Source organism: Eublepharis macularius, chromosome 14 (genome assembly GCF_028583425.1).
Source record: "Eublepharis macularius isolate TG4126 chromosome 14, MPM_Emac_v1.0, whole genome shotgun sequence".
In the NCBI taxonomy this organism is placed as follows: domain Eukaryota; kingdom Metazoa; phylum Chordata; class Lepidosauria; order Squamata; family Eublepharidae; genus Eublepharis; species Eublepharis macularius.
The window spans coordinates 33,591,537-33,735,715 of NC_072803.1; the positions used below are offsets into that span (position 1 = coordinate 33,591,537).

Genomic DNA, 144,179 nt, shown 5'->3' on the forward strand with positions numbered 1-144,179 from the left:
TTCTTCCCCCCCCTCCAAACTACTTTCCCATTTCCTCACTGTTTTCCTAGTTAGTTATGAGTGCATGCTGTGTGTTTTCTGTATGCTTGCACTTTTATTCCTCAATAAAGAAACTTTTCCGGTAGAACATCTGCCTGATTATTTGAGAATTCTCTAAGGGGAAATTCCTGGTATACATAGGTGGAGTTACATCCTCTTGCCACCTTAATGTTAATTCCCTCCACAAATTAAAGAGACATATTTGGGTAACAGATGGTCCCCTTACCCTCCTGGAGGGAGGGGGGGTGGAGTTGGCATTCACTATAATCTTCCTCTTCATACGTGCACAAAGTGTATGTGCCCTCCCAGGTTTGTGCAATGATGTCACTTCCAGAAAGTCTCATCATCGTGCAGGACCAGGAGCACACACACGCTTTGCACTAGGCCAGGTTGGGGCCGAAACGGGCCCAATTTGGCCTGTTTAGGGCCCAAATTGACCCCCTGAGAAGTGTGGGAGTGCCCATGGGGTGGCACAGTGACATCACTTTCTGGAAGTGACATCATCACACAGGCCTGGGAGAGAACATGTGCTTTGTACACGTGTGAAGAGGAAGACTGAGTGCCAAGTCTGCCCCCCTCCCACCAGGAGGGTAAGGGGACCATCTGTTGTCCAAATAGGAGGTCTCTTTAATTTGTTGGGAAGTACACCTGGAGACCTGTTCCCCATCTCCCCCCCCCCGCCCCGCTGGCCAGGTGAGTGATGGTGGGAAGGGGGTGGGAGCTGGGGATCCCCTGCCCCCACTGAGGGAACAGCAACCCTAGCTGGATCCAACCACAGATTTTAATGGCGACTACATCTCTCCCTTGGGTACTGTAGTTCTGTGAATGAGCCTAGGAATCTCTAATAGATCTTTTATCTCCCTCATCAAACTACTATTCCCAGGATTCTTTGAGGAAAGCCAGGATAGTTAAATCTGTATAACAACAGTTTAGGTTTATAGAATGGCAAGAGGCCCACAGATGATGTGTAATAAACAAGAGCCAAACGTACATTTTGTTGCAAAGCAAAACTGTTTGCATGGAAAAGGCCTGAAGTGTTTCTCCAAGGAACGTGTGCCGCAAGAATCCCATTATTATTTGAATATGGTCACAATGATTTCTAGTGATAGAACCAGATTTCAGCCATTAGGTCCAGGCTTTCTCACTTTGTCAAGCAGGTGGGTGCCTTGGAGGGTTGAGGGTTAGACATCTGGATTCTGTCTGCAGAATTCATGAAGCAAATCGTAAAAATTTAGGAAGTATGGCTCCGATCTGTTTTTTAACAGCCACCCCTTTTCTCAACAATCCCAGAAAGGGAGGCATGAGAAGAATGAGGGGAAATAGATCACCATAGATAAGAAGCTACTGTTTTCAGGTGAGCAATTATAGCTCACCTGCTTGATATGAGTAAGATCCCAGTTTCATACACTGGCACTGAAAGAGGAAATTATTATTACTTAGTATTTACATAGTGATTATTGAGTGTTCAATGCTTCGCATATATTATCTCTACAATTCTTGCGACTAGGCATGCCAAGTGCCAACTTTGGGCATGCAGTCTCCATCCAGAGGGCCCTCCCCCTTGCCCTCATCTCTTGGGCTAGTAAAACAGTAAGATGTGTAAATGATGTCAGGCTACATGTAATCTTTACATCCAGACAAAAACCCAGATGTGATATCAGACACTAGCCAATGCTCTAGAAACCCTTATGATAATACAGTTTCTAGAGCTGATGTCACATCCAGGATTTTTCCCCAGACATAATGTCAGCATGAAACTTGACATCATTTCCATCTCTTGCCCTGTCCCCAAAACTCTTGGGGACCAATTCCAGGCATCCCTAGTTAGTGTCTGAGATCAGAGTTAATGTCTGAATATTGCAGGAGGAAGCTGAGGTTGCAGAACATTGGCACACCTAAGGACTTACCTGAGATAAGCTTCGAATCTGAGACTTCTCAACACATATTTTTAGTTGCTACACTACAGCAACTCACAGGTTGCAATGCTGGGGAGCACAACAGCCTTTTGGGAAGTGGCTTCAAGTCAGAACAAACCTTGCCAGGCAGAACTCACCAAAAACATTTTTGTACCAAAGACAAAAACGAAATTAACTGATTCTACCCTTTAAGGGTGCCCAAAATATGTTGCAGTCTATGGATGGATGATGAAGTGGCCTGATTCTGCACACAGGTCTCATACCCTTTCTGGAGGGACATAGAAGGGCTTTACAATATGTGTAATCAGAGTTCTTGCAGCTCATACAGATACTTTGGCCATCCATAATGTGGACCTGCTTAACATTTGGGCATGGTGGAATGAACACTACCCTTCAGAAGTGGTGGACAATGGGGCAATAGCCCGATGATCTTTAGATCTCTTTTGCTGTTTCATTTGATCCCACTTCTGTAGTCTTATTTACCTTGAGATGGTACGCTTGTGTCTGCTTGTAGCTCTTCAATTCAGGCTGCTAGTGGGGGCTCATTCAATTGAACACTACTCCATACAAAAGAAAAAAATCTACATAGAAAACTAGGAAGTCAGGGAGAAGAATTCTGGTCTAATTCTTCCTAACTTGCTAGTTTTAGGTGTCATAGAGGGTGTCATAGAGGGTTTTTTTGGTACACGAAGTGGTAGAGTGCAGACATGTGACTGGTCAGAATTGGAAGAGGGGAGATTTGGGCAACTCATTTGGAACAAAATCCAGTCAGGACTGAAGAACTCTGATTGTCAGGCACCATGATCTGAAGTGGGGTTTCTATTGTTGAAGGTCTTCTATCTTCCTCGTTATTTGTACCCTCTTCTCCAAGGAGCACAAGGTTCTCCCCTCATCCTTTTACACCCTCACAACCACCCTGTAAAGCTGAAAGAGAGGGAGTGACTGGGGAGTTTCATAGCTGGGTGGGGATTTGAACCCGGGTCTCCCCAGTCCGGTACTCTAATCTTGTCATCCATACTCAAGAGTGGTATGAAGTTTAGCATTTGGGGGAATTGTGATTTTACCCCTAAATAAGAATAATCTCAAGCTAGAGAAAAACAACAGTGCTTAGCAAAGAGTGTTCACTTCCCATGAAGTACATTTCTCATTGCTGTTTCTGATCAAATAATTTGGCATGTTTTAGGTTATAATAAAATCTGCCAAAGCTGTTAGCCAGTGGGGGGAAAAGAGAATGAGTGGTGGTGGCGATCCCTCTTTCATATTGTCTCCAGCGCTGATTTCACACAGAGGCAGAAAAAGCTACCCATGCTGTGAAAGCCGCAGCAAGCAGGATCGAAGCACACATGGGGCAGTATTCACAAACCCCATCCCGATTCCACCCATTGCTGGTACTGCCTCTCCCCACCCTCTTTCTTCACCTCACATTACTGCAGATGAACTGACCTGACAATAATCAGGTAGGGGCAATACCTGTAATCCCACAGACTTCTACCCAACACCTTAACTGAGGCTCCCAGCTAAGCCATGTGGCTGAGGTTTGGTTTTTTTAAAGACCAGTTAAAGGGCTAAAGAGCTGCCAGAGCTGAGTTTCACTATTTTGAAGATTGCACTAAGCTCCATCCTACCCCCCTCCGGATTTGCTGCAGGCAGAGCTTTCACTTGAAGGCTCTATCGGCCGTCAGTGCAGTGTTTCCTCTTTAAGTCAGAGAAAAAAGAACCCCCCCCCCTTAAAAGGGAAAGCCCTGAGAGCCGCAAGCTGGGCTCAGAAACAGCATGGCATCCTGTGGCAACCCCTATATAAAGCAGAAGCATGCTGCGTGCCACCCAGGGGAAAATTCCAGTGTGGAAACAGAAATGCTTTCTAAAAAAAAGTGTTGCCTGTCTCTGTAACTTTCCTCAATGAAAAGGAAAAAAGAAAACCTAATTACAGGTAAGTTCTTGTATGGATTTATTTCCAAACGTGTGATTAAATGCACTCCTTCATGAACGTCCGTTTGGATCATTTTGAAACACAACAAACCAGGGTTAGTAAACAGCAACTCTTTATAAAACACACACAGAACCTTGACACAGTAACTTTAGCAACATTAGTTTAATCACTGTGGATACATTGCAGGGAAAGTATTGGAGAGGAAACAGAACAAGTATCCATCGTGCTGTGTATAAGACTAAACTGTACCATTGAAACTGCAGGCAAGTAGAGTTAATTGGGCCAAAACAGTGGATCTTTGAACACACACAAGACACTGCCGGATGCTAAACCAGACCATTGATCCATCAAGGTCAGTTTTGTCTACTCAGACTGACAGCGGCACTCCAGGGTCTCAGATCTGCACCTGCTGCCTGGTTCTTCGAACTGGAAATGTTGGGATTGAATCTGGGACCTTCTGCCTGCTAAGCAGATGCTCCTCTACTGAGCCACTGACCCTTCCACGGTTTTTTGATTTTGCCCGGACATGACACTGGAGTTTTGTTTGGCAGGGGAAACATTTCCAAAATGTCCAATGTATTTTGGAACATACCATTGATAAAAGGGTCCTCTGATAATTTTCTTGGCATTGAAGTTACTCTGGTAACAATTTTTGCCAGCATCCAGAAAACAGGTAAGGGTTATAGTTTCTGTAGTAAGAGCTAATTTTCATTGCGACCTATCTTTTACCTTTCAATGTTTTTACCCCACGTTTCTTCCAAGGATCTCAGAGCAGTAAATATACCACCTTCCCCATTTATCCTCACAACCACCCTGTGAGGTAGGTTAACCTGAGCTCTTACTATAAGAGCGAACAAGTCTGGGGCACACAAGGAATGGGGAAACAATTAGGGAATTTCCCCACTCCTTACTGAAATTCCACCCTACAGAATATTATAAGTGCTCATGAGTTTTAATTTTCCCTTGGCATCCCCCAAACTGAATCTTAATTGCTATCAAGCTTTCATGCCTGCTAAAGCTGGCTCAGTCCTTAACAAGCCCTTTTTTTCTTTTGATTAATGTATAAAGATTAATGTATAAAGTATAGAGCCCTTTGAGTGTGTACACATTCAGAAATACACTGCATCTCAGCATGGAGTGTTCATTTAGCCATCTTTCCAATACCTGCTGATAGACCCAACATCCAAGAGTTAATCTCTCTCAACAATCTCAGGCAGCTGTCCTGCTACCTGATAATCCTAGGAGCAAAAAGGCTGGAAACTGAACTTGAGTCTTTCTGCCCCATCTTTACATTCCCGGTCCTTGTTATTCATGAATTTGTGTGCCAGGGCTGATATAAAGAGACAGGGCAATCAACTTTGAAAACCCTGCAGCCAAAAGCATCTCCTATGAGACAAACGGCATAAAGCTGGAGCTAGGTTCAAATGAATGACCAAGGAATGTGACCCTACCAACTCCTGAAAACAAGTTTGCTGGACTTTAATGGAAACATCCCAGCACACTTACTTGATTAGTTTGCTGATCAGGCGACCTCCACTTGCACTCCTGAAGGGACACGGATCCAGTATGTATCAGTGAGGTGTGTGAGGGAGTTTGTTACAAAATCCAGATGGTTTATTTTGTTCACGATAATGAGCCCTTCCCTCCAGAGCCAAGACTAACTTGTCCTGCACATGTCATTCAGTACATCCACTGCGGACAAGGGCAGGGACACCTTTTGTGAGTCATAAGAGGGGGAGGTGGGACGGAAGACCAAAAGACTATAACTTTAAAAAAGAAAGTTATACAATGCAGGAAAGTAAAATGGTGGGCGAGGAGAAAGGCTACCTTCTGTATGCCAAAATGTTCTGGTGCTGTGGGGACTAAAGTTGCCAACAACAGGGAGAAAGAAAAAGTTCTGCCCCTTTAATAGAGCTTTAATGGGATGTTACTTATCAGGTGGTGTTATTGCCTCTGTGCCATGAAAAGCATCTACTGCCCATTTCTACACATTAAGCCTCTATTCAAGGGACAGGAACTTTTTTTCTTTTAAGTTGTTGGCTACCCTAGTAGTGGCCAACCACAATGGGCAACGGGGCTTGTTCTCAAAGTAAGTGCATAAAAAAATAAAAAATTGCAACTCCTTCCCACATTAGCCTTGGACATGATCCAGTGATAGTTCCATTGTACAAGGCTAATTGAAATAAATGGTATCTGTACAACAGGAGAAACCTAAGCTGAGTTTTATAGGACTTACAAGAGTGTAACTCTGTTTTAAGCTACATTGCAGGTGTGCTACTGTGCAAATTAACATTAGAGTTGGGCCTGGATCATTGTGTATCAGCTCCTTAGTTCGCATTCAATGTTTCCAAATATAAAGCTGGAAGATTCTGTACCTGGGGAAAAGTTATGCAGATTCCTCACAAATCTGCATACAGAATATATGCATTCTGAGTTCTGGTTACAGGATTTTGTTTTGTTTTATATGCCTTTCAGATTTCAAGCTACCTTCTTTTCCTAAACAGGAGGAGATATATGCCTCCTCTATACTTCTGCTCTGATTAATCTTCTCCCACAATCTCTATGAACGGCAACTTGCACAAAAAAATTTCTCAGATCTGTACTCCAATTCACAATCAGACATCCTATTATATTTTTGTATGTTAAAAGGCAACTGCAAAGACATGGGGATTTGGATTAAGCCCACAGCATAATTAGAAGGGAGGCTAATACTTTCCTTCCACTGTTTTCCTGATAGAAATCAAGATACTGTATGGAAAAAAGACAGGTACATACTGATGCCTATCTTTTTTTCCCTATCAAGGTCACTATCAGCTTCCTACAGGGTACAGGGAGGAAAGGATCAAGTCCCTCTTTCCCGCCACCCTTACACACTCTTACACACATACACTGAGGTCCCAAATTATACTTCAGAGTTCAGCCCTGTGTTCACCAGTTTTACATGTAAGGAATCTAAGATCCCAATTAAAAACAAACCTACACCAAAAATGCAAACTGTTGACATGGAAATAAAATATAAATGTTAAACATATTTACATATATTTTAAAAGCTAGTTCTGTCTTTTTAGGTAACAAGGAATATTGTGCCAATTTGGGTTTGAGAAGGAGATTGGCGAATGAGGATGGTGTATAGAGACACAGAAGGGTCTGAGGAAAGCAGGAAGTGTGACTAACACTGCAATCTAAAGAAGAGTTATTCCAGTCCATGCCCATTGAAATCAATGGGTTTAGACTGGAGTAACTCTGTTTAGGATTGCACAGGAAGTGTGATACCAAGTCCCAGACAAAAGTCTCAACCATCCAGTTTGCTGTCTATATTTTGGACAGTTTGCTCATGCCTTCTGCTTCATCCCAGCAATCATGATATCTAGAACCTGATTTTGTTTTAAAGCAAAATCTGAAAGCAGCCAAGAATATGCAGGAGCTATCACGTTTTGTGTTAAGGACCTTCCACTAAGAATCATGCTGCCATTCTGGTAGGGTAGACTGAAATCATGTAAACAACAACTCAACAAAAATTACATGAATAGCCTTAGAAAAAAGCAGAATGATATCAGATGTATTTTTTCTTTGAGGCGCTATTAGTTTTAGAAAAAATAATACTAACAGTAAAAAAAAGCTGCATTAAGGCACATATTCCAATCTAAAATGTGGATCCTTATAATCTCACATTTGCCACCAAAAGAACTGGACAAAAAGGAAACAAATTGGAAAACAAGAAACTAGTATTCTTTGAATCTAGAAATCTACCAAAAGCAAATTCCAAAAGTCCTTCCTGGGGGGGAAAAACCCACAAAAGGATTAGACACAAATATAGCAGTCCTGCCTCTTGGGAAAAGGACTGGACACACAGCAGAGTTAAAGCACTGTTAAAATAAGTATCTAGCAATATTTCATTAGATTACACTGTTAAGTAAGTAACTAGAGCAAGGATTGGCAACTGGAAACCATGAGTGAGGTTCACCCAGTCCTCACAATCATTTTTTCTGGCCTCCCTGGCAGTACGATCAAAGTTTAGTCAAGGTGTGGCAAAAAAAAGTTTGCCCAATTCCATTCGTAACGAAAAGAAAATAAAGGTTTACAAGTATTACAATATTCTACATCTTTAATGTTACATCTCTCTTTTGAATTTTGTACGCATCTTGCAAAGGTACATAAGCGCATGTGCTCTTTCACTGTAAAGCTGTTCAGGCTACATGGTGCCAACTTTATTACAGAGTCTGACCACTTTGGGGAGGGGTATGTGTCACTTTGTACAGCAGATTACACTTCTGAACCAACTTCTCTCTCTTCTGAACCAGTCTTGGGGCGGGGGTGGGGGGAGCTTCAAAGACGCAGATGATGATCTGCTCATCTATACTGTTAAACTTTCTTTTCCCTGTAATGTCATGCTGACAGGCAACTCCTATTGCTTCCTATCACTCCACCCCCTGCCTTTGCAATGTCCCTTCTAGGAGGTAGGACATGAAGCCTCAGGGACAGCAAACTCAGTGGCCCTGACTTATTTCTCCCCCACCCCCAATCACCGCCCCCTTTCAGAAGTTCCTCTACTGCTCTGTAGGGGTCCCCCAACACAACACAACATCAATAATTTGTTCCAGAGATGAGCAGATGGAGATTTTTGTGCACTGTCTCAGGCAGCTTCCTTCACTTGCAGTGTGTGGGCCTACAGGCTGTATTAGGAGCCCTATTCTCCATTGGAAAGGAACACAGCAGAATAGTCGACCCGCCCTTCTACAACTACACATGGGGAAATTTCATCAGAACCAAGTGGTTGCTCTTTAGGCCCTTTCCTCTCGAATTATATTTAGGTGGTGGGCCAGTGAAGGAGCCATTGCCCTCACAAATCCAGTGTGACTGAGGATCCTCTGCCAGGCGTCATCAAACCCACCTCGGTTTTTGCTGATATAGCAGAAAGAAGCCTCTCCACCTGCCTCATTCCTCCTCAACCTTCACACACACACGCACGCAAGCACGCACGCGTGCCTTCTTTCAAGCCTCCCCATGTTCCCAAAGGGGCCAGGGTCTGTGTCTCTTTTGAAGAACTGCTGCACCAGTAGGGATACTGGCCATCACTGAATGAATAATTTGGCACCAGTCACTGCTGCTGTGCCAATATCTGTAGAAATTAAGTGTTCAATATTAGGGCTGGGGTTCTAGTAACTGAGGTGGAAAGTGCAACAGGCACTCTCTAATGAACGTGATGGTGATAATCCACCACAAAATTCCCTTTTACGAGTCTCATTGAAAGGAATGCGAGTTCAGCTCCCACTCATTTCAACAGGCCCTGCTCTCAACTTACTTCACAGAACCACATGTGTGAATTGTTCTTGTGAGCTTAGTGACTTCTCATGTGTGTGAATACCTTCTGATATTCCAAAGTACAGCTAAACCAAATTATTTGGTTTCTCCATGAATGTTTCCATCAGCAATTTTTCAGCACTCCTTACAAAAACAAAGTCTGTTTATTTGTTTACACTCCCTACTCATTCCCAGTGACATCATCAAACACCCATATCCAATTGGCTATGTCGCATTACAATGACATACCATCCACTGCATGATCCCTGATTAGGTGAGATCATTCATGTGACTAACAGAGAAAGGAGGATGAAAGAAAGATGGACACCAAATAAACAACTGGAGAGGGGGGAAGGTTGAATATTCACACAGTCTCTACATTTGTGAGGGACTTCTATCCCACTGAAAAAAAATGCTGGTTTCTACCCAAAACAACCAACACAGGTCTATTCAAACAAATCCCAAGACAGCCATGTTAGTCTGCCGCAGCCAAAACAACACAGGGGTCTTTGCTGCACCTTAAATACTAATGATTTCATTGTGGCAGATGGTTTCATGAGCTAGAGCTCACTTAGTCATACTTCAAGCATCTGACCAAGTGGCATGTGGTTCACAGAAGCCTCTGCCACAACAAACCCATTAGTCTTTCAGGTGCCACAAGACCCATCGTTATTCTATGCAAACAGTTGCTTTCAATATGACCTCAGATGCCAAGATAGTAACTCCAAGCCTACCTACATACTTTTGCACAGTCTCTTATGGGGATATAACTGGGGTTGAGGAAGGGGTGGGGGCCGCAGTGCAGGAAACAGGAAGATCTAAAAACACAAAGAGAAAGAAAATCTACTGATTCAAGGTACAGTGTCTGCTATGGCAGAAGGAACCAAAAGGGATGGGCCACCAAGTTAAGATCTGTAGGATTTTAGTCCAGAGGCATCTCAGAGACCAACAAGATTTTCAGAGTGTAAGCTTTCGAGAGTCAGAGCTGCAGAAGGGAACTTTGACTCTTGAAAGCTTACACTTTGAAAACCTTGTTGGTCTCTAAGGTGCCACTGGACTAAAATCCTGCTGTTCCACTGCAGACCAACACAGCTACCCACCTAACTAAGTTAAGATCTGTGCAAGTTCAAGGCCAGCAAGAAGTTCCAAATCTGGCAGCAACCAATCACTTGAAGACTGACTGGAATGTAGGGCACTCAGGGGTTTTCATTTTCTTCATGAATTTTTTGAACTCTTTGTTCTTCTTGTCCCACTTATGAATAGCTGTCAGCAGGTATTGGGTCTTCACCTTGCGGCCCATGATAAGAAAGTTGTTGTTCAAGTTGTCCAGCTGGTGGCAAGGACAGTCTGCGCCATTCTTTAAGTACAACACCAGCTTCTTCAGGTCTTTCTTTTTGATGGTGCCCAACTTCAAAGGCTTCTTCTTCTTTGGAATGATTTTCTTATCCCCATTTTCTTTTTTCACCTCCTTTATTTTCATCTTTAAAGCTGGAAGACAAAAAAGAGAAAACCCCAGAAGATGAACGTATTAATTTCTTGCTGGAAAAGTTGGGAAATATAACTAACAGTGGAATCCTAAGAAGAGTTACACTCTTCTAAAGCCATTGAAAGTCAATGGGCTCAAAAGGATATAACTCAATTTAGGATTGCACTGAAAAAGACTCCCCCCCCCCATTTAAAGACTTAAATATTGGGTCTCCACATATAAGTATGTGTGTGTGTATAAGTTATGCTGTTTCTTTTTTTAAATAACCAGCTTTAAAAGGGAATCTGAATTTAATCCTAACAAGAATGCCAAAGTCTATACTCATAATATAAAACTTGAATTAATCATCTCCTATCAAATACATGGCATTAAAGCCAGTTTTTTTCCTATGTAAAAAGGCCAAAAATAGCTGATCTTTGGATTGGAACACTATAAATGTAACTCAAGAGGTCATGCATTGTATTTATTACTCCACAGATTATGAATATTTATGACATCAACCCAAAGGCTTGAACATTTACTTTCCATCTCATGGGAGAAGAAAGTTCTCCCCAGTGACTCACTTGCTGAACATTCTTAGCCATTCTTTCCCACTAAGGTTTGCACACTGGGTTGCATCCACTGAAGCATCAGTGGAAGGTACCAGTGGTCAAGTATCTCTCCTGTATTCCTTTCCCACAGCAACCCTTTCTGACCCTGAGCAAGTTTATTCCCCAGTTGCAGGAACAGCATACAGTCACATAGGTCAGGATGCTGTAGTGAGGAGGGGCAAGGAAATGAAATCACCACTTATGACTCTGTCCTCAGTGCAGTTCCACTGACGGAAGAGAGAGGAGAGGATTTCCCCCTGTTCCCGCTGCAGCCTTTCTATGCTCCAAACAGCTAATACGGCCTGTGGGTCCTGCAACCCTATGAACCCACGGATCACCTCCAGTCTTTACCTCCGTGCAGAAAGCCAAACAGCACTCCATTAATTTCATACTGTTTCCCCTTCCTTTTTGTCTCTAACCTCCTATGAGTGGGGAGCTCAGAAGACAGGTGGGTTCATGACCAAAGGTTTTGAATTATGCTCCTCCATAGCATTTAGTTGCAAACCAATAGGTCTGAAATGTTATAGCAACCAAGGAGGATGCTCTTTTGGTCAGGAAGGAAATGAATGAAGCTGGAAGATGCAGGTCTTGCCTTACGGTGAATACACATATCAAGAAGATTACACTTAGCATGCTCTTTTAGTACACAAGGCAAGGACACTTAACATTTTAACCACTGAAAAGGGATTCCTCTTGCTCCATCCTCTTCAAAAATCAAATCTACATGTGCATAGAGTTTCTTTACACAAGATGCCTTGGCGTGTGTTTGTCAAGGGTAGGGAGATGCAATGTTAGCCAGGAAGTGTAGTTTTAAAAAAACAGAGCCAGCAGAGATCACTCTTCAGAGGGTTTGTTAATTTCATCTTCCTCTCCCCAAAGGCTCTGTCAGTTTCAATTCTCACAGTCTAAAACTGTATGGGAACACAACCAGATGGCAGCGAGGAATGGAAAGGGACTGGAGCTGCCTTCCAGAGTCATGGACCTGGAGAGCTTATAATGGGCTGAAGTTTCCCTTCTGGCATTTCACAGCCCCTTCACACAGCTCCAGTGTATAGCAACACCTCTGCCCTGCTGCCAGCTCTGTCTTTTTAAACTACCCTTGCTGGCTAACATTGCATCTCCCAACACATATTCTTCAAGTGTCAGATGTCTTGTGCAGAGAGACTCATAGCCTACACTCCCTCCTCTCCCTTCACACGGTCATCTTCCTTCTGTCAAAATGTAGATTGTAAGTGCCTCAGGGCAGGGATCTGTCTTCACTGTTGCTTGGGCTTTGTAAAGCATTGCATACTTCGACTGTGCTGCTTGATATATATGATAACAACAAGGAAAGGCAACAGATTCATGCTTTGCATCTGGTGTCACTTCTGCAAGCCGAAAAATCCTCCTGAAAGATATTACCATTGGGGGCCATATGTGCTTGATCAAGAAAGGAGCCAAGTGGCACAGAAAGGGATCTTTAATGCGCAACACATTGTCGTCATTTTTACCCCATAAACCAAATTCCACTGTACAGCTGCTGCAAAAGGAACATTAACTGGGACTGAAGCTGCAATCAATAACTTGGGGAAAGTACTGAACCCAAAGAAGGGAATATTTTCCATTGAGGTCACATCAGATTAGCTTTCCTACACTTGGGGGACAGTGCTTGCAATGGCAAACTGTCCCAAGCACTTTTTTGCAGGGTGGTGGGGAAGGGAGGGGAGGGGCAGGACTACATCATGCATGGCTTTTTCCACAACAGTCCTGCCATACAGCTGTGAACAAAACCCCACAAACAACAAGGAAGTCTGGTGGCTCGCTGAAAAGTAACTGAGTCATTACAGCTTCACCTTGCATGGAAAGCCTAGTTCGCGGATTCCCTGGGGTAGAACTGCAACTAAAACAGTAGAGGAAATGTAGCAGGCCCCCAGTTTAGTATCATAAGATTTTCATTTCATACCGTTTGTGGCTCTAATTTATGTGTATTTTGCAGGCATTTAGCTACAATTTATACCTGCTGGATGCCCCTCATCAATACTAATCCTATATATCTATCTATTTACAAATTTCTAAACACAGCCTTGGTTCATTTTTTAAGGTACTATATAAAATGAGATAAATGAGGTATTAAAGTACATGTAGATTTCTCAGGGTGGTGGAATCAATGTTTGTGGTGTTTACTGGTAAATTATGCCTCAGGAGGTAATTGATAGTTTCTTTCTGTTTATTATTATTATATATTAGTGTGTGGTTATTTACTTTGTTAGATAAACTATTGACTTATGTTTCATATGTTTATTTTAAAACTACGATAAAATTTATGAAGGAAAAGATGAGGAAAATTCAGGAGGTAGTCTTCACATTTCCATAGATGTTGGCTGCAAGAGCTTTGCCACAGTTGATGGAACCCACTAAAGGGTAAGTTGTAGGTGGGATTGGATCCAGACAAAAAATTTCCATCAGCAGAGCAGAACTCTTTCTGCCTTCCCTTCCCATCAAAACCCACGGATTTCCACCAAGTGCTGCACCCTAGGGTTAGGGGATCCTGAGGTACAGAATGAGTGAGGTCTGAAATGAGAAGGGGGAACTGTTTGAAATTGCCAATTTAGGTTGGATTTAATTTAAGAGTGTTTGAGCGACTTAACTAAGATCACCTAGTCAGCTCCAAAGCTGAGGGAAGATTTGAACCAGGTATTTCTCAGCTAACATCTCACACTCTCAAACTGTGCTACACCAAAGTCTTCAAGTTCTAAGCTTGCCATGTTTATGTTGGGAAATTCCTGGGCATTTGGAAGTGAAGTCTGGGGAGGGGAGAAAGCTCAGCAGGGATGTGATGCCATAAAGTAAACCCCCACCCCCACCCCAAAGCAGCCATTTTCTCCAGGGGGACTGATCTCTGTAGTCTGTAGATCAGTTATAATTCTGGGAGAACACCACCACCCCACCTGGAGGTTGGCAAATTCCTCAACTTGTTAAGGTCATAACAAGTTTATGTTTACCATTACATTTTTTCAGGCTTACTGAGTAAAACACAGTGTAGCAGTCAGAGGACTGCTACACTGCATTCAAAGTCCCAATATGCTATGAATGTCACTTGGGCTTAGGGTTGCCTAGGGTTCCCAGGTGCCTGCTAGTAGCAGGCAAACTCCCAGGGGTTTGCTTCCTCGCCCACTGACCCGTCAGTGATCAGTGGGAGGTAGCAAGCCCCTGGAGGTCGTTTGCCACCGGCAGGCACCCCAGGAACACGTGCAGTGCATGCGCTCCCGGAGGGGCGCAATGACATCAGATGATGTCACCCCCAGAACACCACACAACTGGCATGAGGAAAGTGCCAGGACCTTTCTCCTCCCAGTGAGAGGGGCCTGGCAACCCTAAGGTTGCCAGGTCCCCTTACCCTCCTGGTGGGGGGGGGGTCTGGCACTTACTGTGGGAGACTCCCTCACCCAAGTACTTTGCTCGTGTGGATCAACAGCATGCACTTCTGGAAGTGATGTCATTGCACCTGGTGGAAGGCACACTTCTGCACTTCACAGGAGCCAATTAAAGAAGTGATGTCATCATGCCCAGCAGGAGCACACGCGCTGCGCACTAGCCCAGGAGGGTTTTAGGCTCCCAGGCCTTTCCCTCCCTGCCAGCCAGGTGAGTGGCACCGGGGGAGTGGAGGCTGGGAGCAGGGGACCCCCTGTCCCCACTGGGTGACCCAGGAGCCCTACTTGGGCCAGTCACTCTCTCAGCATAACTTACATTACATGGAAATGTGGGAGGGAAGAACCATGTATGTTGCCCAGAGATTCTTGGAGGAAGGGCACAATACAAATGTGATCAGGCCTTTCAGGGGTCCAGAGAAACCTGGGCCATTTCCAGCATTTGAAGCCCCGGGCCATAACAAAAAATAAAAAATGACCACACACCATGTGCATAAAAACAAGTTGCGAAACCAATCAAATGCCAACAAATTAATTAGTATCTAAATCTGAGGCCTCTTTTGAGGTTAAAGCCCAGGCCAAATGGTCCTCCTGCCCCTGCCAGCCCTCCACCCCTCCTCCTGATTGGCCCTGGATATGATAGAAGACCTTCGACTGGCTGCCAGCCTAGACTGCAATCCCAAAGACACTTTTCTGGGAGCCCCATTGAACAACATGGTATTTACTTCTAAGTAGACCTGTCAGGACTGCTCCTCTATCCTTCTAGTTGCTTGAGAAGCCTTTATAATCTCTCTGACTCAAACCAGCTCCTGTCCCAAATATTCCACTACCAATGCACAGCCAGAGCTGGGGTTTTCTGTAGTTCTGGAATTGCACCTTGCAAGCACGGAAATGAGGATTGGGTGCAGCATCCTGCACTCATCTGGCACTTAGCCTCTTGAGTAATTAAGAACCAGGCAAAACCAGGGTTTTTTTCTCCAAAGTTTTAATTTTTTTTCTTTCAGTCCTTAAATTATGAGGGTTGTACAGTTGTTCCTCCTTAGTTGCGAGTGATTTTCTTGTCCTTTTCATCTCTATTATTTTGCTGCATGTCTTCTTTATTTTATTCTGTGTTTTTCCTTCTGATTTGAATGTTTAAGAATGATTTTTACAGCATTTTTAATGGCTGGGTCTGAAATTTTTCACATGAACGTTCATATTTTTATTTATTGGCTTTATTTACTGTTATATCTTTGCATGGAAGCCTCCTCCATGGCATGATGTTTGGTGTATTTTATTATATTTATAGTTAATTAAAATATCTAAACTGGACATTGGCTTACCATTGTCAGAAAAATAAAACAAAAGTTCAGTAGAAACTTAAAGACAGAAGTTCAGACAAAAGTCCAGTAGAAATTCATGAGTCAGAGGTCTCTTCTTCAAGTTCTATGAAGAGGAAATCATATTCCACAGCTTTATTGGGGATGATAAATGTAGGGTTGCAAGCCTCCAGGCAGGGCCTGGCATTCTCCCAGAATTATAGCTCATCTCCAGAGTTCAGGGATCAGTTCCCCGGGAGAAAATGGCTGCTTCAGAGAGCAAACCCTATAGCATACTATAGATTTCTAGGTGAAATCCCTCCCCAAACTCTCCCTTCTATTGTCACTGCCCCCAAATCTGCAGGAATTTCCAATTTTGCAGTTGGCAACCATAGGAGAAAAGGAGTAGTTGGGGGCAGAGAGAGGCTTGGTATGAATCTCATCTTAAATCTTTCAGGTGTGATTATCTGTGTAGGGGACTGGAATGCATTAGGTTGTTATAATGGACAGACTTCCAGGCCTTTCTCTTGAGGTGCAATAAACAAAAATGAAATTAAAAGTTATTACAAGGTTACCCCTCTGGAATTACTAATGTCAGCAACAGCCCCATAGCTTGAACCCCACCGATCATTTCTACATGTGCAACAACCTCGGCCAAAGGAGCAGTGCTAAAACTAAACCTTGCATTCCGTTTTCAGTGCACCGGGGGGGGGGGGGAATACAATGGAGGGTGGGGGGCACCCTCCATTGTATCCCAATGTTCTTTTCTCTTTGCACAAGACACAGTGCAAGGTATTTCTCAGTCAGGCCCATACTGTATGTTCCTTTATGTTGAATGGACATTTTGGGGGCAGTCACAGGCACAACTGCCTCAGTGTAAAATAGCCACCGGAAGGATGGCCTGAGACCGAGCCAGGGCTGTACGTTTCTAAAAATCATTATCTGTATTAAGAAAACGCATGTGTGATTAATTACTAATTTGCATGGAAAAAACACAGAACTGAAATTGGAATAAAAAGGTTCATCATGTTTATCAGCCCAACAGTCATTGGAATGCTATGTGCTGCAGTCACCCTTTTGCTATTGCTTGTGCAAGCAGAACTCTGCAAAGCGGATTTCCCTTTCCACTCCTACCTCACTGGATCCACCCCCTGGGTCATTCCAGCCTGACACTTGCCTACTCAGCTCCTTTGTATTTCTAGATTTGGTTTGTCCCTTCCATTTGCTGCCAAGACCAAAAACGCTGAGCCAGGTGCTGCTGTAGCACTGCCTGGCCGAAGGACCAACTGTAACAAGGACCTCATTGTCATTGTTAATTATTCTGGCATCTACAGAAACCATCACGTAAGTTGTTGAAGGAGAAAAGTTGGCCTGGAACCTTCCATACTCCCCTGGAGAAAAACGCCTTCACGCTCACCCCAGCAAAAGGGACAGAAAAAAGTTTAAATACAGCCACTTATCAACACAGATTGAATCTTGGCTTTCTGTCTGAAACGGGGTTGCCAAAACAAACAGCTCCCCTTCCTTGGAACCCCCCAACTTTTCCATCAGCTTGACAGCTTCCTAAGCATCCTACCCCAGGTGGGATCCCAAGAGCCCAATGATGGAGAAGCTGGAAATCCATCCAGGTTCAGAGATGCTTATACCCTCGACCCCCACCTTTAGTCATCTCCATCCAAGTCTTTATTCATCCAGAAGAGTGTTCAGCAAGATGCTAATTTACAGCATAACAAAATAAGATGCAGGGATTCCCAGCTGGATGTAGTCAGATACATACACAGAGAAAGGACGTGCATGTGGGAGAAAGAACATGCAGTGCTGCAGAAAACCAAACACATTGGGAGTTGAAGCAGCAGGCCAGGCAAGACTGAGACCAGAGTTGGATAGTGTTGAGGCAGATCCACTGTAGAGTCAATTCAAAGGCAAAGGCAACTGTAGGTTAGGATTTGAGCTGGGAAGGCTGACTGAAGTGGGACTTGAATGAAAATCTAGGCAGGGCTAGCAAATGATTAGGGAAGCAGGAAACCCTGAGGGATAGGGCAGCAGGTAAGCAGAGGAGAAAGAGGTAGACTGGCAAGCCAGGACACCTGAAACAAAGCTGGGAAGCCACCCAAACAAGGCCTGAGCCTCAGAGACAGAGTCTGGCCAGATGCCTAACCTGGAAGCCCAGGTAACTTGATAACTGTGAGCCGTGCTCACTTGAAAGTCAAGCCCCAGTCCCGGTCCAGCGAGCTATGTTTCACCACTAATCCAAGGGATCAAAATGTCTGTACTATAAAGGTCCAAATTCAATCAGCAAAACCCCTCCATTTTCTGAGAATACACGGTTCTGCAATAATAGAAGATTAGGAGTACTGGCTTTTAAGGATGTGGTGGTCATGCTGTAGGGTAGGAACTGGGCTGAATAATGTGTGGGGTCTCTTTTGACTCCAGGTTCCCATGGTTTTATATGAGACAGTGGAGTTCTGGATACAATTTTCATCACATTGTTATCACTTTATATTTGGAGAGATTGCTATTTTAGGATAGACCACCAGAATAATCCTTAAGAAATCTGAAAGTGATTTGAGAGAGGCTTCACTTCCCATGGTATGTGTGCACTTGCATATACACACACACATTTCTTTCATCCTGTGGTTGTTTCTGGACAAACAGGCCTTGCAGGGTTTTTTTGGAACAAATAAAAAAAACTATCAAACCTGTTGGCTAGAGGCAAAAGTGACACAAGTGAACCAAACATATGCAATTTTAAGTTTTTCAAACTGTCTTCAATTGTCTGGTGGGGAGGGGGGAATCAGTCTCTGGAGCCCTCTCATACATGCAAACACACACACACACACACACACACACACACACGAATGTTCCCTCAAGGAACTCTCTCACAGCAACCAAGCTTCAACAAATGGGAAGTCATTAACTCCCTGTAAGGGCCTGCCATGAAAATAACAGAACATAATTGCTATCCATTTCTCATGGGCTGCTCCGAATGGAGCCATTTTTCATACACGTCCCGCTTTCAGCTGAATGGACTGCTGGCCTTTCCTAGGAGATTCTCAGCACTTCGGAAGGCTGTTGCCAAAAAATGACAAGCCCATTCTTACTTGCACTGCATGTAATGGAAGACCCCCACCCACCCATCATCCCAAGGCCAGCTTGCTAAATAGAGGAACTATAACTTTTAGAATGTTAATACAGCAATATTTTTCCTATACTGTAGTTTTTCCAAACTAAAACAGGAGAAACACTTCACTTTTACAGCCAAAAAGATTTACAGGTTCGGTTCTCTCCTCCTCTGTTTTATCTTCACAGCAACCCTGCAAAGAAGATTGGACTAAGCGAGTGACCAGCTGAAGGTCACCCACTGAAAGCCATAACCAGTGTTTTGTTTTTAAAAGGGGAGTGTCGGTACCCCAGCACAGACCGCCCAAGTACCACTAACCAAAAAAAGGTGGTGGTACATTGTACCAGTGCATATTGGTACAAAAAATACCCTGAGTATGCACATTCCAGAAGCACAGAAAGGTAATCCTGATTCTACTTCACAGCCCATCCTGTCCAGGTATACCATGTAATCCTGCATCCACAGTCTACAAGTTGTCCACCTGCCTTTTAAAGACTCTCACTGCTAGATTCATCTGTAACTTCTAGCATATTAACCTGCACACTCAAACCAGTTCTAATTACTTCATTAAGAATTTACTTCCAAAGAAACAAGGATAGGACGAAAGCACAAATAACTTAAACTTATCATGACAACTAAAGCTAGAAATTGTTACATGTACTCAAATGTAAACAATTTAAGGAGGCGCAGATTGGATGAGGATTCTGTACATACATACACGCCAAAAAAAAATGTGTTGCTATGAGCCACTTCAAGCAGACATTTGAGGCAGTCATATACAGCCAAATAAATGAACAAAAGATATCCTGGAAGGCTTCATTGGTTTGATTTATGTTGAAGGGGAGACCCTCCAACTCAACAGCTACAAAACCCCCTAACCGTTTACCAAGATGCTGGTCTCCAATTTTTAAATGTCAAATTTCTCACAGATTTCTAGGCAGATAAATTACCCATGTCGTTTGTACTGGGCCCTCCGGTTTGTTGGTATGAGGTAAAATAAGCAAATTAATTGACCAGCATCACACCAGCCTGCTACATGGAGCACGCACACCCCCCTCATTACAACAGATGTGAAAGGACCAGTTCACCCGTCATAGGTAACTTGCCTCACAAATAAATTAAGAGGGATTCTGCATTTAAGAATGCAAGAGCAGTATTTTGGTGGGCCTCTTAGCAGCTTTCTCAGGTATAGAGTTAAAGGAGCTTCCCCTCCCACCCCAACCTTCCAAGCCTAGCAAGTCTCACAAGCAAGAACCAGAATGGCTTTTGCCCCAACAGCAACACATACACCTTCCTAGGAGAGGGAGGAAAGTGAGAGCCCAGGGAAGAGCCACCGGCCAGGCTGCATCTGAGCTGATGACATCCACAGCCAGTCAGCTACTCCCAGCCTGGCCCAGAGAGAAGCCGAAGGAAGAGAGATTAAACTGGAGGACCTGCTCTGTCTGTCCTTTCCTGGCTTCCATTCCCATCATCATCCTCAGCCATTTACCTGCCATTTCCAAGCAGCAGCGGCCTTGGCACCAGAGTGAGTCAAGCCAAACGTCCACACACTGATGCCAGATGGCTGATTTGCATACTCCTGCCTATCCATTCTTTTTCTTTGCCTACTTTCTATTCATATAACACTTGGTAGGAATTCTTTCCAGGGGACTAGGCATGTTAGGCTTTATGAAAACCAGTGTTTTTTGTAAAAAGAAAGAAAGAAAGAGTGCCAGTACCACAGCACTTGGGCACAGAGGGCTCAAGCCACAACCTGTACATCATACCAGTGCATGCAGGCACAAAACAAGCTCCGGCCCCAACAATCAGGAATGTTATTTGCAAGTTACAGACAAAGACAGAAAGAGAAACTACCCAGAGTTCCAGAACCTAGATTGTTAGGTGCCATAGCAAGTTTTGGGGGTAAAAATGAAACATAATGAAACAAAAAAAGCTATTTTTGTTATTGAAAGTGTTAAGGTACACCCCAAAGCAAAAAAATAATAACAAATGTACAATCTCTGTAAATAATGAGAAATGTTTGTTATAACTTCTGACACCTGTGCTATTGCTTTTCACAGCTGTATGAGGCAGTAGCAGGAAGGGAAGACTGTGGGAAGATTGGAGAATGTGCAAATCACGGACACTTTATCCAACCAGAAGCATTCGTAAATCTCCCCACAAAAAAGGATTGTGGCAACAGGCTGTCTGTGCACAGTGTTAGGCCAATAATTACACTGTCTTGGTACCACAGAGAAGGACTCTGGATTCTAAGTGAACAGCACAGCGCCATTCCACTGCTTGCGCAAATGTTTCACCGAGACCATCTGTATCAATTTCCATTCTATATCTTGCTTCGCTTTTAGCAATTACTACTTGTTGCTACACTGCACAACAAGACTTGGGAACAGGAACTTCCTTGCGGGTTGTACCCCAGGGGTATTAGCAGGAGGGAGATGCCAAATGAATATCAACCCACATCTTCACCCTTTGAGCAGGTGAATTGTTGAAGTGCTGTATTGTAAGATTTGTGATTTTATTGTTATGCCTGTGTTTTTATTTTTGTTGTAACCCACCCTGAGCCCACTTGCGGGGAGGATGGGATATAAATTAAACAAATTAATAATAATAATAATAATATTCCACAATCCACAGGAAGCAGCAAAAATAACTCGAGCCAGTCCTGACAAAAGAGCTGCTGTGCAGTCCTCTCTTTCCATTTCTTCTAAGAAACTTTGCAGCATGGACTCAAACCAGCAAACATAAGGACACTTGTCTGGTGTTAGCACTGATCCAAACAAAACTAAAAATCGTGCTCATCTCAAGGCCAAGCTACACATTCTGTGGAGTTCCAGATAACTTTCTCCCTATTGTTTTTTAAATGAAAAGCAGCTGCTGGAGGCTGCAACCAAGAGCCGACAAACAGCAGGTGGGGAAGAGATGCTAAATTCTTTCCCTGCAGGCCTTTCTCCCCTCTCAACACAACCCTTCTTCCAAGCTATATAAGTTATGAGGCTTTCCCTTGCGAGAAGACAAACAGCTTGATGGGAGGGAGAGCAATTTTGGAGGAGGAGAATGGAGCAAAAGTTTAAACTCCTGTCACTACCCATCTCACCTAACTCCAACTTCTGATGGCTGCTTTGTGTTAAAAAAAACTTGAGGGAACATTACATGGAACTTCATATAATGTGTAGTTGGGCCCTAAGCAAGCCTAAAATTGGTCCCCACATCCTTGTCTGACCCAAATCCTCATCTGCGTAAGTAATTGGGATTGGAAACCTTCTGCCTCACACCTCAGTGCTGCTGGGAGACTGCGAGTCTCTCTACACAAGACATCTTACATGAGTAGGATCAAGTGAAAGATCTTACGCTTGTTCTCCCATTGTGGATACACATGCACTGCTAGGGAGACAGAGTACACTTGAATATAAGACCACACAGAAAGTAAGTCACTTGAGCGTCCCTGTGTGTCTTGTGTAGAGAGACTCTGTGTGTCTTACAATTTCAACTTCATCCTGAACTCTGTGGACTTTAGGGAGCAGCTCTTCCGTAGCAGTTCTCCTGCCCCCTTTAACAGTTTGAAACAGAAAAAGGCCACACACAAAGTTGCAGCCAAAGAACGCCTCAGCTGTGTGGATGGTTCTTCCATCCAGCCTGGCAGAGCTTCACAGGATTATTATCAGAAGGCCCCAGGCTAGGACTGGGAGACTTTGGAGTTGTGTGTTCTGTAGTGATTTGGATCCAGGTAACCTTCCTATCTGGTTATGTTCTGCTGACAGGCTCTTGAATGACTAAGGAAAAGTTCACAACTTAAGTCTAAGGCTTTTTGGTTTAGAAAAGCGACGACTCCAGGGGGATATGATAGAGGTTTAGAAAATTATGCAAGGGTTGCAAGAAGTGAATAGAGAGAGCTTTCTCTCTCTCTCCCATTATGCGGTAACTTGGGATCACTCAATGACGTTGATGGGCAATAGATTCAGGACAGAAAAAGGAAACACATCTTTACTAAACGTGTAACTAAATTGTGGGATTCACTCACATTAGACGTTGTGAGGGCCACAAGCATAGGCGGAAATTAGATTTATGAAAGATCAGTCTATCAATGACTTCTAAACTTGTTGACTAATGGGAACCTCTACAACTGAAGGCCATAAACTGCTGAATACCAGCACTAGGAAGCAATACCAGGGGGGGCCTTGACTTCTTCGCTGTTTGCTGACACCAGGTCATCTAGTTGGCCACCGTGTGAGACAGGATGCTGGACTTGATACACCACTCACCTTACATTCTTATGATTGCACCCACCCCCAGACAACCCACTGGATCTCCCTCACTTTATACAAATGCAAAAGAATCTTGTGGCTCAGATTAACAATCAAACAGTTTTATCCAGGCATCAGCTCTCACAGGCTAGGGCTCACTTCATTAGACGTATGAAATGAATTCTCAACAGCCGGTATCGACATATACCGAGAAAGAAAATATATAGCTTAAATGTCTGAAACTGTCACAAACTACACCTTTTGCATTCTATGGACATTTAGCCACTCGTCATATTTTTCTTTCCCCCTCTGTGCATATGTATATTGCCTGGTTGAAAACTGCATCTAACAAAATAGGCTGTAGCCCACTAAAGTTTGGGGTTCAATTAATATGGCAGTCTAAGGTACCACATTACTGCTTTTTGGGTTTTATGCTGCAATGCACAAATAGAGCTACATCCCAACAGAATTCCTGAACTAGTAGTTATGGCTTCTTTCATAAGAAGCCATCCCCTTTGCTGAGATGATAGGCTTGTGGCCATGTCTGGCTGTATTGACTTTCCAGGCATAGGTACCTCCCGCCCCAGGCTAGGGACCCATACCATGCTTGCATTGTGCCTCTTGTTGCCCATGATCCTGAACTGCCGATAAATGCAATTGCTGAATTTTAATTGGGAAGTGTGATGCAAGAAAATGTGGTATTCCACAAAGAACAAGCAGACCAGAACAGTGGTCACAGTTGAAGAAGCACCACCCTGACATTTTCACTCCTACATTTTCAATAGGGCATGCAGTGTTCTTTATTTCCTGGTTGCCCTTTTCCATCTCAGATACGGCTGCATTCCAACAACAGGCACAATAATTCCAAAGGCAACTCTGGAAGTGTCTCCCACCACCAGCTCTCAACAAAAGAAAGTGTACAACTATGCGTGAGAAGGTGATTGACTGCCACCACTTACACTACGGCACAAGCATATACTTTCATTGAAGACAAAGTAGGAATATGTACCTGAAAAAAGCAGGATTTTTTTAATTCCAATTTTGGGAAAGGTATAAATACCAGTATTTGGGAATATTTGGATCTCCCAAACCATTTCAGGACTCAGGATTGTTTGGGGAATTCCAAAATTATTCGGGTTCCATTATTCCCTAGGGGGACTGGGGGGTGGGTAGAGACACAATGACTGTTTTTCAACCAAATGACACCAAACTTGCAAAGGAACTAGTGCTGCCTATCCACTAAAGACTCCCCAAGTTTCAAACAAATTGGACCCAGGGGTCTTATTTCATGGGCCTCTGAACAAAGTATCCCAACCATCCTACTTGTCTACATGGTTCTCCTTAGGCAAAAAATGCCATGGTTTCTTCAGGGCAAAACCAATAGCCAAACACAAAACAGCAAGTAACCACGGGTCAAAAGCCTCCAAATGCCAACAGAATCAACAAGCCCAACACAGTCAACATCAAACCAGGGAATCCCAGCAGACACAGACTGATGTGGTAAATAGTCCAGTAGCACCTTTAAGACTAACCAACTTTATTGTAGCATAAGCATTCGAGAACTGCAGCTCTCTTTGTCAGAACTGCAGCTCTCTTCGTCATGCACCTGCAGCTCTCTTCATCATGCATCTGATGAAGAGAGCTGTGGTTCTCAAAAGATTATGCTACAATAAAGTTGGTTAGTCCTAAAGGTGCTACTGGACTCTTTACTATTTTGCAACTACAGACTCACATGGCTAACTCCTCTGGATCTAAGACCGATGTGGCAAGCCCAACACAACAAAGGTCAAAACAGAGAATCCAACCTGGAATATCCTCCACCCCACATTATTTATTTAGTTATTTATTTATTACATTTCTAGACTGCCCTCCCCGTCAGATGGGCTCAGGGCGGTGTAACAACATACAATTTATAACATACAGTTTAAAACAATAAAAACATTATAAATAAACATTTAAAAACATTATCCATGTGCAATAAAATTTCTCAGATGGCAGATATAAGTATGTGTCACACTTAATGAACTCCTGCATGGGTGGTGGACTGTCTTCAGTGGTATGGCCGGCAAGAGGACAGCCTAGCCCCCACCAAATGCCTGGTGGAACATCTCCATCTTGCAGGCCCAGCTCCCTCCATCATCTGATCCTATTGCCTAGGACGGTTGCCTCCCTCATCCCCCTTCCTCCCATTGCCAGGGAACCCGAAGAAATTGAGGAAAAAGAGGCCTGGGAGCCTTAAAAGGAAAGCTCCAAATATTCCTGAAAATATTTGGGAATCAATATCTGGTATTCTAGAATCTTGAATACCATTTTGGCTGACCAGAATATACTCCCAGATACTAAGATATTTTTAGGTATATTTTCATCCTGGAAGTATCCAGTGAGACAGGGCTCAGATTTGAGGCTGAATGACAATTGCAAATCTTCATCCAAGTGGGATTGCTTTGCTTACAATAGGTTGCTGGAGAGGCACAGAAAAAGCGCCGCCAGTCTTTCCTCCCTCTCGCACACATCCATAACACTGAAAGCTTTTGTAATATGTAGCTGGCTTTGCCCCCAGAAACTATTACCTGCCAGTTAGCCTTGTTTACCTTGGTGGAAATTCATGGGAATTCTGAATCAGTATAGATTAGACTTTATGTTAGGGCCAGACATAAGGTTTTGCCTGATAAGACATCCACCAGGGAACACGGTTCCTTAACAGACTAAGGAAAACAAAATCTGTTCAGGCTTGGGGAAGGGGGGCTTCCCAAAACTGGTGGCTGCTCTGAGCACTGCTGTGAATAGGCTGGGACCGAACTTGAACACAGGAAGTAATATTTGTGTATTTTGTATATTCCTTTCTTGAGACCCTGTAAGGAAAAAAAATGAAAACCATTTGCAAATGTTGGATTATTCTGTGTGTGTGTGGTTAATACGTTCTCTGAGTCCATTCCTCTTTTGCTGTCTCCTATCCACACATACAATATCTGTATCTGTGTACACAGGGCTTTTTATGTGACAGTACTCACCAGTACTGAGCACTGGCACCTTTCTTCGGGGTTCTTTCAAATCCTGATCCTTGTGCACTGGCCCACCCCATTCAGCCAGAGAAAGAGAGAGGAGGAGGTAGGTTGTGGCAGGCAGGCACAGAGCCACCAGTGCAGGTATGCAGAAACCTAAGCTGCCAGGCTGGGGAAGGCGCACAGACCTGGGCGCCCCATGAGTCAAGCTGCCCCAGGTGGAGGAAATGGACCAAGGCTGGGTGGGGAGCTGCCTACGCTCTTCTGTCTTTCTTTATGGAGTTGGGGGTGGAACAGATGACAGCAGGACAGGTGATGGGCAAGTTGCCATGGATCCACTACTAGGCACCCCTACTTGCCCTCCCACCTACACGCCTTCACCTACCTGAGTCCTTTCTTTGCCCACTTGTAAATTCTCCTACCATCTGCAATCATTGCTGCCAACACTGCCTGCACGCTCTTTTCCCAATGGTGGTGGGTGCAGCTGGGAGTGCCACTGCCACAGTCACTAGGAATGCTGATGCTTTGTGCACCACCCATGTGCTCTTGTTCAGCAGCAGGAAGGAGCATATGCAGCTGGTAGCAGAGATGATAAAGGACTCACAAGTATGTAGGGGAAGGATGCGAGTGCAAGTATCAGAGAAACTGCATGAGCAGGGAATCTGCAGCAGTGGGCTCCAGCAGAAGCCATGGACCCTGGCAGCTGCCCCATCTCAGACAGCAGCGCTGGAAGTGGCTGTGTCAGTCATCTGCTCTCCTGTTCTACCTCCCTACCTCCGTTGTGGGGTAGGAGATTTCTTCCCCTTAGAGCAAAAGATTAATGCTCTATTTAAACATCTAAGCTCCTTCTCAAGGTTTTCATGAATCGGGTTGCTAACATTTCAACCAGCCCCTACTCCTATGCCTTTGAGAGCAGCTTGCTCTGTAGACATTAATGCTGATTTCCACATTGTAAAAGGGCTTTGCCTGCTTTCAGAAGATCAGGTCAGGGATTTTTTTCTCATCAGTTGGCAACCCAGCAAATCAACAATAGGAGAGTTCAGTGTACATTTGGAAAGACAAGTAGACACAAAATCAGAACGTTCCCAGATCCACTCTCACAAGTGCTTTGAACTCAAAGGCAGCATTAGGTTAGGCAAGTGATCTCAGACCATTGTTTATACCCTGGACATACTGGAGAGCCACTGCCTGACAAAGTCAGCGCTATTGAGCTAGATGGATCAATGGTCTGACACAATACAAGGCAGTGAATGTTCATTACCACAACAGCTATTAGTCATGACAACTAGAAGGAACCTCCATATTCCGAGGCAGTATACTTCTGAATTCCTGATGTTGAATGCAAGAAGCTTAGGGTAGCTACTTCCTTCTTGTACCACTTGTGAATGGGTGACTATAGAAGACAGAGTATTTCCAGACTAGAGCAATAATCCATCAAAATGTAGTCGGCTCCAGCAAAAGCAGTTCTAGTGTAGTTTTTAAACTCCACCTTGGCATTGGAAAAGCAATGAACCAGCAGCTTGTGCAATGTGACGTACAGGATATAAAAATTTGTTCGTGTGCATTCTAACATGTCAACATACTGTTATTAAAAAATGAAGACTGTTTTCACAGAAAGAGCCTTTTTGGACAAATGCCACACAAATGACATAGAACAGTAATTCGCAAATTGCATGCCAGGAAGGAATGGGGCAATGTGCTGAAAGAAATGAAGTTAATTTAATAATGAAGGTTCCTAGGAGACTACAGTACCCACCCACCCACAGATGAAGATGTCCACTGCATCTCTGTATGAATCCCTACTCCGGTTTCACCACTTTCCAATCAGTCACTGCAAGATGGGTAGAGTGACTAATTCAGTCCCTCTGGATGCAAAAAAACAAAAACAAAACAGACTTACTTTGCTTCAGATAAGGCTGCCTGTTGCCTGTCTTTATGAAACCCTGTTCTGATGTTCACTGCATCCAATCAAGAGGCATGCTCAGATCATGCAGATGCAGAGGGGTAGGCTTCTCTAAAAGGTAAAGGTAGTTCCCTGTGCAAGCACTGAGTCATTACTGACCCATGGGGGACCTAAAAGTGGATAATTCTTACTCTTAAGCATGTTAAGACTCCACACTTAGATGTGCTAAGTCTACTCCTTTTCAAGTGTCAAAGTGACAGGTGCCTCCAATTTTACTCTTTCAGCGACCAGAAGTTTGGGGAACCCCAGCCCAAATGACCTGGCCTGTAAATTAACTATCCTATTTTGTAGGGTTTTGGACACGGCAACTTTGTACCAAGATTACAAGCTAACAGGCTTCAGATACCTTAAATTAATTAAGCGAGCATTTCCGGATTTGCAATCACATGCTGAGTCTTTGGCAAGAAGCACAGTTAAGCCTAGCTATGACTCTTGGCCAAAACTGGAAGGAGAGAAATGCAGCAGGGAGGGAAACTCATTGTCAGATGCACGGCTTGGCGGGGGTCTCTCTCTCTCTCTTTTCCCCTCTCCAAAAATCAATAGAAACTATCAAAAGAAAAACAATAAGTAGAATTGCCAAATAATTCCTAACAGCCCTGTCTGGAAAAGGCATGAGCCAAGTGCAATTAGGACCAGAAGACAGGAGAAGCAGCACCAGAGACTCTGCCAAACAACAGCAATAATTTGGCTACAGCCCAGAGTACATTTGCACTGAAGAAGCCTCACTGCAGGAGGACTATTCCGGGATAACTCAATAGCAGCCTTTAAAGCAGACAGTCCAAACCATTCTCTTCATTTAAATGAGTCAGTGCCCTTACTTAGCTGTGCATAAGTGCTGCATTTCAGCAGTTTGCAAAAAGATATTCCCAGGAACTCTGCGATGCTCTGTGGGTGTATCTGGGGATCCACACTGAGAGCCAAGCTACAAGTGACGAATTACACGTGCCTGGCAAGTGAACAGACTCACGTGTATTCCTCGCTGTTCACTTGCCATTCACTTGCTCTCCACTTGATCAAGTGGAGCGCAAGTGAATGGCAAGTGAACAGGGAGGAATACACATGAGTCTGCTCACTTGCCAGGCAAGTGTAATTCGTCACTTGTAGCTTGGCTCTGAGATAATCAGAAATAGTGGTCAAGCTTCCCTGAAAGATAACTCATCCACTACTGCCAACCTGCCTATTATGAGAAAGCTGAGTGGGGGTTGTTGGGGGTGTTCTCCATTGAGTTCACAAGGCACACGTCTTCTCGTGTCCCGTGTTTTAATTGTTTTCAGTGTTTTACTTGTTGGGTCTTTGTACATTTTCTAGCTCTGGTTTTAACTTTTCATGATGTGTTGTTGTTGTTGTTTTGGTTGGTTTTAATTGCTTTAAAATGTGATTTTATTACATATGTTCTAATCTGTTAGCTGTCTTGGTAGCCCTTATGAGGGCAGACAGTTTGGATATAAATTTTGTTAAATAAATAAAACAAATAAATAGACTCTCCTGCAATGATCAGGGACTCTGTAGCAGATGCTTAGAGGGTTCCTTTTCAGAATATCAAAGTGGAAAGAGAATTTGTATTGGGGCTAGGAGCTGGCAAGAGTATTTTTTCTCACACATATCCATTTGGTTAAAAATGGCTCTATTCTAAGCCTAGGTAGAAAGGGATATGTGTGGACCAAAAACAGACCAGGGAGACCAGTTTTTATTGGAGTTAAAGCCACCTTTCCCTGTACCACACCCTCAATCCAGATTCCCCCCCCCCCACACACACACACCCCACACACACACCTGACCCTCTGCTGCTTTATAGGGCCCAGTTACATAACTGGAGTCATCATGGAATTCCAGCATTGTATAGATTGGCCCTCCTCAGGCAGCAAGGCTAGCTAAAGCCTCTCTGCCAGAGACCCTGGGAAGTCACTGCCAGTCAGAATAGGCAGCTTTGGGTGAGATGGACCAGAATGATGCTTGGATTCAAGGCAGAACACCTTCATCAGTTTTCATGCCTGTAAAACCAACCTTTTGAGAACCTGGGAGAGCTATAAAGGCTCAGGCTGTAGTAGCCATCTCTTCCAATCCAGCTATGCTCATTCACATTTCCATCTTCCCATTCTCTGGCATTGCAAATTCCCACAGCAGCCAGTTTGGGTTTTGTGGTCCAGGTCCAAACCACCACATTGTATTGCACACATATTATTAGGTGCAACTGGCTTAACTGTTCCCTCATTCAAACAAAGACACATCTCTCTGAGGGCAGAACAACATGTTACCCTGGCAAATGCACAGTGCCATTGGAATGAGAGGAAAGGCTTAACCCTTCCTGTACTTGCCAATTCTCCCCTGCAAATGACTCCTCCAAAGCCCTTTTCCCAAGCGAAGTTTACCCTCAGAACCTGAGTGGCGCGGGGGGGGGGCAGGGGGGCGGCGGCGCTGAATGAGTTAAAATCAGCTAGAGAAGATCTTTTTTATAGGGGAGAATTGGTGGACACGGAAGTGTTAAATGTCCCCTTTCCTTCCACTAATTATCCGCTAGAAATACCCTTCCCTTCCTACCCTGCATTTGCCTTGTAAGATTTAGTTCTGCCTTAAGCTGCAAAACTCAGATCTGTATCATTGTTGTGCATTGCACACTGGTTAATAGCTTTTATTGGCTCAACTGTGCATCAGCTTGAGACTTCAGTCGCTACTTTTTCCTCTCCCTTTCCCCCCACCCCTCATCCCGTGATAAGTTTCTATCCTGAAGCCTGATTGGAACACTTACACCTGCCAAGTGCAAACATGCGGTTTGATTTATCTAGTTTCAGTTTTCATCCTGCAGTCTAGCCAACACTAGGCTTTTGTGCTAGCTAACAATTTTTTTTAAAAAAACACATCATAGAATAAACATATTTAGAAATATTCAAAAACATAGCAGAACACCACCAGTTCAGCAAAGTGTAAGGGCCCAATCCACCAGCCAGTTTGCCAGTTGCAAACCAAAAGGCTTCTTGAATAAGAAGGGCTTTGGCAGCATTCGTGCACCCTCAGAGAACTAACCAGCTGTACCTACCTGGCAGGGAATTGTGGAGGAAGGGAGCTAACAAGAGAAGCTGCCTCTTGCTCATCTTAACCAGGCAACAAAGAAAGCTAAAGCATAGCCTCCTCCAAAGATGTTCAGAGTCAGGGGATAGAGTGCAAATATTACATCATACATTTTCATATTAGAAGTAGAAACCGCAGATAGATATTGACAGCATTTTGTTGGTTCAGAAATTACAACTGATGGAACAAAATATAGGATGTGGTAATGGCCCCTTTCTTCAAAGGCTTTTTCAAAGATTAGGCACATTCTTGGCAGATACATCTATTGATGGCTATTAGTCATGATAGCTAGATGGAGCCTCCATGTTGAGAGGCAGTATAGCTTTGAATGTTACACAGTGAGTACAAAAATCCTGGAATGGCCATCTCACACAGGATGGCAAACTTCTTAGTTTGTTCTAAGTTAAGCTCAGCGCTTTCCCAATAGACCCATGAACATATTTGTCTCATTGCCTAGAGCTAGTAAAAATTACCTCCAAGCCACTGGGCACCTGGGCTTGTAGCCATAAATTTCAGACAGGAGCATCATAAGTCATTGTGAAAGAACAGAAACTTAAATATAAATCTGAAACACTTGACTTTAAAAAAAATTTAAACAGACTTGGGTTGTAAGTGCTAGGTCCCCCAAGAGTTCCTCTAGCCCCTAGATTTAGGGTAACCACTTACAGGTATTCTCTTTGAAGCAGCGATTTTTCATCTTTCCAATGGAGCATTATCTGGCTACATAATTTTTTCACTTCACAAACATAAAACCGCAACCATGGTCATGGCAGTGACCATGTTTCATCCAGCTATGTGGTAGTTAACCAAGACGCCTCTAAACATTTGGAAGAGTGACAATAATTTGAAGTGGAAACGTGTCGTTCTGAATTACTTTTCAAAGTAACATCTGAGAAGAGCTCCTGTTTTTAGTTAGGGGAGAAAAGAAAGAGGATGGCAGCTTCAGGCCCAAAAATGAATGTGGTACTAAAAGCGTATCATCCAAAATACCTTACTTAGTCTGTAAAATGGTTTGTGTTTCCCTCAGGAACTCTGGACCAAACTAGAGCCAGCAGGCTGCAGCAATCAGAGTATTAAAGTAGGACCCACTTGGAAAGCCCAAGTTCAAATCCCTGCTCTGTGACTCTGGACAGTCTTTTTCACTCTCAGATTAACCTACCCCATAGGGTTGTTGATACACATAAAGACGAACTAGAGGAGATGGTTTGGGTTCCCACTGGGAAGAAAAATGGGGGATGGATGGATGGACGGACTAGACACTAGGGCCGATTCCAGACGACTAACCTGAAGGCGCTGCATGCTGCCATGTTCTGGATCGCGACAGGGAAAACGCGAAATATCGCGTTTTCTCATGCAAGTTTGGCGCGACGTCGCGCCAAACTCGCGCGAGAAAACGCGATATTTCGCGTTTTCCCCGTCACGATCCGGAACATGGCGGCATGCAGCACCTTCAGGTTAGCCGTCTGGAATCGGCCTAGGTATACTAAGGTTGGCACTTCCAAGGGTTTTTTTTCTTCATGAGTCAGCAGCCGGTCCATCAGGGCTAGATTTTGACTGGGTCTGCAACACTGGGAGAAGGATCAGTTTTTAGTCCATGTGCAGTTTTCCCAACCAGAAACAATCCTGCAGAGCTGGCAGACCTGATCTGGTGTTTGCCCTGTTGGGGCCCAGACACATGCAACATGACTAGCCCCCTGTATGTTTGCCTCAGTGGAGCAAACAGCAATTTCATGGGGGCCATTTAAGAACAAAAATATAGAAAGGGAGGAAGTATAAAACTAGGCATCTCCCTTCACCATCTCAGTGCATACACACTGCCCCGCAGCTCCACCCAAAAAACTCCCACCACCTACTCTATCTTGACTTTTGATCTCATGTTTTGTTCATGAACTTTAAAAAAAAAAAGTATTAGCATTTCTATAGGTGCACCATGCTAGGAGATTATATAGTACAAAGTTACAACATTTTAAAATGTTAAAAAGCACCAAAACATTATTTTATTTATTTACAGTTCATCTTTCTCACAGGCTCAAGGAGGATTACACACTTTAAAACATATTAAAGGTTTTTATTTAGTCATTTACTTCTTTTATACATTTTTCGGATTTTTCTGTTGATTCATTGGGTACATTTTAATCCCACCTTTCCTCCAAGGAGCTCAGAGTTCTTTTCACCTCTAATTTATCCTCACAACAACCCTGTGAAGCAGGTCAGGTTGCAACAGGGTGACTTGCTCCAGTGAACTTCAGGGCTCAGTCTAGTGTTAGAATGTCAAAGCAGGCCGCAGTCAGATGGTCCAAGGAGTCAGTTGAGCATCCAAGGGTCAGAAGAGAAATAAAAAGTAGGCAAGGCAAGCCAATAAGGGAGGCAGAGCAGGGAGGGCTCAGCTTAAGGTCCATTTGGGCCAGGTGGCAAACTATCCAGACTGAAGCAGCAAACTGCAAACCAGGGCTTTATAGCGCCTGGGGGGATATCCTGATTGGCACCAGTCTTCATGTGCTAGAGTCGGCGATGCCTGAAGCTGAAGTGGAGATTGCAGCCCTGCTCCATAGACTCCAGATATTATCTATGTTTTATACTGCAGCTAACCCTGCAGTGCAAGTTGTAAAGTGCTTGGACCCGAGCAATTTACGGTAATATAGAACACATTCAGCTACTCATTAGAAAAGTGATTATCTGAGCCAGTTTAATTTGTGTACTTACATTTTTTGTCCCAAGAGATACTGGGCAGCATAAGCAAAAGGCAGCGTGTGGGGAAGGAATCAAAACCGTTCAGAAATGGGGTGGAGAGATGACTATAAATTAATTTCATTTACCTGCAAGCCCCCTTCCTCTAACCTAAAAGCTCATCCCCAATAAAAGGTTAATAGCGGATGCCACATGGTTGCTGTGTCTTGAGAGACATTTTGCTTCTTTTCTCATGTTTGCAGTTGTAACATTGAGAGAAAGCCTTATCCTTAGCTCAAATTTACTTGTATCCCCCCCCCAACAACACACTAACACCCGAAGACCTTTTTTTCCTTGTATTGAGAGGTAATAGGGTTCAAGACTGCTTGGCTTTTATGTTCCCTCTGTCCTTTGGCTCTATACAATGTTATTTCCATAGTGGAAGAACTTCTGGGGCTTAGCTTAAGTGCTCTTCTTGAGGAGTGTGCCTTCCTCATCCTTTATAAATCTATTTGTTTGAGGAGACAAGAACAGGAGATTGCCAGATGTTATGCACTGGTGAGAAAAAGGCATTCTGCACATGTACTACATCACACATTCCTTCACAGATTTGTTGCCTATGGCTCTCACTTGTCACTACTAGCATTAAGAGAAAGATGAAGCAGACAAGAAGGAAAGAGCCAAGAAAGAAGGGTATGGGACAAGGCAGAACAGAATCAGCACAATTAGCAAGGGTTTAACTGATTAAGGATAGATTGTTCTCCATAACTGGCTTGCAGTCTTCCATTCCACTGTCTTTGCAGACTGGAATAAATTCCTTGCACACATTCTCTTATTTCTCTACGTATATGGGCAAGAGATAGACAATAGACAGTGGGCCTGTCGTATCTTTAAGGGGACCATGCCTCCCACACCAAAAAGAGCCTTGAGCTTCATGTTTTCAGCACTTATTTCCAAACATCTGGTAATACCAGTAGGGAAAGCAAAGACCCACCAAGAATCCCAAGCTGGGTGGTGGAAACAGTACATATAGCTTAGGAGTAGATGTCTTTTTGAAGCAGACAGCTCAACAAAACTTTGGAAAACTCTGTAATCCCTTTTAAGAATGTTATGAATATCAAAATGTACACCATAAGTTGTTAAAATTACTCTATCATGATAATAATTGTAAACTACACATTTATGTGTTTTGTACTACAGTCACAATTTTTATTCTTAATAAAAATTATAAAGAAAAAAAAGAATGTTATGAATAAATACTACACTTGTGGTATATATCTACTCAGGCATCTGTATGTTCTTTCATTCATTCTCTCCCTTTTCTCTTCTCTGTGCTTATGTGTGTATATATGCTTTATTTTTAAAAATGTGTTCATTATGCCAATAATACATACAACATACAGACTCTAAAAAGGTTTATAATTGCTTTAAAATGGCTATTTTATAGTGCAGCGGGAGAACGGGTGTTACTAGCTGTTTATAACTCTTCCTATGTTGACATGTTTGATGCTCTTTTTTAACGTCAAAGCTCATTAAATAATGAATAGAAATAAAACCACAATCCCCAACAAACTTATAAAGAGAAAGTCCCACTGTGTTCAGAAGCGAGATGAACTTCCAAGAAAACATGCTTAGGACTGTGTCATGTGACAGGTACGCATGCACAAAGCTAGTACACGTCTTGTGGGCCAGCAACTTTTTTGAGAAATTATTGACATACAAGCTTTGGAGCGAGGTCTGTTGGACACAGAGCCTTCCCAGATGACACAACACCCTTCTGATCTTTTTTTAAGAGAATATTTCTCTGCCGCCAAGGCTTTTGGTCCCCACAGGCTATTTAGTCCTTCAGAAGCACAAGCCGGCATCCTGAATCATTCTGGTTTGGCACTCCTTTGTGTCCCGGCGACACATGGAAAAGGAACACCGCAAGCATATGGTTCAGCTCTCCCTTCCCTTTGCGACAGTCACTTGCCAAGAAGACGCCAGCGTGCAAACAGAACCACCAGCAGCGCTGAAACATGACAAATTTTCCTAGCTTGCCAGATGCATTCTGGGCAACAGGGCACCCTATCTGTGTATGCGTAGGGTTTGTGTGTGTGTGCTGCCTACTAAACCAGTACACATTCCTGAATGCTGCACCCTCCTAAATTTCCCCTCTAGCTCCCTCACTCCATTTTTATTACCAAGGATTTTTAATAAATGGTGTTCTTGGGATCAGACCAGGATGGAAAATCCAAAAGTGCACCCCCCACAGTGTTAATTAAGATGGGGCACAAGCCGTCGGGAAAATCTCCTGCTCAAGCTGGATTGAAACCAGCAGGAGCCACACAAAGCACGGCAATATGCTCCATGAGTCAGCTCTGCCCATCTGTGAGACTTAATGGCTTCCCAAATCTACTGCCCTATGTTGTCTCGTGGCTGAGCTGCCTCTGGATACTGTCAAGCATCAAGCAGCTGCCCTAGGGTCTCCAGAGACATTAACCCCAAACCTACCTATTCATTCTATACCTTTCCAATTGCCTGAATTAAAATGTCCTACTTCTTTGACAGTTCAGCTGTTTTTTGCTGATTGGTAGGTTCAAAAATCAGGTCTGGCTCTAGAGCTCAGGCTTTGGTCAGAGTTCTAAAACCAAGGAAGGACCCTCTGTCCCAATAAAGCCGCCATTCTCATTTTGCATGGAAGCACATAAGCAAACTCAGAGGTGATGCAAGAATTCTCAGTTTGCATGTCCCTTACAGTTCAAGATGACCCTCTGGGGGTACAGCACTCAAGAATCCTCACATTATGGAGCCAACTGAGAGCGGAACCACAAGTGATGCCTGACACAGGTTGGACACTTGTCAGCTTCCCTCAAGTTTTGATGGGAAATGTAGGCATCCTGGTCTTGCAGCTTGACTCTCTGACTGCTGTCCAATGGACTTTTCAACTGTCACTTGTCCAACATTCCGCCAAGCTGCCTACATTTCCCATTAAAACTGGAGGGAAGCTGACAAGTGTCCAACCTGTGTCAGGCGTCACTTGTGGTTCCACTCTGAGTCAAGGATGGTGTGAGAGGGAGAGTCTGTCAACTAGGCAGTTCAAGTTTCCCCCAAGGTAAGGTTACCAACTTCCATGTGGGGCCTGGAGATCTCCCAGGATTATACTGATCTCCAGACTATCAAGACCAGTTCCCCTGGAGAAAATGATTGCTTTTGAAGTTGGACTCTATGGCATTATACTTTGCTGAGCTCCTTCTCCTCTTCAAACCCACTCTCCCCAGGCTCTATCCCCAAAATCTCCAGGAATGCCTCAACCTAGAGTTGGCAACCATATAGCCTCAGTGGGGGTGGAAGGCTTCCTCCTGTCTCTGACTCTCCTCTTCTAGGATCAGGAGCAAGAGGACAGTACATCCCCCTACGCTAACTCTTACCTGGCTGTAAAGACAGCCACCTATGCTCTCTTTCAACTTCTGACCCCTTGTGAGAGACCCCTCCCCCATGAGAAGCCAGGACTGGCCACCTCAAGCCCCTCTCCTACTCCTAGACCTGTAAAGGCTGGGTCTTTCCCCATGCCCAGACCATCAGCCAATTAGGTGGTGGGCTGAGAAGCCTAATGTGGCTCTGCCTCTACATGCCAAGCAGGCCGGGAAGCCTTAAAGGGAACTGGTGGTGTGTTGGCAAGCTAGACATCAACACAACCTTCTCCCGCGGCCAGTCAGGGTGGAGTCCCAACATCCTGACAGGTGGGAATTTAGCCAAGCCCACAGGAAGACCAAGTTGTATGGGGATTCAGGTGCAGATACTTATCAGACAGCATTAGGCGGCCAATGATCAAGTTAAAAAGTCAACAAAATGGTAGAAAGGGTTCCACGTCAGGCAGGAAGTTGTTCTAAAGTCACAGCATCATTGTCAAATAATGTGTCAGATTATGGTAACTGAATAACAGACCTACTTGCTAAAAGTCTCCTCTAAAAACCAGCACAGGGGCATCTTACAAACTAACAGACTGATCACGGCATAAACTTTTGCAGACTAGGGCCTAAACTGTGAGATGAATGATGTGTTATCCTCAAGTGGCAGACATAGATGAGCATATGCACATTTTGCTGGGTGCTTCTTTTACTGGCTAGTTTGTTTTAATTGTTGTTGGACCAGTTATTGTTTTGTTATTTACCCATTCATTTTTAATTGAGGATTTTATTCTGTCAACTGCTTCAAAAACCAGTCTGTGGAGAGGCAGGATATTATTTTTTAAATAAATAAATAACCTGCCAACTTAGGACAGCATGACAAAGTGGGCACCCATAATCTAATACTCAGAAGATTTCTATACTATTGTAGTCCATTGCACTGTTTATTGTATGTATCACCTCCCTTTTTACTCCAACTCCTTCTACCTTTGTTAACCCCTTTTCTAATTATGATGTCATACTTCAGACAGTTCCATTTCCATTTCCTTCATGAATACTGTTATGATCTTCACTTTCTTTGGGGTAGATTTTTCTTTTAATCTTCCCCTTACACCCTCTGGGTAGTTTGCTGCCACCAGGAATGTATTATTCCAAAATATTTTATTCAAATTTCCCCTTTGGTAACGTGTTTAAGCGTCAGGCTCCTTCGTGGTTCTGTGTGGCCCTGAGGATATGAATGGGATATAGCAATGACAGCTACGCTGGGATATAATAAAACAAAATAAATGTTTATTTTTCAAGAAGCGTATTGGTTTCATAAAAGAAGTTCTTAGTTCTTAAAGTTACTTCATTTACTCTCATTCACACAGCTGGCCTCTCTTTCCCTGACTGAGTGTCCTTTCGCAAACATGCTCAGTTCAGGTTCCACACAGGTTATATTTCTCTCATAAACACTCCAACATATTCAGGCAGCACACAGCTAGCCTGCTTTCTTCTGACTCTCAATCCTTTCTCTCTCAGGCGCACACACAGTTTGCCTGCTTCAAATAGAGTGAATATATAGTCTCCCAGACACACTCAGTTCAGGCTTCCACTCAGGTTGCCTTTCCCTCACAAATACATGAACACCCTCAGGCTGCACACAGCTCGCCTCTCTTGCCCTAGCTGAATCTTTTTCTCTCCCTCAATAACTGAAAACTGCCTTCACTCCACCCACTCTCTGTCATCAACCAATCATATCACTCACTCATCTCTCTCTTTCACCCCCCCCCTCTTCACCTATCTCACCAAACATTTAAAGACACATGCACCCATTTACTTGGAATCATTACAAATACTCATAGACCAACAGTCATAAGCAAACAGGAAAAGAATATAGTATTATATTCTGAAAGCCAGATTGATTCCCCATTCCTCCACTTGAAGCCAGCCAGGTGACCTTGGGTCAGTCACAGCTCTCCGGAGTGCTCTCAGCCCCAACCACCTCACAGGGTGATTGTTGAGGGGATAATAATAACATACTTCGTAAACTGCTCTGAGTGGGCGTTATGTTGTCCTGAAGAGCGGTATATAAATCAGATATTATTATTTATATATTAATATACAGACAATCTGAAAACACAAGAATACAAAACTTTTATATTAAGAAATAATGCCATTAAATGCCATAGACAAAAAATCTGCAACTGCAATCAGTATCTGCTAGTAGTTTAGCTCCAACCTCTTGTTTTGCAACAGAATTCCATTTTTGGACATAAATTGTAATCCATTTGTTACTGGCCAAATTATATTTGTTGCAATCAATAAAAAAAGCCAGATGGTATCTGCATCCCCGGATTTACAATCACAAAGCCGCTCAGAGAAAAGCATTCCTAGGAACCTACTTGCTAGTTCCCCTAATGGCAGGACATTTAGTCTTGTCTTAGAGAATTATATTCTATATTTGGGAACTGTTAAAAACTTGCAATAGGCAGGTAAAGTCTTTTGGGTTGGAAAACCCAAATAGTACAGGGAACATACCCTTCTGGTTCTACAACCAGTACTCCATTTATTGAAGTGTAGAACGCTAGATTTAATCAGCTTACGTGCAGCAGAATATTCTATTTAGTTGAAGAGCTCGAAGGAAAAGCCCATTCTCTGAAACCTATCATCAACTAATTTTAGCCATGAACTTTGGAAGCCATCCTTAGATAGAAGATACAGATAACACTCCTCAGAATAAAGAATTCACAATCTAAATAGGAAAGTTGCTATCCAATCTTTAGCCTCCAAAGACAGTTCAGCAAATTCTAAACAGATAGCTGGAGCAGAAACACACATAGGGAAATTTAACAATGAATATAAGAAGGAAATTAAACAAGAGTCATACTCGTCATTGACAGCTAAGGATAATGGCACACCATAGAGTAATATAGGAACTACTTTCACCTGAAAGGCACAAATGGCAGCTGATACATAGTTATCTCCCGCAGTTCCAAAATAATTTAAAGAGGCTGATGAATGTATTGATGCTAGCTTCTTAACAGAAGTAATATGACTTGTCCAAGACAAGTTATAGGGAAAAAGGGATTTCTAATTAATGGAAGGTATTCACCTGAGCAATTGAATGGCCATTCATAGACCACGATAGATGGTGTGAAGGCATGCCTTTACAGAAGACAACAACTTTTGTCTTTTGATAATTTTTGTCTAAGGACTTCTGGGAACAATAGAGCGCAAAAGCATTCAATAAATGTCTTAGCCCAATACAAGACCGAGATAGCTGCATGGCATCATCAGTATAAAACAAATTGGAGATGGGTCTTCGGGACAGGTGAGGTGGGTGGAAGATTTCACTAGAGAGATGACTATCGATGTCATTTATATAGAGATTAAAAAGGGGCCAAAAGGCAACCTTGACAGATGCCTCTATTTATTTTGGTCTTTAGTCAGCTAGCCATTATTTCCACATCTCACCTGTGCCGTATTGTTTTGATATAATTTGTGAATTAGCCAAAGAAGCCAGCGATCCATAGAAATCCTTGCTAATTTTCCCCACAATCTAGTGCAGGGGATTCAATCAACAGCTGTTTTTAGGTTGATGAAAGCCATAAATAGTTTACCTCCAGATGGTATTTTTCGGCCAAATGGGCAAGCACTGCACAGTGGTCTAGCAGAGGCACATCTTTTAAAACCAATCAGAGAGGGCATTAGGACCTGATTGTCTGACAACCAAGATCATAGTTTAATAAGCAGGTAAGAAGAACATAATTTACCTAATCAGGAAAGCAAACTAATTAGTCTATAATTATCAGGAAGCCTTTTTATGAATAAGAATAATTATCAAATTCAGCCAAGATTGTGGTACAGAGCCAGAACTACAAATATTTGAAAAAAGGGGCTAAAATCTTGCTCCAACCAAAGACATTACTCTTAAAAAATTCATTAATTATAAATCAGGACCAGAGACCTTACTCATTTTGAAGTTTGCAATGAGACTGGCTATTTCTTTCACTGTTATTGGGGGCCAAGAAGGAAGATTATCCAATAAATTGTATATGCCAATATTTGCAGGCAAAGTAATGGAGCCAAAGATTTCCAAATAACTTTCCCAAATAATAGGGGAGATACGGCATCATACTTTTACCTCCAGGCCCATACCTAGAGGTAAGCCTTTGTTTTGTTCTGTAACTCTCCAATTGTTTATTGGAGCCCTTTGCTGCCTGAATTGTTTTTCACGTTTTGTAATCCACCTTAAGGCACCATGAGAAAGGCAGGCTATAAATGAAGATAATAATAATAATAACACTAACTAACTAGATCAATGGTCTGACTCAGCAGACAGTAACTTCATATGTAACTGTCAAGAGATGCCAAGTCTAAATCTGGATGTACAATTTCACAGTCAAATAGCAGATCAAATTTCACAAGCAAAATTTGAAGTTTCAAATATACACCTTGGCTCTACCCTGCTGCCATTTTTACCCCAAAGCCTTTTTGCTTCCACATTTTGTTTCTCCATCCAGGCTGAACCAGGAATGCTCCTGAGAAGCCAGGACATAGGTCTGGCTGTTTATATTAATTCCCTGGTACAAAAATGTTCCCAATATCCATCCTGGCCTCAAAGATATTTGGCAAAACTAATGTGCAGGAACATCAAGAATTCCTTACAAAAGAGGAAAGTCCCGAGCCCTGCCTTGACAAAAATATGGCGCGCCCAAGTTGTTATTCCCAAGGAACACACACCTAGCCTTTTATATTCAGCCAGGAAAGTTGCATTTGCCAACACACCATCAGCATCAGTGATTACTTATTTCTATAAAGCGTGCATTGGATATACATTAGAGCCCGCCATTGCCATGTGGGCATTCTGAATGGGCAACCCCTACTGCAACTCAATACCACTATTAGCCCCATGTTAGATCTTTCTTCCAAACAGTAAGGTGGAGAAATGCCAAAGAAATGAAAAGTGTTTCATTCTTCCTAGAAATTAGAGGTTGCTGAAAAACAAGAACAACAAAAGAAACTGGGCTGGCTAGGGTTTTTTTTTTGTTTGTTTGTTTTGCTTTCAACACAATCGCCAAAAGAAGCGAGGCCAAGTTTGGTTCCCATTCCAGACAATTTTTATTCTTATTATTTTCAGCTGTACTCCCTAAGTGGATAGATTTCAAACTACACTCTACCCAGGAAGACTCAGCTAGTTGTAGTGGGTTTGCCCTTGCTGATCCAGAGGGCCCAGGCCTCAGTCAAGTACCAGAATACAGATATTTATGAATTGGCAACTCCACTGGAGAACTGGCAAAAATAACCTGCTGGTCTTGCAGGATACTTTGATGTTCGGACTAACTCCTTTCTCAGGTACCATTTTCCAAAGGGCTCTGCATTCTTTCCTAAGCCATGCTCTGCATTTTTTCAGTCTCTGACAGGGGTGGAGGTTTAGTACGAAATGAGGCTCCTTCATTCTGGTGAGGCATAATTTCCCTATTATGATCAGAAGGGACACAGTAGTGAAAGCTGTTTGTCCTCTTTGCTAGAAAAAATTATTTCTACACCTAGGCAATCCCAATTCTTGTACTGGGAAAAACTGAATAGAATATTGATGTATTGTCGAAGGCTTTCACGGCCGGAGAATGATGGTTGTTGTGGGTTTTCCAGGCTGTATTGCCGTGGTCTTGGCATTGTAGTTCCTGACGTTTCGCCAGCAGCTGTGGCTGGCATCTTCAGAGGTGTAGCACCAAAAGACAGAGATCTCTCAGTGTCAGGAACTACAATGCCAAGATCACGGCAATACAGCCCGGAAAACCCACAACAACCAATGAATAGAATATTCCTGTATATATTATGCAATCAGAGAACATTTGCATTTTGCATCATTGCATCATTTAGTCTTTGAATATTACTACTTTGCATGATTAAATTTGGTTTTGACAGTGGTTTTGACCGTCATGGGGAATCAGAAGGTGGACTGAGGTGGATAAATGGCCACCTCAGTTTCCTCAGCTTAGTTTTCTCTTTAAAGGAAGAGGCTGTGCAGGATCTCAGGCACAGAAAGGTCTTTCCCAATGTCTACTGGCTGAGATCAGGAGATGCCAGAGACCGTATCTTAGACTTTCTATGGGCGAAGATGTGTTTTACCACTAAATATAAATAAATAAACAAACCCTGCCATGGTTCACGTGTCAAAAATTCTTCCACCACCTATTCTGCTTCCAACATTGCAGCCACCCACCCACCCATTCTTAAGCATACCTGCACAGCCATAAGGGCTAGAAGTTTGCTTTTTGAATGAAAGGGGGGGGGACTGCAATTCTCAGGAGGCTGAATTCTGCAATAATATCACACGTGCTGTGTTCTTCTGTGCTTTTGCTTAATCACAGCATACACACAGCCCGGCAGAAAAGTCATAAAGTGTATCATGGCCATTATTCTGCAGTAACCATCAATGGAGAGATTCTATCTTTACCTTCAGATTGTAGACCGTTAATATTGTACACATGCGGCAATTTGTTCGGAATGATCCTCCAGTCATGCCATTTTCCTTATAATGTCAACAGACAAAATCTTTAACATACACATTATGTGCACACAAACCACACAGAAACCCCCTTGTTTCCCCCATGCTGGTAAACTGAACCTGGATTATGGCCTAACACTGGGAAGCCAATAAATTTCTACCTATCTGAACTAGGAATTTGAACTAGAAATTCACCACATCACACTGACTCAGCATGCCCAGCTGCAGCAGTAAACAGAGCCACCAATCAAGAGAGCTGTTGATGCAATTGTATACAAGCCCAGGGTTCCCATCCTCCAGCGACTTCTCCCAGAATTACAACTGATCTCCAGACTCAGAGATGAAAGCTTTGGAAGGCAGATTCTTTGACATCATATCCTCACTGAGTTTGTTCCCCTCTACTATCCCAAGGCACTGCCCCCAAATCTGCAGGAATTTGCCAAGCCAAAGTTGGCAACCCTACACAAGCATGGCATTCAATCTCTCACATTACTTCAAGTATTCAAAAAATCTAATCTTATTTAAAAACAAAAAAACCCAAAAACAAATCCAGAGTTTTCGTGGCTGTGGAGATCAGTGACTAATGAAATCTGAGAAGCCCAAGAGGGCAGACCTTAAGGGCAGGGGCAGACAGGAAATAATAGGTAAATCAAATGAACCGTGATCCACAGGGTCACCAATTCAAATCTCATCTAAGCCACAAACGTGCTAGGTGTCCTTAGGCCAGCCATACTTTTCCAGCAACAATATCTCACTTGCAATATGGGGATAATAACACTGGCCTACCTTGCAAAACTGTTGTAAGGATTACTGGAACAAATGTACAAAAAGCACTGGGAACTCTGAAAGTGCTATACAAATGCCAAACATGATCACAGTAATGCATAAGCTCAAGGCCAAACAGCTTAAGGTACATGAGTAACTATTACGTAAGTGTTCTTAATTTGCATAATTTATTCATGGCAGCTGACCTTATTGGGATGTGGCCATATCACGAAGTATACATAGCACTAACAATATCCTAACCTGAAAAGTGGAGTCAAAAACTTACTAACAAGATTCATAGTGGCTGCTTCCACACACGTTGGATAATCCACTTTCAATACTCTTTAGTGAACATTTGAAACTGATTTTCCATGTGTGGAACAAAAAATCCACTTCTAAAGGATTACGAAAGTGCATTGAAAGTGCATTATTCAACGTGTGTGGAAATGGCCCGTATTAGCCATTTATGTAATGCTCTAGAATGTATCACATATATGGTCTCTAAACTCCTGTAAGTAGGTCCATACTATCATCTCCACAATGCAAAAGGTGAGAGTGGGGAGTGCAGGGGGGAGACAGCAGCTTGCTTAAGGCATCCTAGCAAGTTCACTGCTGAAGTGAGCTTTGAACTAGTCTCTTCACAATACCAAAAAAAAGATTTTACTTTAAATCCGCAGGTGCCAATGAAAATGACAGCCACATCTTTACCTCTCCTCTCCATTTCCATGGCAGCTAACTTAACCACTCATCAGAAAACTTTTAATTTTCCATCTCCTCTGACATCATTGGATGCCCTTGTCAAAAGGCTAGGAAATGCAGAAAATGATAAACATGATAGAGCAGGGAATTATACACCAGCCTTCCATTTTTGGCAGTAGCTTTGAGTTTAATATTATGTTTAGACATGGCGCTGCATTAGCTCTTGAGGATAAGTGTCATAAATAAAAGCTCACAGCCTAACTCAGTGCCAGTTTTTGATATGGTCATACTACAGTTGCCCAAGAGACTCAATGGCACACCCAGATCTGAGCAATCAATACCATCAGCAGCAACCTTTTGGCATGTGACACAACAGTGACATCTAGAGGTGAACCCATGTCATACGTGACCTATGCTAGGAATGAGAGCAAGTCATGAGAGCAATCATTGCATTAAATGTCATCAGGCCACTCTAAAACTTCAGATTTCTGCATCTGTAAATGGTGGATGGATCAGCTTGTTTGCCTCTTAGATACAAAAGAACAGTTGCATGCAGATTCAGAGTTAAGGGTCATTAATATTACCAAAGCACACAACATTCTGTAGGACACTGCTGCGTGTGTGGTTTTTCCAAAGTTACCACATCATAAATAAACAGTTGTGTTTCTGAGAAGAGTTATGCAACTCATACACATGGAGCCATGCTCAGAGTGTATAACTTTCACTACTCATGGGACAACAGCTCCATCAAAGTCTGGGGAACCAGCAAAACAGGGGACCAGCCAAGGCCACATAAAACATCTGACCAAAAATCAGGCCAGCCAAAATCATGAGCACTACCATCCCTTCTTCTGAGTTTTAGTTTGAATATCAAACTTTCATACGTTTGTGTCGGTTTCCAGCACAATATTGACCTACAAAGACCTAAAAGATCAGGGGCTACGTTATTTTAAGCACTGCTTTCTGCAGCATGAATCTGCCCACCATCAGATGAACCACTGAACATGCCACAGGTACTAAGACCCATGGTCTTGTTTGCTGCCCTGTTAGGCATGGCTGGCTGAGAATGCAGATGGACAACTGGGCACCTGTAGCCTAGATCCAGCCTTAGAAGTAACTGTTTCACTTTTAAGGAAAAGATGCCAATGAGTCTCCAAGCATATTTCATATACATGTTATTGCACCGCTTACATATGTACATTATGGAAAGGCAAAGGGCTACAGCCAGTCTGGCTCCAGACAGGATCTTTCAAGAAGAACTTTGGCTCCTCGACTGATGACCTCACAGCATCCTCAAGCAATCATGCTCCACAGATGTTCCTTTCCTTTTCAGAGCTCCTATGATTAAATGATCTTGAGCAATGACTAACAGAATAAATTAATTGCTAAAGGAAAATATGCTAGACAGAAATTTAGCAATCAACGAGGTTATATTTGGGTCACTATCTAGTGTCAGATAGGGAAGTATCTCCCCCTGAGAATTATTAATGGGAGCATGAATTAAAAGAGGTAAAATCCAAAGATTCCTAAAAGCAGTAAAAAGAGGACATTCCGATATTTTATGAAACAAATTATCAATTTTACCCTGACCACAAGAATAAAGGCGATGCGAGTATGGTAAAACCTGGCATTCAGTATTTGAGAGAGGTTAGCATTCAATCGAGCCAGGGCAAATGGCTCAACATAATGAAAAGCAGTTAAATTTCCCATATAGGATGGTAAGGACAGTAGAGGTAAGATTCCAAGATTGGGTCAAGTAAACTCTACAAGCCCATATCACCATACTATTATAATCAAAGTCAGTAAGACGATGCTTAACAGTAGATTGGGTCTCTGTCTTATCCAGCACAATAATGTCTTCAGTTGTGGGCCCCAACTGTTGTAACCTGGAATCAACAATTCATAGATGTAAAGCCCGGACTACTAGACAATGTCAGCTCCATTCTAGAACCTGAACATTGGTGAGACCAGTCAGACTGTCCCAGTACGTCCCAGTACCATGACTTTGTTATCTGGAAGGCGGAGCAGCTACATAGAATCCAGGACAGTTCAAAATCTGGGAATTGAAGGTTTCCTTACCAAATTCACTAGCACATAAGTGCTCAAGGATAGCTTCTGACTTCATCTCATTGTCACAAGGAGGACACACAGTCGTGCCTGAAAAGAGAAGCAAGAACAGCTTAGTACACAGCACAAAAGGAAAATGGCCAAACCAGGTAATGTCCTTTGGGAAGATATGGAATACAGGTTAGGAAGGTATATAGATTTTTTCTTCTGCTGCTGTTACGGTCAATTTTTTAACCAGGCCAGCTGTTTTGGCATGTTTCACAAATAAAATTCATTTAGATATCCTGTTATCATTTACTGGGAGACTGAATCCTTTTCCACACACAAAAGTTTGTATTGCATGAAACAGACACAAGATTTAACATGTCCAGTGGGCAGATTTGGCTGTGAGTAAGACAGCCATTTCACTGAAGGTCTGGGTCCAGTCAATATCTGGATAGAAGACTGCCTTGGAATGGAACCCCTCTGTACATTTTGATGGCTGCTTGGAGGAGATGCTGGATATGACTATCACACACAAATACATTTATGGGAGCTGCCTCATCTCACTTCATAGAAAGGCAGTCTTGTGGCTGTAGGGATGTTTCCAACGTAGTGTGATTTGGATGTACTTTGGAAAAGCATCTGCTTGTGTTGATTATCTCCTAGGAAATCTTACTGAGGATGCAGGACATACTAATTAAACCCTAGAGATCTCTTCCAGTTCTGGGTACACTCCTTACTAACTTTGGGTCCAAAATTATACCTCCTTTGTATCAAATTTATGGGATTCAAGTATAAAACAGTCTGCCAACCTTGTCCCCCTAAGCAAATCATGCAAAAGCTAAACTTTCATGTTGTTGCCCTCTGTTAGTCTTAGGTATCTCTACAGTTCCACTTTCTCATTTTTTTCCTTAATGTTTTACTTGCCTCTCTGCTCATTCCTCCCCCCCCCCTTCAAAATATGTTTATATAGCCCTTGAAGTCAGCCATGAAAAAATGTGGGGGAGAGTTATGAGATTTTTCTAAGTGATGCATCCAAAGAAAACTTCCTTTCCTAGTTCAAATCTTCATACACAAACTCCAACAAGGATCCTAGAAGTTCCCAGAATGCAATCATAGCTTAATCCCTCTGCAAGACGGGGAGGGGTGTGAGTGTCTGTGCTACAAGTATAAACCAGATTTGTTTAACTAGCATAGATATCTGGGAACTCTTGGCCTCCAACAGGATTGAGGATCTCCAACACAGAATCCATAGCATCATCACAAAATTATGATCTCTAGATTTCTTTAGGGATGTTATGGCTGTCAGGATGGTTTGAAATCAGTTTCAAAGTTATTCACTTTAGTAATTTAGCTGTACTGAGAGGGAGGGGGGAAGAGTGATTTGGGAGTTTGGAGATATTTGGGCTTTGGATTGCTGCTACTCTGAAACTGAAAACTAAATCAAGGAAGATACATATGCAAGAAACAAGGATGAACGGGGCTATGTTGTTGTGAGGTCGAAGAATATATTGGGGGGGGGGGAGATTAGAATATTTAGCGATCAGATATTTTACCTACACAGTCAGTAATTTTGCCTAGGGTTCAGTATCAGGTATTTTGTTGGACAAGCCAGGAATTGGGTGCAGTGGGCATTACAAGTTTTTTATTTCCTATTTACTGTACAACCTGATTCACCAAGCCCCACCTGTGGCATACCAAACCCACCTCAAATCCTGTCTCCAATTACTAATGCATCTGCATTCAGTTTGCCAACCTTCAGGTGGAGCTTGGAGATCTCTCGGAATTACAACTGAACACCAGACTTCAGAGATCAGTTCCCCGGGAGAAAGCAACAGTTTCAGAGGGTGGTCTTTATGGCATTGTACCCCACTGAGCTCCTTCCCTTTCTAAAGCCCTGCCCTCCCACAGCTCCAACCCCCAAACTCCACAAATTTCCCAACCTGAAGTTGGCAAACTGGAGTCCTGCCCACTGACCAGGTATTTTTTTAAATTCCACGCCCCTCCTCATAGTTCCCAGAGTAGAAGAAAGTATTATGAAGCCACTTTAAATCTGCAGTATGCATATAATATACCCCCAGGACTTCAACATATAACTGTACCCAAAAATACTTCTTTATTGTGTTTTTTCTAATCTGCTTTTCCCTTAACACCTCTATTGACCCTTTCCAAGCACATGGCTTGAAGCAATCTTGCTCCAGAGGGAGGGAGAAGAATGTGTAACGCTCTATTAATCTGCAACTCACAATGAATACAGCAGGTCTGTAGGAATTCAAGCAGTTCAGCACCACAGAGGCAAAAACAAATTCCATTACTCAGGTGGTAATGGATTGTAGGCGGGGGGGGGGGGGCTGGAATGGAAATGATTTTCTTTTTTCAGTTGCTTTTTGGAGGGACATCAAGATTTGATACTGGTCTCTTAGTGATTTCAGCAAGAAACCACACCTCAGCACATGGACACCAGCCAACAGTTGGAACTCTTGTATGTTCAAAAAGACAAGTTAGTCTTTGCTTTCCCACAGGGTGCAAATTTCTGCAAGAGATTCCTAAGTTGGCAATTCATGCAATATATTTTTGGCAGACATGATTAAAGCTCCCCATATGCTCCAACTGACCAGTGATAGTCCTTAATACCTGATACCCATGCCCAGGGCTTTTTTTCTGGGAAAAGAGGTGGTGGAACTCAGTGGGTTACCCTCAGAGAAAATGGTCACATGGCTGGTGGCCCCGCCCCCTGATCTCCAGACAGAGGGGAGTTGGTGCGGAGGGCAGTTTAAACTCCCCTCTGTCTGGAGATCAGGGGGCGAGGCCACCAGCCATGTGACCTTTTTCAAGAGGTTCCGGAACTCCATTCCCCTGCATTCCCCCTGAAAAAAAGCCCTGCCCATGCCTAGAAAAGTCACAGACTCCATTTATTTTTGCCTATTAAAATTTTGTTTGTGTCAGTTGCTAGCATTGTCAGTACTCAAGGTGCTACTCTCTGCCAAGAAAGTTAAATCTCTGAGTGGGAGAAAGATGGCGTCTCTAGCTCATATAAATCTCAGAGTACATCCATGAACACTAAGGCACCATGTAGAGCAATCTGCCTTTTTCCACACTGCAGCCGGGGAAGTATATTCCGAAGTGCTGAAAACATATTTTCTGGCCAATTTGTTCTTTCTAATATATGTTTAACCCAAAGGACAAATACACATTCTCCTGTCTTTTAAGTTAGAGAGTTCCCTAGAACTGTTAAACATAAGGGAACGTCTCTAAATTATAAATTCTATTCCTACAATAAGAGTGCCTCTGTGGGGTTTCAGCCTCGGGTTGTGGAGACGATAGTTCCCACCTCAGTCCTCTCTTTAAGGTCAAATAATGGGGGTTTTTTTTGATAAAGCACCACTGGAAGTTACCATAGCTTCTGATATTTCAGAAATTAAAAACTGAGATATCCTGCTTAGAGTAGCTATGTTCTCATTGCTCCACCAGTGTCTTTCCTTGTTTCTTTAGTCTTTGTTTCTGTTATGTACTGCCTCTTCAATAAACTAACCCAGAAGGCCTCAGTGTAAGTAGGCCTTGTTGAAGAATGGTAGGGAGAACAGTTTCATTTATATAGCTGGCCACTTGCGGGAGTTGTAGGCGTGCATGCTCAAACACAGGCCAGGACAATTCTGGCCCAAGATAGACAGGGACCAGGAAGAGTTTCAGTTAGGCATTTGTTATACTTTTTCCCTTCTAGTCAACCTACATGCCCTTAATTTCCCAGCGCTATTAAAAATTAACCATTGTGTTAGAAAATGTTGGAGTCTTCTTGCTGCACTACACAATAGTAAAAACGAGAATGCAAAGAGGCTCCTACCAACTAGTATGACCAATTTGAAGATGGAGAACCACACAGAGAGGATGGCAAAAATAAGTCAAAAAAGTGAAAAACAACGAAGATTGAGGTGAATATATTGAATATATTAAGTGTATTGAGTTTGCATAACCTTCTATACACTCATTCTCACTATTCTATACATAACCATTAACTATTCCAAACCAATACAAAATTCAACAGGTACTCTTTACATAGCCATTAATTATTCCAGACCAATAGAAAATTTAACAGGTGAAACAGAAAACTCTAATCGGGAAGACATCCAACAGGTAAGCCTCCACAGCACAACATAAGCAGAAACAAGGTAAGTACTGTACGTTTATATTTTATATTTGTATATTAAGGAACAGGTAGGGTTCCAAGGTCCCTCTTACCCTCTCGGCCGGAGGGGGAGGGTCAACCAGGCGCAATGACGTCTTCCTTCTAAACTGAAAAATCCCAGACTGTTCCTCATAGAAAAGGTGCCCCAACTCCTTAATCATGTTGGTTGCCCTCTTCTGAACTTCTACCAGCTCTACAATATCTTTTTTGAAATATGGTGACCAGAACTGTACACAGTATTCTAAATGCAGCCACATCATAGATCTACACATGGCTACTACAATATTGTTTATTTTTTTCATCCCCTTGTCTAATAATATCTTTTTCATGGCTGCTACACACTGAGCCAACATTTTCATTAAATCCACTACAACCCCACGATCTCTTTCTCCTTCAGTTTCTACCATTTCAGACCCTATCTTTTTTTACTCCTATGTGTATCTCTTCACACTGAACTACACTGAACTTGATTTGCCATATTATTGCTGATTTACTCAATTTGGAAAGATCCTCTTGGAGTCCTTCACAATCCAATTTGGTTTTCATCATCTTCAATAATATGGTATCATCTACAAACTTGGAGACTACAAGGCCCACCCCCAATTCCAGATCACCTATGAACAATTTATATAGCACCTCTCCTAGTACTGATCCTTTTGAGAGTCCACTGCATAATTTCCACAACTGCACTAATTGTGTATTTATTTCTCTTTGCTTCCTGTCATTTAACTAATTTTAACCCATTAGAGGGGCCGGTGCATTCTCCCATGTGAAAGAGTTTGGGTTCCTAGTTCAAGTTTATTATTATGATCCAGGATCAGAACCTAAGTCAGTAATATACAATAATATATGAGAAAAACATTGATTACATGTCTAGCATATCTAGGGATTGAATACAACAATATACTTAAATAAATAAAATTGTTAAAATGTTGTTAAAATTTCCTAAAAGAAGTAATAATATTCTGTCTGATTAGACTAGCCAGGGAGCAGCATCTTGCTACCTTGGCAGTAATTTCATTACAACAGCTAGAAGGAGAATGGAATAAAATTGATTAGATCTGCCTGGGTAGGCAGCAATAATTGGTGTGATGTACTTTATTCGGATCTCCTGATAATACTGGCAATAAAAAAGAACGTGCTCAATTGTCTCTACCAGTCCAGATTGACATGGGCAGAGACAATTTACATATGGGAACTGGGTTCCTATACTGAGGATAGAGAGAGAGAGAGAGAGAGAGAGAGAGAGAGAGAGAGAGAGAGAGAGAGAGAGAGAGAGAGAGAGTGTGTGTGTGTGTGTGTGTGTGTGTGTGTGTGTGTGTGTGTGTGTGTGTAAAGTGATCATCACAGCTGTCTTATGTCAACCCCATAAAGTTTTCAAGGCAAGAGACTAAAAATAGTAGTTTGCCATTGCTTGTATCTACATAGCGACTTTGGACTTCCTTGATGACCTCCCATCCAAGTACTAATCAGGGCCAAACCTGCTTAGCATCTGAGATCTAATGAGATCAGGCTAGCCTGGGCTATCTGATGTATAGCACCCAAATTTGTTGATGAACTTTCACAGAAGCTTAGTTTGTGAGTTCTTTTTCAAGAAGCTTCATCTCAGGGGCTATCTGTTGCTCCAACTCCCCCTCTAAACAGCCACACAAAACTCCATTCATTAATTCATTAATTCATTAATTCTATTTCTAGCCCTCCCTCCCCACGAACGAGTTCAACGCGGGTTACACTAAAATGTTCAATGAGCATTAAAATATAAAATACATTTTAAACCAAAAAACACCACAAATACATACAAAAAGAGATGGCGGCCCCCCTCCAATCTCCCCAATCATGATATAAACAAAGCAGAACAAAGAGGTGGGGTGGGAGCACAGTTTATAATAATCTGGTGACTATGCTTATAGGGAGGCAGATGATTACATTACCCCCCTGGCAGGACACCAGTAGGAAAGCTCCTAAACGATCAAAGACTGACCTCAACCATACACCTGGCAGAACATCTCTGTCTTACAGGCCCGCCGAAAGGATATAAGATCTTGGCGGGCCTGGGTGTCCTCTGACAGAGAGTTCTACCAGGTCGTGGCCAGGACTGAAAATGCCTTGGCCCTGGTCGAGGCCAGCCGGTCCCCCTGGGGCCAGGGACCACCAGTAAATTCTTATTTGCTGATCTCAATGCTCTCCAGAGTACATTAGAGATGGGCATGAACTGGGAAAAAACCGAAGCATGTGGTTCGTGGTTCGTCAAATTTCATGAACCACAAATTTTCACAAACTTGCTCCTGGTTCGCAAACTGGTTCGTTAGGTTCATGAAAACATCACATCCAGGTCAGAAAATCATCACGTCCAGGTCAGCAGAAGGTCACTTCTGGGTCAGCAGAAGGTCTGCAGGAAGTCCATCCCCTGTTGCCTAGGAAACTGATTGGCACCAGGCTGTCTGCAGTGACGAACCAAAAAACGAACCAAACGAACCAGCCTAAAGTTTGGGGTGGTTCATCAGAAATGGGATCTGACAAACCACGGGTTCGTGAACCATGAACCTGCCTGGTTCATGCTTAATTTTGGTTCGTTTTTCGGTTCATGCCCATCTCTAGAGTACATATGAAGAGAGTCGGTCCCACAGGTATGGATACTCTGTTTACACGTTGCTCATGGTGCTTCCATAAGGACCGTGTAACACAATCCAGGAAGGACTTATTTGAGAGTAAGTAGGATTTAATTAGGACTTATTCCTAGGAAAGTGCATGTGCTTTTTGAAAAATCAGCATATCAATGGGGACAATCTGTACTTGTCCCATTAACTACCAGACTCAATAAAGTACATTCACTCATGTATGTCTATCCACTGGTAACTGCAGCATCATTTAATGTAATACAGCCATTGTTAATCAAACATCACCTTTCATGACATCTCTCATCACCCAAAACCCCAGTGGTTTCCGATGGTGCATGTTCTGCGATGAGAGCTTGCTGTTGAGTTTCAGTGAGAAAGGCAGAATAAATTAAGTAAATTTTTTTTTCCCAGATGAATATGTAAGATCATTTAAGTGGATACCAAAAAAATCAGGGCTGTAATGTTTAGCCAATTAAGCAATGAAAAATATTTCATCAATATCAAAGGTGCCCCTGACTGACTGAGCAGATTTTTCCAAGGCAGGTGCCTTCTGACTGCAGCATTCTTCCTTTTCTTCAGAGGGAATGCTTCTTCTGAGGTAATGCCTTCAGGGCATAATTTCAAAACCTGGGGAACATCCTTCTTCATGAGGTTTGCTTGGTACATTCTGTGTCCGTATTTAAGAGCCAAGCAAAGATCTTTCATTCTGTTCCATCTGGCTTTCAGTTAAGTTCTGGTTTTGATTTTGAATGGTGGCAACCATTATCCATTTGCTGGCATTAAGGATGAGCAAATAAATGGTTTTCCATTTCTTTTTCATGCTTGTTTATATTGTTGTCAACAACAGTTCTCTATTTTTTGCAGAGTTTTTTACATTTTGCATGCTCATGTTGTAGGGGTTTTATACACAGTTGATATGGAAGTTATATGTCCAAATCACACCGTATAATACACAAATAGAGTACATTAAGATTTATTGACACACACATAATATTGGAAATGCTTACCTTTTACAGGAGAAAATCAGTATGAGAAAAAAGTGTGAAAATATTCATGTTCCAATTTATAGAAGGAGAAAGTGAAATTAAAACAAGGATTTTAAAGTTAAAACAGCAGAGATGACACATTTGATGACACATATCCCTAATTGGCATTATCCTGCTGTGATATTTTGGCTTGTCTGCTGAGTTTAAACCCTTAGGTGATTCATTTAATTTATCTGCTACAGAATACATTTAATAGAATACATTTTACTGTATATTGTTTTATTATATATTTGAACTCTGTTTAAAACAACTTTGATCAAATGGAAAAAGGTAAGTGGATATTATTTAAGAAAGAGGCTTTTTTCTTCAGAAATACTTTTTTATGCATATGCAACTATATGCAGAATAGTTTAATGGATTAAAATTCATTATGACTGCTATTCCAGTCTAAATCCATTAAAATTAACTCTGTTTAATATTGCACTGTAAATCTACTAAGATTTCTTTAATCAAGTGACAGCCCTACTAGCAACATGAAGTGTGAACACAACAAATCCATGTTGCAGACTTGTACGTGTATGCTTATCAAGAAATTACAGTTGACTGCAGCTCCTTGTTAAGCATACATTTGGCATCAAACCTGGATTTGCTTTTATATCATCTGTGCAATTACGCTGAACCATCAAATGATGTACATACACATGTGAACAAACCCTAGGTGTACACAGGTAATTATGCAAGCTGTGCTGTAGAGATCACCAATTCTAACTGAGGAGGAAGAACTTCAGACTTTTCTCATACTGGTTGTGCAAAGTGGCACCAAAGTGCCCAAAATAGCACATTTATTTACTTCACTTACATCTTGCCTTTCTCCCCAAAGGGACCCAAGCAGTTTACATAGTTCTCTCCTCTTTTTTGTCTTCACAGCTACTCTGAGTTAGGTTCTGAGTCCAGAACATATGGACTATCACTGATAAATACAGTGGATTGGAATATAACTTATGACTGGAATCAACTTCTGTGGCTTCTGGTCCCCCAAAACTCTTTACATAACGGAATAGCCTTGGTGAATGCAGAAATTGGTCACTTTACCCAATATTGTCAGGGCTGGCACTATAATTAGGAAGGTTAAGATGGCAGCCAGTTGTCACACAGCAGCTTCGCTCATCTGAACAGGGCCTCCTGCAGATACCACCCTGCAGTTGGGCAAAATCAACAGCCACCCACACATGCACTTTATGTTTGGTAGCCCCCACCTTATGGAATAACCTGCCTGTGGAGGTCAGAAACGCTCCCACTTTCCTGGCTTTTCACAAACTGCAAAACTTAATTATTCAAGAAGGATTTCTACTCAGATCATCAGGCTGTATTATAAGAAATAACTGAAAGAGATACTTTGGTATAGGTTGTCAGGGGCTCAAGTGAGGGAGCAGGGGACGCCGTGGTACCCATCTCCTGTGTGCTTAGCATAGACGCACTCCTGTGCTCTCATTTTCTGGCGCAACAGAGGAATTGCAGTGCATACTGAAGCCGACCTCTCTGAAAACTGTCCTTCTGGATCTGTTTCAGCACATACCGCTACTCCTTCAACGCTTTGGAAAATGAGCTTGATGGAGGAGTCACTTTGCTTGCTGAAGTGGAGCTCAGTAAAAACTGCCTCCGGACAGGGTGGTTTTCACAAAGCTTGCCTTCAGCATGCCCTGCAGCTCCTCTGTGGCTGGTGTGACAGGAGAGCACAGAAGTGCATGCATGCACTTATCCCCACCCCTGTGCCTCCCCCCCCCTCCAGCCAGGTGAGTGGAACCGGGGAGGGGGTGGCTGGTGGAGCTGGGGAGATGGCAAGCCTACTTTGGTAGGGGACAGGGACTACAGACTATGCTACTGGGTATTGTCTGCTGATATAGATCTGCTCCTACTGGGTAGTTCTATGTAGCTAAAGATGCCATGTAATTAATTATGCTTTGTTTCAGAAAGATACTGTTTCTATGTTCAACTTCATGCTTGTTTTCAAATTTTCTGCTACCATATCCTGTTGTAGCTGTTTTTCATGGAATGTCCGACTCCTGTTGGTAATACTGCATTTTGCTCAGTGAATGTCCTAGCTGTTAATTATACAGTATTTCACTTACACTATGTAATCTGCCTTGGATCTCAGTGAGAAAGGCAAACTATAAATAAATAAACATATGAATATAAAATTTAGTTTCCATATAGACCTTCTCCGTTGATGTGCTTATTTTTTTGAACCCCAGTTCTGTGTGCCAGTAAGTGTTGATAAAAAACAGAGCCTTCTTTGAGAAAGTAATGGTTATAGAACCTCCTCTTCACAACTGTTCAGCTGGTACCTAACCTGTTAAATTTTCAGAAACAGTGCAAGCCTTTTTTATCTACCCAGGTTCTTAACAGAATTTAAGGGAGATGGCTGGCTTTTCTATTATTTTTAATCTGCTTGGTTTTTAAAAAAGAAAAAAAATAGACTGTGGGTTCTTATATACTGGATTTGTTACTGTTTAATGGTTTTAACTTGATATTGTTTTATAATGTGCTTTTCCCTCTGCAGCTTTTCTTAACATCTTGTTCGTTTTGAAATGGTTTAATAATTTTTGAGAGCCATCACAATTGAGATTTCTATTCTAGAAACAGAATAAATGAATAAAAACATTATTTTATTTTACTTCCATAGTAATGTGGAGCGGATATCATGGATTTTCTGCCTCACTCTCATAACATCCAAAACACTCATTTTGAACTTTAACCATTTGCTGCCTCTTAATAATAACAAACTCAAATCTACTGCTGCCCGTGGCAGATCACCTTACCCTGCCTCATGAGAAGACCAGCTCCGACAATGCCAGGTAGGGAACAATATGGAGGGGGGAGGGACAACCAATTAAAATTTTAAAAGCCAAAAGTTCAATACAAATTTCCATTTTCCAGTTAAAAGCATAAATAAAATTCCCTGAGTGTTTCAAGACTATTCCTCAGGAAAATCTACACACTTTATAATCCCACATAAATAAGGAGCATTAAGAATGTTAATCAATATGTTAAAAAGTTACCATATGAGAATAGGTGACATACTTTTAAAAGCATTTATACATTATACTTTCTAACTGTAAAGGTGAATTTGACAAAAAACCTGTCCATGCCATATTCTGGCTTCGCCTTGACTTCTCTGGAGTTTGGTGCACCCCTGTGGAAACTCATTTTGTGTATGTGTGTACACACATGTGTATTTTTAAAGGACTAAAACCAGCAAGACACAGAACGTTATCCTAAACTAGTAATACAAAAAGGAACACTGTTAACCTGGAGATGGAAGCAGATAGACACACTAAGAGCGTAGCCTCTTTCAGAGATGTTCCCAAACCAGTCTCTGAATTTTCTGATTTCTTTGGTTTTTTTAAAAAGAAGTTTCCACCCTGTTGCTTTGATGATATAAGGGAAAGCATGGAGGGAGAATTCCTATTTATTAAAATCATAATTGATGTGTCAATTCAAAGCAAAGTCTACTTGCTTACTTGGAAGCAAACTTCTTGTGCCTCCCAGTGTTCCAGCCAAGTAGGGATAACATCAAGTGACTATTTTCAGTTCTGTTTGATTGTGCAAGACTGTTGTTGCCAAATGCTTTGATCTACCTTATTTTCATTGCCACTGTTGAGGATTCTTTTGTTTATACCATTTAAATGACATGTATATAAAACTGAGGCACATTATATCACATACGTACACTTTTATATCACATACAATGTCATATATAATTACACCTTTTATATGCATTTGATGGACAATGAATAATGTGTGTACTTTTTACAGGAAAAATTCAGCCCAAGGGAACATACTGGTGTGAAAGTAAAGGCCTCATGGCTTCATTTCCTACAAGGGAGAAGTGAACTCAAAACTTAGATATTCAAACAGATCCAGCAAGCTTGCAAACTGCAATCTTATACCCAAGGGATAGACAACGAACACTCAGTCCCTCATTCTTTTTTTAATTGCATTAAATTGAATTTAAGTTATTAAATTTTATTCAAATCCTAAACAACGTTCCAAATACATACCAGTTTTTAGACTCCAGTTCTTCTGCTCTTATTTTTCCACCCACCACTCTACTATGATGTACCCTTAAGTTCCCTCATAGCAAGATTTCTTCCTGTGAGCTGAACAGACAACGTACTAGAATTCCTCCAAGAAGAAAATTCCAGAGTGTAAAAATAGTTGTGCATTGCCTAACATAATCTATTTTAACAAGGTGAAATATCAAAGGTCTATATTGAAGGAGAGCCTACGTATCTTATCAGATGGAATTCTCATAAACTTTGATCAGAAATAAAGTTTAAAACAAAGTCCATCACTCAGGCAATTCACAGCTGGGAGTTGCTGGCTGCCAGGATGCCTCTTGAACCATGGCCATATTCTCAGAATGAGAGACATCCCTAGGGTTGTCAGGTCCAAGTTGGGAAATTCTTGGAGAACTGGGGGGTGAAACCTGGAGAAACCTGGAGAAAGTGGGGATTCAGGGAGGAAAAGGATCCTGGCATGGCATAATTCCATAGAGCCCACCCCCAAAATAGCCATTTTCTCTAGGTGAACTGATCTCTGTGGCCTGGAGACCAGTTGTAATTCCGGGAGATCTCCAGCCACTACCTGGAGGCTGGCAACCCTAGACATCCCCCATCTCTCACTGCACCGGATAAAGTCATTCAATGCAGACACAAATGCCGAAACCATGAAGGGTGCAGGCCCCTGAGAAGAGTATGCTCAGTCTGAAAATGTCACCTGCAGAGAGCGCCGCAGCCTTACCACGTCAGGGGTGAGGAACCATGCGTGCGCACCACATACATACAGCAAGAACATAAAAGGGCTTTGTGTGTTAGAAAGGTGGCTGTGCTTCAGGAGCCCTAGCAGAGACAGTCATACTTCCCTGTTCAGAGAGAGATCTTAAAAGCATTGCTTGTAAATCACTTGTGTGTAGTTCCCATGCTGTCAGCTGCTTCCTGCAGAATGCCAGAATGTTGTGCTTTGCTCCCAACTTAGGGAATTACGGTGTCCAAACAAAAGAGGATGAAGGGATTTCAGACTCGAGAAAGGTCATGTGACAACATACAGCAAGTGAAACAATAAGCCAGATACAGTGCAATCCTATGCAAAATTACTCCAGTCCGAGGCCGCTGATTTCAGTGGGCTTAGACTGGAGTAACTCTGCATAGGATTGCACTGACAGCCCCTTAAAATTCTGGAAGCAAGCTTTTGGATTTGACAGCATTCTTCCTCCACATTTTCAGCTGTTCAGAGCCAAAGAGGTGGAGATATGTGTGCATAAACACACTTTGCACGGCTAGTTGCAGCTGATGTTTTGAGTCTGTGCAAGAACAGGAATAATTTCTCATTTTGTAGCCATTTCATACATCACAAAGACAGAAAGCTAGATTTATTCCCCCCTCCCCCGCCACTCCAGTACAGCCAACCACAGCTGCCTAATGACAATACCTGTAAATAATGATTCAGTATGCACATATAAAAAGTCATGTAATGTGTCAATTGTGTGTCACATGCACTTTCCTACTACTTCTTGACAGTTTAGGACTGAAAACAATGTAGCTTAATATAATATTGAGGGTCAGTTTTTAACCTACCATTATACTATCTCTGTAAAAAATACTGAGGGAGGGGCAGGGGAATGGCTGAAGACCGACTATAGTTTTTAGGAGATGTGACACCTTTGGCCACATGTACACACACATTTCTTTTGTTCCCTTGTAGTCACTGGTCATCCAGAGCACTGCAGAAACCTGCCATACCTATTTGAGCAGAGATAACAATGGGTCTGCAAAGGAAGCTGTACTCACCACAAGCAATGCTAGCTCTATCATACCAGCTTCGACTCTCTGAGTCTGTCTTGGCAGTGATATGATTAAACTTTCTTTTAAGCATATAAAATTATATTTTTATACCTTGTCTTTAGTCAAACGGGTTTGGCAGGTTTTTGAAGCACCTCCAATGGAAACTATATGTCCAATGTTTAATTTCTAGGAAATTCTAGGAAGGCAAGTGAAAGTTCAGCAGATCTCTCTTTAACATTCTTAGACACACAGATGTCCACTTTATATGTTATCCTGGTAGACAACAAACAAAAAGAAAGATGTGTCTGCCATGGTCACATCTAGTTTGGTCCTGTACCCTGGCACAAATTAGGCCACAGATAAGTCTAGTAAAAGTACCTAGACCTTTTAAAGACAATTGCCTGTATACAATTCACTAAATAATGTTGTCGGTAACATCCTCTTTTTTTTCACAAAATGCTTCATCAGAAAATCGGACCAGACTTGAAAAGCATCTGCATATAACTGAAACAAATATATCTTGTTTTAAAAGGAAGAGGTTTTGGAGCCTGCACTGCTGAGACAGCTATGCTGAAGTGACCAAAAACAAATCCTTCCCGCTTTAAACTTCGAAGCAGTTATGAAAATAACTTCTTCCTGTCCAGAGATTAGCCTGCTTTATTTTTTAAAGGTCCACCCTGAAGCATTACGCTAGATGGTTCAGAAATGCTCAGGAATGTGAGTGAATAGACCTTTTTAAGAGAGAGGGGGAGACCACCTCCATGCTATCGAATTATTTTGTGTATCTGGAGACCAACACCCACTTCAGAAATAACATTTCAAGCTACAGAAATCAGATCAGGGGTGGGTGGGGGGAATGCACCCGACTCAAGCTAAGTGTCTTACCTTTTAAAGATACTCAGGATTTATGTCTTAAAGTGCAGTAAGAGGCAGACTTAATATCCAAGCAAAGCATCCAGAGACAGAGAAATCTGAGCCATGGAATGTGATTCATCGGGAACTTCTCTTGCAGGAGCCTCATGAAATGAATGGGAACCACTCAAAATTGCTCCTGTGTTTTTGTGCGGCTCTCATTCATTTCAGCAGGGCTTGCATGGAAGAACTTCCCAAAGTATTATACCCTGGAAGAGATCATTAGCAGCAGAGGGCTCCATTTGGATGCCTCGGTCTGCAAAATGTCTTAGGTTGCCCCTGGCAGCTAAACCACATATTCAGACTTGCACTTCTACATCACAGCAAAATGGTGTATTCTGCCACAAGCAAGAAACCAGTCAGGAAAAGACAGGCCTGGGGTGCGACACAAACCTACATGAGGAACCTTTTCTGCAGCAGATGCCTTAAGACTCCGATCAGTAACTAGTTTTGCCAGCTGGCCACTTCTGTAAGGGAGTAGGAGCTTGTGAGCCTGGTGTCCCAGTTCCTAAATGGCCTGATGCCAATTCCTACTGCTACATGTACCCTTCTTCTCGCTCTAGAGTTGACAACTTGTGGAGGGGGGGCACAGCAGCACCCCTCAACAGGTGACATTCAGCCCAGGGACTGCTACTTGTTCAGCTCCCTATTTTAAAACAACTACAGATCGTAAGAGGCATGGCTCCAAACAGTAACCTTACGTTAATTCTAACTTGCTCAAAGCCACTCAGCGAGTGCCATAGCCTGGCAGAGATTTGAACCTAGAGTTTTTACAGGCAAGGCCAAACTTGTAGCTATTACACCACGCTGGCTTCTCGGCTAGCCTGAGATATTTTAGTGCATGGGACAGAAAATGTAGCCAGTCCACACCAGTTAACACACAAACCTTTTTGTGTAAGAAACTGATGATTTTGTGCTGTGTTGTTATTCTCAAGATATGTCGGCAAAGGGCTTTTAGTGCGCTTGGGGGACTTCAGCTACGCCAGTCCACGTTAGCCACTGGTGCACAATTTGGAGTGATTAACACAGCAGATGTAAAGCAATCATGGGCTGCTCACGCCCATCCAGGGAAAGAGAACTGTAGGTATACGATACACCCCTCTTCCCTCTAGGCCTCCTTTCTGGGAGTATGTGCAGTATACTTCCATGTACACACTAATATGGGCTTGTTCACAAATACAATTCTCTACACAGGCATGTTCATTGACTACTTTCTCCACACTTCACTCTCCACTTGAGGACAAGCAGTCGAATGTCTAAAACTGGCTGTACTGGAAGTCATGGTGCTTGGGAGGATGCAATGAGAAATTCAAAAATTTCGCTGCAGTGTCTTCTTGCTGGTCATTATATGGTGATCCAGTGATGCATGTGCAAACCAGCCCTAAGGCACTGAACTGGGTGGTACCTTACCCTCCACCAGTAAAGGTCCTAAGCAGACAACAAATATCAGTGCTCCAGTTCAATCACAAACTTACTAGGTAGCTTTAAGCTGACTGCCATCTTCTGCAATAGGGGGACAATAATGATGGCCCACTTCTCAGGAATGACTAACCAACTTTACTGTAGCATAAGCTTTCGAGAATCCCAGTTCTCTTTGTCAGATGCATTCTGATAATAAGCTACTGATTGCATCTACTCCCCCCTCCCCTCTCCACCTATATATCTGACCAGTTTCTTTTTACCCTCCATGCATCTGATGAAGAGAACTGGGATTCTCGAAAGCTTATGCTACAATAAAATTGGTTAGTCTTAAAGGTGCTACTGGACTCTTTTCTATTTTGCCACTACAGGCTAACATGGCTAACTCCTCTGGATCTATTAAAAGTCTGTAAGCAAAGCACTTTGAACATTTCAGAGTGCTACAGAAATATAGCTGTGTTTGGCTGTTATTAGCTGTCCTTTGGGCAGGGGCTTTTTTATAGGTCTATGGGGCAATCTCCAACCAGGAAGCCCCAAATATCTCGGGGACAGATTGCAGGTTACTAAGCAGCCAGGGGAAAACACTTTTCTTGCAGCCAGGCAAACAACTGTCTCTTATGGAATTGCTTTCATGCTCTGATTGCTCAGCACCAGAAAGCTCCATCTCAATTCAAATCCTGTTCCCAGTAAAAAGGGAAATGTCCAGGCACAACTTGTGCTAAGAGGGAGTCTTTAAAATTTCTTGGTGCTATGTTTGAATCCCACCTTTTCTCCAAGGAGCTTAGAGCAGCATTTTTGTTTCCACAGGTGAGGCAGAAAAGGAGAAAGCGACTTGCCTAAGAGTACCAATTCAGGGGCAGAGTTGAGGAAGGACCTTTAACTTGGGTTTCCAAAGCCTAAAATTGTACACCACACTGGCTCCAGAGTGCTTGAGATTCCTGAACTGGAAAATCCCAATGACACCTCTGTGTGCACACAGGGCACAATCCACGAGGACGTTCTCCAGGATGGGCCTCATTGAAATGAAAGGGAGTTGTGCATAAACAGAGCAGGACACGTCTTTGGATTTACGTGAGAGAACATTTGGCATTTATATATAGTGTTTGAGTATTCAAAACACTACACACATGATGACAACCTTGTAAGGTAGTATTATTATCCCCAAACTGCTGAGGGGAGAGGGAAGGGTTAGAAAGTGTGCTACTCATGCAAGGTGGACCCAATATTTTCCTTGAATGAAAGTTCCACTGAGTTGTGCGGCTCTGACTACACAGAAAGTATATACAGGACTGCCACCTTAGCAAGTTTATGGCAGAAGTGACATCTGAACTAGGGACCAGCTCATCAGTGAAGTCTCTTGGCACCACACGTCCTAGCTCTCAGTTGAATCAGTGTGCAAGACGTGGTGATTACCATTAGATTAGATCAAATGAAAAGGAGATAAGGTGCATTCATGGAAGCAAGGTTTATTAACAAGCTACCAATTTTAACAGCTACATCTAGTTACTCCATTTTTATCCTACCCTTCATCAAAGGAGCTCACTACAGTGCACGTGGTTCTACCTTACTCATCTTAGCTTCATAACAGCCCTGGAAAGTAGATTATATTGAAAGCATGGTTGATCCCAAAATTAACTGGCTAGCTTCAGGTAGAGTGCAGATCTCAACGCAGGTTTCCAAGAGATTAGTCTCTAACCAGCACATCACACCAGCTCCTTTAGGAAATGGAATAACCAGTTACAAGAAGACAAACAATGGAATATGGCTGTCAACCTCATGCACGACTTGTGCATTTCCTGGAACCATCTAACCATCTATTGTTGAAAACAGATGTTGGACTAGACAGACCGTTGATCTGACGTGATCCAGCAGGGTTCTTACGTCTATATGAATGACATTATAACATGCCAGTGGACAATCCCTCATGGATCACATCTGCCCCTCTCTTCCACACTTAATGGCAGCCAAATCCACTGGCTAAAACATCCATCTCGCCTTGCTTCAGGGCAGGGCCATCAGCCAACAGCTTGTCTGCCAGATGCAGAAGGGTCCCCCAAAAGTCTTGCCTGCCTTAGCTCAGACAGGCAAGACTTACTAAATTGGCAAGACTTACCTTGAGGCTTTGTCGCCTCTGTGGCATTGGGGGGCGTCATAGCAATGCACACATCATCCTGAGGGAACTGGTCACATTTAAGCATCTCCGGCCAGTAGAAACCAAAGAACTGCATGACAGGCTCACAGGAGTCGCGCACAGCCTCGCAAAGCCAGCGGCAAGGGTAGATGGGCCGGTCCAGGCAGACCGGGGCGAAGAGGGAGCAAAGGAAGACTTGGGTACCAATGTGGCAGTTCTTGTTGAGCAAGGGCACCCAGCTGCTAGCTTGCTGCTTCACCTCAGCCATGGTCTCGTGGTCCAAGAGGTTGGGCAAGACCATCTTGTCGTAGCCCACACTGTGGCACAGGCGCAGATCGGCAGGGATGGCCACACACTGGGGGGGCTTGGTGTAGAATCGCCCACTTTGGTAAGAGCTGATGTCAGACTGGAAACTCACATAGTCATACTCGTTGGCACTGGCAGTGCCAGGCAAAAGCAGCACCCCTAAGGCCAACAAGAGCATCCTGGGCACATCCCAAACAGGGCCTCCTGGGTACATGGTAGTGCCCATTCTTACACCAGGTGCCAGGTGGCTGTCTTTTTGGTTTTTCTTTCTTGTCCTTTTCTTCTGCTCCTGGTTTGGAAGATCTGCAAAAATAAATAAACCAAGATCTCCCCCAAGCAGCCCAAGAAGAGGCAGGCCAGGCAGTCTCCTGTTGCTGCAGCAGCTCCTACCCAGCTTTCCTCCAAGTTGCCTCCAGGAAAAAAGAAAACAGCGTCTCGCTGCCCGTTACTTGAATCACTCACAAAGCAGCGAGACCCGAGCGCGGCCACCAAGAGCAATTTCTTTTAAGAGTTTCAGAACCCTTCCCCCCAGCAGCCAATCAGCGCCGAGCTGCTCCCCTCCCCTCCTTCCCTCCCCTCCCCGCTCAACTACACATGTCACTCAGGGACTCAATGAGCCAATCGGGTCCCTGGTGCGGGCTCGTTTCTAGGCGGTGCGGGTCACCTCCCCTTCGCAGGAGACGCATCTTTGCGCAGCGGCGTCGGGGAAGGCGATGCGCCTCGGTGCTTGGTGTGGGTTGCTGCTTGGGGAGGCGAGCGTGCGGCTCCTTTGCGGTCGTATCCTACTAAGCATTGTTTCTTGGGAGCAAGCCCCTTCGACTTCAAGACCGCTTGCTTCGAAGAATATGCTTTGGGTTACAAGTGTTGCATCCGATCCCAGGCGTGCTTACTGGGAAGCTCAACTGCTCCCGTAGTAAATGCGCATGGGATTATTTGCAGCCCTGCACCTGGATTCTGACCTTTGCCGCACGAGTCAGCCACATTGAGTTCAACAGGGCTTTCTCGGAAGAAAGTGTTCGTAGGTTTGACGTGAGCTAGGAGTGAGGTTTACTTGGAAGGAAGCCCAGTTGATTTCGCAGACCTGAGGGAGGTCGGATCGCAAGTGTATCTGAGTTTAATATAGTAAGCGAGTGGTGTTGCTGCCCAGAGTTCAGTTATTCCTGGCCGTAGGCTTCCCTCTCCAAAAAAATAGCAGCCTAGTTTTTCGCTCGGAGATGGAAGCGCGGGGTCACAAAGGGGAGAGTACTGTGTTGGTTTTCTCTTCCCGGATTCATCGATTTTGAAGAGTCCCGGCCCGGGTTCAAAGCGGAACGAAATCAATATTGTTAGCATTCACCATCGACGTCCGCGAAAATCCTTAGAGGCGTGTGTGTATCGTGTTTTTTACTGGATGGAAGCCAGCAGCTGGTTGCTGCAAAGAGCACCATGTAACATTCCGTGATGCAAAATTTCGTCTGCATGCTGACTAGGCCCCGATTCGGATCCGTGGGCTGCCAATTCCTGGTGGGGGAGGGGAACTTCAAAAAAAGGAATGAGAAAAAACGGTCATCATAACCAAAGGAACTTCCAGAACCTTAAAAAGTCACCAGTACTTTCAGCAATCCTACGAAATGTTACTCTAGACTAGGCCCATTGGAATCGACGGGCTTAGACTGGCTTAACTTTGCTTAGGATTGTACTGTTTGTGTCCTGATTTTGGAGGCCATTTGATACAACAGTGCCACGAGCAGAAAGCCCTTCCAAGGAGTACAAGGAAGATACAGATCTCACTTCAATTGATAATCTGTTCCACAAAAGGGGGCCACCACTGAAAAACCCTAGAATAGCCATATCCGTCCTTTAGATATGTTGTATTTTAATGTGTATGAAGTGTTGGAATTTGAAACATGGAATTAGAACTGAGTACAAACGTTTTTCCCTGCTGGCAAAGAGCACCTTTAAATAAATAAAAACCTAAGTTACACCTTATCCTCCTTTAAGTATCATGTCAGGCACACAGTCATATTTGTTTGAGGATAAGGGTGACTGTTCTTGAAAATCCCTGGGGGCTATGGTTTGCGTGTATGGAAGCAATATGCTCATGAAAATATACATGTAGCTTGATTTCAGACACAGCAATTATATGTAGCTGGCCGGTTTCCTCTTTGTATATCTTGTACAGCAAGGTTGGGCAGGAGATTGACTGTGGTCCTCCGGTGGAAGTCAGTCAGTTTCTGGGGGACCTCTGAATGCCTCCTGGTTGCTAAGATTCATGCAAATTCCAAGCTTCACTTTTATGTTCAGCAAGAACATATTTCAGTTTCTGGATTAATTGTAATCTTGGCTAAAGTGTAAAAGACACGGGTGAACCCTGGCTGTTCTGTTTTTTTATTATTATTTAATTTTTTTAACTAGAGCCCAGAAAATTCCTATTGTAGACACTATTTGCATTTGCCCTGAAAGAGATTGCCAGGGGGTGACACCAGAATGTGTGTCTAGCATGCTCCTATCTCTCTGACAGCTAGTCAATGATGGTGGCATTCAACACATATTTGTGGAATTCAGGCTTCACTGATTCACGGAGGGACAAGTTCCTTCGAGTTTTGCTAGTCTTGTTGATTTTGTGATAGTCTTGGGGAAATAAGATAAAGACCATATTATCAGAACAAAAAAGAGGGAGGAAGCCTTTGTATCCACAGTGCTGCATTCCTGTGTTCATACAAAACTATAAAGAGGATTTCCCCCCCACTTATGCTACCAAAGTGGAGGCAGTCTGAGATCTCCTAAAATGACATAATCTCTCTGTAATCATGATTAGAGTTGAAAAATTAGTTCTCCAGTTGATAGGTACTGAATAGAACAGAAAACCATAGTAGACTCAAAAGACTCCACCAGGAAAAATCAAATAAACTATGCCTAAACATTCCAATTTCAGTGTGTGTGTGTGTGTGTGTGTGTGTGTGTTATGATGGACATCTGACAGCACCCAACATAATACACAACATCCTTGACACAGTTATATGTTGGTGTATTTTGATTGCAAATAATTTTCTTAACCTTTAGTTGCAGGTTTGAACATCAGATCTGTCTGCTCGTTTAAAATGCATCTGGTTCCATGTGCGCTGAAGTTCCTTAAAAATATTGGCTTTCTGCTAGTAAAGGTTCCAGATTTTTTCTTGTACGTGTGCATTTAGCTCACCGTTTCAGTAAGTCATGGGTTTTGCAGCATTGTATTTTTCCTTTGCATTTTACAGTAATGTGCACGTGAAATCGTTAGATTAGATCATTGTAGTTTTGGACTTGAGTGTCATCAATAAGATAATGACTCCCAGCTGTTTATAAGCCTCCAGAGGTGGTCATCTTTGCCTTGGGCCAGTGTTTGTCTGTTGTAGTGGTCAAGTGGCTGTGGGAGATCAAGCTGAAGCTGGATCCAGACCAGATGGTGGTGATGCTGGTGGTCAACATTGATTTCCTTGAGGGCGATGCACTCCCTACTTTTAATGGGGTAAATTTCTCTCTATTAGGCACAGGAAATTTGGAGTGCGGTTGGATCCTGCTCTTTTATTTCAGAAGAGGGTGAATGTTAGCCAAAAGCGCTTTTTACCCACCTTTAGTGGTTTCCGCATGCACGCTCTCCACAAGGATCAGAACTGCTTTGGGCCTCTGTAATTCTGCATGTGAGGGAATCGAACCAAAGTGTGTCTGTTTATTTTTTATGCACTAGAAAAATGCCCGGTTTCTGCTGCAGGTTTTCCGTTTCATCAGTTTATTAGCTGAAGATTCATCAGTTTGTCAGTTGATCAGCTAAGGGTGCTTCCGTTCCCTCACTTGATCTGCTGAGGACAGGTCAGTTTCCTCAGTTGATCAGCTGAAGAAAGTTGCAAGGGTTGTTTTGTTTTAAATGCACCAGCCTTGCAAGGTTGCAACATTGTTGTATTTTAAAAAATTGTAAAGGGATTTACTTACTTCTTACTGCCAAGATTAGCATGCACACACAACACACTTTGTTGCATGAATCTTCCATTCATGCAAAACACAGGAGATGTCCATTCCTACTCATGTCTGAAGAAGAGAGCTGAGTCTCAAACACTCATATCCTAAAAATCAACAAACTCTAAGGTCCCTCCGAACTCAAATCCAGCACTGCTCACTCTGTGCAACATCACCACCACTCAAGATTAGTTTGCTTGCCCTCCTGTGGGCAATTGCTTCCCACACCCATTTTTTTCTGTTACGCCCCCTACCTTATGGCATGCCTTCCTGAGCATATCAAGAAGCACATTTTAGAAAATTATGCAAGGCAGAATTTTGTCAGAGGGCTTTTTAATTAATGGTTTGAATGTGTAAGCTAAGGTGTATATTAGGATGCTGTTGATATCTGGTGATTGGCAACCACCATGAGAGCTGAATTTTGTGTTAATTGTTTCTATCTGATTTAGTAAGCTGCCTTGAGAACACTTGTGGAGAAAGGCAAGAGACTAGCACTGTTAATGATAGCATGTTGTGGATCTCGTTAATTCATAGGGTCACCGTAAGTTGGCAGTGACTTGAAAGCATGTAACACACACATCACACCATGTTTCATTAATGGATGCATCACAACTTTCATAGTTTTAAAGTGATGAGTTCTAAGTATTAATATTTGTATTTACAGTTCTTTGCATACAGATTTACACAAGTGATAAGTGTAACCATGGATCAGGTTCCTAGTTCATTTATCTCAATATTCTCTCACTGGTTTTCTCAAGAGAGAAACGAAACACTGCGTTCTTAGAGAGCCCTATATATATTTAATGGTGTTCCCATTTTTCTCTGCAGTGTCAGAAATACTGGTCTCAGGTCCCACAGGCAGCAAGTACCTGCTGCCTTTGGTTCACCACTAGTCCTGCCTCAGTTTGCCTGTTAGCGAAGTCCCAGGTGACCTGCAAGATATACGCTTAGCCTCAAGTAGCTGAGCAACAGCTTTTCCTTACTCCCATCAAGCAAACTCAGTCACAAGCAAAGAAAGCAGAAAATGTTGCCATTGTTGCAATATCATAGACACAGGCAGGAGTTGAACAGAAAATGCCAGGAAATTTAGCTTGCAACTCAAATTTCAGACTACAAGGTAGTTCCTTGGCAAATCCACCTGTCCCTAGGTCAGCTAGTTTTGGATGGATTCCCCTGTCTCAGCATGTATAGGGAAGGATTTGTGAAAGTATTTTTGCTTGTTTACTTTGGAAAAAAGGAAGATCCTTTTTAGATTCTCTCTGTACCACCTTCTTCAAAACCTCTGTGAGGTCCTGAAACACAGCCAGGCTGTGGAACATTACAAACAGGGCCTAGGCGTACAGGGAGGTCGGTTTCCTCCCCACACACACTCCCCTCCCCCCCACCATTTCTGGTCTCCAGCTCAGAGCACTCACTGATACAGAACACAGCTGTGAAATTTGGCTTCTGTAGATGTACTTTCAAAGTCTGTGAACTGGCTGGGCTGAAGCACACAGGGCCGTTGCACTTGTGTGGAAATCTGTTGCTCCAAGGGCTGAAGTGGAAGAAGTCCCCGTGAGACAAGAGACAGCATCTCTAGCTCAGTTCCTGCTTATGCCTTGAAATGACCCACTTGATATTCTATCCTCGATAAGGCCTGCTACACGGAATAGTCAACCCTCCAAGCAGGGGCTTGGATCCAGACTAGCGCTTCCAGAGGTGCAAGGATTTCCACCCATAGATTGTGACTTTTCCTCCTACCACAGCTGTCCAAAATGCCCCTGGAAATCATGTTCCTGGGACCCTGCCTTAGAAACAGGATGGGGGGCAGGATTTCAGGCTTTGATAGGAGGGAGAAGACCGGAAAGTCATGTTCCACAGGCAGAAACGCTAGTCTGCATCCAGGCCATGTCTGCTTAACCCCACACTCCAGCTCTCAGAAAATTCTTGGTCAGCACACGCCAAATCCTGAAACAAAAGTACAAGAGTTGGAAAGGAAGGAATTACGCCCATGTACCTTTATCAGACTCCGGCCAACCATGGGAACTGCCCCCCAACTCACATGGCCATCGAAGAAGCCTCTTGGACAGCCATAATAACCCAGAGCTTGACATTTACAAAACCTTCCAAATCCATCATTGTCTCTGCTTTGGTCCACTGGTGTGCATTGAGGGAAATTTTATTGGGCAGCAAGAAAAGGGAATTTTCTCAGTAAGTGACAAATAAATAGGGGCAACCTGATTTGGGCCAGTTCAAGATAGCCGTTACTTCCTGACCCAGTGTAAACATCACGGCTGCAATATGCATGTTGAATTGATGAGAGCAAAAAGACCCCCGGCCTATGTGCATTTTATAAAAAAATGGTATGCAACAATAAAAATGTTTTGACAAAACTTGGATTCAAGTCTATATTGACTTGCTTGGTTTTAAAATATTTTGTTGAGGTCATCTTCATTGTCGTAGCATCAAATTACATGTGATATTGGAGTTCTGTGACTGGAGCTCTAAGCATGTAATCTGGACCTTAAATGGAGAGGGGAGAGCTACATGGATCTGACTTGTGGCATGGAGGAAGAGTGATTTAACTTTTCCCCATTTACTCCTTCTTCAGTCAGAAATGGGACCCCAACACGTTTGAAGGCCTGGTAGGGAAAAAGACAGGTATCCATATATGCCTGTCTTTTTTAAAAAAGAAAGGGAACAGCTAAAAGCAGCCTTAAGAAGGGGGAATTTTGATCAGAGAATTGGCATGAGTTTGGCCCTAACGTACTGTTTTTTTTCTTCAGAAGTACTATTTTAAGATTTAATTTTTAAAAAAAACCTGATTCACATACTTTAAAGCACATGTGCACAATATTAAGATAAGATGATTTATATATATAAATGTGTGTTTTTGTATCAGTTGTAGGTCATTACAACCTGTGCTAGAATTTCTCAAATGGTACTCAAGTTCTAATCTCCAGATACTCAAAACTTCATAGAGTATGCAAAAATGGAAAACAAGAACAAAGAAAACAGACTGGCTTAGGAAAAAAATACGGGGATTATTCAATATCATAAAATTAACAGCATACTTGAGTATAATTGAAGTGGGTGTGATCTGATACGGTATTCTCTAATGCACTCTAACGGCTTGGCTTTTTTTAAAAAAAAACCCTTTTAATAAGCTTTAAAGAATTCAGTATCCAGTATCTCCTCTGTTTGAATTGCAATTAGGGCTGCAGATTGTAACCCCGCACCCTTTCAAAATGAAAAAAGGGTTTATTTTCTAACAGCACTGAACATTGTTCTAAATTGTGGCCTGCATGTTCTTGCATGGTTTTCCTGCAGTTGTCCTCTAACCATCTGCCTACCAAAAGAAATACAGAAAGTGTTGGTTGTCTCAATCCTGCTTGGGCTGTGGGTTGCTGAGTGCCTTGTCTCTTCTTGAGTATTACAAGATTTCCCATTTTCCAGCCTGACTTCCAAAACCAAACAAGTTTGTTCATTGAGTTTCCTAAATTGGATCGCAAATTCTTTGTGTGTTCTTGAAGTGTCTCGTGGGAACTGTTGTTCAATTGACTTCTGATCATGTGCCAACATGATGAATGTTTTGCCATCTTCTGGGCTTGGGGCAGGGGTCGCCGGGGGTGTGGTGGGGGGAGGTAGTTGTGAATTTCCTGTATTGTGCAAGGGGTTGGACTAGATAAACCTGGAGGTCCCTTCCAACCCTATGATTCTACAAATGCCACTGACTGTGCACATGCAAAAGCAGCACATATACTCGAAACACAGCTGGTCTTAATAATTAATAACATTTGCTTTATATACCACCCTTCAGGACAACTTAACACCCACTTACAATGGTTTACAAAGTGTATTGTTATTATCCTCACAACAATCACCCTGTGAGGTGGGTGGGGCTGAGAGAGCTCTGAGAGAGCTGTGACTGGCCCAAGGTCACCCAGATGGCTTCAAGCAGAGTAGTGGGAAATCACACCTGGCTCTCCAGGTTAGAGTCCTACCACTCTTAACCACTACACCAAACAGGCTCTCAGTTTGCCTATGATGACAGTAGGTCATCCTACCAGTTATCCCAGCATACATCAACAGTGGCTATTCAACCAGCTGCCATGCCAAGGCTGCCAACTGCATTGAAGCAAAATCATCCAAAGCACAGCTTCTTTTAAACTGGGAACAAACCATGGCTGCAAGCTTATGGTGTACTTGATTTGAAAGATCACAGAATCATTGGTCGAGATGCACTGTACTTCCTTTCTTCCAGGTGTGCTTGTACACAACGCCTGGGCACTGTTCGCCTGAGGTTGAAGGATGCCTCTCACACAGCACATGTGCTGAACTGTGGCAAAAGTAACACTGGCCATTTTGGTGTCTTATGTTCATTTTTACCTTAGAACCTTTATTCCAATGACTTTTGCATAAGTTTAGAGGGAAGGTTTTTTTGTTCCAGAAGAGGAAATTTTTCAACACACATGATGAAGCAAGTCTATAAACACTGGTCAGAGCAAACAGGAAGATTTGCTTCAGCCCACCCAGCCCTTTCTCATCTATGGCAGAATTTGGGCTTAGCAATTCCACATAATCAAATGAAAAGCAAAGAACGTTCATTCACCCACATTCCCATGAAGCTGGAGAATCCCAGGTTTGGGGAGAGTGTGTGGAAATGATGACTGCTTCACCATGTGCCCAGCCCAGACTTCAACTCACAACCCACTTTTAGAAACTGCACTGGCATGGCAACACACCCTCCACCCTATCACGGATGAGAACAGGGATGTGCTTCCAGATCTTCTATTTTCAGATCAAAGATCACAAGATCTATGATTACACACTGTTCAGGGCAATAGCATTGACTTAAAAGCTGAAATGGTTATGGAGGGGAGGTTGGTTCAAGATATACAAGGAAAAAACGTCCTGCAATCAGCTGCAGTGTGAAACAATAGGCTGTGCATTGCACAGTACCTTTAGTGTTCATGTACATATATCTGTAGCATATGTGCCAGAGACAAAATGGATCCATTCCTCACTTAGAGCTTTAATTCCTGGAGACCTTGGGGAGGAAAGTGAACTCTGAGGAATGACAACATGCTAGTGACAACCGTCCCCCAAAACAAAATGAATGACAAATCAAGGACTGTAATTTTCTAGTCAGGTAAAGGGCTAGAAAATGGCAGTTGGAACATATGAGGTCAAGTGTGGCTTGAGAATATTGACTGGCGACTCTACAACCCACCCACATTAAAGGCACTGAAAGGACTCCAGGGACTTCTACGGCCATCCTGTTGTCTTTCTCGTGTTTGAATCTGGCCTACCGATATAGCACAATTAGGTGATGGAATTGTGAGACCATAGAATGATCCATACCATTTAAGACTTCAGGTGAACAGAGTCACATTTTAATGCCTCCCCATGTAAATATTCCTTACAAAATGTGTGTATCAGAGAGGAAAGTTCTAGCTTAGTCCTTTGCGTTCTGTGCAAGTGTTTCCACTTGGGTGAAATTACTCACAAAGAGGAACTTAAAACAATGTAATCCTGCCCCCTCCTCTGCTACACTCTGAAGTGGTACCGTCCTAAGTTTGCCAGCCTCCAGGTAGGGGTTGGAGATCTCCTGGAATTACAACTTGTCTTCAGGCCACATAGATCAGTTCACCTGGAGAAAATGGCTACTTTGGGGGTGGACTTTATGGAATTATGACATGCCAAGGTCCTTTCCCTCCCCAAACTCCACTCCAGGTTTCACCCCCCAGATCTCCAGGAATTTCCCAACTTGGAGCTGGCAACCCTATACAGTCCCCTCTGTCCCCTCAGTACTCTGCCACCTCATTCTGTGTCAATGAACAAAGCCTAAAAGTAGGTCTGGGCACAATTGCTCTGAGGGCCAAGCTACAAGTGACGAATGACACGTGAACAGCAAGTGAATAGACTCGCGTGTACTCCTCCCTGTTCACTTGCCCTCCACTACGTGATCAAGTGGAGCACAAGTGAACAGGGAGGAATACACGTGATGTTGCCAAGTAGGCCCCCTCTCCTGCTTTAAAGCCTGCCATGAACTGTGTTAAAGTTTCCTGCATTACTGTTTCACTGCTGCTACACAAAGACTGCTTTGCACGTGTGTTCTGGTACACGTGTCAGTTTCCTGCCTGCTGTTTAATTACCCTGCTGCTGCAATAGACTGTGTAGTTTACTGACTCCATGTTTGGTTAACTGCACAAAGGACTCTCTTCCTGGGCAGCCCTGCCCAGACCTGTATCTGGACTTCCCAGTGTGTGTTTGGACTGTGTTACAAGTGTGCCCCGTGCCTGCATTGCCATCTGCCACGGACCGTGCCTGTTCCCTGCTTTGGACTGTGTTTTGTGTGCTGTTCCCCCTGCCTCCATGGAAGCCTGCCTCATACGGGCCCAAGCCGCTGCTAGCAGCCGGGCGCCTGCCGGGGAAACCTCCAGCGAGCCTGGCTAGGCGCTCCCTGGTCAGTTCCCGCCTGGAGCCTCCCGCGGGTCGGTCGCCGAGCTTGCCCTCACTACCGGGCAGCCTGCTATCCAGCCCCAGCTATGCCCAGCCGGCATCCATGTTCTCAGGCAGACAGAAGACCCAGAGGAAAAGACTGCTTTGGGAAGCCATTTCAGCGAAGCGGGCACACCACGTCCGCAGCGAGAGTACCTCGCCCCGCTCTGCATATCTTAGGAGCCGCCCAGGAGAAGGAACTAAGTGCCGACCATCCCAAGCACTTAGAGAATGCATCTCAAAGAAACCTCCGCATTCCAGAGCTGATGACATCAGGACAAGCCCTGTCCGCTGGAACATCCTTTCAGCCCACTTGGATTTCCCCCTCCCTCTTTTGTCCCCTCTTCCTGAGGTGTCACTTATCGCAATCAGATTACCAAAGTGGCCCATCCAAGCCATTCAGTAGCCCATTAGAACCTTTGTTTTAAATTGTGAGAACCACCAAGTACAGCACCAGCCCCAGGGTACGTTTTGGGGTATTTAAGCTGGTCTCTCAGACCACTCGGTGCTCGTGCCATCCTATCCAGAACCCCTCGCTGTCCGTCTGTGGTCCCAGTGCTGGCATTGGGCCACCTCGCTGTTGTGTCTCTGCTTCGCTTCAGGATAAGTGAGTATTCCCCACCATCGTTGGGAACCAGCTAATGCGAACGTCTCTGTATTTCCTACTCTGTATTTCTTAGATCTTGTGTGTTCTTTGTATGCTTGTGCAAGTTTAGGCTTACGCCACACTAAATACACGTGTTTGGAACCTATTTGTAGTCTGCCTCTTTTTCACTAGAGTGTCTGGAATCGGGACCTCCGTAGACATAGGTTAAGATCCGCGCTTATTTTAAGTTACAGACTGCTAAAGCTAATTTCCCCCTATAATAAAGAGCAGTTCTGGTAACAGTGAGTCTGTTCACTTGCCATTCAAGTGTCATTCGTCACTTGTAGCTTGGCTCTGAGTTTCCTTGGCCTGGAAAAATACTGCCACCCAGGACTTGTGGCAGGAGGGAATGGGTGGCTTGGAGTGGGAAACCATGGAAAACTCCCTCTCTGTTGCCATTATAAATGCCTATGCTACTGTGTTGAAAGCAATTCAGACGACAGGAGAAAGATCATATTGACAAGGTGGGGGGATTGCACACAGAAAATTTGCATGTCAATCTGAAACATTTAGCATTGCCTTCTCCTTGATGAGCTAGCTTTCTACAGATAGGGTTTTATGGAGGGAGTGGTCATTCAAAAGGACAGCTCCTTCACTTGTAGTCTGAAGCAGGGCAGTCAAAAATTTGGCTTCCTAATTTTGCACAATGTGTAGAATGGCTCCCCACTCCCTGGATCTACCCAACCAGAACTGATATTAAATGAGGAGGGGGATACTATTCCCACCCCTCCCACAAGAGGGAAGGTGAAGAGAAAATGAATATTTACAAATCCAAACAGCGTTCAGCATTTGTTTACAGAGCCCAGAGTCCAAATCAGAATTAGCGGAGGTTCTCTCCCACCGTGGAAATAAAATCCACAGCACAGCTAGTCTATTGAGAGAACTGTTACACCGAATATTACCATTAATATGAAACAGATGAGCCAAAACCTCGTAGACTATGGAGTTAGTATTGCAGAATGACCTGACCTTTGGAACTTGCTGAAAGTTGCCTTGAAATCCACCAGAACACACTGCAACTTCTGTAAAGAGTTATTTATTGCAAGCCCATAAATAATATTTGTTATGGATTTTCTCCCTCAATCTAGAAAATGAATTAGATTTGGAGCCGGGGGGGGGGGTGAGGGGCTTCATGCACATCAGTGTTGGGCAGATATGCCTGAGGAAGGCGAGGGGACCCAAAACCATACCAGTGATTTCTAAGTTTTCAGTTCAACTGGATAGATTTATTAAGCGCCTGCTGCAGAAAATGTTAATGCTTGTTGTGGGGAGGAAAACATTCTTCTCCAAACTATTTTCAACTCTTTCTAGTTAGTATCTGCATTGAGTGAAGAAGAATGCCCTCCTGCTGCTGTTTATGCTTCATACTTTGATACAATAAATATAACGTTTTGGTTTTCAAACATTACTGAATCAATAACTTGAACCATTGTTTTTATGCTGTATTATTTGGGCTTGGGCAAAAATATTTGTTTTCCAAAATCTGCAGTGGAAGTCTGCAATTAGGGAGGGATGAGTTTCATGAATTTGCTTTTGAAATTATAAAGATTAACCAGATTCATTTCCTGGATGTTTGTGTACATCTATAACATTGATCTGGACCAGGGCTGCTTTTCTGGGAAAAGAGGTGGTGGAACTCAGTGGGTTGCCCTCGAAGGAAATGGTCACATGGCTGGTGGCCCCGCCCCCTGATCTCCAGACAGAGGGGAGTTTAGATCACCCTCCACACCACACAGCGCAGAGGGCAATCTCAACTCCCCTCTGTCTGGAGATCAAGGGGTGGGGCCACGAGCCATGTGACCATTTTCAAGAGGTTCCGGAACTCCGTTCCACCGCATTCCAGCTGAAAAAAAGCCCTGATCTGGACTACTGATTAAATCCAGATTGGCACGAAGCATGATATCATCACACTTCGCCAGGAGCTGAAAGCTGAGACTGTGAATTGGGCCCTCTTCTCCCTGCCGCTTAGAGTTACCAACTCTGGGCTGAGAAAATCCTGGACATTTGGGGGTGGAACCTGAGGAGGACAGAGTTTAGGGAGAGGAGGGAGTGGCCCAGTAGGGATATAATTCCATATTAGAGTTCCTGGTCCCCCAGTGGGGGCAGGGGAGCCCCCGCTCCTAGCCTCCCCACCACCACCACTCACCTCATCAGCGAGGAAAAAGGTATGAGCACGGGCCTCCTGGGGCACACTCCTGGCATGGCACAACAGTTCGGCCCATTTGGGGGCTGAAATCAGCCTGGCGCGAAGCCTGGGAGGACTCCTGGTGCCTGCACAGTGATGTTACTCCCAGAAGTGACATCATTGTGCCACACTAGGAGCATGCACATGCAAAGCGTGTGCAAGAATATCACAGAAGTAAGTGCCAGGTCTTCCCCGCCCCCCTGCCCCCCCTCCTTTACCCGGTAAGGACGACCTGGTAAACCTATGCCATAGAGTCCATTATCCAAAGCTGCCATTTTCTCCAGGGGAATTGTTCTCTACAGCCTGGAGATCAGGTGTTAAGTCCAGGAGAACTACTTCACATGCACACACCTGGAGGTTGGCAATTTTACTGCCACCTTGCTTGTCCTCTAAGCATGACCTGGAGTTGCTTTAAATGCGATGCTGGTGGGAAAGAAGCATTTACTCACATGAGGTGCATACAGGGCCCTCAGCCATTACATGTGCAATTTGAGCAAATCAGTGGGTGGGCCTTGTGCTGGCAAATTAATCTGGTATTCATAGCAAGCTCTTGTGTAGCGACTCCATGTACATGAGAGGGAAAGTCACATGTGTCACATTTAAAGCAGGCCTTGCTAGAAACAGTGGGGAGGGTTCCATTCCTGGTCTGAAGGCCCCAGCAGGATCTTGATCTCTCTTTCGTGCCTCCTGGAAGCAACACAAAGTATAAAGCGCCAGAGAGAATTCCCTTTGTGGACTAAACATCTACATTTTAGGGGTTTCCCCCTATTGTTTTAAATACCATATTGGAAGACATTTTAGGAATCTGTGTACCAATATTTGAATTGATCTTTAGTGAACCCACTCCCCCCACCCCTCGCTTCCAGCTACAAGTCAGACTATCATATTAATTTTATCCCAACAGTAAAGGACAAAGGTTGCAGCTTATTTGCTGTAATGTGAAATTTCATAGACAATAACCTGCTTCTTCAGATACATGATAGGGACCGAGAAGGTAGTGGCTACAAAACATGTCGTATGGTTAAGGGAAGGACAAAACAGTTTGGTGGGAACTGGAGAATAATGGTTTATTTGACACTACTGTTCATAATATGATGTATATTAAAGGGCTGGGTTTTTTTCGAAAGTTAGTTCTTTGAAAAGGTACCAACTGTTCAGTGTCCCCCTCCCTAACCTCCAGATGGACTTGAGAAGGGCAATGGTGGCTAGTGAAATGATGCTGCAGGCTGCGGGGCAACCAAGGGGGGAAAGGGCCCCAAGCGGGACAGCTGGCTCAAAACTAGGTGCTTGGCTGAAACTGTGTGTCTGCATGGTACAGACCCAGCTAGCTCTGCCTCTGGACATATGAAGCTGCCTTGTACTGAGTCAGACCGTTGGTCTATCATGGCTAGTCTTGTCTACTGGCTTGGCCACCAGCAAGGGTGTGGAATCCCTTTCCAGTCATTGCTCAGTGGCAGCAGGTACTGCCGCCTTATCATGATGATACTGCCACTGGTGAGGGACTGCTGGACCTAATTGTGAAAAGCTGTGGCAACGTACCCTCATGCACATTGTTCTGCCATGACTGTTCATGCGTAAAGTGCTACAGTTATGATTCACAAAAACAGGCTTTCTCTCTTTCTCCCTGCTCTCATCCCATCATTCTCACCCCCAGCCACAAGTTTGTTTTTCATGCACTAAGAGGAAATAAAATGCATTCTTTTCCTCCATAGTCAGGCGCACTTCATTGTCGCATTAGAGTTCCTGGAGGAGTTTTAGCCTATCCCAGCACACCCTCGCAAATCAGAGCCAACCTTTTAAAGTGTTGGCACCCAAGTTAATGAGAAGCTATTTTAAGACATCATTGCCAGCACTGGAAATCTGGCTATGCTTGTGCATTGTTTTGTTGTGCAACAGCTGTACACTACCATGCACCTCCCACATACAAACACACACACTATTACTATCATGTGCAGTTTCAACAAGTTGAAGATGAAATCTGCCTCAGTTCAAGTCCTTTGGGTAGATTATGCTTTCTTGCTCTCAGGAGATGGAGCAACATGCAGCGCAAAAAAGAAATGCTAAAAAAATTGTTACTAGAACCAAGCTGAAATGGCTCACAGTTTTTCACAAGTGTTGAGTGCTGAAAATTACCAGTGCTGGGCCCCAAAAGTGGCAATGTTTAGTACCTGCAGACTCCAAAATCAGCAAAAGTCACCATTGTAAATGCAATGTACGGTTTATGCAAACCGTTAAGGGGACACACTCAACGTGCCTTGTCCAAACTCCCCCAAATTTTGCAGCCTGCACTGAAAAATGCCCTACTTTTATTTTGTTTTTTGTATTCTCTGATAAATGGATGGTTGCCTATGAATTTATAGAGCCCTGACTTATTTTCACTCTCAGATGATTTCATCAGCCTTCAGTGACATCAACATGTCATCAAGCTGCTTAGTTGTGCAGCACTGTGAGATTGTCCCATGCACTGCATGATACTCATTGGCTGGGATCACCCATGTGTATTGCATAACTGATTTGCATATGCCACACCCCCTGACATCACCTATCCTGGCTATTTTGGACCCAATCCTGGCCATTCAGGGCCGAAATTGGGCCGAAAATGGCAAAAGGGGGCTGAAAATGGCCGAAAAGGGGCCCAAAATGGTCAGGATTGGGCCACTGCTAAGTGGGAGAGTGATCCACCACCTGTCAGAGGCCCAATCCAGGCGTTTTGGCCCCAATTCAGGCTGAAACGGGCCCAAAATGGCCAAGAGTCAGGTGGGTGGGGCCACCTGACGTATGACCTCTTTGGGGAACTGAGTTCCTGTGCGTTCCCCCTCAAAATGAGCCCTAGTCTTTAAACATATGAAAGTCAGGCATCTTAGGATATCATGAAATGAATGAAATCCTGCCCTCAAGTCATAGTTGCTCTTCTGAGATCTGACAAGATCAGGTTCTCCTGGGCTCTTCAGGGCAGGTAAAATGAAATCCTACCCTCAAGTCATAGTTAACTTATGGCAACCCCTGATGGAGTTTTCATGGCAAGAGACTAACAGAGGTGGTTTGCCACTGCCTGCCCCTGAAACCCTGATGTTCGTTGCAGATCTCCCATCCGATTACTTACTAAGGCCAATCCTGCTTAGCTTCTAAGATCAGGCTCTCCTAGGCTATCCAGGTCAGGTAGTGAAATTGTAGGAAGAGGTAAAATCTGTCATTCTGTAGATACCAGAACTGAGATCCACTAAACACAGCATGGGAAGAAAAAGACTGGTCATTGACTGGGTCACTGAGTGAGTGCACACAACCCTCCCCCACCTCCCTCCATGTGTTCATTAACACCCAAATGAACATACGAAAAGGGCAAGTGTTGTGCAAAACCTCACAAATCAACTAATGCAATCAAGACTGGCAGTGCCAATAGGCAGTTGTCTAGGGGAGGGCTTTGTGAGAGACAGCCCTGTTGCTGCAGAAGAAAACAGGAGGGGGTGTGAGCTATTTCTTAAGGTTGAGGTGCCAGGGCTTTGAGAGCCGACTCCATGAGCAGGAGGAGCCACTCATTTCATTGACTCTTATGCAGAAGACTGAGTCCTCCTGTGGTCATTAGTGTGGGTGAGTGGGTGTGTTTCTAGGCTTTTCCACTGAAATGTCCTGAGCCAGTCCTGGAGGGATGTCTACACCTCCCATGGATTCATTGTCCATGCAAGAAAAAATGTGTTGTGTTGGACAGAGAGACAGCTGATCAATGTGTGCCTGAATAGCCACGGCTCTCCTGTGTCCAGGCCTCTGAGAGCTCCTGGCAAAGTCTGACATGAATGATTTGATGTGGCTCTGTTCTTTGTTGCTCAGTCTTGCCCTTTCCCCTTTGGCCTTTGCTCATCTCCAAGGGCAGCAGAGTAGGGCCCTTCTCGCCACAGATCATGCATAACCCAGGGGTGGGTCAATGCTCCCGTGGGAAGGGAGTGCAACTTTTGGAGCCATCTTTAGCTGGAAGACAGAATCTGTACCAACTAGTTCAGCTTCCATTGAGACGAGAGCAGACTCCATGGCTGGGAATTCTGCCACTACTGGCAACATACTCAGCAAGGCCTCTGGCAGTGACACGAGCTCCTTGCACTGGCTCCTCCCACCCCACCTGTTAAGCCACACCTGGGAGCAATCCTGAGTTTCTCCATGGGGTGAAGATCCTCTCTTTTATGCAATTATTTTAAAGTGTGCAAAAAATTTTCTGTTTATCTTTCTCATTTTGATGTTAGCTAATCATTATTCTTATGACTAGCTGAGGCTAAACAAATGCCATTCTTAATTCTACTTCCTTTCCCGCTGCAATGGATTTCCATTACCAATCCATTGTCTAACTTGACATTTCAGTGTATCTGGAAAGCACATCCTTCAACAGGGCTGAACTTGGGACCTTTTGCATGCAATGCTCAACCTTTGAGCCATGGACACTCCCCTAAAGGGCTGCTTTTTTCTTTCTTTTTTCCTGGGGGAGGGGGCTGTGTGCTCAGACTGTCAGAAGACTTAAATGGCTAGTTGCAAGGCACAAGCTACTTAATTTGGCAAACTACAGCTTTTTGCATAAAACTGACTTTTTAAGAAAGTACAGCCTTCCATCACAGACGGGCAAAGATCACAACAGGATTCTGATGAGCTTCCATAGGGCAGGAAAGAACTTCCCCAGTGCCTCCATACCTGCTGCTAAATTAGCTGTAAATTACCAGCGCAAAGGTCCCTGACCAGTAATAATTGCCCTACCATATAGCAGGTGGAGCTATTGCCTCCTCCTTTACTTTTCAATGGGAGATCTCTGCTCATGCAAAATCCTCAAGGCATTTTAAAGGAAGCCAAAACTTTTGATGTGGCTCTGAGACTTTAAAGAAATCCTGCGTGGTATAGTGGTTAGAGTGTTGCCCTGTGATCTGGAAGATCTGGGTTCAAATCCCCCTGCCCTGCCAAGAAGTTCATTCTCAGCCTATCACACAGGGTCATTATGAGGGCAAAATGGACAAGAGGCGGATAGCCATGTACCCTGGAAATAACACTAGTGAGCTAGATAGACCAGCGTGGAGGGGAAACAGCATGGTGTAGCCTAAGCAGGGTCAGCACTTGGATAGGCGACCACCAAGGAAGAATGCAGAGGAAGGCAAGGGCATACCACCTCTGCTTCTTACTTACCTTGAAAGCCCCTTGCAGGGGTTGCCATAAGTTGGTTGCAATTTGACAGCACATTCGTATATATGTAAATAGACTGATGGTCTGAGTCAGCACAAGGAAGCTTCAGAATAGCATGACACTCAGCTCAAAGTAGAGTGCATGCTTTGCAGGCAGAAAATCCTAAATTTAATCCACTCAATGGATCTCAGGTAGCAGGCGATAGGAGAGGACTTTCTCAGCTTGAAACTTCGGAAAACTACACCGTTCCAAGTAGACAATCGTCAGCTAGATATCTGCACCCATCCCTTTTAATATTCACTCACAGTGCAATTTCAAGGCAGTTTTGGAGGATCCTTCTTGGGCCAAACAATCCAATAAACTTTGAAGGACGTTTCTAGATGGCGACCAACATTTCCTAGTGATTTCCCGCCCAGTTTCACTACATTTGGAGGTCCCTAAACACCTGGCAGAAGCAAGATTTTGTACAAATAGCAACATTTCCTGGAGTGGAGCAGTCCACATTAGCCCTAACTAGAAGTACATGCAGCCACAGAGCAATTTGGGCAGCTGCCCCAGACTCTGGATTGGGTGGGGTCCCAACCACCCACAGCCCCGCCCTCCATGGAGGGGGAAAGAGGGAGGGGCCAGCAGGCTCTCATCCCTGCACATAGTTGCCCCCTCCAGGCCCAGCATGAGAAGCTGGCTTGGGAGCAGCACTGTCCCCCTGGCCAACAGCTTGGCAGTGATGGTAACACCTGCATGCCCCCTGGCAGCTGGCTTGGCTGTAGCACCCTTCAGTCTCCCAGCAGCTAGCTTAGCAGCAGCAATGTGCACCTGCCTGCCTGGCAGCCTCCTTGGAGTACCAGCACACATCTATCCACCTGGTGGCCAACTCAAGGGTGGTAGCAGGAACAGCTAGCTTGAGTGCTGCCCATTACTTGGGCCTGAGGTGGGCTCAAGGGGCAGTGGCAGTTGCAATGATTCTGAGGTCCCTTCCTGGACTTTTGTCAGGGCTCCTGAATCACTTAGAACACCTTGAGTATGTACTACAAATAATGACTTGATATAGCTGGTGCCTCTCTGGAGGTTGATATGGGAGCTCAGGTATGTATGGGAAGGGACTAGCTCAGATTCTTGCCTGGGTGAGGCCACGCTGGGCAACACAGAAGTGATAGGAGCTGATAATGTAAGGGCCGCCAATGATTTACCAAATGTGTGCACGGTGCTAAAGGTTTGTAAACATCTTCTAATGGCCTGTCGTAAATCCAGGCATCTCCAGTAGCATTGAGACTTCCCAGGAACACCAGCACCAAGACAGGAGATCCCTTTCCTTCCAGGGGCTTAAACTAGGTGTTTTGTTTTGTTGAATAGGCTTAAACTAGGTGCTTTGTTAAATATGCATTTGCTATAAAAAACAGCAGATTGCATGTTAGGATTGCTGCATAAATCCCTTCACCAACTTGGATTTTATCCAAGAGTCAGTGAGGTATTGCCTTAGTATGTGGCATGTTTCAAGTAATGTAGCTGTTTGCAACTGTCCAGTTGTTATCTTATCTATGCTGCTATCTCCTAGATATTCAGTGAGTCCTTTTGGAATCACACCTCATGTTCCTATCACTACTGGAATAACCATTGTATGTTTCTCCCAGAGATGCTGAACTTCAAATTTTAGTTCTTGATATTTTATCACCTTTTCAATCTTTTCCCCCTCAATTTGACTGTCAAGTGGGTTTGCCACATCAATCAGTTCAACCGCCTTACTTTCAACCACAGTAATATCTAGAGAATTTTGTTCTTATCGATTTGGATTTTGAAATTTCACAAAATCTTAGCTTTCTCATTTTCTACAACTTTCTTGGGCTTGTTCCCACGAATATTTCATGGACAATAGCTCATACTTTTTGCATAAATTCCAATGCAACGTTGCACTTACTTTATTATGGTGCTTTTTATAGTCAGCTTGTACAACCTTACTGCACCTGCTGATGAGAAGCTCCACTGTTTTATCCACTTCATTACATAATTTACACTTGTGATCATTTGTGGTCTTTTCAGTTTTCGCTTTCACATAGTTCTTACTGCCTGTTCTTTGCTGCTAATATAAGTCCCTCTTTCTCTTTTTTCAATATCCCTTCAACTTTACCTTCAGTATTCTTCATATATTGGCCATGCAGTGGTTTACTTTGCCGTACCTCTGTGCAGTTTTCTACCATTTCTTTCTTATATTTGTCTTTTGTATCCTTACCTTTAATTATTCCTTCTCTGTAAACATCAGCCAACAGCTTCTCTTTCTTGCTCTTGAGGTAACCAATCTTCTACTGTTAGTTTTACTTGTGACAATCCTTGGCCACCATTACTTGGCAGCAGGGCTTTTTTTCTAGGAAAGGAGGCAGTGGAACTCAGTGGGTTGCCCTCAGAGAAAATGGTCACATGGCTGGTGGCCCCGCCCCCTGATCTCCAGACAGAGGGGAGGTTAGATTGCCCTCTGTGCCACCAAGCTCCCCTCTGTCTGGAGATCAGGGGGCGGGGCCACCAGCCATGTGACCATTTTCAAGAGGTTCCAGAACTCCATTCCACCGCATTCCTGCTGAAAAAAAGCCCTGCTTGGCATCAAATAAAGTCAGTGTAGGGTGTGATTGGCTACCATGATTTTCCTCATTTTGCAATCTAATGTATCCAATTTGGCTTGTGTCCAATCTGCAATTCCAGCACAGCATTGAATCACTGAGATGGCCCAGGTATTAATACCACAAATTGTATTTCCACCTTTTAATTTCAACTTGAACCCAAACCCTTTTTATGTATTCAGCGTGTCTTCTTTTTCACTATTCATCCTGAATATCATTAGCTTGCAATATACCTAAATATTTGTAGTTTTCTTCATAGTCTAAGCTTTGGATTCTCGTTTCATCCACAAGCTGTATTCATCTAATTTAGTAATTTTTTTCTTGTTTTATTGATAGCATTGTACATTTTTCAACTTAATTTTTAAATTGTTTTTCAATTCCAAAGTCGATAGCTGTATCTATAGATAGCTAAGTTGTTGCTGTTATATTTATTAATAATCATACCTCTCCCTCCTATTGTAATGACTTGTTCGGAAAATGCATGACACGACATCATCACTTCAAGAATTTCTTCACCCCCTACTCCGTATTTCTGGGAATGCCCCAAATGATGACATCATGTCATATGTTTTCCTAACTGGCTATTACAGCCAGCATTTTCTGCAGCATATGTGCATTTGAAGTCCCATCTAGTTTTACTCTTTTTTCCTCCAACAGCACATGGAAATCGAAGCACAAGTATCCAGAGATTTGAATGCTAGGTTAAGTTTTTAAGGTGGATGGTTATTTTTTCCACTGAAGGTTCCCTGCCGTTTCTTATTTTCAGGAAAGTTTGCCTCCAGAACATTTGATTTCCATTTGAGTGCCCCTGAAGTGGATGGCTGTGTTTTCACTGATGGTACTGGAAGCTTCTTTTGTAAATCACTGGAGCACAGCATCATTAGTGAGAAGTGCAGAGGAGTTATACAAAGAAGGACTTGCCAAATTACTAATCAGCAAAAACCCTCATCCATCTTAATGAGACAGGGTTAAGAAAACAGCATCCTAAGCTGGGCACAATGGGGGCCTTTCCAAGCTGTTTATTTATTGTGTTCAAAAGTAGTTCAGAGCACAGATGATGCTCCTGGGTGAGATAGTGGCTCAGTCCCCCAGTGGCGCACTGCTTATGCGCTTGCAAGCAAGAAGAACTAGATGTTCACAACACCCAGGCCAGAGAGGCTAAAAACTGGGATTCAGATATGAACTGTTCTGGGACTTTTCCATGGCACAAGTGTGTAGTATGCCATAAATGAGAAACAAATGTGATGATGAAAACTTTCTCTGACAGAAGAAAGGTGGAAGGAATAGCTTTGTCCAAGCTATACCAGAAGCTAGGAGCTCTGTGGGATCAAACCAAAAGCCCATGTTGTCCAGCAGTGGCCAAACAGATGCTTCTGGGACAATGTAAAGCAAGGAATTAATTCACTAGCCACCCCCTTGTATGTTATTTCAGACATCTGGTATTTAGAGGTATACTGCCTCTGAACATGGAAGGTCCATTTAACTACCAAGGCCCAAAGCTGTTGATAGACCTTTTCTCCTTTAATTTGTCTGAATCTTTCTTAAAATAATTGAAGACTGGGCCCATACTACTTGCACCGAACCTCCTGCTAGTCAGTTGCTGTAGTAATAATTCCAAAGGGCTAGCCATCTCAGTCTTTTGCAACAAAAGTCCAGGGGTATCTTAAAAATGAACAAAATTTGTTTCAACATAGGCTTTTGTGAATCATAGCTCACTTCAGAGGTAATTATAAATTACTGTTATGGATGTACACTTCATGCATCTGATGAAGTGGACTCACAAAAGCCTTGCTGGAATACATTTTGTCCATTTTGCTATACTTTTGTAGCCTATGGCAATTTTTTAAATGAAATTGATAGCTTTGTTGTGGTTGTTTTGCCCCACCTGCCAACCAAGGGACAAAAAATGTGGTTCAGAAGTTCATTACTCAAAGAAGAGACTTTACAGAGCCAGAAAGAGCTGTTAGTCTCCAGAAAGACTACACAGATATACCTATGCTGGTGGTGGCACTGCTATGAGGCTGTTACTTCTATAAGTGAAACAACGCTGGAGAAATGTAATCCTTATTAGGGTCTAGTGACTTGGGATCTAGGCCAATCAGATAAATTTCACATCTCTGTAATAGAATAGATGCACATATGGAACCCATCCTGCCGCAGTGTTCAGAGGTCCCAATGACTGATCACATGCCTTGAGGAGGGAGCCGTGCAGGACAGCAGCACAGCATCCTCTGCCAAATCAATCATGCAAACAGTGTGGGGATACAACACGGAAGAGGTCAGAGTGGGTGAAGGAAGGCCTGCCTGCCATCCACAACAGCGTGTCCACCTATCCTGCCCCCTTCTCTCCACCAAGTCCCGCTGTCCATTCATTGGCTTCAACATGCAGTCAGCTGAGGAACAAACTCGTCGAAGGAATTCTGCTCCTTGTGGGGGGACCTCTGTACTCTACAGCCCTCATCTGTCCCTGGACAGTGAACATTGCCACAGAAAGGATTGCCCAGAAACTCAGTGAAGTTTCAGCAAGGTACAGACTTGTAATTTAGTAAATGTTTGTCATGTACTTCTACCTGAAATCAGGTAGGTAAGAAAGGGAAAAACTGTCCAGTCATTTAGAATTGTTATGGCAAGAACAACAGATTCCGCTCCAGTGTGGCTGAGAACACATCGATACAGTGAAAGTAAGAAAGGCAAGGTACAGATAGCAGAAGAAGCTCTCCTGTCTGCTCAGGCCAATGTGTAAGCCAATATTGATCTGGAAACCTTTATTCGGGGCGAGGGGGGTCAGAGAGCATCTGCTGACCCACCATAGTCTATTTGTGTCTTCCTTGGTTACTGTGGCTGATCTCTCTTCAGTACCCTGCTTCAGCCAGAGGAGAGTGGTTACACAACATTATGATCCTGAAGACATGCTGTAGGCTTGGCAGAGAGGCATGTAGTAGTGGGTCTGTCAATCTCCAGGAGGGGCCTGGAAAGTTCCCGGAATTACAAATGATCTCCAGATGACAGATATCAGATCCTCTGGAGAAAAATGGCTGTTTTGGAGGTTGGACTCTATGGCATTATGCCTCAATGAGGGCTCTCCCCTCCACCCTTCCAGCCTCCAACCCCAAATCTCCAGGAATTTTCCAAACCTGAGCTAGCAACCCTATGTAGTACATGCTGAAGCTAAGCAGGGCCAAGTTTGGGCAGTGCTTTGATGGAAGAACTCTAGGAAAACCTATGCACACTGCTTTGAATTCTGTGGCAGCTGGGACATAAATGAAATAAAGGGTATTCCAGCAACAACTGTGCTCTTACTTGACTTTTTTTGGAAGAGGAAGCATGTACCTTTTCCTTATTGTGTGTACCTCGTCACAATTTTATTGATGTCATTCTTTCCTATATCATACATTTATCAGACTTTCTGATTATAAATTTTAATTTAAACTGTTAGCTCCCTGAGGGCCTGCAAAGCCCACAAGCTGTGAAGTTAAAGAAATACTCATAGATCTGAGCTTCTTGCAAAGAATAGGTTGTCTTTGTGTTCCCCCCTTGCTGCGAACCGACTTGTATTTTGTGGAGGTGAAGTCTCACAGCTCCAAGTATGTTATACTCCCCACAGGAATTCTAAAAGATTTCTCCACCAAAGACAGAGGCAGAAATGACATTCATAGGAAAAGAGGCACTTTCACCTTCCATTAATGTTTATCTTGCCTTATCTCAACTCAACAGTTAGTTCTTCCCAACTCCTCCTGCTCCCAGTTCCTGGGGGAAATTAGCCCCTAAAAAGGGAGACTAAGGTATATAAAGAATACTGCAGAATGGCAACCAGGTGCTCCTCTGCGGGTGATTTCTGTCACATACCTATATGTGGAGAAAGCCTTCAGAATTTGGGACATGCATTAGGGTATTAGCAAATCAAATAACTAAATGAAAAGAGCATTATCCTTATTATTACAAATGGGGTATCTGCAAGGGTTTATTTGGGGCATCTTATTTCCCCCTCCTCCACCACGACCTCTTTCCCTTCCCTCCCCCATAGCCTCTCCCCCTTTTTCTGCTCCCTTTTCTCCTTCCCAATCACCTTTGTCTGCCCCCTCCCCATCTCCCCCCCCCCCCCCCGCCAGCAGCCTCTCTTTTATGGCCCAGTTGTGTGTTACTAGCTGAGCAAGGCCTAGTTGTGTTGTGAGGAACCTGCAAGGACTTGCAAATGGTACTTCACTTTTCCCTGTAACCCCTCCCCCTCACTATTTCCTCCTTTCCTCTCCTTCCTCTACATCCTTCTCTCCTTCAAACCCACTAAAAAACTTATCTTTTATCTGACCCCATCTTCATCTATATCTATTAATTTACTTCATTTATATACTCGGTTTCTTCACAAAGGGGACCCAAATCAGCTTAGGTAATTGTCCTTTCTTCCATATTAACCTCACAACAACCCTGAGAGGTAAGTTAGGCTGAGTGTGTGCGACTGGATCAAAATCACCCTGTGAGCTTCCACAGGAGAATGGTAATTGGAGCCTGGGTCTCCTAGATCCTATTCTGAAGCTCTAACCACAACACTACACTGGCATTTGTGGAGGGAAGAGGGCTGCTGTTGAACTGTAGTAAGCAGCTGGGCCTGGGTGAGTCATGCATGTTGGGTGGTATTAAGTCGCCTGGGCATTGCTTCTGGGCCTGGCCCCAATGAGTCCTCCCTCAAAGGCCAAAACAGCCCTGGTAAGGGCCCTGCTCACTCCCCCTGCCTTTACTGACAGAAACCAAGACTGGAATACTTCCTCAGCTGTTATGGTTTCCTAGCAACAGCCATTGAGGGCATCTGGTTAAAGCTGGAGGGGCGCCTATTATCATTTTAGGTTTTAAAAAAGTATTTTTATATATTTTGCAAACCTGGGGCATTTTTCAGGTGTGTAGGAAGATATCTCTTGACCATTCATGGCTCCAGTCTCATGATTTAAGTATCCACAGATCAGGGCCACTAGTAGGGATACCATTTCCCTGCTGGAAATTCCCTCCGCCCTCTCACCTCTACTCACCTGACTGGCGAGAGAGGAAAAGTGGAGAAACAAGCCTCCCAGGTGCGCTCTCAGGGCAGCATGATGACAGCACTTCTGAGAGTGACATCATCACACCACGCCTGAGAGTACTCCTGCACTTTTCAGCGGGCCAGTTTTGATCCCCAATCAGCCCATTGAGAAGTACACGTGCTCTCTCAGGCCTGCACGATGACGTCACTTCCCGGAGCTGATGTTATCACACTGCCTTGAGAAAGCATGCACACAAAGCCCGTACATGATGAGCAGCAAGGAACGCCGGAAAGGTAAGCACCAGGTCCCCCACCCTCCTGCCTGGCATCCCTAACCACTTGGCAATTAGTATATACGATACCCAGATCTGAATGGATGGTATAAAAATATTTGCTAATATTTAACAATTTCCAGATCTATCTGTTATTCCAATGTCTGGCTATCTGGCTTAGAATGTATGGAGCAGTTGCAGGAGAAAGAACAAGACAGCCAACAATGTATCCAACAGGGCAGTTTTCCAGTCGATGGATTCTTGCCACTTGAGAAGATTGCACTGGTTGGTCCAAAGTTTTGACACCAATCACATTGCTGGTTGTAGACTCAGTAGCAAATGTTTTGCTTGAACACTTTCACCACAGGCGTCACTGCTGACTAGGGAGAGAAGGAGGTACATGCTATCACCCTTCCCCAGAATGAGAGCCAATGTTGCAGATTAAGGGGAAGCAATAGAAGCAAACTTTTTCTTGAATCTCTTGGACCACATTCCTGAGAATAGGTGAGTGCCTTGGGTAAACAGATCAGCAGCCATTAACATTGCCAAGGACTACTTAAATTAACATCAAATAGCAGGATTTTTTTTAAAAAAAACCTTGGCATTTATTTATGATTGATTTATATGATTTGTGACTGATTGGGCTGTTAAAAAAATTACATGCCAAAGAGACAGCAAGGGAAGGGGGAGTACATTTCAGTTGGGCTACGTGACACCACTCGTGCATGTACTGAAATCTACTGTTAGGAAGGAACACATTGAAGAAACCTGCCAAAAAGTCATGAACAAGTAAACAAATAGCCAAAGAGTCCATAGAAAAATCAGCTCTCTGATCGCAACTGGAGAACAGGATGTGAGCTAAACCAGAAGGTGTTTGAACATCTCGAGCCCTATAGTAGGTATGTATTCCCTATTTCATTTTTATACTTTTTAATATTATACTCAATAATGCTGATTCTCTGCATCTCACTATTGGTTTTATAGATATACTTGTATTGTATAACAGCAGAATTTGAGTCCAGTGGCACCTTCAAGACCCACAAGATTTTAACGATATAAGCTTTCGAGAGCTAAAGTTCCCTTTTTCAGATTCTGAAGAAGGGAGCTTTGATTCTCAAAAGCTTATACCCCGATTGATCCCGCTGTTATACTGCAGACTAACATGACTACCTACCTGAAATTATTTGTATTGTATATGCATTTTATAGGTAATGTATAAATTTATTATTTATTATATTTTTAGTCTGCCCTCCCCGCCGAGCAGGCTCAGGGCGGAGCACAACATTTTAATTTATATAAAAACACATCAAAACATTACAATAAAATTTAAAACACTACATACAATAAAAACTTCTCCTCAGATGGCAATGGAAGAGTTACTTCATTTCAGACATGGCCCATATATCCATATCTATAGATATATATAGGGTGGCGGACAGATCTTATAAAATATTTATAAGTACAATGTATGTCATTTATATTTATAGTTTACATATCGACTAATAGCCAAGGGCTGGCTGGTCATCATGCAGATTAAAAAAAAGACTCCACAAAATGGGGCCATCCCCAAGTGCAATTTAGGGTCCTGCAAACCTGGGGAAGCCCTCTAGGTCTGCAGAAAAAATGTAAGTGTTAAACAAGTTGAGGAGGGGGTTTACAAATTCCATCTTTTTAAGTGCAGGCCTTGAAAAGCAACACAAGATGTTTAGGCAGCCAACTGGGTTGTATTAGCAACCCAAATTGGCAACTTGAGAAGGATGAGGGTGAGCATGAAGGGAGGTGGAATAGGAGCTGGAGCAAAGGGGAGCGGGAGGGAGAGAGGAAAGGGAGGCAAGCAGAAGCAGAACCATATGGTGGGAAGTAGAGGTCAGGGAATGGCAGGTGGGAACAGAATAAATGTAGGGAGGAGGTGAACCCAAGAGGTAACGGGGCCACCAGAGCAAGAAGCAAAACCAGGGGGGTGGGGAGGCGTAGTAGCCAGATTGAGAAGGGAAAAGCAGGAGATGGTGAGGTCATATATTTTTCCCTCCCACTCTTGGAGCCCGCCACTCACCAGAGTCGCTTGGCCCATCCACTCCTGCCTGGAACTGGAGATTCCCTATGATGTCCCAGGGGCCTCTGAAGAATTAAAAATGCAGACAGTCCAGGTAGCCAATCAAGTATTGCATTCATATTTAGTATCCTGTCCATGCAGGGTGTTTTTTATATGTGATTGCAGGCCCATTAATTGATATGTCACAGCAAATCTCTCAAAATACTAACAGTTTGCGAATCAGTCAAAACTACTCAGCCATCCAGGAACAGCAACAGATCCCAGACCACCCACAGCTGTGCTGGTGGTATTTTAAGGGAATGTAACCTCGCCTAACAAATGTGCAACAGTTCAATAACTGGGGTATTGGTTCTTCTCTGTCATTTTCTGCTAATATGATGTATGACTGCTGTACCTAGTGATACTGCAATCTGATCAAATAACGTGTTTGGAAAAACCCAACGTAATCTGGGCTGCAATTACCTATGTTTCCTCAAGTGGAGCACCTCACATGCAATTTAAATGTGAAATGTTTGTATTTTTGTCCAGGTCATTCATGTTTCCTGGAGTAGCTCCTCCTTGGCTAGATTCAACCTGATATAGTTTGTCGCTGATTTCCGCAGGGTTCAGTTTAGAAGGGGCAAGGATCAATTAGCTATGGAGGATTTCTACTGGCTAGTTCCAATGACATTGCTAATACATCTCCCCCACCCCACCCCACCCCAAAAATCTTGAATGATTTTCTTACCATTATTGTAATTTTTTAAAAAACATCAAAAGTAAATGATGTACTTTTTAGTGAGTGTGTGTGTATTTAACATTAGTCCACCTGAAACATGAGGGAACAGGCAAAACTAATAATAGCTGAGCCAGCATTCAACTTGTTGGTAAGTATGCATGTTAGGCAAATTTCAAAGCCAAGATCAAGCCACAGGTGTGTGTGTGCTTGCAGAGGGGAGGTCTATTAAAAAGATGTTTGTCTTCACCTAACATTGCTGGGACACCAGTTTGAAAATCAATTAGTAAAATTGTCATAAATAGAAAAGTCAACTTCATTTTAGGCTAGCGTGATCGTTAAGTAAAGTTACACCTGTATTTCTTCTAAGGATTGCACTGGAGATGAATTTTACTAGAAAGGAAGCTTGTGGATTTACTACTAGTATAAATTGTGATGGGTGCTCCCTGTGAGAGCAGAAACCCAGGGAAGTTGGGGGATGGGGGAGGGGCATTCCTCTCAATATTCTTTAGCTTTTAATCATTAGAATGGAAAAATGGGAAAATGAGGTAGTGTCACACTGTGGTCTCCAGAGCCCTGGTTCCATTCAAGGCTTTCAGAAAACAGGGTCAGACGTGTCTTCTGACCTTTGACCTCTCGCTTCCCTCCTCACCATAATTATCTTATACTGTGCTCCCCCTGTCAACTACAATGAAACAATTTGTCACTTCAATTGTCTGTCAGTCAACACTGAGCCCTTTTCAACAGCCTCAACACATGTTTTTTTGAGAGCTTGTCAGCAAGGCCTGTCTAGCCAGACACCATAACCACAGAAAATAGAACCTTTGTTAATTCTGGTTCTTAGAAAAGTAAATCCATTCACTTCTCCCCACCCTCTCTCTCTCTCTCCCTCTCTCTCTCTCTTTTTCAAGGCCTCCAGTTTGGAATTTCCACCCAAAGCTTGAATTGCTCCTGATCCTTAAATGATTGGTCAAAGGATTTGCATGAGGAAGCAGAAATTAATTATTCTTTTCTTTTGCGTTTTTCTTTTCTTTCTTTTCCTTTTCTTTCTTTTTTTTAAATTTTCTGTAATTGTGTGTTTAGAAACGAGATTACATTATGGAGCAGTGCAAAAGGTCTCAGGGGAATTGCTTTGCATTTATTTAGTTCCTTAGAGTTAAGATCCTCCTAATCATTTAAAGCATTTCCTAACGGTCTCTCCCTTGCTTTCGACATTAACAACAAAACAAAGATTGGACTCTGTTCCCCCAGAGATTTCTTGGCAATTATAACCGGAGTTGTGGAAGGGGGAGACAGAGAACGAAGCACAGAGCTTCTCTCTCCTGTGAACTTTGTTTGTTTGTTTTATGCTGCTAATATCTCTTGGTACCCAAAGGCCCACCTTGCCACTCACATCAAGGATTTTGGAAGCTGGAAAACATCACCACGGTAATGTATGTGGGCTGGGACCTGCAAGAACTTTTAAGCAGCTGGATCAAACTAACCCAACCAAGTTGTTATCCAATTCACAGAGCCATTTTAGTCTAATTTCTGATACAGAGAGCGCAAGGAACTCTGGGCCCTGAAAGAAACCCCTCAGGCTAAAATTAAGAGTTATGTGGAATGTTTGCGCTCAGACCTCAGAGCCCTCTTTGGGTGCATATGTAGAATTACATCTCAATTGTTTGAAGACAGAACTTCTGGGTTACTTCTATCATCATTTTTATCTTTCCTGTAGGGAAAAGGTAACAAACTCCCATAGGAAATAATGGAGAAATTCAGAACTTCAGCACACAGAGTAGCTAGGGTTGCCAGTCTCCTAGTGGGGCTTGAAATCATCCTGGTATTACAACTAGGGTTGCCAGCCTCCAGGTGGTGGCTGGAGATCTCCCAGAATTATAACTCTTCCAGGCCATAGAGATCAGTTCCCCTAGAGAAAATGGCTGCCTTGGAAGGTGGATTTTATGGCATTGTATACCACTGAGGTTCCTCCCCTCCCCAAACTCCACCCTCCTGAGGCTCCACCCCTCCTCCCAAATCCAAGAATTGCCCAACCCAGAGCTGGCAACCCTAATTAGAACTTATCTCCACATGAAAGAGATCAGTCCCCCAGGAGGATATGGCAGCTTCTGAAGGTGGACTCTGTGGCTTCACATCCCTGCCGATCTCTTTCCTCAAACTTTGCCCTCCCCAAGCACCACCTGCAAATATTCAGGAATTTTCCACGCTGGAGTTGACAACCCCTAGCAGTAGCATCTTGTTTCTTAAAACAAGGTGGAAACAAAGATGAGAGTTCATGTTCTTTCTACACCAAGGCCATTTCCACATGGCTTACCTTATTCTGCAAAATAGCGAAATCTCGCGAGAAGATGCTATTTTGCAGAATAAGGTAAGCCGTGTGGAAACGGCCCAGGGGCGTCTTATTTCATATGGGGAAAAGTTTTGAAGTTTTTCAGTGCCTGTGGTTGCAGCAAAAGTACACTTCCAGTATACAGTTGAATATAGATACTTCACTTTCACAAGTATATGCAGCATTTTCCCCTTCCAGCCAATGTAAAAAGAAAAATCGATGTCAAACTGGATTCCAGCAGAATATGTAAATTTAGTCCAGTTCATAGATAAAGAAAAGACCAGGCATGTATAACATTGGCCACTGAGACTAGCAGGCAACATGAAGCCTCTGGATTAGTTAAAAGATAAGCAATATAGTTAGTGTAGATTGTTAAGATAATTAAAGAGATTTGATAGGTATAATATAGATATATATTACATTATTACATTATTATTATAGACCTTAAGAATTTATATGATATACATTTTAGATTAAGTTGGGTATGGAAAACTGCTGGGAGTCACCAGAAAAGGGGGGGGGGAGGATGGGGAAAATGCAATGTGGTGAATAATGATAATGATTTCTATATGTATGTTTGTAAACCCATCCAATAAAAAATTCTTTAAAAAAAAAGAAAAAAAAGCCTCTGGATTAGTTAAGCCTGGTATGAATAGCGGGAACATGGTCTGGTCAACAAAGCCGTATCTTTTATACCTGCCAATAATTCAGAGACATGCCTGTGACACTCTTACACTCACACTAAGGAATGCTGCCCAAACCTTCATCCATATGACAACAATTTCCCTTCATACACTCATTGCCACTGTGAATGCAGACTAGTACAAAGCAGCCATGGAGCATCCTTCCTCACAGGGATATTCTCCATGTTTTTCTTCCGTTTCCCCTCATGCCTGCTATTTCACAGTCCCCTGCACCATTCATTGATGGCCTTTTTGCCATTTTTAAATATTGGTAGTAGCTATATAACTATAGCATCATTACACTATAGCAACACAGCTACTACTGATTTTTTTAAGCTGGCAAAAGTCCTCTAGTGGCACAGGGGTGGGTGAAGTAGCAGGCATGAGGTGAAATGGAAGGAAAGCACTGAGAATTTCCCTGCTACAGTTTGACATCCAAAGGAACCAAACACCCTCAAGTAACATATCGCTGAAGGCTTTCTTCTGTCCTGCTCTATGCAATAGCCTGTCCTTCACTGTTTTCAAAACCAAGATGTTTATTCTTTTAGTTAAAAATATACTAGGGGAATAAAACCATAAGTATCCTACGATCTGTCTTCAGGATGTACAATGTCAGGTCCTGCAAGAATATTTTTGTGTGTGCATTTACTGGTTTGTACACTAGAGATAAAATGCATTGACCTTCCCACACCACCATATCTTAGATTTATCCTCTATACACTTGTGGTGGTGCATTCTATCTCTTTTCAAAATTCCAGAAATGACCCCATGTTCAAGAAGGTTGCCCCCCCCCCCCGTTTTATAGGAAGGGGTGATCCAAGTGTACTCCTCTCACGAGCTCCTGTTTACTCAGAAATCCTTTCCCCCCTCCCCACCACCAGAAGTTTTGCTCCTGACCAGTGCCTGCATAGGAACCCTCAGTTATGGACCATTTTGAAGAATCTGCCTGCATTGGTCAGAAATCTGTCCTGGTTTTAGGAACAGATGAAAGATGACTTTGTTTTCATAGATATTTTAGGGAAACAGTGTGTTAATATTGTTTGTTAGCTCTGGTGTGGGAAATTCCTGTAGATTTGAGATTGGAGCCTGTGGAAGGTGGAGTTTGCAGAGGCGGGGAGCTCAGAGGGGATGTGATACCCTAACATCTGCCCTTTGAAGATGCTATTTCCTCCAGTCAATAATTACAGCTTTTAATAATACCAAAAATAAATGTGAACAATACATTGAATATTTCTATTATTTGGCTTTCGTCCTGGACCAAGTTCAGCTGATCATTTAAAAATATATATTTATTTATTTAAAACATTTTTAATGCCAGCTTTCCATCCAAATAGGGTACCCCAAGGCCGCAATCATTAAAACATTTGAACATTAAAACAAGATTTAATCTAATATATAAAATTGACTAAAATATATATAAACACATAATCATATAACATCAGACCAGGGAGAAGGGCCAATAACAGTTATTGGGGTTATGCCAGACGAAACAAAAAGCCTTTACCAGCCGGTAGAAGACAATGGTAGAGGGAGGGAGTTCTAAAGTTTAGGCAGGACAACTGAGAAGGCCCTTTCTCGGGTTGCCACCCATCTTGTCTCAGATGGTGGAGGCAACTGAAGCAGGGCCTCCAAAGGCAACTAGAGTGGATGGGGAGGTTCATATATGAGGAGGTGGCCCTTAAGGTATGCTGGCCTGAAGCCTTACAGGGCTTTGGAGGTCAGTACCAGAACCTTGAATTGGGCCCAGGAACAGATTGGAATTCATTGTAGATGGAACAAGACTAGAGTGATATGGCCCCTACAACTGATTCCAGTCTACACTGTGGCCACAGCATCCTGTACCAACTATAGCTTCTGGACAGTGTTCAGTGTTGAGCGCATTGCCAGATCTTTCCTTCCCAGGAAGGGCTGCAGCTGACTTACCAGCAGAAGCTGGTGAAATGCACCCCTAGCCACTGCTGTCACCTGTTTATCCAACAGGAGGCCTGGAACCAGATGAACCTCCAACTTACAAATTTGCTCTTCTAAGGAGAGTCCAACCCCTTCCAGGAGATATCCCATTTCCTGGGTCAAACCTTCCCCCCTACACACATGAGTAGCTCCTTCACTTTGTCAGGATTACATTTTAGTTTGTTAGCCCTCATCCATTCCAAAACTGCCTCCGGGCACCTGTTCATGGTTTCCACCCCCTCCCTGAGATCTGCTGGAACCGTAAGATAGAGCTGAGTGTCATCTCCATATTGGTGGTAACTCAGCCCAAATCTCCAGAGGATCTCTCCCTGCAGTTTTACATAGGTGTTGAAAAACATGGGGGACAAGATGGAACCTTGCAGGACTCCATAAGCCAGAGGCCAAAAAATGAAACTATTCAAATGAAAAGTAAAATTTTAAAAGCAATAGTTGGCTAACAAATTATAATACCACGAATTAAATGTGACATTGTTGGCTTCATGAAATATTGGGCTTCAGTCAAACGATAAGTGGGCAATTTACCAGCCGGTTGACAATATTTGTGCAGTCAATTAACCCACACGCCCACCTTACCCAGCTTCAATATTTAGGGCTGCCCTGGCCAAGGTGCTTGTTGCATTTAAGCCTCAAAGTGACCAAAGCCAGACTCCTAGCCCGCCTGTCATCCCAGGGTCACCTTGGCAACCTTTTTACAGCCAATGTTTCCTCCAACCAGACTTTCAGACTCCAGTCAATGAAGCTCTGGGGAATATGGGTAGAGGGCAAACTTGTACAGAAGGTTTGTCTCATGTTACATAGCTGGGGGTGGGGGGAGGAGAGGGTCTGTATTTCTTCCATATGACAAGATGAAGGAAAAGATGTGAACGTTCACCACGTTGGATTATATCTACACATTGGGTTTATTGCAGATCAGTATTCTTTCAGATAAGCTCTGAAGCATGCGTGATCCACTGGATTTGTTCCTGCACTGGCCCGGGATCTAGTTTCTAAAAGTCCAGAAATAGGGATTTACAGAGCAATCCTAAACAGAGTTCTTTCCTTCTAAACCCATTCAAGTCAATGGGCTTAGAAGGTATATAACTCTGTGCAGTTAGCCTCCTCCCTCAAAATTCAAATAGCAGTCATGTGATTCACAATGAAAGTAAAGCCAGCGAAATCACAGTAAATATAGTCTTTTATTATTTGCTTAAATGTGCTCGTGGATGCTGGTGTTTGAACAACTTTATAGAGTTGTGTAGCTCCTGTTCACTTCAATGGGATTTATATAGGAGGGATTCAAATTAGTTACAATCTGCATCAGAGGATCTACTCTATATTCCCCTGCTAGCTAGGCCTATACCTGGCACTGGCAGGAGCCAGTGCATGCATGACTATAGAGATAGGGGAAAATTCTAGAGCATCACTCAGCGCAGTGACAGCTCTTCCCCCAGAATTGATGCTGCTTTGTTTCATGGCATCATTTGCCTCCTCCTGTCCCCTGCCACTTCATTGAAAAAGGAGGGGAGGACAACAGGAACACAGGCAGGAATTTGCCTGCTATCAGTGAGCAACTGTTATGCTTAGCCATACCCTCTGAGGTAAGGCAGGTAGCAGTCAGAGACAGGGTCTTTTTTGTGTTGGTGCCTCTGCTGTTAAATACTCCACACAGCTGTTACCTTTCTCCGTTTCAGGCCAGCTGAAAACATTTTTATTTGCTCAGACATTTGGTTAATGGTTTTTGTGTTGTAAAAGGTGTACGCAACCCCCAGCATACATACTGAACAGCAGCACACCAGACTGTTTGGCAAGACAGGCAGAACCAGTCCTCTGGCAAAGCAACCCTGAGGCATTGCAGCACTGTAAGAGCTCAACTTGCTCCCAGTGTGGCTCTTTCACCACAGATTATTTGTCCTGTTTCGATGCCATTAGGAAATGGGCTCCCCGTACCAAGTTCTCAAAAGTATCATGGTGTATTTGTGCATCTCCCAGGATATCCCTGGCTTTTCTCCATCTTCCTAAGCCTGCTTTACTGTAGAGTTTTGGGAAAGATTGCAGCAAAACCTAGATGGCTGGCTGCTGGGTGGGTGGGAAAGTTTTGATTCTCCTGCTTCTACCATATGGCAGCCATTTTCCCTGCCCTCCCCACCCACCTCCAATGGGGGGCTTTTTAAAATCAGCAGTTGAATATTGTTATAAGGTTCTCTAAATTCCCAGCATTCCCTCCTCCTATCCCCTGCCCTGCAAAAAAAGGGGCTAGAGACTCGCTTTTTAAAAAACGAAATCTGGGAATGCAGAAAACCTGATACATAGAAGGTTATAATGATATGGTGAGATTCAATTGCTGTTTTTTTAAAAAAAAAAAAAAACTTTAAAAGCTGTGGTTGCACATGATGGGGGCTGGGTATCAGTGCAATGATGCCAAATACAGACATTGCTCTCCAAACATAATAATTTGTAACTAATAATTATAATTATGGGACTTGAACTACTGGATTGTACTATGGTAGGGTTGCCAGCTTCCAGGTAGTGAAAACAACAGACAAAGTGGAGCAGCCTTCAAAAGAGTAAGCCAAAAAACAAAATAGGGCTAACCAATGAAGAAATATAAATGTATTTCAATTCAATTTTGTCAAGGAATGAAGTGCATAAGAGTGCAAAGTGCATAAAAAAGCAAATTGCTTTCCACCAAAGAGCTTCATGGTGGTGTGTTGCTTTTCAGGTGTATTTCACACGACTCCTGAGGAAGAGAGTTCGAAACAAGCTCTTTGCTGGCATCTTGTTGAGTCAGGGTGGGGGGTCTTGTGTTCCCCTTTTCTTGCCTGTCTGTACCTGTAATTATAAGAGTTTGATAAGAAAAATGGTTTAGATATACTTTTGTATACATGTACCTCTCATTGTTGCACCACTGGGCTTTAGTGGTTGAGCCCTTGTGTGAATTTCTTGACTGTTTCCCTATGCTGTTACTGTTGGTTGCCGCTGTTCCTGCTATGCTGTAAATTTTGACTGTAATTTTGACTGTATGTCTCTATAGCAATTTGCACTCTTATGCACTTTATTCCTTGACAAAATTGAATTGAAATACATTTATATTTCTTCATTGGTTATCCCTTTTATTTTGTTTTTTAGCTTCCAGGTAGTGGCTGGAGATCTCCCGGAATTACAACTGGTCTCCAGGTCACAAAGATCAGTTCACTTGGAGAAAATGGCTACTTTGGGGGGTGGACTCTATGGAACTATGCCATGCCAAGGTCCTTTCCCTCCCCGAACCCCACTTTCTCCAGGTTTCTCCAGGTTTCACACCCCAGATCTCCAGGAATTTCCCAGCTTGGAACTGGTAACCCTATACTATGGTCACAAATAAGACCCTTCTTGAGAGGTGATGTGGTGTAGCAGTTGCCTACTCCTCCTGTGCCTCAGTTCTGTGCCCTAACTAGAGATGTCAAAGCCTGGGAAGAAACCAAAAAAAAATGGTGTGTGTGTTTTTCCTGAGGACATTTTTTGTTCAACTTTAAAGTTTATCTTACTATCCAAAACATGCTGGTAGTCTACCTATTACGACTCTTCAAGAAAGTTTCTGACCAAGTAATATGCTTTCTTTTTTTTACTACAGAACTTGTTTTCTACCTTCAACTTTTATTTTTTTATTTTATTTTTTTCCTGCCTCTTAGAAGGCAAAAATTCAAGACACAAGTGCTATGGTTTGCAGCTCTTTTCCATGCACTGGGCATGCCTGCAATTTCTCTTATAGAAAATGAAGGCATTTATATTTTTAAATATGCCAAATCATACAATTTTATATGCCAGTCAAGTTATAAATAATACATTTTGTTGATAAATCCATAAAAGAAGTTTAGGTTTGACAGGAAAATAAGTAATGTACATATTTCAATCTTTCCCAAAATTTCAAGTTTTTTTTTTTTTTTTGCAAAACCATAATGGGTGGATTTTCTGTAGTTTTGAAATTTCTGGAAATTTTACATTTTTAACCCTAACTCCAATGACTCCCTTTCCTTCAACTAAGAAAGACTTTTCCCCCATCAAAGGAAGCCTCTCTCCATCAGAAAAAAATCATTTTCCAATCCATCAGAGGATCTCTTTGGATCATACCCATGGCTTCCTGCTGTTTTGATATATTTTAAATTTGTTTTAATTGCTGTTTTTTATTTTGTTGATTTTGTCATTTATATTGCCAATGTTTTCACTTTTAGATGATCTGTCTTTAATGCTGTGACATTTTTCTTATGGACAGGTAGCTAAATAACTATTTCCACAAACAAATGCATACAAACTTTCCCACTGTGAACTGTGCCTGATGGGTCAGTTTCTGACTCCCGCTCTGCCATTCTGACTTGTCCCAAATCTTCTGCCTCATCTTCCCTCCCAGCAGGACAGACTTTGCAAAACTCTTTCTGACCGAACAGCCTGACAGAAGCTGACATTTATTCTTCTAAAACTTCCCTCAGGGGAAACAAATTGACTCTGGCTGCCCTCTCAATAGGCCAAGCCATTGACAAAAAGAAATGGGTGAAACAAATGGATCCATGAAAGTCTGACAGGTCAGAAGGTTTTACATTGACTACCTGCTAGCACAGCATGTTTAAAACATTTCACACAGCAAGGGTGGGTGGAGAGGGCATAACTGAAGATCACTGTGGCTGGAAACAGACAAAAGCTTTTAAGAGAGCTGCAAAGTTGTTTGAGAGAGGCTATGCTGACCATGGCAGACAGAAATGTATTTCTCTTGTCTCATAGTCACCTACGGTCAAACAGGTGTTGTAGAGTTTGGACACAATATAAAAACCTGCACAACCTGTTTGAAAAGTAAGATGAGCATATATACAACAGGTAGTGATCCATATTTCAAACTCACTGGAAAAATAAAACAGCTGTCATCTGTCCAGCTTCTAGGAGCAATTCAAACCAGGTATATCCAGAAGTTCTATTGTATTCAATGGGTCTCACTCTCAATAAAATGTCCTTAGGATTGTACCTACACCACTTAATCATTTAAAATGCTGTATTTATTAGCTGCCAATGCTCGGACAACAATGGCATTGACCACGCGGCTGGACCTTCGCGGGATGGATGCTCCGCCTTCGCTCTTCGTCCCGCCTCCACTCCGTCCAGCCCCAGGCGGCAACTCAGCTTGCCGGTGAGTCAGCCACTTCCTTTTACAAGCACCACGATCAGAAAAGGGCATCAGTATACCACGGGAGCTTGGTTTGCTCCCTGCAGCATGGGAAGAGGTGACAGGTGTGCTTGTGCCTCTTGTCACCTTCCAGGCCTTCTTCCATCCAGGTCCAAGGCAAGCGCAAGAAGCTCCATTTCTTTCTGGTCTGTAGTAATGTGGGAGGAAAGACTGGGCTTGGCTTTGCATCCCCTAGAGTGATGCTGTCACTACCTAAGCATTGCTAGCACTGCTGGGGCTTGGTTTGTTCCTGCCATGGGTAATACAGCAGCACAGAACATCACAATACTTTGAGCCACACTGTCTATGGTCAACAAGGCCATTTCTGCATGTTGTTGGGTGAGGTTCACCCACAGAACTGGTGGCTTTTTTCCATGCATGCACACATTATAAAGTGCATAGTGTTTTTATGCCGAGTTTTCTGTGGATTTACTGGGACCACACTTGCTCCAATGGGGTTTTTTGTAGCATGTTTCTTGCAGTATTTTTTTAAAAAATTATTTTCTGGAATATGAATGCTTAAAAAGTTTCTGAAGAAACCTCCCCATACTCACTTAATCTCCGCCCAGTTCTTCCCCCAAAGGTGTTGCCCCTCCTTCTCTACATTTGTGTCCAGTAGCAGAAGCTTGCTTGCAATTGCCGCCATACTCGTTTCCCTTTTCTAATTTTTCATTCAGCATTCTAGCACAATTGCGCATGTGCAAAAACAATTTAAAAAGGGGAAGGGCACCTTTCGTGAATGGTGATGAAAGCGCCCAACCTCCCTTCCAAACCCGCTTTTGGGGGGCGTACATATGGAGGTTGTCCTAAGCGCTTGTGGGTACTGCATGCAGAGGCTGAGTTGTCAGCGTGATTCAGTGAAACACAGATCTAAAGCAGGAAAATGGTGGGAACAACGGGCTGCGCGGAAATTACCTAAGATTTTAATCCAGGCTCCTGCCATCTAAAGCCAAGGTTTAGACCACGACACCACACTGGCTTCACTGCCCTAGCCTTGCATCAAAGAATATCCCATTAGACGGTGCTCTGTCATGATTATTGGGAGGGGTACCAGATAGAAAACATTTTGCACTGGCCATGGATCCAAACACACTTACTGTTTTTTTGCATTTAAGATAATTGCCATCCTACTTTGCTGACAATTTTTTCCCAAATGACAGACGTCTAAGAAAAAAAGACAACAGACAGAAGAAAAGAGGAATGGAAGGGAAAGGTATGGGAGAGAGATGAATGCTGTGGAATCGATATCCAATTAAGACAAGCTGCTTTTCTGTCACCGATGGTGCTTGAATGGTAATTTTGCAACTATCTTGGAATCCCTTTTGCAATCCAAGAGCAATTAGTAGGTGCAGCAAAATTTCTGCCTGGACAGGGTAGGGGCAAGCAAGATCCCAGCATCGGCTTCTCCTCTGGACGACTAGAGACAGGCTGGTCTTCTCCTTGCTATGATGTTCTTCCTGGGAACAAAGGAGTCCAGCCTTCCAGTGGCCTTTAGTCCAATGACAGAGTCCAGAGTGTCTTTTGCAACTGACCACCATCAGATCTCAAGGAGCTGGGATTGCAGGGAAAGGGCTTTGGGGGAGGGTCAGAAAATATCGTTTCCAATCATCTTGAGCCTCAACACCTCTCACTTTACAAATTAAACAGTGGCTGGGCCAAACCAACCTAGGTGCATGAGCTCAGATGCAACTGCCCACCCAGTGAGATTGACATTTCCTGAGAAAGCCAAAGCTGAAGAATGATGGGACTTCCCCAAAAGGCTCAGTTTGGGAACCAGCGGCTAGATTCCTGCCCCAATGCCCATCTTCAGGAGGTTAGAAAAACAACACTTCAGCAAATCCTCCTGACTACCTCCAAAGAGGAAAGACAGCTTAGGAAAATAAAAACCGGTTTCTGTTTCAAGGGCAGCACAGGAGCAGGAACCAGTTTGCCCTCCCTAACCAGGATATTTGGGGGAGGAACAAGAAGTAAAGATTACCACTGGGGTCATTTTCCTGGAGTCGACCCTGTTATCCATTTGATTGTATTTGTTGCACTCATACAAGGCACCTTAAGGGTGAGGGCAGAAATAATATTTGCTGAGTACCTTCACTGTGTTCATCACAAACCTACTTTTTCTTCTCCAGTCGAGCTCTTAGGCAAATCTGCAGTGAAAGCCAGTAGTAGATAGTGCCAACTGGCGACTGCCCAAGATGTCGGCAAGACACCTCCCCCAACAGATCCCCAGAGCAGTTTTACAACTTATTTTTTACGATGTTTCCATATTTTTAATAAAGAAAGAATGTGAATGAACTTGTGGCGCTTTAAAAGATAAAGAAAAGGCAACTAGCATGATGGGAGGGGAAAGACTGTAGGCCTGACCCAGAGTTCAACCTGCCAGAATGTGTGTCTCCTCGGAAAACTGTGAACTTGGGAAGATTCTGTTTTCCCAGCTGGTTCTGGAAGAGGTTATGCTTGTTTCTGAGAACTAATATACATTACATGTTTATATCGGTTTCATACCACTTTAGATGTTACACAGCTTACTCCAAAGAATGCTAGGAGTTGTAGATGGGCGAAGCACTGAAAAATTCTGAATGAAAGATCCCTATCTTCACCATTTCCATCTCCAAACTGCAGTTCTCAGAGTTTCTGGGAAAGAAGGAATGATGATTAAACTTGTATAAGTCTGTCTTGTAAATATACCATTGTAAGTGTATTTCCCACTCCCCTCCCCAAACCTTCTTAGCAAGCACTTGGCATCTTTCGCAATGTATTAACTCAAAACTATCAAAAATTGCCCTGTGAGTCGACCTTACCCTTTCCTGTTCCGATGCTGCTATTTCCCAGTTTACGGTTGTGCCCCCCTCCCATGTGCTTCCTTTGCAGGGGTTCCTACTCTGAATTGGACAAGCTCGGCACAGGAGGGGGAGGTGGTTAAAGTTCACAAAAACACCAGCCCACTGTGAAAAGCCCTGGCTCAAAAGAGCAACAACATTTGGTATTTCTCAGAGGCTGGATCTCTCCAACCTTTAGATCCCAGCTGGTTTGACTTACCAATAACAAATGCAATCTCGTTCCTCCAGCTTGCCACCGACACAGGTTCAAATTACCTTGGGGAGGGAGAGGAGGAGGTACTAAGAATCGCTGCTGAGGAACTGGAGATAAATTTCCCATGAAAGAATCAAAGAGAGAGGCAGAGGGATAGGGGTTCCTAGGATTCATACACACCAACATCTCCCTCCATTTCATTCATGATCTGTTCCTTATGCACAGGGCCGAGTTAGACATGATGCAAGAAGTCCATCCCTGGTTGTCTCAACTTTTTGTAAGATTAAAAATAGCTCTAGAGAGCTCTGCCTTCGATCAGAGTAATCACACTGAGGAAAGAATGTTTACCTGTTATCCCATGCCATTTCCCTGATCCAAAGCACCCTCTCCAAAGCTGCTGCTTGCCCTGCTAACCTTCTCCTCCAGGAGAAGCTGCTTTGAAGTTTTAAAAGAAATGTCATCAGGAGATTCCATCATAGATCTCCCTCATAATGTATTGTTTGGCCCTTGTACCCTGGGTACCAGCTCCCCGTGACCATTTCAGTTCCAAAAAATGGCAGAGGTGGGGAAGCATCACTATGGTTCTGATCTGAATTGGGCCCGTGAGTACTGGGAATTAAATTCCAAGCAAAATTTCAGAGAACGTGTGATTGACATATCTATGAAAAACACAAGAGTCGCTTCCATATGTTCCTTTTTTTCAGGCTGTCTCTGTCCTGAAGCTGAGTCTTCCCGACCTGCTTTCAGAACTCACCTTCCACATTCAGCGTCCTCATGCATATCTTGTGTGTGTTCGTAGCGGGGGTGGTGGTGGTGGTCCCAAAAAAGAAAGTGCATTCTTTCTGCACCTTGTCACAAACAACACTGGTGCATTCCCGCCCAACTTTCCTTTTTTTTTTTTTGAGCACATGTGGGATTATGCTATATCATTGTCTGTCTTTCAGCAGTAGAAACTGGGCATGCGTTCTCTGTTCATGCATTATATTGTAGGATATGAAATTGGGGAAGAGAGCAGGGGCTCCCTCCTCTTCCAACCCCTGCTGCTGTGGGATTTTGGAAGGGCCTCGTCGCCCTGCTGAGCCTTCCCACAGCCCTTCTCTGTTCTCTACCATTGATTTTCCACTCAAAATTTTGAATGCAAAAGTGTTTAATAAATATGCGAAAAGTAGAGTAGCGCAATCATGTGATTTCATATCCTACTATATAAAAGGCAAACCATGTTCCCTAGCACTCCTTATCCCTGCAGAGGTACAGTATGCAAGAAGCGAGTGAGGGGCAAAACGGTTTGCCTCTCTGCTGCCTCCTTGGGGCCTCCAGAGGCTTGGAAGAGCTCAGCATGGGCTGCGGGAAGGCTCAGCAGGGCGACGAGGCCCTTCCAAAATCCCACAGCAGCAGGGGTTGGAAGAGGAGGGAGCCCCTGCTCTCTTCCCCAATTTCATATCCTACAATATAAAAGGCAAACCATGTTCCCTAGCACTCACTCCTTATCCCCTCTTGACTGATACCACAGGGAGAGGCGCAGGGGTGGAGGGAAATGCTGCTAGGTAATGGCAAGAGGAGGGGTTGGAGATTTGTGGGAGGGCACTTCAAAAGCACAAAAAAGCCTCCAGATGCTTTGATACGGTAGATAATCACGCGAAAAAGCGGCATCAAAAATAAAAACGGAACAAAACAAGTTTCACAAAAAAACACTTAAAAAGCGGGATCATCATAACCCGTTTGTGCATGGGAAACGATGATGTCTATAATGAGTGAGATAATCCGCCAAAGTTCCATTAGCAGGCTGTCTCATTAAGGACAGGTGGAAGCGACCAAGGACTTTGTATCATGAATTGGCTCTTAGGATATCCCGAGAAACATTATGGTGGCTCTGGGGAAGGTTATGTAAAAGATCTTTATCTCTGGTCTCTGGACAAATGTTCTGTGGTTCGGACAAAACAGGATCTTCTTGTACTGAATGATTTAAAAATAAGTATTTTGTTTTTTCTAAATGATGCCCTCTCTGAGCCTGCAGGGGTGGCTGAGGGCCAAGCTACAAGTGACGAATGACACTTGAACGGCAAGTGTATTTCTCCCTGTTCACTTGCCCTCCACTCAATCCACTTGCCGTTCAAGTGTCATTCGTCACTTGTAGCTTGGCCCTGAGTTAGGGTGGAGAGTGAGACTAGCTTCACAGTGAAAGGGAAAGCTGGGTCTCTTAGGGAGCAATCCTAATGCTTGGAAGTACGCCCCATTTTATTCCACGGAGTTTTTGGCTGGGAAAGTGTTCTTAGGATTGCAGCCTTGCCCTTATGACAGCCCTGACCCACAAGTGTATATAGAGGCTTGGGGCTCATTACACAGCCTGCTTTGGCCTGTTGGTGTTCCCGGGGCAACTGCAGATCCCTCTGGACATTCTGTAGCTCCTGCCTTTTGCTAAGGATCCATGGCAGCAATTTGAGGCCTCTGTTATTGTCTGGACCCGAGCCCACAGCAGTTCCTGAGAACTTGGGTCGCAAGGGATTTAGGACTGACTCAGGTTCTTTAAGAACTGCTTTGGGCTCTGGTCCAGACAACGATGGAGGCCCCAAATTGTTGGCCCTGGCCTCCAGTAAATTCTAGTGCAAGGCAGTCCCTCTGCTACACTTTCACTCTGTCCGCTTGTGGAGGTAATGCGGTTTGCAGGTTCTGACTTCTGCCACGGGAACTTGCTGGGGGAATATTATTTTTCTGCATCTCACTCCAAAGCAAGTGTGAGGGCAGCAAGTGGACTGTAACTGATGCTCTTTCTCCAACCCTATCCTTGTTACTGCTGTTTTTAAAGAGAGAGGCAAGCAATAAAGCATTTCATTTCTGAGAATCTTCCAGCTTTGTTTTACCTCTTTAATATTCAGAGGCTTGTTTTGCGACATTCAAGACACACTCACATAATAGATATATTTCTAACTAAACCTCTTCTTGCATTGCAATTTTTTTTAATGTTCTCATACACAAGTGGAGGGCAATTTCCACCAACTTATGGCTAAGGGTAAGCCAGTTAAAATGATATAGCGTGGAATTGTAAAAGATAGGCTGAAAGACAGATAGGCCCTCTACATGGAGCCAGCAGCACACCCCAGCTGCTTCAGCCTGCATTGCAGCAGGGACAGTTTTCTTAGTAGCCTAGGTGAATGTTCAGGGTTATGAGCAAGACATTATGCTGCCTCACTGCTGCAAGAATAACAGCAGATGTTAGCATACAGGCTAAGAACTCAAGCCTTAACTCAGCCGCAAACTAAATTGCCAAAGGCAAGCTGCCCTTGCTCCTTGTCTACAATATGAGTTAAATAATGCTAAGTGTAAAGATAGGTCATAGACACAGAGAAAAGTGACAGTGGAGACTTAGAACGGAACTACAAGTGACAAAAGGCACAGATTGGACACTTGTCTGCTTCCCTCAAGTTTTGATGGGAAATGTAGGCATCCTGGTCTCGCAGCTTGGCTCTCTGACTGCTGTCCAACGGACTTTTCAACTGTCACTTGTCCAACATTCCGCCAAGCTGCCTACATTTCCCATCAAAACTTGAGGGAAGCTGACAAGTGTCCAACCTGTGCCTTTTGTCACTTGTAGTTCCGCTCTTAGGCAAGGTTCTTAGGTTGGTGTTTTAGAACCAAGCTAGACGAGATACTTGGAGATTTGTAATTAAATAATCATTATTTATCAGCAGATAACAACAACAACAACAACAACAACAACAACAACAACAACATTCTATTTATATACTGCCCTTCAGGATGACTTAACACCCACTCAGAGCGTTTTACAAAGTATGTTACTATTATCCCCTCAACAAAACACCCTGTGAGGTGGGTGGGGCTGAGAGAGCTCCAGAGAACTGTGACTAGCCCAAGGTCACCCAGCTGGCTTCAAGCGGAGGAGTGGGGAATCAAACCCGGCTTTCCAGATTAGAGGCCTGCACTCGTAACCACTACATCAAACTGGCTCTTAGCAGCCAGAAGGGGGACTTGATTTGGGGCTGCATTGCAGAAGTTTCAGCAATTGAAAAAGCACAGGGCAGAAGGGCGAGAGCACCTCATCCTACCACACTGTGGCCCTTGTGGCATTTTAAAATTGCCAATTTTAGGCTTTAAAATGGTGGTAGCACCCCCATGGAGGACATGAAGATGCCATCACATCTAGTTTGTACCTCAGGCCATTGGCAGTGGAAGTCTGAGAGATTAATTGGTGGAGGCTATGCGATTGGTAGCCCAGAGCAAGCCAAAGCCCCGGGAATGAAAGGGGATGTAGAACAAAGGTCTGAGGGAGGAGGAAAGCACAGCTCTGCTCTCTCCTTTCCTTGCGCCTGAGAGAAATATTGAGCTTGGCGCTCAAGTGATTTCAGCCAGGCAGTGACTTCAGCTCATAGTATACCTTTATTGGTAACAAGGAGAACTGCGTGGCCCCGGAGGGAGCCACATATATATACACTTCCAACTCCACCCCATTTCCGTAACTCCCCAATAAGAACACAGGCACTAGGATCCTTCATTTGCATGCACTAAACAAAAGGCAACATGTTTACACGATTGCAATTGGCCCATATCCAGGGAAAACGATTGGTTGCTGATATCCCAATTCCTAATAGGATTGGCTACCTGAGGAGCCCTGTTTCCCTTGAAGCTAGCCCAATACATAACACTAGTTTAGGAGCTTCAGCCTCACACAACCCATGCATGAGGGGGTTGCAGCAGACATTTGGGCCTGGACTGCTGCCTTAGAGGAATTTGCCTCATTGTAGGAACTTAGGTGAATACATATGAAGTGGCCTTACACTAAATCAGCCCACTGGTCCATCAAAGTCAGTAGTGTCTACTCCATCTGGCAGGGGTTCTCTCTTTCACATCACCTACTAACCAAACCTTTTAACTAGAGGTCCAGGGACTGAACCTGAGAACTACATGCAAATCTTTCACTGAGCCACGACCCCTCCTCTGTATGAACTGATAGACACAGACATAACTTCATAGCCTAAACCAATGGGCAGGCAATCACCTTGACTCTGCACAACACAGAATACACACACATACACACTTTTCTCGAGGCAAGTTCCAATAACTATTAAAATAACAATAATAATAAAACAGCAATAATCAATTAAAACCCACAATCACTACATATAATTGTGAAGTGCTGGCTCGTATGCCAGGAGGGAAATCAACACAACAAGGCCATTCACAGTTATGAATTAGGATTCTGCACACAGAGAGGAAAACACTAGTTCCCATAAAAGTCTAACTTTGTACAAAGAAACCCAGTGTGGGGTTTTAAAAAAAAACCCACAAAAACTTAATAAAATATGTAGATGCTTTTAAAAAAAAGTTTGCCAGAGTTCAGGCACCATTTTGGCTTATCACAGGAAGAGTCGATGGGCGGAGCCTCAGATGTGGTGGTGGCTGCAGTAAGAGAGCCAGTTTGAGGCAGTGGTTAAGAGCGGCAGGACTCTAATCTGGAGAACCGGGTTTGATTCCCAACTCCTCCACTTGAAGCCAGTAGGGTGACCTTGGGTCAGTCACAGCTCTCTCAGAGCTCTCTCAGCCCCACCCACTTCACAGGGTGATTGTTGTTGTGGGGATGATAATAACATGAGTGGGCATTAAGTTGTCCTGAAGGGTGATATATAAATCTAATATTGTTGTTGTTGTTGTTGTTGTTAAGGAGGAGGTGGTGAGCAGCTGGGAAACGGCAAGAAAGAGGAACTGCTTGAAGACATTAGTAGTGGCATTCTGTCATACAGGACACTGCTCCAGTCTTACATGGGCCGTTTCCACACGGCTTACCTTTTGCCGGAACACAGCGTCTTCATGCGCGAAATCGCGCCAGGAAGATGCTGTTATCGCGCGATTTCATGCGAGAACACACTGTGTTCCAGCAAAAGGTAAGCTGTGTAGAAATAGCCCAGGTATTCCAAAATGTGATATGAAGCATATACTGGAGCAGGCATACTATCATAATATAAAATCTTCTCCGATACATTCTGAAAAAGTGGCAGATCTCCACATTCAGACCCTGCTGACACTTCTAAACATTCTTCCAGAATCACCCCATGAACCCAGCTGCACGGCTGTGCATATTTTGTGGTAAGCATACAACTGGAATTGTATACTGATTCAAACTTAGCACTGCAAAATTCTCTAATCTGCAATCTTAATGCAAAGAAACACTTCTTGTGTGGATCTGTCTTGTTTTGCATAATTCATTCTGCTTCTACTAGTTGTAGAGAAAGGCACGGAGGTAAATGAAGCCGAACCATCAGACAACCACAATTCTAACGCCAACATGGTGGCAGCATGAGCCAACGTTCATGTTCAACCCCCAAGCAGCTCGAGGAAGCACAGCATAGCTGGATAGCAGGTGCTGAGCCTTATTCACACACTCACTCACATTCAAACCAAATTATATTAGCTATTTTCCTTCCAACAGAGTTTTATTTTTGATTTCATAGCAGAAGAAATATTCCACAGGAAAGCTTCAGGGATCATGGTTTCATGGAAGGATTTTTAAAGTCCTCCTGACAACCTATTCCCCCAGTTATAAAGATGTGATAGCAGCTCTAGTTCTGATACACAAGTAGATTTGCCAACCTCCAGGCAGGAGCTGGAGATCGTCCAGAATGAAAACTGATATCCAGACTACAGAGATCAGTTCCTCTGGAGAAAATGCCTACTTTGGAGGGTGGACTGTATGCTGTTATACCCTGCTGAGGTTCCTCCACAGGTTCCACCTCCAAATCTCCAGGAATTTCCCAGCCCAGAGCTGGCAACCCTATGATAGGTGTGCCTAATCTCATTCAGCCACCCTTCTGATGACATTTTGCCAGCACCACAATCCTAAACAAAGACCATGGATTTGATGGCTTTAGAAGAGTATAACGCTGCACTATAATTACTGTACATGCATTTAAACATCAGAAAAACTTGAAATTTGTCTTTTTAAGAAATGGCAGCTAAGATTTTCACAAAACTAACTTTCAAACCTGCGTTTGGCAGCTTTTTCCTGCTGCTAAAGAACTGTAGCATACATGCAGCTCTGCCCAAATGGCTACAAAAAGGAAGCCACTTTTGATTGCAATAGAGGCATGCCCTAAATACTGAAACAATGTTCTGATTTTGCAAGATAGATGTGATCCTCTTACTTCTTGAAATGAGCATTTCACTTCCAATTGCAGCCACGAGAGATCTTCCTTGTTGTTCCAGGCTTATTCAATTCAGATGACCCCCATAAGAAATTGCTTACAGCTGGAGAAAAGATCACATCAATTTGTTTTTCCTGTATTCATCATCACATTGTAAGTGCTATTGGACTAAAATATTGGCACGTTTGCCTACAAATTCAAGAGATTCCTATATGTCTCGAGGTAATTCCACCACCAGGGCTTTCGTGTTTACTGCACAAGCCTGAGGAGTCTGAACCTCTCTAAAAACAGACTTCTGGTTGTTGTTGTTGTTTAAATGCTAGTAAAATTGTAATTGGATCAAATTTTGTATTCAAAAGCGCATTCTTTCAGAATGTTTTATATGCATGTAAAACTTCAGAGAAAATCTTAACATTATGATCTTAACTGTTTGCACATTTGAGAGAGCTAAAGGTTAGGAAAATGCAGCCCATCTGGTATTGTACAATAAAAATTTGATTATTTTGTGGGGTGTACCTCTCCTTGAGGGTTAGGATGTTGGTTGTGCAGGTTCTTCATTTCGCACAGCAATGCAAGCCAAAACGCTAATGATGTCACTGTCACTCTGATATTAATCTATGAAATGTTTACATTTGGATCTTGTTCACACATTATGCTTACGTTTGTGGTTATATCTTATATGCCATGTGGTAGATGTCAAAAGGCATCCAACTGCTGCATGATACCAAAGAACACTGGCTTTGCTCCATAAGATGAGTCTTGTTGCATTAGACTACAGGTATGCTATTTCCAGGAAGATGTTTGCTGGAAGCTTACAAGCAGGATCTGAAGACAGAGATATACTGCCCGAAATATGGAAGTTCCATTTAGCTACCTGCATTTGTCCGCTCCATTTTTAAAGCCATCTAATGCCTAGTCTAAGCATGCAGTAGAATGAAGTACAATAATTCTAAGATGGTTGTATGGGGTGTACCACTTCAGAATGTGGATGGAGAAAGATGCAATTAATGTTCCCCTGTGTAAAAAACATACTGCAAATTTTAAAAAAAAATTGCAAAGGGAAAGTTCTTAGCCTAGGCCGTTTCATGCTGTGCTAGTTTTCCATTGATAGGGAATTATTAGGAGATTTGAACAACGTAATCTTTCACTGAAAGTCTGAAATGCCATAGTACCTTCTACTACCACAGCATCCTGCTACCTCATTTTGATGGCCTAATGGCTTGCCACACAGAGTGACAGTGAATTCCACAAGTGAATTACCTGCTGTGTGAAGGAATACTTGATTTGGGCTGTCTCCAACTTACCGCCAATCCTGCCCTGCCTGTCTTCTCTTCAGCTTATTTATCTTGTCCTCAATCAGTCTTCTTTCCAAGCCAAACATTTCTACCTCCCGATCTCCCACCAGCATACTTTTTCCATTGCCACCCCCTTATCATTGAAATGTACACCCAACATCTGCCTCCCTCTGTCCAGCTTCAGGAAGCATTTAAAAATTCATCTCTACCCTTTTCCAGCCCCTTTCCCTGGTGTCCCTGCTAGTTCTTAGAGTGGAAGCCAGCACGCAAGGGCTGCGTATTCTTTTCTTTGTAAAATGCCTAGTCTGTCTTTAGGCACTTAATAAATAGTGCTGATGGTAGAGTAAATGTTAGATAGGTGGTGAATGTTGACAAATACCAGTAAGTCTTAAGACTGTACAAGGCGGTGGGCTGCTGTACCCAAATCCAGACTTAGAGGAAGTACGATCCATATCTCAAAATCCCTGCAATTATTGAAAATCTTGAAATGTAGGAGACGTGTCTATCTGTCTACTTAATTTTCCTTCCTCCAAGGCGTTCAGGGCATGCAGCTTTCATATTTCTTTCCTCTATCACTTTATCCTCACAACAACCCTGTGAGGAAGATTGGGGTGACAGAGAATAAGGTCATCCCATGAGCTTCATGGCCAAGTGGGGATTTGTACCCAGTCTACCTACTAGACTACACTGGCTCTCTCATTTGCCTGGACAATCAGAGGCCTGGCTTCATGCTGCCTGCCAACTGCAAGACCCAGTGTTGCATCTTCCTATTCTCTTCTGTAACCAAAGGAGCCGAATTTGAGACCTAAGCACATGCTGCCCATCAGGTTCAAATTCACATATGTGCATGGCCTCTTTCTACTGCCATAGGTAGAACTTGGGTTGGGTCTCATAAGATATACCTGTGTGTGGCGCCTGAAGCCTACTACTGTGCAGAGTTGCTAACCTCCAGGTGGTAGTTGGAGAGCTCCTGGAATTATGACTGATCTCCAGTCTACAGAGATCAGTCCCTCCACAAAAATGGCTCATTTGGAGGGTGGACTCGATGGCACTATACCCTGCTGAGGTCCCTCACCTCCTAATCCCCCTCCCCAGCCTCCACCCTCAAAATCTCTGAGAATTTCACAATCCAGAGCTGGCAACACTACTATTGTGTGGGCCACTGGCCCTACCGTCCTATGCCTTAAAAGGCTGGGCAGTCACATGTGAGCCAAAAAGATGGGAGAAGCCACGATTGCTCCTCCTCTCTCCGTTGCTCTTTAGTTCCTTGAGTGTCCAGGCCTGTTTGCTCATGAAGCCCCATGAGGTGTTTATTAGCATTCATTACCAAGTGCCAGAGGGCTAATTAGTTCAGGCTGTTCCTACAGGAACTTTTGGGGAGGGTGGGAAGCCAACAGGGAAGGTGAAGTAATACGAGTTGAAGCTCTTGTCTGTTTCCTGATACAGCTTCACACTACAGCCAATCAGGTCTGTTGGTCTGACCTATTCACAAACAACAACAGTGGGGTCACATGGGTACAAACAAGGCAGTGGTTTTGCTTTTCTCAGAAAACAAATCCCAGCTGTAGTTCATTTGCATAGGTAATAACAACAGCAGCAGCAATAACAATATAATTTATAACAATAGTAACAGAGGGGGGGAAACAATGTAACAAAGATATTGCAGTAGTTAGGTCCACATACATGAAGGAAATGGCATTTTATTAATTTGTTTTATTCAAAAATACTATATAAAGTCACAGAACTGGGTAGTTACACCAAGCATCTATTACAAAGACCATTCTGGAAGGTGTATAAAAAATTCATTGAATGAAGCAAACATAAAACTTTCCAGTGGGATCTGGACTGGAGATGGGCACAAACAGCAATATGAACAAAAAAAGCCACGGACAGCCCAATCCGCTGTTCACGAGCAAGCTGTTCGTGAGGCCCCATTCCCAGCGAACATGTTCGTTCCAAGCTCTCTTTGTGGTGTTCATCAGCTGTTCGTAAAGCCAGACCGTCTGGCACCTTTCAATCAATTCCCCTGGCAACATAGGCACAGACTGTCTGAACTCTGTCTGAACTCCTGGCTTTCCTTCTGGCGTGTAACCCCTCAAAGTAGCTTCCAGCAGACAGTCCAGTTTTTTCCACTATGAAAAGAAAATGACAGGAAAGGGAGGGACCCATGGATCATGGCTTTCCCAGGGTTCGATCTCTCTGAAACTTGGGGGGTCTTCAGAGGACAGTGAGGACTATGCCCCCTGCAAATTTGGTGGGCATTGGACATTGGGAAGGTCAGTTTGTAACCCCTCAAAGTAGCTTCCAGCAGACAGTCCAGTTTTTGCCACTGTGAAGAGAACATGACATGAAAGGGGGAGACCCATGGATCATGCCTTTCCCAGGGTGCAATCTCTCTGAAACTTGGGGGGGGGGGTCTTCAGAGTACAGTGAGGACTATGTCCCCTGCAAATCTGGTGGGTATTGGACATTGGGAAGGTCAATTAGCTTCCAGCAGACAGTCCAGTTTTTGCCACTGTGAAGAGAAAATGACATGAAAGGGGGAGACCCATGGACTCTCCTTTCTCGGGCTCAAGTTCAGCTAAGTCCCAAGGGGGCTGTTCTGGCTCCCACGAACCTCCAACTACGAACATGTTCGTGAACATGTCATGTCCGTCGATGTTCCTGAATCCCTGTTCGTGGATGGCAACGAACGTTTCTGTTTGTGCCCATCTCTAATCTGGACTAATCAGTTCTTAAGAAGACTTATGTATGTTGTCTGTCAAAGGTATCTATATTCAGCTTTGCAAGTATTTCTTAAATTCAAACAAACATGGCACTCTGACAGTTTGGGGTCTTTTTTACCTGATATGACAACACAGAGAGATATTCTATTAGTGATGCTGAATCAGTTGACCATCCTCCAAAGTACGACGTACATCAGGGTTCCATTCTATTACCCATGTAAGTTAAAATTTACATCAGACTACTAAATGAGATCATTAACTTGCTGACAACACCCACACCTCTATATTACTCACTAACTCCTGAAATGCAACTGTCTCTGTCCTGAACAAGTGCCTGGATGAGGTGGTTCAGAGGGTGAGGGAGAACTTGCAGATCCTGAATCCAGATGAGACAGAGAGATGGTCCTCAGTAGATTGGGTGGACCTGTTTTATTTGGTTTGAAATTATCGTTATCTTAGCATGTTAAAAGTTTTCGGCTGCTTTCTTTACTGTTCTGTATGAAACCAGGCCATGGCAAAGAGTGCCTTTTTTCGCTTTGCTTCTGCTGATTTGGCCAGGCTAATCCGTGCTGCTGTCACCTATAGGCTAGGCTGTACTGTATGTTACATGCAGCTGCCCTTGTAGACAACTTGGAACCTTCAGCTATTTAAAAAGCGGTGGCCTTCATTTGCTTACTGGGGTAAGTTTACACAATCATATTACACCAATATAGAAACAGTTTCATTGGTACCAGTTTGCTTTTGAATTCTGTTCACAGTGCTGGTTAGTACCCTTCATGACCTGGAAGGGCTACCTCTCCTATTGCTTGCTACACCTGCTCTTCTTTGATTTGATCACCAGCTCCTTTTAGCTGTCTCTTCATCTCAGGCTTCAAACAGAAACTGGTCTTTTTCTCTTGCCACTCCATCATTAAGGAACAGTTTTCCAGAATCTGTTTGTCAAATCCCTTCCCTCCTTGTCGTTTGAGAAAACCTGCTCATTTCAGAAAGCATTTTGGTAAACACTGATTATTAGTCTGTTGAACTGTGAATTGGAATAATGGTAGTTGTTCAATAAACTTTGTATTTTGTTGGAGTATTTAACCAAGATATTTTATGACTTGGCTGTGTTTTTAGGATTTGTATGATTAGGAAGTGCCTATTTTTTTTTACCCTGTTGTTTTCCACTCAGGGCTTTGTTGGAAGACAGGATATAAACATTTAAAATAAATGAATGAAATAAACCAAGTAACCCTCCTGCCTGCCCCTCGGCTTTTGCTCCCCTGCTCTCCTCATGATTTGGGCAGGACTGGCAGCTTGCCAATGACAAGTATCATCTTGGAAGCTGGCAGAGGCAGCCGAGGCACAAATGAGTCTGTGTTAGTTGAAGGCAGTTGAAAAGTCCAGGTTTCAAACATTAGAAAAATTCTGGTGTGGGCACTGTGAATTTGGGCACCCTCTTCCTTTCAGATATAAGTCTGCTTTTGTTTCAGCTCTGATTATGATTGGGGGGGGGCCTTGTTCCAGTCCATTGGAATAGCAGCATTGGCACTGGGCGTTTCTGTAGAACGGGAGCCTGAAAGCTGTTTTGCATGATCGGCTCTTCATAATACAGCCTAATGAAGTGAGAGTCTCTCAAAGTGGTCAAATGGGCTACACCACATGTTGAATTCTCCCATCCATGAAAAACAAACCAATAAATCATAGCAAGAAGTGAGTAAGAACATCTTTCTCTCTGGTATCTGGGGTTCTTTTTACTTGCAAGGGTTTTATTTGGTAACAGGGGAGAGCATTCAAATTTTATTCCCCCACCTACCTGCAACCTGAATTGGTAGTGTCCACTGTACCAATGATGGCCAAATTCTGGGCTGCACTGCATCACATTCCAGGTGGGACAGTCATATTTTTCAGACTCTCCTATGTAAAAATTGCAGTGACTATGACAAACTAGCACACCAGGAACAATGAATACATTAAACTTTTCTGCCTAATGTGCTCGTTTATTACAAGCAGGCAGTGTTAAACGTGGGGAGGGAATTCAAAAATAGGACTGTCCCTCCTTCTGTATGAGAAAGCGGATTACAGTAAAACACTAGGGAAGACCAGAGAGGGAAGGGAGGAAAAAGAAAACAGTAATTCAGAAGTGAAGGAAGAGCATGTTAGTAAAGGTAGGCACATCTTCTGGGGAAAGACATCAGTTCGGTATGCTGCCATCTCACATCTCCTTTGCATTAGCTCATTCACTGAACTCCTGCTTGTTATGCGTGCTTATCTGTAGGAGCTGGCCTTATGGCATGATCACTACTAGACATGGGCACGAACCAAAAAAATTTAACGAATCTGCAGTTCGTGGTTCAGTGCCAATGACGATCCCGATGTTGCGAACCACAACGGACATTTCCCATCGCTGAACCGGTTCGTGGTTCGCGGTGCTCAGAACAGCCCCCGTTGCACTTACAGAGCCCATATTCACAGGGAGTGTGTAGCAGGCTCTCCTCCAGCCAGCACCCAACTTTGGTCAAGATTGCAATAGGGATCTTGGAGTTATACCCTCTCCAATCCGAGGCCCCCAGGAAACGGCCACAAAAATCCAAGCTCAATTATACTCTTTCTGTCTCTCCCCAAAGGCTAGCAAGTAGCAAGCAACAGCTCTCACACTCCACTGCTCTCTGAAAGTGAAAGTCAACCTAGGAGCACAGTGCTTTTTATAAGCTGAGGTCCCATAGAGCAACGCAGGAGGTCTGTGTTTGGCCATCAGAGCTGCCTATCAGGGTTTGCAGGGATAAGATTGGAGTGCCCGTGGCTACAGAACACCCCCCCTCCCCCGGGTGTCTTCTCCCAACTTGTAACCATTTTGCAGCTCCATGGTTAGAAGGAAGACCTGCCGGTCAAGGTAAGCTGGGCTTCCATTCGGGTTTCCAGGGCAACAGAAGGAGCGCAGACAGAGTTCAGACATTCCCCCAGCTCCGTTTCCAGGGGAATTGATTGATGGTGCCTGACTGTCTGGCTTCCCGAACTGTGGCCAAATGCACCGAACCAGGCTTCTTCTGAACGCTCAGGAGAGGAAAGATCTGGGGGAAGGGACCTGAGTTTCCAACACTGGGTCTGTAGTGCCACAGCCTACAAATTACATTTGTGTTAGTTGTGCATCCAAGTGGATGTGGAGAGACAGCTGCTGCTAGGAGCCCTGGCTGCGTACCTGCTCATATCCATGTCTATCAGCTGATGGGCCCAGGTGCTGAGTTGCTTGCTAAATGTTTGTTTCATTTGAGAAGCGATTGGGAATGAAGCTGAGTAATTTTCTTTCTCCCATGGCAGGTAATGCAAATATAGCCATCCTAATAACTGAGAGAAAATGGAAGCTGTAGAAAAGGCAGAGAAAGAGGAGCAACAGTAACAGCTTTGAAACGGAAAGGTGCATTGGAATGTCGAGACAACAGACATCATATACTACTTTCTCTGTGTTACAGCAGTTGGACATACATATACCATGAAGCAAATCTTAGGATGGAACTAAAGATTAGAAGAAACACAGGGCTGCCAATGAAAATAACAGTTCCATTTCATGTTTTCCCCTTCCATAATATCTAATATAACTTAACCAGTGCCTTGACTTCATTATGCTCTTTATTTCCACAACACAACCATTCCCCTCCCAGTAATCTGGAACTGGGCTTTGGAAACACATAGCAGAGGGACTGGGGTCAGTTGTGCTCTATGTGACACAAGAATAAGTTCTCCCACACAGGGTTGCCGCAAGAAGCCCTATGATTCTTGTGACATTTAGTTTTGCCTTTAGGGCAAATATATGTGTCGTAATTTTTGTTAAATACATTGGGGGGGGGAACCACTTTCTTTTCATTCTCTAGATTTGTCATATAATGAGGAAGTTTTTATATAACCAAAGAGAAAGAGATTTTGGATATTAGGTCTCTACCTGAGCAAACGCTGGTAGTAGAGGAAAAAGGGTTAAAGTATTCACAATGTATGTAAGGAAGAGTCTTTTGGTAGAGGAGCATTTCATCTGCAGTCTAAAGTAGCGCAGTTGCAGGATATGTTTTACCACTTTGATTATGCTGAGTGTACAAAGTGGCCCAGATAGCTTCCACAGGAGGTGTTAAAAGACAGCTTCAAATCTTCTCTGCGCTATCTGAGTCAGTGTTGTTAATGTGGGATAAAGTACCATGGGAAAATGAAACCTAGTCCGCATAAGCCTCGTGTTTGATAACAGGCTGACTTAAGCAAAAGCCTGTTTAAGCCTCACACGTACAGGAACACCCAACAACTTTGAAGTTGAGTTCCCTGAGGTGTTGGCCATTTTGCCTTAGCATTTTATAATTAAACGCTCACCAAGATCTGCTTAAATTTTGTCCTGAAAAACGATATGTGCATCTCGCTGTGACACCCCCTGGTCTGCAGAGCACTGGTATTCTACTGGAGTGACATTTTAACCAATACTTTATTGGCCACTATTGAGATTGTCATTTGGGTTGACTCAGAAAAACATACTCTGTAATGGCATAGATAAGAAGTGCCACATTCCAGCATTTACACTGTGAATTCCATTAGAAGCGCTTCCCAACAAAACCTGAGTCAGGGGTTGGAGCTCAGAAGTTCATTTAACTTATTCTAGCATGGTAAATTCCATTTTGCTACTGGAAGTCGCACTTTCTCAGCAGCTGCACTTGTGTGGTGGAAGGGGCATCCTGAGAATGTGAGGAAGGATCCAACCTTGCACAGATTTTAGAGGCTCTGTAAAACAGCCTGCATGCTCTTGATGGCCCATGATGAGTAGAAATTTGGAATTTGTTTCTTTTATTTGTAATACTGTTGATGTGACGCTCTGTTTTTAAATTTTAACGTAAGTCACTTTGAGTTTTGTTGATTGGGATAAAAAAATAATATAAATATTTTAAATAATATATGAAATATATAAATTCCACTCTGAGGGTTTGCTCCACTTTGGTATTCAAAATGGAACACCACCGGAGAATTCACCCAATGTCAATGCATAGATAAGCTACAAACATCTTTCCCCCAATCATTTTGCTCCTTCCCAAACTGGTTTGTTGTGATCTTTTGGGGCAGAGCACAGTCCACCATCTGGACAAGAAAGTGTGCATTTTCCAAGGCTTGACCTACATTGACATAATTTACCTTATGCCAATCGCTTATGGCCACCATTTCCCCCAGCTATTTATTTTTATTTATTTATTGAAGACATTTTTATGCTGCGTTTCCATCCAACTTAGGATCCCCATGGTGGCAAACCATCAGAAATATTACAGCACCCTTAAAGTGCATATATAAAAAATTAAAAATAATTGAGCAAAGCACATTAGCACATAAACCAGAAAGAACAGTGAGGAAAGTCTTCATATGCTGATGGAAGACCCCCCCAAAGTCTTCTTCATATGCTGGTGGAAGACAATGACAAAGAGGGCAGATGAATTTCAGTGAGGAAGGAGTTCCATAATTTTGATGCCACAACCAAGAAGGCCCTTTTTTGAGCTATAGCAATTGCCATTTTTGTTTAAAAGATGTACAAACGTCTTCTGCTGGTGTGGCAGGGGAAAGGGCAAGGGAAAGGCAGCTGGCTAAGGAAAGAATGCAGAAGCTCCCATGTGGAAGCTTCCTCGCTAATGCAAATGCCTCTGCATTCATGCCTGCCTTACAGCCAAACCTCACTGAGTGGAAGCAGCCTGCCTGGGAAATGGGTCATAGGATTCCTAGTGCATTTTTGTATTGCTAAAGAGGAGGTGTGGAGGCATGACCTGGGACACTAAAGTCTCCTACTTCATCAGGAGACCTTTCGCCCTCCACCCGTGCTGCCTGATGCTGCTCAGTTGGGTGGTAGGGGGGACTGCCAGGGGAAATGGGAGGGGGTGACTAGAAACATGACAAAATCATCTAGCATTTGCCTCCAAAGTCTATAGGTAAACCATAGCATGCCAGAAGTACCCTCATGGAATCAACACAATGCCTCCTGTGATCTCTGCCAGTTGCCATCCTTGCATGGCTGCCCCACCCATCATATGATGCCACCTTTTTTGCTTGTATGGGATGCTGGAAGAAGAACCATCTCTGCTCAGTGGGCAAAACTGATGGAATTGCCAAATCTAACTGGAAAGCCAGAGGCATGTGTTATTCTATTGTTTGTTTCTATGCTCATTTCCACATTTGGTACACACACTCTGCCCCAAAACTCCTAGCTGACTCCCGTTGCTGGTAGCCAAGTCTGTAGGTGTGTCCCCTGGCACCATCCTTTTGGAGCCACAATGCAGCAGAAAACTTTCTAGGGCTCCACCAATATAAACAGTCACTGTACACCCATGGTATTGTTATCCTCCCATTATAGATGGGGGGAAATGGTTAGAGATAGACTTGCCCAAGGGCCACCTACTGACGCTACCTTGTGAAGCAGCTTGATTCACACCCTTCACCCTGTACTATACTTCCTCAGTTCTCTAACAATGCCACTGGTAAGGGAACAGACTCAGATTTCTCAGAGAGGAAAGGTTACAGCATTGATAAACTAGCAAAGGAAATGAACTCCGAACAAGTTGAGCAGAGAGAACATAAACCAAAAGGGAGTCCCCCTATTATCGCAACTCTTGTTAATAATTTGTAGGTAAGTGTCCAATCCTCACCCAGCATGCTTCATTGGCTGTGTAGATGAACACCAAGTTCAATGGAACAATGCTTTATCGCCCTAATAAAACAGGCACCAAGCTAGCCTGATGTACCTATAATTTTGTTCTGAGCCATAAAAAATGCAGCCGTGATGTTCAGTAAAGGAATAAAATTGCATTGTGCAGCTATAGATACTTCAGTAGCTTCTTGGTGAGCCAGGGGTGGGCAGGTCCATGAAATAACATGTAGTCTCTCTAAACAAGTCCCAGTTAACTAAGCCAGGAGCATTTTCTGTCTTCAGCAACATGAGTTAGAGATCACATTTTACTACCCCCGTCTGGAATTTCAAAAGCCCATGAAATAGATAACATCTGGATTGAGTTCTCCTTCTGTTTTTGCAAAACCTTCTTATATTTAATAAATAAAACAGTTTATTACTTTGCTGTACAATTTCATAATCCGCTTCTAGGCAAGAATGAAAAATATCTTGGGGAGGTGGGGGGCAGGGAGGTGTGGAGAATCCAGCAAGCACTTTCCACAAAGCTACTCCAGATCCAACTAATGAAAAGAGCATTGCCATAGAGGAAGGAGGGGTGCTGCCACTTATTCTGTTTTACGGGATGTGAGCTCAACCACCGAGTGCCAAACAAGTGTCTTAATTTGTAACAAAACTCAGTCTTAAATGTTGGATCAGAAATGCTGCAAGCACTCCAAATGCCAGTGATTCAGCTTGGATACAAGACTAACACTGACAAGAGATGGTTCAGGCATGAGTGTATTGGCAATATTTTTCTTTTGCCATTTGACTCAAAGCATTCCAAGCACTCCAAGTGCTTCAAGTATATTATTTTAGTAATCCTTACAGCTATCTTGTAAGGTAGACAAGTATTATTACTACTGCCCTTATACAGTTGGGTCTATAGGACTGAAGCTGAGAGAATAGTGGCTTGCCTAAGGTCAGCAGGTGAGTTTAGTGCTGAGCTGGGATTTTCCCTCATCACACTTTTAGTACAATGGCTTGGTGCCAGGCAGCTCCTGGGTCATCACAGGTAGCATGTCAGCTCACTCTAGCCAAAAGGCCTATTGCCACATTTTGAACCAATTGAAGTTTCCAGGTTGTCTTCCAGGGTAGCCCTTCATCGAATCTGCAAGTATGGATCCTACACATGCCAAACTAGAGGATTCTGGGTTGCAATTTCCCCCAATTCCCACCCATGTCCTTCCTCAGGGTCCTCTCCCTGCCAGGAGCAGCACTTTGTTGAGATCAGTGGGCAGTAGTGGGAGGGAGGAAGCAAGAAAGTTCCATTCTCCTTGTTACGACCCCTTTCTTTCTCTTGGGTAGATTTGGTCTTTAAGCTTTTTATTCTTGCTCCCTCTTGGTAGATTGCTGCTACGAGGAATTAAATTCCAGAATAAATTTCTCTTTTTAGTAATGTGCCCAAGTGTCAGGCTTTTTCGTGGTACTATGTGGCCCTGAGGAAAGGAATGGGATATAGGAATGACAGATAATCTGAGAGATATATATTAAAAGTAAACTTTTATTTTTATAAGAAGCGTATCAATTTCATATTATTTCTAAAACTTGATGGCATCAAAAGAGTAGTTCTCAATTCTTAAAGTTACTTTACTTAAACCCAGTCACATAGATCTTCTCTCAGGCTTCACACATAGTTTGCCTGCTTTTGATATTAGTTTCTCTCACAATTACAAGTAAGACCTTTTCTCAGGTGCACACACAGTTTGCCTGCTTTTCCCTGACTGAATGTTTCACAAACACACAGTTCAGGCTTCCACACAGGTTATATTTCTCTCAGACAATGTAAATAAGCTCAGGCTGCACACAGCTTGCCTGCTTTCTCCTGACCAAATACTTTTCTTAGAAATGCTTAAACATGCTAAGGCTGCACACAGCTTGCCTCTCTTGCCCCGACTGACTCTTTTTTCCTCCACTCTCAGCCTAAAACTGCATTCACTCCGCCCACACTCTCAGTCATCAACCAATCATATCACTCACTCATCCCTCTCTTTCACCCCACACTTCATCTATACTACACCAAGCGTTTAAAGACACACACACACACACACACTTAAAATCATTACACTCCCATTTGAAAATTTAGTCTGGATCCCTCCGATAGTTATACTTGTCACCCAATGACATCTCAGAGGCAGGGATGGTGTACTGAGTGGACACCCCTCCCTTCCTCCCACTCCTCCCCACCACAGGGCCCGTGCAGCATCCGAATCAGCCCCAAGTCTTCCCAAAAGTATATTTGGGTGCGGAACTCTGCAGATTTCTATCTCCAACAGAGGCACCTTCAGACAATTCCAAAGGAAGAATAAATATGCTAGATGTTTATTTGAGGGAAATACCATAAAGAATCCAGAAGAGATACATGTACAGACCAGCTGATTATTTTCACCAAGACATTTGAGTAAATTCCTGATCTCCACTGAGTCCCTGGACCTGAAGCAGCATAGAAATATACCATCTGTGTGCTCTTCTCCTCCCACAAACACTGTCATTCCAGTGGTTAGGGCAAGAGGAATTTAATCTAGCCACTAACATTTGCAAGGTCCTGTCTTGATCTGAAGTCTAGACAGTTTTCGGATAAAGGCTGTCAAGGATGCAAAGGGCTGCTTCATCAAGGAGATAAAGGGTGTGATCCAGCCAAGCACAGCTGCTATGTAACTTTCAGTGTGATGAATTGTGTATGAGAGCTCTGTACAATGCCCAGGACAGGAAATGGAAACTGTCCCGCACTGATGTTTGATTAGTCCCATAGGCAGAGCTGGCCCCAATGGCAGAAGCAAGCTAGGCAAAATTCCAGGGGTACCTGCCTATGTGGATGTCTCAGAGAAAACCACTGCCAGGACTTTTGGGGGAGGCACACAGAAGCAGCTTAGCAAGTTGTCAGCTGGGTGATACTCCCTGCATTCCAAGGAGATGGGACTGAGAGTTTTCTGATCTCCACTGGCTGCCTGGGGCCAGGCCATAAACACAGTTGTAAAGCGGAGGAAATAATGAAATGGCCAACATTAAAAATGAAAATGAGAAAATAGGATCCTGGTCCACAAGCGACCATTTAATATGCTATTAGTATGCTGAGGATGAGATGGGAGTCAGTGAGGGTTTAATTTGCCCAGGTCAACAAAATAACACAGGTTGGACCTTCCCAAAAGATAGGAAGGCAGATTCTGAAAAACATTGTTTGCTCCCACTTCCCCTAAGATCATTTCTCAGATCTTTAAAACTTGAATCCCACTTCCAAATGTTGGGTAAAGATAGGCTGCTTTCATGTGGCGAGGTTTCCCAGTGCTGCTCTCGTTGCCAGTGTGAATGCAGAGGCATTCGCATTGGCAATGGAGCTTCCACATGGGGGTTTTCTATGTATTTTCCTTCCATCAGCTCCTGGCAGCCATTCTTCCTGCCATGCCACCAGAGGCATTAAAAAAAAACAGCAATTGCTATAGTACTATAGCAAATGATTCAGTTCCAGCTTCAATTGAGGGGGGGGGGAAGAGAGCTAGCTACGGAGGGTACATTGGCTAGTACCTGCCTCTTCAATAACATACTTCCCATAGGAGCACTAACCTTGCAACCCAGCCCCTGGAATTTATCTTTAAATCTCCTAGTGCAGCAGGAGAAAATACAGCCTGCAGCTGTCCTCACCCATTTTATTGTCCACTCCCTCCTCTATGATTCTATGACCTGCTGTGTAGCATACCTGGATGGCATTCCTGGTCATTCATATCTCTATGGGGCTACTATAAAAACATGAGAAGCAAGAAGAGGTAATGACCTACTCATCATTTTATGGTGACAGCTCAGTGTATATATTCTCATTGAGTATACATGTGTGTATGCACACCTGCCTGCCCATCTACAAAGATGATTTAATTGATCAATCATCTACTATGAATTTATTAATTTACTGATCAATTAAATTTTAATAAATGTCAGTATAACTAAATCCTCATCATTACCATCCTTAGACAAAAAAATTATATAGCTAATGATTGCCCGGTCCCTAATCTGTCCTTTTTTGGGGGAAAGTGGTTGAGAGAGCAGTAGCTGACCATTTCCACACGTCTTTAAAGGGACAGCCCACTCACCAAACATGGGCAGCTTTTCCACTTCACTCCAAATGTCTACATTTTTAAAACAGTTGCCAGCTGTTTGGAATCCATGTTTTCAGCGCCACCGGACTGATCCAGCTGAGTTCTTCTTATGCTCAGCTGATGCGGGTTAATGGTAAGCTCAAAATGAACGGAGCATGCTGCCTCTACAGCACATAGGGTTTCCTAGACAAATTCTCAAGGGCTTCTCAGCAGGCAAGACAAGGTACAAAATACCCCCTGAAGGAAGAGGCTTTGAAAACCATCAAACTAAAATCTGAGTTGATTAATTGACCAATTAAAACTTGCAGCACTTGGGAGAACAGACACCTGCATATCAATTACTTGAAGGACTTCTGAGCCATTTCAGTTGTTCAACTCACCCTCAGCAAAAAACATTGAAACACAAAACAGAAAAGAATGTAATTCCCAACAAGAATTGCTATTTATAACAGCCTGTAATAAACTGCACTTTTATTAAAGTCTCAGAACAGATTTTTGGAATTTATTAACATTTGAGTTACCAGAAAAAAACTCATGACAGACTCACATTCTTGCTTTCTTTTTGTCTATTAATCTTTAAAAACAGCACAACACCTTCCACAGACAGAAAGATTAAAAAGATTACTCATTAGCAGGTTGAGTTGTGCTGCTATCAGTCTCTCCAATGCTACAGGGAGGGGTCATTCATAGATCAGGAAGGAAAGGTGCATTAGTTCTCATTCTATGATCCTTTTAAAGTGACAATTTCTTTTATTACAAAATATAGGCCGTGGCCCTGCAATTTAAAGTTGGGGACATAGAGGAAGGGGTTGTTTAAATCTTTTTCCTAGTCTTGTTTTCTAACTGAAGCTTGGGGAGCCTGCTTTTGACCCTCATGAGCAAAATGTACTTTTTTGTTCCCAGATATAATCCAACTTGAGCATCTCAGTTTGGGAGTGTAAATAAATTCCAAGTAGCCAGTCTGACACTTGGTTCATGTTGAGCTGCCTCGTCACAGGCCTGCCATCTTTATCTCATGGGCTTCCCAGTTGCTCACCTGGTGGCAGACAATCTCCTCGGAGTTTGCCCCATTGCCCTCCTGAGATTGGTGGGAGGTGGCAAACCCCCTGGAGATCACCTGCCATCGGCAGACAACCTGGGAAAGTGCGCACCGGGCACACTTCTTGAAGGGCACGATGTCACTTCCTGAAGAGACATTGTTGCACCGGTTGCAGGCATGCTACCACGCTTTGCTGGGGCCAATTTTGGCCCCAAACAGGCCAGAAGTGATGTCATCGAAGCCTCTCTAGGAACGCACATCCACAAGATCAGAAAAGGTAAGTCCCAGGGCCTCCCACCAGTTATAGGGACCTGGGAACCCTATTCTCACACCTGTTAGATGTAGCAAGAACCTTGAGGATTGGTAGGGTTGCCAGCCTCCAGGTAGTGGCTGGAGATCTCCCGGAAATACAACTGATCTCCAGGCCACAGAGATCAGTTCACCTGGAGAAAATGGCTACTTTGGGGGGTGGACACTATGGAATTATGCCATGCCAAGGTCCTTTCTCTCCCCAAACCCCACTTTCTCCAGGTTTCTCCCCCCAGATCTCCAGGAATTTCCCAACTTGGAGCTGGCAACCCTAAGGATTGGTGGTCTAAGATCTGGCCCTATGAGGCAGGGGTCTGGTTTCCCCAAACCTGTTTTTTTGGCGGTAGTATCTGGAGCTAGGCTTTCCAGATTCCTGCTAATGGTGGGCAATCCTCTGGCAACTGTAGCTTCCGATCACTGACAATTGGTGAGAGGAGGCAAACCGCCCAGAGATTGCCTGCCATCAGCAGAAACTGGCAAAGAGGCCAGGAATATGGACACAAAAGCGCCATGTCCCCAGCCGATGATGTCACTTCTGGTGCAACCTGGAAGCAGCAGCAATGCACTGGGGCCAACTTTTTAGGAAATGGCCCCAAGTATAATGTTTTTGCTATGTTTTGTTCTGATTCCTAAAGAATCGTCTCTAGTGCAATGTCAGCACTTCCAGGTCACATTGGAAGTGACATCGTTACAGGAATGCTGCCAGCACACTGCTGCATGCACTTGCAGAGAAGATGGGTGAGTAGCCGCCACCACCTCAACACCCACCAATTACTAGGGGAGACCTGGCAACCCTATCTGTAGTTGAGCCTTCAAGGCCAGGGGCCCCAAACTCTTTGAGGCTGTGGCCACCTTTGCAATTCCAACGCAGGATGGTTGGCACAACCACCCAATGGCTGCCATGAGAGGCAGAGCCAACCACAAAATGGCCACCACATAGGGTTGCCTGATTTTGGCCGATTCCAGACGGCCAGAAATAGCGTTTTGCCCGCGCTATTAATCGCTTACCGGCCACGCGGGTATTTTCGCCTCCATCCGACTTGTCCCGTCTTCATCCGTCTTCATCCGTTCTGAGCCATGCCGTTCCGCCTCCGCATGTTCGCATGGCCAAGAGAGGGACCCAGGGATTGGTTCTCTTCTCCCCGGCACAACTGACGTGGGGGGCCTTCATTTGTTCGCGTCTCGAATTTTTTTTTTATTTCTTTCCCCCCGTTTTGCGCAAACGCGCAAACGCGCACATGCGCGAAGCCGCGGCATCGACGATGCGGTCAATGATTGGTCCGGGAGATTCTCGCGAAGTACATTGGTCGATGGTTCCACTCTAGATTCTCAATTGCTAATCTGGTACGTGCTGACTGTTGGATCCTGAAATGGCGCCCGGGAGAGAGCTTTTACTCGTGATGGCGCAAGTGGTGATTCTCCTGCTGCAGAACACGGTCACACTTTGCCATGCGCATCTGCGGCACATTCTGAGGCGCAGAAGGGCTGCCCAGCTGATTTTCCACAGCGAAAGATTGGGTGCAGCTTCACGTAGGTCAACTTTGCGAGGGATCCGTCTGCGGCAGCGATGGTATGTGCTGGCGGACACCAGAGAGCACAGAGACTGCTGGGTATACCCCCGGAGCCAGGACTGGTGGGAGCGCATAGCCCTGCGTGTATGGGACGACACCCATTGGATTCAGTGTTTCCGGATGACCAGGGGGACCTTCAATGAGCTGGTGGATGCCCTGGGGCCGACCCTGGCACGCCAGTCCACCAACATGCGTGAGCCCGTGTCCGTGGAGAAGAGGGTGGCGGTGACGTTGTGGTGCCTTGCCACTGGGGCATGCTACCGCGTTGCAGCGGATCACTTCGGCCTGGGGCTGTCCACCGTTTCAGATGCTGTGCTGGAGGTCTGCTTCGCAATTGAGAAACAGCTACTCTCGAAGATAGTGTGTCTCGGGGACGAGGTCGGGAAGGTGAGTGATGGCTGCAGGAGGGGCAGGCGGTTTGCGCAGGCTGGAACAAAGGTGGTTTGTGTTGTTCTCCGTGTCCCCGATGTTGCGCGACTGCGCATTTCCAATCATGCGTGTTTCTGGTCTCTGTTTCAGATAATGGATGGGTTTGCAGCGCTGGGGTTCCCTCATTGTGTGGGGGCGATTGATGGCACTCACATCCGCATCGGTCAGCCCCGTGGGAAGCCGGACCAATATGGTAACCGAAAGAACTACTCCTCCATCTTGCTGCAGGGTACAGTCGATCACACCGGCCGTTTTGTCGATGCAGAGGTGGGTTGGAGTGGCAAGAACCACGACGCCTTCGTCTTCCGCAACTCGGCTCTCTGTGCTGCAATGGACAATGGGGCTTTTGTGCCTGGGAATCCCTCCCTGACAGTGAATGGTGTTTCAGTGCCACCGCTGATGATCTCGGATGGTGCTTATCCAATGCGCCGGTGGTTGATGAAGCCGTACGGAAAATTTGCTGTCACACCACAACAGAAATACTTCGACCGCTGCCTGGCACGGGCCAGGAACCGGGTGGAATGCAGTTTTGGTCGTCTGAAGGGACGCTGGCAGTGCCTCCTCCATCGGCTGAAGGCCAGAGAGGAGAACGTGGTGACCATTGTTACCGCGTGTGTGATCCTGCACAACTTGTGCGAGGCCAAAGGACATGAAGTGCTCGGGTCACTGACGGATCCCACGCCCTTGACAATGCCCGGGGATGGACTGGAGTATGGGGAGAACGACAGGGGGATGCTTGATGAGGGAAAGAGGGTTCGTGACGCGATGGCTGAATTCATGTATTCAAGATGCGGACGGTGATGCCCTGGCTTTCTTTGGGGGGAGGGAAAACTCATATCCCCAAAGTGCCAATATTGCAAGGAAAAGTTTGTCCTGCCAATAAATGCTTGTTATTGCACTCGAACAGTTTTCGTTTTCCTTGTCCGTTCCTGGGTGCGGGGGGGGGGGGGAATGCAGACCCGGCAGGTTTTGGTATTGCCGCATTTGCGCACTAAGTGGCGATCATCTGCAACTGCGCAATAGCAGCCGAATGCGCAGTCCGTGCCACCGCACGTTTTCTGGTGGGCCCCGCCATGACCGCTCCTGCCTTGGGGGTAGTGTTTGGGGGTGGCTTTATACGGGTCACCGGCACATCTAAGCCGGTGACTACAGAAAGAGGCAAAGCCGAGTCGGTCACCCCCTTCTCAGAGTCGCTTGAGTGTTCTGCTTTGCGGAGATGCGCAAATGCGGCGATACACTCATGTTGGCAACCCTTGGGTGAACACTCTCGGGGAGTGTGGGGGTGATCGGGAAAACATTAACGAGAAATACTGTGGGCTGCTGCACTATGGGGGGGGTGCTGCCGCGGCCCTCGGAGGACGGGAATGCTGGGTGGCCGGCAGCAGCTGCCCGGCTAAGCGGGGCAACGGGTGCCTGCACGGATTGCCGCTTCTAAAGTTGCGCATGCGCAGTTGCGCTTTCGCGCGTTAGCGCATATCCTTACACTCGCAGCTGAAAAAATGGCCGCCAGTAAGGGCCGCTACTGGCGGGATCTGGAGGTCGAGGCCCTGCTTGACCTCCTTCTGCAGAGTGGGCGTGCCAGCCGCATAATGGGCAGCCACCACCTGCCCACAAAGGCCATTTTCGCCAGGGTTGCCCGACAGCTGGCTGCGAAGGGTTGGCCCAGGACCGCGGACCAGTGCAGGTCCAAGTTCAAGCGGGTCAAGGCCGACTTCTTTGCAGCCATGGAGCAGTGGCAGGGCATCCCTAGAATGAGCGCCAGGCCGCCGTTCTTTGCGGACATGCGACGGCTCTGGGAGGCGGCTGGCAGGCCTAGCTGGGAGGACCGGAGGCAGGCAGGTAGGTGGAAGGGGGGTGGTGGATTGATCTCGGCCTGGTTGCAGTCTTGCCCTCCCGGTGGTGTTCCTTGCCCTGCCACAGATTAGGGTATCAGTGGTGCTCTGTTGAGGCCCCCAGCACTGCCATCAATCCCCGGTGGCCATTCCTGAGAGGCCAATGATGCCCAGGTTGCAGGCAGATTTCCAGGTGGCACGCAGACAAAGTCACAAGCCCTCCCCCCCCTGTCTGCCACAGCGGCCCTGTGAAGAGTGCTCCAAAGAGTGTTTTTTTAAGAAATAGCTGCCCCGGGGTCAAGTGGTTCTTATCTCTAGTAAGCGTTTTTGGGATTGCACCTGCAGTGCTGTGCCCACATACTTGGAATTAGGACCCGTTGAACGCAGTAAGCCTTGTGCAAAAATGCACACAACTGCAGTCTGAAGACAAGGTCACAACCCCCCCCTCCCGCGTCTGCCACAGCGACAGGGTGCCTTGAGGGGCGGAACACCATTGTGCCACTGCATGCCAGCTGGGCACCAGAGATACCAACAACCCTCCCCAATCTCTTGCAGCTGCGTTGAGGGCGAGGGCACGCCCCAGAACTGCGGGGCAGCCCGAGGAGCCAGCTGAGGCGGAGGAGGAGGAGGCAGGAGAAGCCGTGGAGGAGGAGGCTGGTGAGCGTGGGCCCAGGATCCGCGAGGAAGAGGCGGAAACTGCGGAGGAGGCGCATGGAGGTGAGAGGTGCAGCAAACATGAAGGCGGTGAGTGCTGCCAGGTTGAGGGGTGTGTGGTCTCTGGCCGGTTCACTGATCCATCACGCCCCAATCTCTTGCAGCAGGGCAGGGGGAGCAAGGGATTCCGCCAGCCGAGCCACCAGCAGGCGAGGAGGAGGCACAGGAATGGGAGGCGCCACCTCCACAGGGAGAGGAGTGGCTGGTGGAGGTGGAGTTGGAGGAACCCGCAGGTGAGCGGTGAGCGGTCGTGCCGACATCGCCGCAGCTGTCCCGCGGCACGGCACAGTGCTGCGGCAAAACGTGCGCCAAGATGGCGTGGCGGGGGTTGAATGGGGGGAAAGGAAAGAAAAGCGTGTGTGGTGTGGTGGTTCGGGCCCACGTTCTCACCCTCACATTGCCCCCTTTCCCGTCTTGAGTGCAGATGCACGGGGGCGCGAAGGCCGTGGTGTTCCCGAGGAAGCACTGGAGGGGGCGGCCAGGGGCTCGTCCGTTGCCGGGCAGAGCGGGCAACCACCTTCCGCCGCGAGGCGGCCGACAGAAGAACCGGGTAAGAGCAGCTCCCGGCGCACCCTCCAGCCACCTACGCAGCACCAGAAATGGCCGTAATGTGCATTGTGCGCATTTGTGCGCAGCTGGTGTGGACCAACTGTTCTTATGTACTGTTAACAACAACATATGTTTCAAATCTATTTATTCAAACGAAAGAACACTTGAGTACAGAGGCCCGCCCCCAATGCTGGATTAACAGCTGTTACCATCTTCTCGCCGTCCACAGTGTTGGCCCCTGGCGAGGGGACTCCCGCCACCACGGAGGAGCCAACGACGAGCCGAGCGGCGGCCCGTGCACCGGCTTCCCAAGAGGGGGACGGCACCATCCTTGAAGCCATCAAGGGCCTGGAGGGGCGGATGATGCTCTCCCGTGAGTGAGTCCATGACTGCCTTTCAGGGAGGCCTGAACTCACACTGAGGCATTCCTCACCTCTACCACCGAGCGACAGAGAATTCCGCACGCAGCTCTCCCCAAACCCCTGTGGTGTTGAAGGAGCAGCCACAGGCTGGCAGGTCCCTCCCGCTCCCTGACAGTGTGTGGCTTTATTAACCACTGGACAACAAATTAGACACATGTGGCTGCATTTGTCCATGTCCCTGGCTTGTTTGCAATCTTAGGTTTTCCCCGGCTCCCATTTCAATTGAAATCCCCCCCCCCCGGTGATGGGAGGCCTTCACCTGTGAAGAGAGGGGCAACAATTCCAGGCATGATGGGGATGTGGGGGGGGGGATGCGTGAGAGTCCCAGGCATAAGAGGCAGTGATGGACTCTGGCAGGAACAAAGGACAGCAAGGGAGAATGGCCGGGAGTTCCAGGCATCAGGGGGAGTAGGGAGCGTGGGAGGGAGGCCAACACATGAGGGGCTGTGAGGAGACCGGTGGGAAGTTCCAGACATGAGGGGCAGAGAGGGGCACGTGCAAGAGTCCCAGGCAGATAAGGGAGTGAGATTTGAACCGCAGCATATCTTTGTTTTGTCCACAGTGAACACGCTGCAGGGCAGGATGGACACGGTCGAGCGCCTCCTGCTCTACCAGGGACGGAAACACCGGGCACTCGAGAGACGTGTGCGGGCCTTGGAGGGACAACTGTCCGCACTACTGCCAGCGGCCACCGAGCAGTGATGGGACTTTGGGGGGGGGGTTTTCTGTTAATGTTGAGTTCACTAAAAGTTAAAGTTGAAAACATCGGTTTGAGTGTCCGTGTTTTCTCGATAGGTGGCGGTGTGTCTGGGGTGGTGGGGCTTTGCGGTCTTCTGTCTGGGGGGGGGGGCTGGGGAAAGGTTGGGCAGAGCTAAGGAAAAGGGCAAGACTCGTCTACAGGGTTAGCCGATCCCTGGACCTGCCCACACAGGACCGCTTGGGGACACCCTGCCTTGGCTGAGGACGGGGGGAAGGTGGTCGGATGTTCGCCCCCTCATCCACCTCCCCCTCGTTCAGCGCTGGAGCTGTGGGGGCATTGGATTCAACCACCAGGGGCGGCCGCTCTGGAGCTGCTGCTAGCGGTTGCTGCATCCGGAGCATGGCCTGTCCAAGTGTTTGCAGCGTGCTGACGGCGGCACGCATCACCTCCAGGTTCTGGCCCCAAGCATTCTGAAACATCGCCTGCTCCTGACGGGTCACCTCCATGAACTCTTGGCGCCACCTCTGTGCCTCGGAATGCTGCCTCTGCCGTTCGGCGATATCCTCGCGGTGCTGAGTGTCTGCCTGGCTCATCATCCTGTCCGCAGCCTCAGCGCCACCGTGGGCCCTCCGCTTGCGGTTCCTTATTGCTGAAAGTCGTGTCCCAGGGGACAGCTGGGCCGGATTTTGCGTAGGGCTGCCTGGGGGGGGGGGAGAAACAGCCAAGAGGTGAACACAAGGCCCCACCATTCCCCAGCCATAGTCCCCCCATCAAGCCCACGGAACCCGAATTTCCCAGGCGTGCGGCATTGCATGTTTGCGGTACCTGAGATGCCGACGCCTGGCGAGGGCGGGCTGTTCTCCTTATCCAGATTGTCCTCCGTGCTGCTTCCCGAGGCGGACTCGTGCTCATCTGCGAAGAAGGCAACATTGTCAGAATGCACTTTGGGTTACCGGCAGAGGGCATAGGGGGATAGGGGGAACAGCTTGCTGGTTTAAGGGTGCAACCCTCCTTAGGAATAAGTGTGTCCCCTTGTAGCATGCATAGAATCAAGCTGCATGCCTGCTATCCGAGGCTCAGCAGGCCATCCTCCAAGTAACCTGGATTGCACTAAAGTGCTGCAATTTGATGCCCTTGAGTTAATACTGCTGCCACCCCGCCCGCCCTACAACAGTAGTGTTTACTCCCCTGCCTCTGTGCATATGATTTAGGACCCATGGAAAAATTACATTACATTACAATGTGAGATTGCTGAACTTGAGTTTATTCACAAATTCACAACAACAAACCCCTTAGAATGCTACAGGGATGTGGCATTCCTGTCTCACTACAGATGCTAGTTTTCTGCTTTTCCTCCCCTGCTCTAAGCAAGCTGATTACATTTTGTATTGTCCCTTTACATCCTGACTCTTTTCTTTGCAACATTCCTCCCACCTTCTAACTGGGATATAAGGGCTCAGAGATCTCCATTCCTACTTGCATTTGACGGAGGAAGCTTAAGAGTGTATTCTCTGGAAAATCTAGTTGGAGTGATCCCAGCCCTGGTGCACCTGACCTTGCTCAACTCTGGCAATCGAAAACCAACATCCCTGTTTTTGCCATCCCAGCGGGGTTTTTGGTTCCCTCCCCCCCCCCCAGGACCCCCTGCAATGGTCTCCTGAAAAGCCGGCAGCAGCACAAGCACAAGCGTGTGTGACTGTGCCTGCGTGCTGTGGTGTCTTGGCCGACGGGTTTCCCCCCCCAAAACGCCCGTCCAATCGGGACACCAGTCTGCGGGGCAAAGGTCAGTGAAACCTCCCGGGGCTGGATTCTCTGGGAGACAAAATGGCGGTCGATAATAAGGCCTCAAGTATTCAGTTCAGGAGGGTGGCACCAATGCAATTGCGCAGATGCGGAAAATGGGGCTGGACACCGCTGCACGCCTTGAGGTCGATTATGCATCTGCGCGCATTTGTGCATTTGCGCGGTTGCGCAAATGGTGCCAGCCCCTTCTCTTAGGCTACATGTGGCCTCAGAGAATCCAAGGGCTGTGTGCCTGACCGGCGGACTTCTCGGTGCCCCCCACGCCCCACAAAATCCCAGGGTGCATAACCCCACCCAACAGAGCTGCAGGCGCGCCCCCCCCCCGCCCCCCCTGCCTGGGAAAGCACGGACCATTATTGCGGCGGATTCCCAGACCAGTCCAAGCGAATCCCGCGCCCCCCTTGCCGGTCCCCCCCCCACGTACCCGGTGCCGCCAGTCCACTCAGGGTCACATCATGATCTCCACCGCTGTGCAAGTGGTCATCGTCCACGAAGCCACCGTGCCCTGGGAACAGAAGTAGGGCCAGCCTCGTCATATAAAATGCTTTGATTACACCCCCGAAGCACCACCCCGGCAGCAACCGCGCTTGAACCAGGGCCCCCACCGACCTGATGGAAAGGGTGTCGATGTCCTGAGATCTTCCGCATTGATGGTGACGAGGTCATGGCTGAAGAGCTCCTCCGACCCCTCCTGAAGCTCCAGAGGGCCTTCCCGGGCCCTGCCCTCCACCTCCAGCACTATACTCCGAGCCAGCCTCTTGGGGTTAACGCTTGCATCCCCCCTCAAAATGCTGTCCAGCTCTCTGAAGTACGGACAGGTTGTTGGCGCGTTCCCTGAACGGCCGTTGTGGGCCATAACCTTTTTGTACTCCAGCCGCATGGTTTTGGTCTTGGTGCGGCACTCTGTAGCCGACCGCTTGTGGCCCCGCTCAGCCATCTGCATCGAGATTTTTTGGAAGTAGTCCATGTTCCTGTGGGTGCTTCGGAGAGCTTCCTGTATCTTTTCTTCCCCCCAGAAGTGTAGCAGATCCACAATCTCTCTATGCCGCCAGGACACCCCCCGCTTCCCAGCCACATCCCCTCCACCGGCCATACTGCCCCCGACAAGGCGATATTGCTCTAGCACAAGCGTGTGTGACTGTGCTCGAGTGCTGTGGTTTCTCAGCCACCGAGATTCCCCCCACCCGCCCGATCACCCGTCCAATCGGCACGCAAGTCTGCGGGGCAAAGGTCAGCGACACTTCCCAGGGTTAGATTCTCTGGCAGACAAAATGCCGGCCGGTAATGAACGCTCAGTTCGCATTTCATGAGGGATGCAGTAATGCAATTGCGCGCATGCGCAAAATGATTCGAAAAACCACGCACCATGATCATGATTATACTTTTGCGCATTGGTGTAAATTCATGCCCGCAGTCGCGCGATTGCGCAAATCGCTCCTGCATTTAAAAAAAAAATGGCGATATTGTGGCCGGCTGGCCGGCCGGCCGGAAAAAGGGGAGTTCCTCTTCCCCCATGATGGATCGCCATGCTGCGGCAAAACCCGCCATGCCGTGTTCCCACTGTCCGCTTATATAGCGCAACGGAGCGCAATGAACCGCAGGTAAGCAGGGACGGCAACTTGCGGGTTTTAACGGGTCTTCCCGCTTCAAAAGCGAAATCACTCGCTTTAATTTTGCCCATCTGGAATCGGCCTTTCTTACCCTCCTGATGGGAAGGGGATCTGACACTTACTTTTTTCCCTTTCCTCTTGCACATGAAAACTGTGTGCGTGCTCCCAGCAAAGCACAATAACATCACTTCCGGGGAGTGATGATGTCACGCTGCACCAGAAACACGCCTCGGAGGCCTATTTCCTCGCCTTTTCCCCCTACTGGCCAGGTGAGTGGTGTTGGGTAGTGGAGGGTGGGAGTGGGGGATCTCCCATCCCCAACCAGGGGACTTGGCAGCCCTACCACCACAGGAGGCAGAACCAGGCACACATACAGATAGGGTTGCCAGATAGTGGCTGGAGATCTCCTGGAATTACAACTGGTCTCCAGGCCACAGATATTAGTTCACCTGGAGAAAATGGCTACTTTGGGGGGTGGACTCTATTCAATTATGCTTTGCCAAGGTCCTTTCCCTCCCCAAACCCCACTTTCTCCAGGTTTCTCCAGGTTTCACCCTCCAAATCTCCACAAATTTCCCAACTTGGAGCTGGCAACCCTACATACAGAGGAAGCCTAAGTGTGCAGGACAAGAGGAGTAATTTTCAAAAATATTTTGAGAAAGAGTGAGAGAGTATAAAAGCAACACTGTGGTGGCAGCTGCTATCAAAGCAACGCTATTTCAATCTGCACAGTCAATCAGATATCCAATGGCCAACCAGAAGGCCTTCTGGGCAGGAGCCCTATCTGGCCCCACCCACTTTCTAAAAATATTTGGTGGGCACCAGGAAATGTGTTGGTGGCCATCACAGTCCCTGTGGGTACCACGCTGGGGAACCCTACTTCAGGAGGGAGTCCCTCAACTAAGGCCTCGTGGTCCAGAAGCTCTGGGTCTACAGGGGGTTAATTGGTGTCCAGTAGTACCCTCTGAACCTCCTAATCTTCCCTGGTTTAGCCTGGTTGTCTTTAGATGAGGAGCCTCTTCTTGAACCTGAGTCTGGCCCAAGAGAGCTCCTTACAGGATGGTAAAATTTTGCCGTAGGTATTCTCACAAATCTGTGATCAAATGATTCTCCTCAATACATGGTAGAACATTAAAAACAACCATGGTAAGTTACCATTTGCTAAACTGCTGTCTGTATGCAGTCTCTCTATCCGCCCAGAAAAAGGACTCTTATCGATCAAATTGCGACCTCTCCCAAACCCTTCTGTCAGCACTTCTGAGAAGAAAAAATATATAACATTTTTTCATGTGTTTCTAATTGAGCCAAGCTTTATTTATTCAGTAAATAAACCAAAAGATTGAAGATTCTGTGTGTGTGTGTGTGTGTGTGTGTGTGTGTGTGTGTGTGTGTGTTTTAAGAAAAAATCTTACTTGACAAGTTATCAGAAGCAAAAACAACCTGCTCTGTTACCGTGAGATTTAGAAAGGAGTTGAGCATCTCCATCAGCTTGTGGGCTGACAAAGTTTCTTTGTAAATACTTTCTTAATTAACAGGACTGCACATTAAACAAACAAGCAAGCAGTTTGGCTGAGGCAGCCAAGACCATTATCTTTCACGTGTGGCTTAAGGAAACATCCATTGATTACTCTTCCAAAGGTTCTGGCTCCCAACTTGGGGCCATGAGGGAGGAGGAGGTTTTACTTCACAGTTGCTGGCCAAAAAGCCTTGAAAGTTTTCAAATTAATTTTGGATTTTCTCAGCCAACAAGCCATGACATCTACAATGACAACCTCTCAGGCATAATTACAAAAACCCACAATAATAATATACCAATAACACAGCCAAAGAGCATTGGGGATTGGTTTCCTCTCTCTTACAAATCAGTAATAAGCTTCTGCATGAAATTGTGCCTAATTTTGGCTGTACAAATAGCAAAAACTGCTGGTGTCTTATGTATAAAGATCTGATCCAGCCAGCTTTACCGGGAAAATCATCTTCTCTGTTCTTTAAAGCTTCCGAAAGCTTTTAGTTCCTTCCAGTTTCAGACAAAAAAGTCAGCAGTAACACCCAGCCAGTAACCATCTTTCATATGAAAAAAAGATTTTGCCCTTGTGAGTTGGGTTATGGTGGAGATATCTGCCATTATATGATTTTCTGTTCTTTGTATGTAACATTAGAACACATGCTGCTAGGGTTCATTTTCAGAGAGATTTTCTGAATTTCAAAGGTGTTTCTTTCTCCCAGAATACCCTCCTATGACCTGTGATTATTTGCACCGGGCACAGTCTAACCCAGTGATTTTCAGCCTGTGTAATCCTTGTCAGATGTATGATCTTTGGCAGTCCAACTGCCAATGGGAATGTAATGGGAATGGTCTGTGTGTGATCCTCCCAGTATGCATGGTTGCTGTTTTGTATGAATTGGGCAACATGCATACTTTCCATGCGTGTACAACTAGCATGTGACAATGGAACCCCAGATTTTTAACAGAACACTGTCAAGTGTATCAAACTGTACATGCATGCTATATACACACATTGCTCTATTAACAAAAAATGGCGGCCATGCATATAAGTAATAGTGTGCAAAGTGAAACAAACGAGCTGGAAATACATCCAGAATTTGTTGTTTCATTTTATTAAACAGTGAACCCAGTCCGTGAAACCAAGTTATAATGGCACCCTCCTACCGAAAACGTTTTGTGTTTCATTTCGGTTCTTACCCTGCAGCAGCAGCAACAGGCAGGCATTGGACCAGCAGTATCTTGTTTTACTCAACAGCAAATCACCAATCAGATCCCACAGGGAGAGAGGTGAGCCTTTACTTAACCCCACTCGCAAGAAGGGGGAACTGTACAATGTGCATGGGTGCAGCTTTTTTTGGTGCTACCCAGGCAACGACATTGTCTCGCTGCCAATTGGATGAGTCCTCACAAGGGGAGACCCCTCCCCACCTATTGGTTTTGAAAACATTCAGAAGGGGAACTGTGTGTTTGTTTTTTGCAGCACTACCCAGGCACTGGTTTGTCTTCCTCACTCCCATCAGGGCACTTGGATGGTTGAAATTGATAAAAGCCCTGGAAGACTTCAGTTAGTGCACACCCCTAACAATAACAATGTATTTCTATACCACTCTTTTAAGTTCCCACTCAGAGCAGTGAACAAAGTCAGTATTATTATCTGCATGATACAGCTGGAGAGCTGGGGCAGAGAAGAGTGACTT

General features: G+C 44.4%; 3 protein-coding genes across 3 annotated transcripts; 2 read left to right on the top strand and 1 right to left on the bottom strand.

The window, feature by feature from the left end:
• Positions 1-3,886: 3,886 nt before the first annotated feature.
• On the bottom strand, positions 3,887-66,286 carry SFRP1 (secreted frizzled related protein 1). The gene is made up of 3 exons (XM_054997889.1): positions 65,497-66,286; positions 47,453-47,530; positions 3,887-10,674 (listed from the first exon to the last, which is right to left on the bottom strand). Exons 1-3 carry the CDS (start codon positions 66,044-66,046, stop codon positions 10,352-10,354), a joined length of 951 nt encoding a protein of 316 aa, XP_054853864.1. The 5' UTR covers positions 66,047-66,286; the 3' UTR covers positions 3,887-10,351.
• Positions 66,287-132,745: 66,459 nt separating this feature from the next.
• Positions 132,746-134,146, top strand: LOC129341876 (uncharacterized). The gene is made up of 2 exons (XM_054997236.1): positions 132,746-133,303; positions 133,436-134,146. The coding sequence occupies exons 1-2, from the start codon at positions 132,746-132,748 to the stop codon at positions 134,144-134,146; spliced, it is 1,269 nt and encodes a 422-aa protein (XP_054853211.1).
• Positions 134,147-134,844: 698 nt separating this feature from the next.
• Positions 134,845-137,564, top strand: LOC129341878 (uncharacterized). Its single transcript, XM_054997237.1, has 5 exons — positions 134,845-135,184; positions 135,996-136,124; positions 136,316-136,441; positions 136,670-136,813; positions 137,425-137,564. Exons 1-5 carry the CDS (start codon positions 134,845-134,847, stop codon positions 137,562-137,564), a joined length of 879 nt encoding a protein of 292 aa, XP_054853212.1.
• The last annotated feature ends 6,615 nt before the right edge of the window (positions 137,565-144,179 follow it).

Bases quoted from the DNA above. Each gene is read 5' to 3' on its own strand.
- SFRP1 (XM_054997889.1), bottom strand. From the start codon at position 66,046: ATGGGCACTACCATGTACCCAGGAGGCCCTGTTTGGGATGTGCCCAGG. The intron at 47,531-65,496 runs GTAAGTCTTGCC...TTCTCTTTTCAG, and splicing joins AGAGGCGACAAAGCCTCAAG to GCACGACTGTGTGTCCTCCT. The intron at 10,675-47,452 runs GTAAGGAAACCT...TTTGTCTTCCAG, and splicing joins CTTATGTGCTAGTGAATTTG to CTTTAAAGATGAAAATAAAG.
- LOC129341876 (XM_054997236.1), top strand. From the start codon at position 132,746: ATGGCGCAAGTGGTGATTCTCCTGCTGCAGAACACGGTCACACTTTGC. The intron at 133,304-133,435 runs GTGAGTGATGGC...TCTCTGTTTCAG, and splicing joins TCGGGGACGAGGTCGGGAAG to ATAATGGATGGGTTTGCAGC.
- LOC129341878 (XM_054997237.1), top strand. From the start codon at position 134,845: ATGGCCGCCAGTAAGGGCCGCTACTGGCGGGATCTGGAGGTCGAGGCC. The intron at 135,185-135,995 runs GTAGGTGGAAGG...AATCTCTTGCAG, and splicing joins GGAGGACCGGAGGCAGGCAG to CAGGGCAGGGGGAGCAAGGG. The intron at 136,814-137,424 runs GTGAGTGAGTCC...TTTTGTCCACAG, and splicing joins GGGGCGGATGATGCTCTCCC to TGAACACGCTGCAGGGCAGG.